Source organism: Conger conger, chromosome 10 (assembly GCF_963514075.1).
Source record: "Conger conger chromosome 10, fConCon1.1, whole genome shotgun sequence".
NCBI classification, from domain to species: Eukaryota; Metazoa; Chordata; class Actinopteri; order Anguilliformes; family Congridae; genus Conger; species Conger conger.
The window spans coordinates 46,143,188-46,287,154 of record NC_083769.1 but is presented as its reverse complement, the minus strand read 5'-3'; the positions used below and the strand labels follow the sequence as shown (position 1 = coordinate 46,287,154).

General features: G+C 45.4%; 5 protein-coding genes across 5 annotated transcripts; 3 read left to right on the top strand and 2 right to left on the bottom strand.

Moving 5' to 3' along the window:
• The first annotated feature begins 23,139 nt into the window (after positions 1-23,139).
• On the top strand, positions 23,140-44,789 carry LOC133139241 (tumor necrosis factor receptor superfamily member 8-like). Its single transcript, XM_061258662.1, has 9 exons — positions 23,140-23,210; positions 30,389-30,440; positions 31,086-31,190; positions 31,409-31,589; positions 35,161-35,393; positions 39,398-39,493; positions 39,972-39,991; positions 40,606-40,810; positions 43,432-44,789. Exons 1-9 carry the CDS (start codon positions 23,154-23,156, stop codon positions 43,686-43,688), a joined length of 1,206 nt encoding a protein of 401 aa, XP_061114646.1. The 5' UTR covers positions 23,140-23,153; the 3' UTR covers positions 43,689-44,789.
• Positions 44,790-49,001: 4,212 nt separating this feature from the next.
• LOC133139372 (tumor necrosis factor receptor superfamily member 1B-like) lies at positions 49,002-67,277 on the top strand. The gene is made up of 10 exons (XM_061258862.1): positions 49,002-49,247; positions 56,626-56,728; positions 58,748-58,873; positions 59,987-60,142; positions 60,742-60,841; positions 61,828-62,096; positions 62,504-62,578; positions 63,068-63,105; positions 63,632-63,833; positions 65,006-67,277. The coding sequence occupies exons 1-10, from the start codon at positions 49,191-49,193 to the stop codon at positions 65,305-65,307; spliced, it is 1,428 nt and encodes a 475-aa protein (XP_061114846.1). The 5' UTR covers positions 49,002-49,190; the 3' UTR covers positions 65,308-67,277.
• Positions 67,278-68,745: 1,468 nt separating this feature from the next.
• Positions 68,746-78,251, bottom strand: si:ch211-112c15.8 (uncharacterized). Its single transcript, XM_061259250.1, has 5 exons — positions 78,175-78,251; positions 74,444-74,641; positions 73,789-73,832; positions 73,472-73,595; positions 68,746-69,076 (listed from the first exon to the last, which is right to left on the bottom strand). The coding sequence occupies exons 2-5, from the start codon at positions 74,610-74,612 to the stop codon at positions 68,760-68,762; spliced, it is 654 nt and encodes a 217-aa protein (XP_061115234.1). The 5' UTR covers positions 74,613-74,641; positions 78,175-78,251; the 3' UTR covers positions 68,746-68,759.
• Positions 78,252-78,672: 421 nt separating this feature from the next.
• On the bottom strand, positions 78,673-86,717 carry LOC133139575 (tumor necrosis factor receptor superfamily member 1A-like). The gene is made up of 5 exons (XM_061259148.1): positions 86,499-86,717; positions 82,211-82,403; positions 80,833-80,961; positions 80,080-80,223; positions 78,673-78,761 (listed from the first exon to the last, which is right to left on the bottom strand). Exons 1-5 carry the CDS (start codon positions 86,526-86,528, stop codon positions 78,673-78,675), a joined length of 585 nt encoding a protein of 194 aa, XP_061115132.1. The 5' UTR covers positions 86,529-86,717.
• A 7,305-nt stretch (positions 86,718-94,022) lies between these two features.
• Positions 94,023-138,594, top strand: LOC133139050 (E3 ubiquitin-protein ligase TRIM62-like). The gene is made up of 6 exons (XM_061258318.1): positions 94,023-94,382; positions 94,848-95,498; positions 118,331-118,426; positions 127,248-127,504; positions 130,254-130,369; positions 138,013-138,594. The coding sequence occupies exons 2-6, from the start codon at positions 95,091-95,093 to the stop codon at positions 138,561-138,563; spliced, it is 1,428 nt and encodes a 475-aa protein (XP_061114302.1). The 5' UTR covers positions 94,023-94,382; positions 94,848-95,090; the 3' UTR covers positions 138,564-138,594.
• The last annotated feature ends 5,373 nt before the right edge of the window (positions 138,595-143,967 follow it).

Sequence of the window (143,967 nt, the reverse complement as noted above, 5' to 3'; positions counted from 1 at the left end):
TGTACACACAGACACACACGCATTCAAACAAACACACACACACGCACGCACGCACACACACACACACACACACACATACTGTACACAGACACACACGCATTCAAACAGACACACACACACGCACACACACACAGACACTTACTGTACACACAGACACACACGCATTCAAACAGACACACATGCACACGCACGCACACACACACACACACACACTTATTGTACACACAGACACACAGGCATTCAAACAGACACATACACACACGCGCACACACACACTTGCTGTACACCCAGACACACACGCATTCAAACAAACACACACACACACACACTTTCTGTACACACAGACACACAAACATTCAAACAAACACACACACGCACATGCACACACACACACTCACGCACATGCATACATACATACTGTTCATACAGACACACACATTCAAACAAACACACACACACACACTACTTCTGTTACTGTCTCTCCCTCCCTTTCTGTCATTCGCTCTCTCCCTCTCTGCCTCTCACTATCTCTCCCTCTCTCTATCTCTCACTATCTCTCCCTCTCTCTGTCTCCCATACTCTCTCACTATCTCTCCCTCTCTCCCTCCCTCTCCCTGTCTCCCATACTCTCTCACTCTCTCCCTCTCTCTCTCTCTCTCTCTCCCCCGCTCTCTCCCTCTCTGCATTCTGAAGACTGCCACTCTGTCTCAGCCCTTCCTAATCCCCCTTATCTTAATGGCATCCGTGCACTATCAGCACCACAGCAGGCCCAATCAACAGCCGGCGCTCTTTATCAGCGCAGCCATCCCTGTTCAATAGCACACTGCCTGCGTGCCACGTCCCCTGGCACACCGCTGTCTGAAAACACCCCACCCCCAGTACCCGCCTGTCCGTCAACACAAATGGCAGAAGGTTGCGGCAAGCACAGAACACCTGATCACAGCAGAGATTTCAAAGAACGAGAACTACGTTATCATTTTCGACACCAGAGATCTGATAGAAGCTGCATCTATAGACGCCTGCCTTGTGTTTTGCGTGTCGACATTCTGCACAGTGCAACGAAAACTGAACGCGAAAAAACCTCCCAGCGTACCTTCTGTTGGTTTAGCATGAGGTAGGTGAAGCCCCTCCCACACAGAGCCTGCACATGCTCAGTGTGCTCTTTGAGGATGGCACTGAAGTCAAAGATGGCCGTCTTGCGCTGTCCCAGACGCACGTAGCATCGGGCTCGCGCCAGCAAGGAATCCGTCGCCAACCCACCTACAACGTCACAGAGAGCACAGTAATTACATTCCTTGGATTCATCTCAGAAATATTAACGGCACATTTCGCAGATAAAATAACACCCTCCTCACAGTATGACGGTCACGAGTGTTTCGAAGTTCACACATTGCAACCCTTTCTAGAGCGCCGCCATTTTGTCTTGTGTTGACTCCTACTGTCCTACTTCTGTGGCGATTCAGCATGAAGACAAAATGGTGCTCAAAATCTATTTAAAAAATGATTTAAAATCTGTGATATCAAAGATGCGGTATGACATGCACACTCTCAGAAATAAAGGTACGAAAAGTTCCTAAAAAAGTACAAATGCTTGTCGCTGGGGCAGTACCCTATCGGTGCATAAAATTCTACCCCTAGCCAGCAATATATAATTTGTTTTTAGCCTCTTGCTCGGAAGATTTACTCATTTCTACCCAAAGAGAACATTAGTGTATGTTCAGGGGAAAATGTGATCCTTGAAGAACAAAAATGAACCTCTACTTTCACTTTGTTTCTAAGAGTGCAATGACGTTGCCTCAATGGCGTGACAATGCGCATCAATGCAGCTCTCGGCCTGAAAATCCCCCAGCAGGACAGATATAGAATGACGGCACAGCGCCGTTACGTCACTTCTCACCGGGGTGGGGAACCATTATTCATTCCAGTACAGGTGTTAACATGAGTAACACTCTGCAAATGAATACTCAGTGACTGTTACTACCTGGTACTGTGAAGTTTCTGTTACACACACGTACTGTACAAAGAAACACCACTCTCACGCACACACAAACACTCATATGCACACACATAAATACTGTGCACACACATACTGTACACACAAACACCACTCTCTCACGCACACACAAACACTCATATGCACACACACAAATACTGTACACACAAACACCACTCTCTCACGCACACACAAACACTCATATGCACACACACAAATACTGTACGCACACATACTGTACACACAAACACCACGCTCTCATGCACACACAAACACTCATATGCACACACAAATACTGTACACACAAACACCACTCTCTCACGCACACACAAACACTCATATGCACACACACAAATACTGTACACACACATACTGTACACTTTTCTGATGTGACCCCAAATGAATGTTCACGAACTTCCATGTCCGCACCCAACCCACCCACAAACATCCTTTAGCCACAGCTTCACTGGAAATATACCACCACCTCTCCTGCCTCATTGCTTTATTGGAGTTGGTTTGTTGTTTGTTGTTTGTGGCCTACATTCACATATTTTAAAGAGGCAAAAATGTAATTTGGTCTTTGAACAAAATTTTCAAACGACCCCATCCTGAAATCGAGCGACCCACAGTTTGGGGACCCGTGCTGTAGGCGTTACTTTGGTGGCCTGCCCAAGTGAACTAATAGCTGCCCAAGCACTCTTGGAGACCATTTTCACAATTATCTCATTTTTTTATCCATCTGGAGAAAACAAGGCCATCCTCGACGGGTTAACTAGCAGAAACAATCCCCTCGCTCCACCTCCCCGTGTCCCTGGTCTGTGGCACGAGACCGGGGGGTGTCGGAGTCACACCTGTTCTTTCAGCTGCTTACTTCCCAAGTCGCTTGAAACACCTAAAGCCCCAGGTTGCTGTTTTTTTTTTTTTTTTATTTATTTATTTATTTTTAGCTTGTTTCAAAAGAGCTGGACCCTTACTTGGAAATGTAACAAGCGACCATGTTTCATCACATTTCTGGTCTATTAATATGCAAGCCTTTCCCGGCACGCACTCACTGGTTTCAGCCGTTGCGCCGCGTCGGTAGCATCGCCGCACACTCATAACGTTACCAGTGTTGACACGCAGCAGCGCAGTCCTGGCCACTCATTAGAGAGGTTCCAACCGTCACAGTTAAGACGACACACTAATTTAAGCCGAGGCTAGACTACTATCTTTCTGTGAATTTACTCAGCAGATATGATGGAGATGAGAAGGGATTAAACCAATACATAACTGTTCAAGGTGACACGCAGACCATTTGTTATTTGCTTGTCACATCAATGTAATATATGTAAAATATTGAAGACATTTATTTTAATTAGTTTAATATATGCAATGGACCATTATTGTGTGACTCCCTCCACATATACATCTTAGATATGCGGGACACACACAAACAGACAAACACACATACAAACACAAACAGACACACACACACTCACACTCACACACACATACACACAAACACACACACACACACAAACACAAACATAAACAGACAAACAAAAACAGACACACACACAAACAAAAACAGACACACACACAAACACAAACAGACACACAAACACACACACGCAAACACAAACAGACACACACAAACCACCACACACACACAAACAAAAAGAGACACACACACTCACATACACACAAACAGACACACTCACACACGCACAAACACAAATAGACACACACACAAACCACCACACACACACAAACAAAAACAGACACACACACAGACATAAACAGACACACACAGACACAAACAGACACACAAACAGAAACACAAACAGACACAAACAGAAACACAAACAGACACACACATACACACACACATAAACAGACACACACACAAACAGAAACACAAACAGACACACATATACACACACCCATAAACAGACACACACACACACACACACACACACACAAACGGACACACACACACACACACACACACAAACACACACCCACTCAGATGCACCCAGTGTTCCTTCCCTAATGGTTCTCAGAACTGCTCCTTGCATGAGGTTCCTGACAGACTAGACACGCTTCCCTGGCATTTCAGAGAAATGGAGCATTCAGTGTCACCACACCGGACACATTAAGGAGTGATGTAGCACCAGCCGTTCAGACGGACAGCAGCCCGTGAATACCTTTCTGCATTCTAAGGAACGGTAACTCTTGCCTGATGTTTCCACGAACTGTGGGGCAATCGCCGGGGTGACTTTACTAAATAGTTTTTAAAAGCTGTCAGAGACACAGACGAGTGTTTGCCATCAGTGTTTGAGTAAGCATCTGCAAAACCTGTGAGAAAAGACTTGAGGAACTTCCTCTGAGTGTTTCTGAAAGCCAGTTGACAGAAAACAAGAGGCGAAACACAGAGGCCTTGGGGCTTAAAGACAGACATTCAACAAACACATCCGATATGGGGCGTCACTGTTTTTTTATTTCTTCCCAAATATATTGGGGGATCCCTCCCGATATATTTTGTCCCAGGCCTGAGCGTTCATAGCTGTGGCCCCAGACAGGTCTGTTACGGTAGAGGCAGCATTTACCATCGCCCACAATAAACAATGTTCAAAGTTTATCAACTTTCCAGGGCAAACAGGCCCACTTAACGCACATTCAAAAGCAGGATTCATTCATGGAAATATGCTCTGGTTACGGGAGGAACACTCTCCGTTGTGCAGCCATGTCACTCTCATATGTGTTCTTACCTGTTCTGCACAACTATCCCATGACACACACAAAAGCCCGCATCAAATTCAAGCCCGCATCAAATCAAATTCAAAACATTGGTGCTAGCCTTCCAAGCAGTTAGGGGGTCTTCCCCAGCTTATCTACAAAAAATCATCAGACCCTACACCCCCGCCAGACCTGTTCGTTCAGCCTCCACAGGCCGCTTGGCACCTCCCCCGCTCCGAACCTCCACCTCACGCTCACGACTACTGTCTGTTCTGGCTCCACGGTGGTGGAACGAACTCCCCGTTGAGGTCAGAACTGTAGAATCTCTCCCCACCTTCAAGCGCAAACTGAAGACGCACCTCTTCAAGCAGCACCTCTCCCCATCCCTCCCTACCTCCCTGTGAACCTTAATTTACTTTGTGTATCGGTATTGTTAGTTGGCTAGGTAAGCAGTGTTTGGATAGTTAAGTTTGGTCACTTTTGCTTTGTTGTTTGTTTATTTGTTTAAAAAAGAAGAAAAAGAAAAAGAAAATTCAAATAGGCCTTGGTCCTTATCTTTGTTGTCCAGGTAGCAGTTGAAATTGTACTTCCCTCTAGGGTCTTTCAGCGCACTTATCCCTGGTTATGGGTATGCACTTTGTAGTACGTCGCTCTGGATAAGAGCGTCTGCCAAATGCCATTAATGTAATGTAATGTAAGCCCCTTCTGTGATACAGCCAAACTAAGCCGAAGGATAAATAATAATAATTAGTTATCTAGCTGATGCTTTTCACCAAAGCGACTTGCAGTTGATTAGACTAAGCAGGAGACAATCCTCCCCTGGAACAATACGTGGTTCAGGGCCTTGCTCTACGGCCCAACCGATGCACTGATCTTATCGTGGCTACACCGGGGCTTGAACCACCAACCTTCCGGGTCCCAGTCATGCACCTTAAGTCACTAGGGCTACAGGCAACGGGATGAGATGACAGAGGGCCGTGTGAACAGGGAACGGGGCGTGGCTCACCAGAGGCCATGATGGCGACGGACAGGTAGGCCACCGCCTCCCTGACGCCCGGCTCCTCCCGCTGGCTCTCCAGGACACGCGCGGCCGCGGAGTGGCAGTGCTTCTGCAGCAGCGTCCGGTCCTCCGGCGACGCCACGGCCAGCAGGGGGCGCAAGCAGCTGGTGTCACCACACTGGGTCAGCTTCTTCAGCAGCTGCAGCGGGATAGGATGCTCTATGAAACCGAACAGGATTCCCCTCCCCCCCCCCCCCCAGACATAAGTGCAAGCAGTAGGGATGTGTACCGAGAGCCGGTATTTTTTGGTACCGGTTCCTAATTGGTCGGTACCAGAGTACCGCTAAAGATTCTGGACAAACGATACTGTTTTCGGTATTTTTTTAAGAGTCTACCTAACCGTCGCGTAATTATGACACTGCCGCCGTCGACAGGTTATGACACAGCGCCCCGTTGTTTTCTCTAGTAGTCAATATGTCGGCCGTAAGAGCTAAGCGCTCCGAGGTATGGGCTCACTTCATCAAACTCAATGAATCCTCCGCTCAATGCAATATATGCAAGAAAGTAGTTGCGTCAAAGGGGGGTAACACCAGCAACATCAGGAAACACTTGCAGTCTACCCATAGCAACCCGGCAGACACTGACAACACCGTGCCCTCCTCCGTGCGGGCAGACTCCGACAGTGCTTCTTCATCAAGCCACAGTGAGTGTATGAATCATTAAAGGGGAAGTGAAATACTAGATTAAGTTAATAATTTACAAGATTGATTTCTAATATGTACATCCTTAAAGGTTTAAGACTGCCAGTAAAGCTGGATTAAAAATAATAAGTAATTAAATTACCCTTTTTTAAAACATGCGCAGCGCCATTTTATCCGAGTGTATAGCGTGACGTCACTCTGTCCGTAGCGATCTCGGCTGCTGCCAGAGAAAGTAAATATGTTGCTTTTCCTTAACAAAAACTGTTAGGGCTAAATGCGTCAGGAGAAGCGCCTCGCCTACACTGTTCTGTTTACATGTATGTGTCTGTTGGGTTAAACATGCAGGCAAGGGCTTTGGTCATCTCCCTAGGTTTTTTATTTATTTTATCTATTCTGAGAAGCATTTGTAATTTTAAGTGAAGCTTCTGTTCTGTTGAAGCATTATCACATTGACAGTTACCTTTAAGGCTGTATGGAGCTGCCTGCTCGTTTTTTTGACATACCTCGCACTGCACATGTTGACTTGCTAAGGGCTTAAAAGGCAGGTGCTGTAAGTTGTTTAATGATGTTGCTGGTGTTACCCCCCTTGTGGTAATAAAAAACGATTTAATCTTTTACCATCTTGTAACGTCTTTATTTTATACACTAAATTACACGCCGTGGTATCGATAAGAGTATCGATGAATACCGGCACCGATAAGGAGTATCGATATTGGTATCGGTATCGACAAAATCCTAACGATACACATCCCTAGCAAGCAGTCAACTGCACGCGCTAAAAAAAAAAAAAAAACTAGACTTCATGACATTTTAATGTCTTGCTTTCTTTCCTTTCCACACAAGTTTCTGGCTCTTTATCTCTCTTTCTTTCTCTGTGTATGCTCTCGCTTGCTCATGCTGTGCCCATTACTTTTTACATTTTTACCCATTTTAGCAGACACCTATGCTTGATTCATACTTGCCGATAATTATCCGCTTGTGAGAAAGACTCTTAATTCTGCCAACCCCCCCCCCCCCCCCCCCCCATCGATACCCAACCAGTCAGGACAGGCCAGGTTTTTTTAAATGTCCCCTTTTTTCAGCCAAAAAGACAAAAAACTGAAAACTGAGACTGACAGCCAATGGGATTAAAGCCCAAGAGGAAGAATAGGCAGGAAGTGACAAGCCCAGTTCCCCATCCCTTACGCTGTATATGCGCCAAAAACAGCCCTATTCTCACTATAAAGCCGGTCCTCCTGTAATCCCAGTATAACAGCCACTGGACTATCGCAAGGCTGTTAAAGATTATTAGAAATTTACCAAGCAGTGCCCTCTGCAGGAAGATAGCTCAAGAAAACAGATTGGTGAAATCCACAAAAAGATGTTTCAGCCATTTTCTCGCAAATGTACCGCACACTCTCAGAAATAAAGGTACGAAAAGTTTGATTTGATCCTTGAGGAACGAAAATTCACAGTGGAGAACAAAAATGTACCTCAACTGTCAATTACTGATGTGCTCATGTACTACATGCTTCTAGTACCTTGTGTTTAGTTATTCATTTTGTTTCCAGATTGTGTAGGCTGGATGCTTTTTTAAACATGTCAGTTGCATGCATAGTTTGTCCCAGACTCATTTCCTTTGGGATCAAGTATTTTGCTTTCACCCAGTTTTTTTGTTGTTGTGACATGTAGGCGTAGGCTGCTTTTCTCTGTGCCTTATCTCTTTTTACTCCTTGCAGGATATGCCAAAATAACAATAAACTTCCTTCATGGGAAAGGTGGAGGTGGGTTTAATTATTTTTCATTGGAAAGGTGAGGTGGGTTTAACTCTTTTTCATGGGAAAGGTGGAGGTGGGTTTAATTATTTTTCATTGGAAAGGTGAGGTGGTTTTAACTCTTCTTCATGGGAAAGAGAGAGTGAGGTGGGTTAAACTCTTCTTCATGGGAAAGTGAGAGTGAGGTGGGTTAAACTCTTCTTCATGGGAAAGTGAGAGTGAGGTGGGTTAAACTCTTCTTCATGGGAAAGTGAGAGTGAGGTGGGTTTAACTCTTCTTCATGGGAAAGTGAGAGTGAGGTGGGTTTAACTCTTCTTCATGGGAAAGTGAGAGTGAGATGGGTTTAACCCTTCTTCATGGGAAAGTGAGAGTGAGGTGGGTTTAACTCTTCTTCATGGGAAAGTGAGGTGGGCGTACGCGCTGCTCTTGCCTGGTTGGCGTCGTAGAGGAAGCCTCGGTGCAGCTGCAGCATGGCGAGACGGGCGAGGACGGGCGGGCGTGCGGACGTGTTCCCGATGGACAGCAGGAGGCGGTGCGCCTCCTCCACCCTGCCCCGGCAGTACAGAGAGTCCGCCGCCAGGATCTGGGGCCCCTCCGCCCCCGGCTCCAGCTCTGTGAGGAGGAGAGCCAGGGCGTGCACTCCGACCGCCGTCCTACAACAACGCAGTCACACAGGGCACGTTCATTACTACAGCACAACGCACAGTCAGACAGGGCATGTTCATTACTATAGCACAACACACAGTCAGACAGGGCATGTTCATTACTACAGCACAACACACAGTCAGACAGGGCATGTTCATTACTACAGCACAACACACAGTCAGACAGGGCATGTTCATTACTACAGCACAACACACAGTCAGACAGGGCATGTTCATTACTATAGCACAACACACAGTCAGACAGGGCATGTTCATTACTACAGCACAACACACAGTCACACAGGGCATGTTCATTACTACAGCACAACACACAGTCACACAGGGCATGTTCATTACTACAGCACAACACTCAGTCAGACAGGGCATGTTCATTACTACAGCACAACACTCAGTCAGACAGGGCATGTTCATTACTACAACACAACGCACAGTCAGACAGGGCATGTTCATTACTACAGCACAACACTCAGTCAGGCACATTTCTTACATGACCCCTTTGGGACAAAGACATTTTCCTTGATTTGGCTGTGTACTCCACAACCTTTGCTTCGTAATCAAACAATTCTCATCTGGTTAAAGTGCAGATCTTCATCTTTTATGAGAGACTCTTTTATACATTTTCATTTCACCATGTAGAAATGGGAGTCGGGAGTGTAAAATCACTTTCATAGTGCTGTTTAACAAAGCTTTCCGTATTTAGCCTTTATTCTAGGCTTTTGATTGCCTTTGGAGGCTGTTATTGGAGTTAAAGAGTTTCTTCATAATGATGTCCCAAACTGTTCGTTAAATTGTTCTCAGCCTCATAGATGCTTCCTCAGCTTTAATTGGCACAACTTCATGTTGACAAACTCCAATAGCAAACTCCAGAGGCAAACAAAAGCCTAGCATCAAGAAGAGATACTGAAAGCTTTGTTGTATCTGCACTAAGCAAACGACTGAACATACTGGAGATGTTCCGATTCCATTTTTTTCCCTCCCGATACCGATTCCGATACCTGTGCGTTTAAAAAATTATTATTATTATTATTTTTTGCCTAATTGAAGCGTAAACTCACAGTTGCAGAAATCTGTAGTTAAATCCCTGTGGTTTACGTCCAGGCATGCTGGTCGATTGAAGGTCTATTTTACCATAGGCGACTGGTCTAATGATTTTACTTTTATGCCAATACAGGTCTCTGTACAATTATTATGTAACGGTAAACTTTGCCAAGGCATTTTGTATGGCGCGGGACAAACGTGGTGGTGAGATTAACGTGGTCCATTTTTCACTGAAAGCAGGAAACGTTCGCTTTCAATATCCGATGAATAAATAGCCTAATGATAATGCATTGCTTTATTCATTTTTCTGTAGATACCGCATAGTGGAATGCGATGTTCAAGCCGGTAGTTTGAATCCGCGTGTCAACGAATAAACACCGATGAAGAAACGCCATACAATTCCCTGCGGTGTTTGCATTCGTAACACTGAAATGTCCGCAGATTTCTTGCTAGTAGGCTACTACTGTAGTTTATAGATTTCTAGTTTAGAATTGAAGGGTATTATAGCGTATTGTAATATTGCGTGCAGCATTTGTCCAATGATGTATTGCTTTGTTCATTTTCATGTAGATACAGCATAGTGGAAAGCCGCGTTTAGTTTACCAGTAGTTTGAATTTGCCTGTCAATGAATAAACATGGAACTTCTGCTTATAAACCAATAGCTCCATAAATTCTTTGATACTTATAATACTGTAGCATTACATTCCCTGTGGTGTTTGCATTTTAAACCCCCTGAAGTGGCCAGATTTCTTCCTAGAACTACTGTAGCTTGTCGATTGTTTAGAATATAAATACTACGGTGGTGAAAGCGCATTTATTTTAAACCGAGGTAACCGCTTCAGAAAAAAATGATGGTTATTTTTTTGTAAACGTTTACAACTCAGTTTCCCTTTGCCGTACTGAACTCATCGTGCTATTTCGCGTAGTGCGTCTTCACATGCTTTAGAAGATTTCCGATGTTGATACTGAACCTAGACATGCATACTTGCACATCGCCGTTTTACTTGGGGGGGGGTTTTCCAGTTTGAAATATTGCCTAATTGCTGACATTTAATAGCACTCTCCTAGCACCGCGCGTGTTGTTGTCTGCCCGAGTAGAGTAAAGGTCATCGCTATCATCACAAGATAAATGATGTGGTATCGGATCGGTGCGTAGACTCGCTTACTCGCCAGTACACGATCCAGCATACTGGGCTGTACCGGAGGCATTTCCGGCATTTCCGATACTAGTAACGATATCGCAGCAACTCTAGAACGTACCTGACTGACCATAAACACCTGGAAAACATAAACACCCCAAATATTACCGTGCCCTGAAATGGGGGGACTATGTATATAAACAGCTGTAAAGCATGTAAAGGTATAGCCTCTACTGAAAGTCTGTCTGCGGAGCCAGATCAAGAACAAAATATGTCTTTGTCCCAAGGCAAAGCTCAGTGTATATTAACATTTGCCTTGAGCGAGCATGTACAGTGCTGTGCAAAAGTCTTAGGCACCTGTATAACATTCTGTACAAATAAGGTTCTTTCAAAAATAATTCAATGAAAGGTCCTAAATAAACGTACTATACATTTTACATTACATTCAAGGAGTATTCAAGGCAGAATAGTTAAAAACTGAATCAAATCAATATTTTTTGTGACTACCCTTTGGCGTTAAAACTGCATCACTTCTCTGAGATATAGAACTGCAGGACAGCGTTGGCTAAGAAAATCAGCAGGGAGGTTGTTCCAAGCATGTTAGAGAACTTGCCAGTTTTTTTTTTTTCCAGTGACTTCGGTTGGCTCCTTGCTTCTGATCTCAGACAGCCTTTATCAAGTTTTCATGTAAAAAGTAGTAAATTGCTTACAGTAATATGTTACTTTTTAAAATTAAATACAAAAATGTCTCTGTAAAATTAGATCTTTTGGAAAATTAGTTATTTTATACTAACACACATAAAAAAAAACATATATAAACATAATAAAGTCTTGGGTGCCTAAGACTTCTGCACAGTACTGTACATTAAAAAAGAGAGAAAATCATTATTAGACTACAATCAGAAGGTAAGCTGGTGCCATGTTTGGCCCTTGGCGTAGGCTACAGGTGTGTGTAAACGTATATGCACTGACGTAGGCTACAGGTGTGTATAAATGCATATGCACTGACGTAGGCTACAGGTGTGTGTAAACATGTATGCACTGACATAGGCTACAGGTGTGTGTAAACGCTTATGCAGTGACGTAGGCTACAGGTGTGTGTAAACGCTTATGCAGTGACGTAGGCTACAGGTGTGTGTAAACGCTTATGCAGTGACGTAGGCTACAGGTGTGTGTAAACGCTTATGCAGTGACGTAGGCTACAGGTGTGTGTAAACGCTTATGCAGTGACGTAGGCTACAGGTGTGTGTAAACGCTTATGCAGTGACGTAGGCTACAGGTGTGTGTAAACGCTTATGCAGTGACGTAGGCTACAGGTGTGTGTAAACGCTCACTACATTATTGCCATTTTGGCAGACGCTCTTATCCAGAGCGACGTACAGTTGAGTAGACTAAGCAGGAGACAATCCTCCCCTGGAGCAATGCAGGGTTAAGGGCCTTGCTCAAGGGCCCAACGGCTGTGCGGATCTTATTGTGGCTACACCGGGATTAGAACCACCAACCTTGTGTGTCCCAGTCATTTATCACTACGCTACAGGCCGCTTATGCACTGACGTAGGCTACAGGTATGTGTAAACGCGTATGCACTGACGTATGTTACAGGTGTGTGTGTAAATGCATATGCACTGGTGTAAGCTACAGGCATGAGTAAACGTCTATGCATTGACGTAGGCTACAGGTGTGTGTAAACATGTGTGCACTGACGTAGGCTATAGGCGTGTGTAAACGCGTATGCACTGACATAGGCTACAGGCATGAGTAAACGCGTATGCACTGACATAGGCTACAGGTGTATGTAAACGTGTGCACTGGCGTAAGCTACAGGCGTGTGTAAACGCATATGCACTGACGTAGGCTACAGGCGTGTGTAAACGCGTATGCACTGACGTAGGCTACAGGCGTGTGTAAACGTATATGCACTGACGTAGGCTACAGGTGTGTGTAAACGCGTATGCACTGACGTAGGCTACAGGCGTGTGTAAACGCGTATGCACTGACGTAGGCTACAGGCGTGTGTAAACGTATATGCACTGACGTAGGCTACAGGTGTGTGTAAACGCGTATGCACTGACGTAGGCTACAGGCGTGTGTAAACGTGTATGCACTGACGTAGGCTACAGGTGTGTGTAAACGCGTATGCACTGACGTAGGCTACAGGCGTGTGTAAACGCGTATGCACTGTCGTAGGCTACAGGTGTGTGTAAACGCGTATGCACTGTCGTAGGCTACAGGTGTGTGTAAACGCGTATGCACTGACGTAGGCTACAGGCGTGTGTAAACGTATATGCACTGACGTAGGCTACAGGTGTGTGTAAACGCGTATGCACTGGGAGAGGCAGCCATTACTCTTCTCTGTTGGTGGAGCAGCTCTCTCTCCCCTGTGTGGGCTGGGGCTGACCACGGGGTGGATGTCCCTGGGGTGGAGGGGGGCTCGGGGAGGGCTCCTGCCCCTGCGGCCCCTCCAGCATCGCCCTGCCTTGCTCCAGCAGCACGGTGCAGAGGAGGCCGCGCTGGTTCCAGGGCACCAGGCCGCGCACGGTCAGGGCGGTGTCCTGCGACTGCAGGCGGCTGGCGGTGACGTAGTCCAGCGCCGTCAGGTAGGGCGACCCCGCCAGCATCCGCAGGAGGCCCCGGCCGCAGAGCGCACGCACGCAGCTGGAGGGGTGGGGGGCGCTGTGCTCGATCACGGCCTGGAAGTCCTCCGCCGCCCCCTGCTGGTCGTCGGAGAGAAGGCGGGCGTAGCCGCGGAGGACTTGCACGGTGTTCTGGTAGCTCTGGCCGGGCGGGGAGGCGGCGGCGGCCAGCTGGCTGCAGATGGATAGCGCCTCCTTGACCTCCCCCCGGAGGAGCAGGCAGTCGGCCAGCCGCACCCTCAGCTCTCTGCTGCCCCCGCCTGGCTCCAGGTGGCACAGCGCGCGCAGCTGGGCGATCACGGGGTCCAGCTGCTCCGCCCCCTCGGAGGAGCGCAGGTCGGGGCGCGCCAGGACGGCCTCCCGGTGCTCGGACAGCGCCCTCTCCGCCTGCTGCCGCAGCTGGGCCCGGGCCGCCTGCCCCGTGCCGCTGTCCGAGAACAGCCTCTGGAAGTGGAGCCGGGCAGAGGCGGGGTGGACCCCGAAGGCCGCCCCCAGGTCCCTGCAGGCCTCGCCTGCCCGCCCCCCGGCCATGAAGCTGGCGGCGGCCCGGCCAACCAGGAGGCAGGCCTTCCTCTCTGGCGGGGGTGAGTCGTGGGCGGTCTTTTCCGCCCCGGGGGGCGTAGGCTCCAAGGCCAGGGAGTAGGCCTCGGCGCTCTCCTCAAACTCGCCCGTGCGGAGGAGCGTCGCCGCCCGCAGCTCCTGCACACGCGTGTTCTCCGGGCACACGGACGCCAGGAACCGCACGCACTCGGAGGAGGACGTGGAGTCCGACGGCACGCCTTCCCGAGCCCCGTTCTCGCCGCGGGCCCCGGCGCCCTGCCGCAGGGCCAGGTACTGCAGGAAGGCTTTCACTATCCTGGGCAGGTGCTGCGCCTGCCTGCCCCGGACCAGTCTCACGGTCTCCGCGTCATCCCTCCGGAAGGCCTGGAGGTAGAGGAGGGGCCCGGCGGGACTGTGGGGCTGGGAGAGCAGGCAGGCCAGGGCGCGGGCGAGCTCCAGCGCCGGGCGCGTGGAACCCTCCGCCCGCGGGACCCCGTTTCCCTCCAGCAGGGATGAGCAGCGCGCCGCCACCTCCTCGCAGCCCGGCCCGCCGCCCGCCAGGACGGACTCCATCTTGTACAGGGAGGCGGAGAGGTTGTTGGGGCTGAGCGTGGACAGGAACACGGCCGCCAGGCCCTTGTTGAGGCCCGCGGCCGGGTCGCCGCGGCCGTCCAGCCAGGCCTCCAGCGTGGCCACCACCCCGCCCAGCCCGGCCGCGCCCAGCCCGCGCACGTGGGTCAGGGCCGAGCCGGCGTGCCTCCCGAAGGCGGCCACGTAGGCGGCGGTGGCCCTCTCTGCGTCGCCGCGCCCCAGCAGGGCGTCTCCTTCCCCGCACAGCTCCGAAACCCCTTCCGCCCCCTTCCGCAGTGCCATGGTGAGCCGGACCGCTCCTTTCCGCTCCCGCTCATCACATTACACCCCAGGGAGCCGGGTCCTGCACACAGAACAAAGACAAGGGTGGGGGAGCACAGGCACGGCAGGGCAGGGGAGGGGAGGGGGGGCAGTTTTTGAAATGCTCGTCTGCCGTCCAGTGTCTCGTAAACGGATAGGGAAGATGAACGTAGAGCGGCCTGTAGCGTAGTGGTTAAGGTACATTACTGGGACGCGCAAAGGTCGGCGGTTCGGGAATCGCCGCGATCTTGAGCAAGGCCCTGAACCCTGCGTTGCTCCAGTGGAGGATTGTCTCTCTTCTGGATAAGAGCGTCTGCCAAATGCCAATAATGTGATGTAATGTATTGTAATGTAATGAATGTGAACGATAAATTAGCTCATTGCTAGAAAGGTGCTCTATAAATGAAAGGCGCTCACCGGTTTCACAGAAATCTTTTCCAAGTCTGGGAAATGAAATGACTGGATGCGGCTCTATACCCGGCAAGCTTTCTCATGTCAATGTCTGGACTCTGTGTCTTTCTCAATGAATCCCATCAGCGCTGAATGCAAATAATATTGTGCCATAAAAATTATTAGTGTACGGCTTATCTGAAGCCACGTCAATACACATAATTGTTTCCGTTGCTTGTTTCGGTAATGAGAAGCAAGGCCGCCATTGTGAGACGGCTAGTATTCCTACTGGGAGCATAATAAAAAAAACAAATGTAGCTAAATGCACACACAAATAAAGATGATTCTTGCAACCAGTTCCATGAACCAGATCCATGAGGGGGCAGTCTGTCAGGTAATGGCTAACATACACAACTGGGACCTGGAAGGTTGGTGGTTCAAGCCCCATTGAAGCCACAATAAGATCTGCCCTTGAGCGAACTTATTGTGTATGCAATGCAGGAATCCTACTCAAGAACTGACCAGGCTAATCTCACTGGACAGACACTGACCGGAATACGGTGAGGCTAATGACAGCACACACCCATGCGTCAAGGCTGCTCTGTTGGAGATAAGAGCTGTAAATTTTACCACAGCGAATGCAAATGGACGCCTCGCTAACACACTTCCCCCTGATGAGGCTGGATTGTGCTGTTTTTTGGTAGGCAAACTCCAGCCAAATCTAGCATGCCTTTTCAGACAAATTACTGTGTCCATAAAACGGACATATTTCTTGTTATAGTACCTCTATGCAGGTACGCAGGCAAAATTATACTGGTACTGTTAGATATGTGGTATTCATCATGATTCAGACAGCCCTGAGCAGGATATGACCAGACAAAACTTTTGTATTCTGGCTAAGGCCTGTTGTTGTTGTACCGTTTTTCATTTACTTTTCTGAGAAAATTAAATATCGAATGTTTACTGGTCTGTACCTACCTTGTTCACTTATTTGGGTTTTGTCACTTTATGTTGTAACTTTTCACAGGAACATCTTCTTGAAATGTAGCCCTGTCAGTGTTTACAGATAGTAAATGGTTTTATAAGGCTGGTCCATAGATTTACCAAGGGGGGATTCATTCCGCACACGTTCTCCGGGGTAAAAGGGGTAAACAGTCACATCGCATACCTTGCTTTAGGACAGTGTGTATTCGAAGTCCTAGTATTACGCTTAACGCACGTTTCATTTCATGACGCTCTATCTGCGACAACGCAGAGATGGCAACTTCCAGTCAGTCCCAGTTCAGTGAATCCGGGCAAAATGTGCACAATCATTTGCCTAGGCTTATACACTTCCCGAAAATGCCGACTTCAGCAAGAGCAGAAGTTGGATACGCAAGAACCAGATACACTTTGGATAATTGCCACATACAAGTAGCCTACAAGTAAAACTGAACGTGTGTGAAGCCTTCGCTGTCCTCTCTGTACACTAGAACGCTCTGCCAGTAACCACCGAGATCGCTGGAACGCAGGGGATTACATCTGATTTATTCTCATACCAACAGCACAGTGAAGCATTTAGTAATCCTAACATAATCCTGACCATCGCGTTTGCGAACCTGCACATTACAGTTCGTTAGCCAGTCTTAAATTTCATGTTACTGATATATTCATTTTCAGCGAATGCCGTTTCCTTTTGGGAACACTATCCGCAGATCCCATACTTGCTAGTTTGTAATTTAAGACAGCAGCAACGTTAGCAGGCGAGCTAGCTGGCTAGCAAACTTAACTTACCTTTCTACGTGTTCTTAATGCGGCCGGGGTAAATTGGGACTTAAAAGTGCTAGCCACATAACATCGCAACATTGAAATGTTCTCTTATCACATGTTATGACTTCCAGAATTTCTGAGAATAAAAATAAGCAAATATCACACGGAAGATGGATACGGTGTTTGAACTTTCCTCATTTCAAGGGAAGAAAGGGGCGGACCTTTTTTTGGTGTACAGTACATGTGTTCGGTTACTAGGGCAACGACATACACTTACCAGAATGAACCCAGTAAGGCTCGAGACGCGCGCAGATTAATTGGGGGACCTTTTGCAGGAAATAACCACAGTAAAATTCTGTCATATGTTTGCTATGAATGGATATTGACTTTGCAATTTATACCTATTTTGTACTAGTCCTATAAAAGTGTCAATACCTCAAAAACGATTTACAGCACACGCATGGTTGAAGACTTAAATTAAAGGAGAGCTTTGTGCCATTCGGAAATTTGAGACAACAAATGTATGTCATACAGTGTACACAAAAGTGAAACAAAAATACGTCTGCCAAATGCCAATAATGCAATGTAATGTAACTAGAGCTCCGTTAGCCCCACTAGCCAGTACAAATACAGGTTTACATCGATAGCAAGTCTAAATCCTATAATTACGCACTTCTGTATATTCTGTATTATTCTGTTATGCTAACACAGCGATATTATTTAGGTATAGTCCCAGTATATTCCTTATGTTTAGCCCTTAGGTATAGTTTATTTCTCGAAAATGGCTCGAAATAAACTTCAACGTTAGTCAGAACATAGGTGGGACATTTGGTTCCATAAATATGTCTGTATCAAAATTAGCAAAACACTTGGATTTCTACCAAACCGGAAATAGGCCTATGTCGGCCGGATGTGGAATAAAAGTGAGCTAAGAATTGCTGTTTTGCGGTTTTATTATGTCACAGTTTTTAAAATGATATAAATATGAACGCAACAATAATTTGAGATGTCGATGACTCAGCTACAAGGGATGGGGTGAGTGAAATTGAGATTTTTTTTGCTTTATACATATTTCAGGTCCACGTGTTCGTGTGGGTTTCCTCCGGGTACTCCGGTTTCCTCCCACAGTCCAAAGACATGCAGGTTAGGCTGATTGGAGAGTCTAAATTGCTCGTAGGTATGAGTGTGTGAGTGAATGGTGTGTGTGCCCTGTGATGGACTGGTGACCTGTCCAGGGTGTATTCCTGCTTTTCGCCCAATGTATGCTGGGATAGGCTCCAGCCCCCCTGCGACCCTGTTCAGGATAAGCGGGTTAGGATAATGAATGAATGAATGAATGAATGTTGTGTTCAAATCCACTTATGTTAAACTGATTAAAGAGAAGCTGTACATAAATAAAAAGCCATATGACAGACCCGGGAATTTTGTGGTCTGATGAGACTATATTTGAGTTATTGAGATATTGAGGGGGGGGAAAAAACAACATAACTGGTACTGTCAAGCATAGTAACACCGTGCTGTGAGACTAGGAAGCTTGTTCTTTATGAGGGTGAACATTCATGTTCCAACACTAAGCCCATCAGCAACTACAAAGGAACAGCTTCGAAACAAGAAGGTCAGTACTGTGGAATAGCCCAAGCAGACCTGCTTGTGCATGCCTGTTTTACTCTCTGCATTGGCATCATTCTATTAATTATTTCTGCACTGATGGAAACCTCATGATTTGTTCATAATTGTGTAACTCGGCACATGTCTGTGTTGATGTCCCAAATGCCTACAAGGACACTTTGAGGATTAACACAATTCAGCTTGACAGCCCAGATGGGCAGATGATCAAGGTTAACTCTGGGTCTGATATTTCTGTCTGATATATAAGTGAGGCAAATTACCTCTTTCTAGGTTACAAACAAGAGCTACTTTGTTTTGAGCAATATTGAGCAATTTGTGTTTTAATCAGCCTACTTTCAAAAAGTACCAGTTAGTTTGTCAATATTTTTATGCCACAAGCTTTTTGTCATTTATTCTGACACATTAAGCAGGTGTTGGACTTTATTAAAGGTACAATAGGTAAGATTGCTGTGTTAGAACATTGGGGGCGGAGCATTGATACAAGACCATTGTAAATCCCTTCCTATCATTGAAAAAGGCTCACTGACATGTTGATTCACCCCCTGCCTGTGCATAAATTCGGGTTTCAAAAAATGCAGTTGTCGGGCCAGCACTCTGTCCCAAAACATTGTATAGCTGTGGTTGAAAATTGGTACTAATTTCAACAGCCAATGACGTTTCAATGTCAGTTCGTTCATAGAGTAGGGGTGGGATAAACAGTGTTTGTTGCTACAATTCTTCTCTTGACCATTAGAAGTCCAAAATTACCTATCGTACCTTTAAGGTTTTAAGTTTTTGTGCAGTTATTTCCTGTCCCTGCAGGAATTGCCAGTAACAGGAAGCAGAACAGCTTCGGTTAGACCTTTCACCTCCTTCAATGCATGCCAAACTGGGTATAAAGGATGTACACAGTCCAAAGACATGCAGGTTAGGTTGATTGGAGAGTCTAAATTGCCCATAGGTGTGAGTGTGTGAGTGAATGGTGTGTGTGCCCTGCGATGGACTGGCGACCTGTCCAGGGTGTATTCCTGCCTTTTGCCCAATGTATGCTGGGATAGGCTCCAGCCCCCTTGCGACCCTGTTCAGGATAAGCGGGTTAGGATAATGAATGAATGAATGAATGAGTTTGTTTAGGGATTTGATGGTATTTTTCATCCATATCTGTGAATGAATTATATCCCATTTTAGTGGACCAAAAGTATTTGGACAGTATCCGATTAATCCGGTGTATTCAATTGCTTCCTTAGTGCCGGTGCAAGAAATCTAGTATTGATTCTTGGCTTTTGATTGCCATTGGATTCTGTTATTGGTGTTTGTGAACATGAGGTGAATGACAGTTGAGGAAGCCATTATGAGAAATAACAAAACTTTAGAAATGTGGTGCAGGAAGGATAAGATTATATCAAAGAAAATACCCAAGTATTTATAATCTCAAAATCAGTTCCATGTAGACAAGGATGATATCTGCTAATTCTGTAAAACTCCAGACCACTGCAAATGTACACTCACTCAGCACTTTATTAGGAACTCCTGGACACCTACTTATTCATGCAATTATCTAATTGTCCAATTGTGTGGCAGCAGGGCAATGCATAAAATTATGCAGATACGGGTCAGCAGCTTCAATTAGTGTTCATATCAACCAGAATGGGGAAAAAATGTGGTTTAAGTGCCTCTACCCATGGACTGATTGTTGGTGCCAGACAGGGTGGTTTGAGTATCTTAGGAACTGCTGATCCCCTGGGATTTTCACGCACAACAGACTAGAATTTGCAGAGAATGGTGCAAAAAACCAAAAATATCCAGAGAGCAGCAGTTCTGAGGGCAGAAGCCCCTTGTTAATGAGAGAGGTCTGGCCAGACTGGTCATGGAAAGTGACAGTAACGCAAATAACCAGACATTACAACAAGGGTATGCAGAAGAGCATCACTGAACATACAATGCGTCAAACCTCTAAGCGGATAGGCCACAGCAGCAGAAGATTTAATGAGTCTAAAAAAAGAAGTTTAATAAATACCTAATAAAGTGCTCACTGAGTGTATGCAGTTAAAAGACAGAGACCCCCTGCCTGTACTTGCAAAATAGATAGATAATTACATTTATACAGTGCTTTACTAGATACTCAAAGTGCTTACAGTGATATGGGGGAAACTCATCTCAACCACCAAGATGCCAAAGATGGTGTAGAAAAACAACGTAAGTAAGAAGCATGGCAGTTTGGGTTTCGGGTCAGTCATTGTTAATTCCAGGTGAGAGCAGTGTTAGCACCCCAAACGCAGCTTCAACGCTGGGGAACTGACTGGCAAGCTAGGCAAGGGAAATGAGGGACTAGCTGGGTGGAGGCATCAGGGCGAAGGGGGAGAGGCGTGAGGTGTAGCATCCGACTCAGAGGAAGAGCAGTAGCCTGCAGGAGATGGATGGGTGGTTGGGCAGCCTGTAGCCTAGTGGCTAAGGTACATGACTGGGGCAGCCTGTAGCCTAGTGGCTAAGGTACATAACTGGGGCAGTCTGTAGCCTAGTGGCTAAGGTACATGACTGGGACAGCCTGTAGCCTAGTGGCTAAGGTACATGACTGGGACCCGGTGGTATGGTGTGGCCATGATAAGATCAGCACAGCTGTTGGGCCCTTGAGCAAGGCCCTTAACCCCACATTGCTCCAGGGACGATTGCCCCTTGCTTAGTTCAATCAACTGTAAGTAGCTTTGGATAAAAGCGTCAGCTAAGTAACAAGTGATTATTATGGATCCAAAAGTGGCAGCAGTGTCAAAAAGGCCAGGTGCAGGAGGATTTCGCAGCAAGCAGGAGTACAAAATCAAGGGCAAGACAGGTAAGGGCCGATTAGCAGTCATGTCTAGGAGTAGACAAGGTACCAGGGATCACTTTATTAGGTAGACCCATACCAGCTTGTTAATTCAAATGTCTATTCTGCTAATGTCGTGGCAGCAAGTTGCCACTGAGTGTAGGCAATTACAAGTGAATTTGAAGGATTCTGAATACAATAACAAGCAATCACAAAACAATACCGTTTAAAAAAAATTTTTTTAAAAACATTTTTATATAGGCTCACAGCGAGGCTTTGAACTTGTTTTCAGATTATTGAGTAATGCCTGATCTACACGTTTAAAAAAACGCCGATGAACAATTTACAATAGAAAATGTTTTTTAGAATGAAAGGGTTCTGTATCTAATAATTTTCATTTTATGTATAATCATTTACAGTACCATCGAAGAATGTTCTTTGAATTAAAATGGTTCTCAGTACCTTTAAACAAAATGAACTACGTCAGAACTTAACCACAGCCAGTTCAATTAGCTCCCAAAAAAGGGGATGAGCTTGGAAACTGCTATGTAATAAAATCACACGACTGAACTTTTTTTATGGTTTGTGTTTCTGGAAGACAGTCCTGTTCTTTAGGCTTAGGCGACTGAAAGCAAGCGTTTTCATTTGGACATGAATTTGCACTGTAATTTCGTAAGTAAATTGAGCCGATATAATCTCAAATCCACCAGTTCTTTCATTTTCCCCTGTTTATTTTATGCGAGCGAGTTTGCTCGTCCCACAATCTGTTGTCTAAATACATTACCGCAACTGGAAGACATTTGCCTCTCAGCGTGGTCAAGGCGAAATGAGTTACTTGACGATGCAACTAATCGGGTCTATAATTTTAGACATTTGAGTGCTTTGCTTCATACACCCCAAGAGGGGCAAGAGGTCCTCAACACCTGCTGAACCCCGAGCAAGATGGACCCCTTTTTAAATATCCTTGCCCGCTTTGGGTTTTCTTAAAAACTCGACTTTGTTGCTTTCCTTTTGTTTTGATATGATTTTTCTAAAGACTTGTTTTTGTCATTTGTTTAATCATCTGTTTGCCCACCTTTGTTTAAAGTTATGTTTCATTGAAATAAGATTTGTTGTCGAGTTTTGAAATTAGTGCCTGTTTTTGTTAAAATCATTATTTTGTGTTATTGAGTCTGTTTTAAAAAGGGAAAAGATTTTAAATTGTAAGGAATTATAATAACCAACAAAACAACCTTTGCTTCATACACGTCAATTCATTTTGTATAGTAATATGTTAAGAGAAAACGATTCAATGATTCATCGATAACCATAACGTGTGCTACGAGGATCGAACAAACGCCGCCCCCATTCAAGTCTGTATAAGAGCGTTCATTGATGCTTTGCGGTCTTGCCAGCATTTTTGCTCTCATATGGAGCGACTGACTTGTGCAGATAGGGCGGTCTCGTTTTCATATTAAAATATATAGATATAGGTTAGTATATATTTTTTTAATACATTCGCTTGAAGGCTAGAGTTTAATTCACCTGACAACAATGGAATTTTGTCGGCGGATATGGTACACGCTCACAGTGCTCTACCTTTTTAATCTGGTAAGTCCTAAAGGTTTTATCACACGTGCCGGAAGATTTAAATTTTGTGGATGGGAAGTGCTTGTTGCGTTTATTTTCATGTGGTATATTCTATCATTGTATTAAATGTTGTGAGTTCTAGACTTCCGACGACGATGATTATGATGCTGGTGTTAGCAGCTAGTTATAATAGGCTATTATTTCACTGAAAAACATTTCATCTCTCTTACTGAAAATAGTTTCACAGTTGATTGATGTACTAACAGTATTTTAATTCAAATTTAGTTTAATATTCGTAGGCCTATCAGTTTAAAATGAATGGAATTTTATGCGGCTAATAGCCTATACTTCCTAACTGTTGATGTGAGGGAATTACTACTTAGGGGAAATTTGTTGTGAAAGCTTCATATAACTCAGAGACTGTTGAATTACAGAAATAAGTCAGTTAGGCTACAACAAAAAAAAAAGAAAAGAAAAAAACTATTGAACACTCAATTGTCATGCTTGGCAGTAGGCGACTCACTTTCCAGTTGCAAGAAGTGTATACAATGTACAACTCTTCCATGGGGTTTAAAAAGTTTTTAAATATTTTCCCTCACAACATAAATGCAGTAGACATAATTGGTGCTGAAGAGTGATAGCCCGTAGCCTAGGCGATACTAAAATGATTACCCGCAGTTTGCCGGTATCTGAGAGCTTTCACATCCTGTCAGTGTTCACATAGCAGCGGTCCACCACTCGTAAGAGTGCCTGCTCCGTCCTCATATCTGAAACGCGTTTTCTCATCATCACCTGGGCCATTCCTGGAACCTACCGTCTTTACCGTTTGCCCTGATTTTTGATCAGTCTCTGAGTGATTTGTACTTCAGCGATGAGTAAAAGGACCAACCAATGTTGAACATTCAAAGTTTTTTTTTTTTTTTTTTTTTCAGACACGTTATTGCCAGATCTCTTTGGAACTTTTTACCATAGTTCAGAGATGAAATATTCCAAGTAAAAACTGCAAACAGAAGATGTGGTTATGACGTAGCCAATACACCTCATAGCGACGTTTAATTAGAACACGGTTAGCTAAGGTTTACAAATGGAGTTTTGAATTAACCGTTGAAAAGTGAAACAGCAAACCTAAATGCACAGCGCGGTTACGGCTACTCATAACCGCTGAGTGCAGTGAGCTGGGTTCGGAGACTCGGATATGAATGTGCTCTCTGTCATGATGAGCCTGATATGAGTGTGCGTAACTTAGGCGACCTCGGTTTGGCGCACCGTCTTGGCTACGCAAATATGTTCATTGCACTAGTTAAAATGAGCTGATGTTAAAATCAGTGAGATTATTCAATTGAATTGAGATGAGCGAATTTTATTGAATTAATTTCATATTGCACATAGAAAATATTGATAAGCATAAGTGTGCTCCTTAGGGGGCATGGTCACCTTAATTATAAGTCCTTGGTACAGCTATTTGTGTAGATAGCTGTATGAAATTCTGCGGCTGAGAATCCCCCTTGGTGCGCGAGATTTATATTTCCAAACAAAATCGGTCTTTGTGGTTTTTTTCGTCATCTTCCCCCTCTAGCGATTCACAATCTTTATGACTGACAACCCCACATGAAAGCTGGGGTTGCCACATATGAACAGCATAACAGATAAAGGGTCAGAGTTCGTATGATAGGGAGGATATTGTGCGAGTGGTGGGAAGAAGTCGTATCAAACATAACATTTCATATTTGTAATATTTTTCTGTGCAAATGCACAGAAAGTGCACAAAGACTTCTTCTGGTATGAAGGCTTTGCATCTTACTAGACTCATGTAGCATTAATTCTTATGTAGCATTAAGTTCTATGTCATCACTTGAGATGTACTTCATGTAAAGCATTATTTATTACTTACAATTATCCAAAATGTATGTACACTCAGTGAGCACTTTATTAGGTATTTATTAGTCTTATTTTTTAGACCTATTAAGTCTTCTCCTGCCTATCAACTTCGAGTTATGATATGTTGTGTGTTCAGAGCTGCTCTTCTGCATGCCACTGTTGTAATGTGTGGTTATTTGCTTTACTGTCACCTTCTGAAGGTCTTGACCATGTCTGCATGCTGTTATGCTGTTATCGTTGCTGTCACATGATTGGCTGATATATTAATATTTATATATAAATATTTGCTTTAACAAGCTGATGTACAGGTTCATCTAATAAAGTAGTATTCTGAGTGTATAGAGTACTGTGCAAAGGTGTGAAAAAATGCTGTAAAATAACAATGCTTTCAAAAAAGAAATGTTAATGGTTTATTTTGATCAATTAACAAAATGCATGAACAGAAGAAGTGAATGAACAGAAGAAAAATCTAAATCTGCAGGTAGGTTGTTCCAAACATCTTAAGAGAACTAGCCACAGTTCTTCTGTGGATTTAGGCAGCCTCAAATGCTTGTCTCTTCATGTAATCCCAGACAGACTCAATGATGTTGAGATCAGGGCTCTGTGGGGGCCATACCATCACTTCCACAACTCCTTGTCCTCCTTTATGCTGAAGATAGTTCTTAATGACATTGGCTGTATGTTTGGGGTCATTATCCTGCTGCATAATACATTTGGGGCCAATCAGATGCCTCCCTGATGGTATTGCATGATGGATATGTATCTGCCTGTACTTCTCAGCATTGAGGAGACTCCATTTGCAGAAATGCAGCCCCAAACTTGCAAGGAACCCCCACCATGCTTCACTGCTTGATTGTGTTTCAACCTACATATTAAATTGATGATCATTAGCTCCTGTTTGGCATAATTGGTTAATCACACACCTGACCATATGCTTACAAAATCCCTGACTTTGTGCAAGCGTACCTAGAAGAATTGATGCTGGTTTGAAGGCAAAGGGTGGTTACACCAAATATTGATTTAATTTAGATTTTTCTTCTGTTCACTGACTTTGCATTTTGTCAATTGATAAAAAAGAAACTATTCACATTTCTATTTTTGAAAGCATTCTTACTTTATAGCATTTTTTTCACACCTGCCTAGAACTTTCGCACAGTACTGTACATACGAAACAAAAAAAGGAAGTCAGAATTGAACCTTCTATATCAGACAACATAATGTGTGATGATTTTCTGCAATGTCACTTCAATCTGCACTGTGTGCTTACCGCTGAGTCACACTCCACTCATAGTATATGGTTTCTATTTGAAACACAAGATGTATGAGGAGAAATAGACTGCCAAACAAACACTCCCCTAGCTGCCATCCTAAATCTGGTTGGTTATTTTTAAACATTTATGAAGCAATCATAAAGCATGAGTCATTATCACAAGTTTTGGAATGTTTTTTCACCAAAAATGTTATCACTTGTTTTTGAGTAAGATAAGCACAATTAATGAAGTATTTTGACTTTAGTAAAAGTGGAAAATACCCTGACAGATTATCACAGACTGGTATGTGTCAGCGTTTAACCAACGTAATTTGTTTTGAAGCCTTAAAATAGAATCAAGCATGATAAGTGCATCAAGTAAATCAACAGAATAAAGTACAAGTGTAAATATATCCTGAGTGCATGCTCTTTTGCCTGACCATTTACTGTGGTCTCTTTTTCGTATTTCATATTATGTGTTGTGATCTGTAACGAAATACCCCAAAAAACACACATCACAGAAAACATTTAATATTAATATAATTATGAGCAGACCCAAATTGAAAAACAAAACTGTGCCGAATGTTAAACCATATACATCTAACAAACAAACTATATACAACTATCTTAACGACACGAATATACACGCAATGTATTGTATACTCCTAAAGCATTCTAATCTCCTCCTAAAGTCCTTTCCTGACAGAGCCAAAAGTGGGAGAATATTTGTAGCTGGACTGCCCACATTGCTGATAGGGCTATCGCCACCTCTGATTGGAGTTTGTTTCATTAACGTTTGATGCGGAGGAATGCTTTATTGCTCTCGGATGGTTAATAATAGCAGCCGTAGTAGTGGCAGTGGTGGCAGCAGGAAGAGTCGAGGAAGTGCTAATAATAACAGCGGAAGCCGTTTCAGCGGTAGTAGTAGTGGTGGTGGTAGAAATGGTGTTCATAGTGATAAAATAACGGCATGCATAAGGTCAACTGCTTTAAATGATGCATTTAAATGTAAAAAACTCATTGTCAATCATTTTACTTTTTTTATTTAATGTTTACGCGAAAAATCTGCCCACACTTCTCGAGAATTGCCCCTCCCAGGGTTGCCCCATGCATGCCAGATAAAATCTGCTGTGATCCATTTTTGGCCAAGAGCTTTTGCACTGAAGAATTACTGCATTACAATCCTATAATGTTAACAGTTTATGAACGGTCAAATTGACCCCAAACATAATATGAAGGTTGAGTCATAAATTAAATAATCTTTCTTCTTTCATCAATCTTTCTCGGAATGCATTTGCAAATTGGTTTGGTCTGCCTCCCTCTCAGCCATTTTTGTGTGATTGTGTGCTGACTCATATTTTGAATTATATATACGGAATTATATGCATAATTATTCTCTAGAATTATTCCTGTTTCTGTGCTGAATTACATACAGTTGATTAACTTTGAGTGGATACCTACATGGACACCTGACACCTTCAGTAACTGCTGAATTATAGATAAGCAAGGTTTAGGGAGGTAAGTTAAGTGTTAAGTGTCATGAAGGTTTTTCTGGAAATTATCTGAAAGCCAGAAACTCTGTTTGCACAATGAGTCAATTATGAGTCAATGGGGAGCCTCAAAAGCAGTCTGGAATTTCTGCGCTGGAATATGGTCAGAACTGGTATAAACTCTGTAAAGTCTTTATGGTGATGTCAGTAACACTGTCGAAAAGTTACCTTTCAAAAAGAAGGTGGTTTACAGTACACTGTTTAAAGTGCTCAAGTTGATTAACATTCAGCATAGTAGCTCATCCATCCGTCCATTATCTTAACCCGCTTATCCTGAACAGGGTCACAGGGGGCGAAAGGCAGGAATACACCCTGGACAGGTCGCCAGTCCATCGCAGGGCACACACACCATTCACTCACACACTCATACCTACGGGCAATTTAGCCTAACCTGCATGTCTTTGGACTGTGGGAGGAAACCGGAGTACCCAGAGGAAACCCACACGAACACGGGGAGAACATGCAAACTCCGCACAGAGAGGACCCGGCCGACCGGGATTCAAACCCAGGACCTCCTTGCTGTGAGGCGGCAGTGCTAAGCTCCTTCATTCCACTGCCTCATCCGCACCGCCTGGCATAGTAGACATGAAATGGAAATTGTGGTTTCGAGAACATCAGCCAATTGCACGCTTGTCTCGAAAACATGCGCTGCTGATATTATTACAGAGAAAGGAAGAAGGAAGACAGTTCTTGATTTATGTTTTGAAATAAATAAAGCATTCAAATACAGTATTCTCAGACATGTCATTTTCAGATAGTTGACCACAACATATTGCCACACCTGAGAAGCTGGTAGGGATATATAAATATATTTTTTTATTATATATTTTTTTGATCCCGTCCTGGTTGTGTCGAAGTGTCCCTAAGCATGACACCTAACCCCTAAATGCTCCTGACGAGCACGGCAGCCAATCGGCGTTGGTGTGTGAGTGTGCGTATGAATGGGCGAATGAGAAGCAGAAGCATCAATTGTACAGCACTTTGGATAAAGGCGCTATATAAATGCCAGCCATTTGCCATTTGCCATTTGGTTGCCAATGTGGAGGCGCCGCATACATACGGCCACGTCCCCACGGCAACGTCCCCACGGCAACTTGATGGATCGTGAGATCCGGAGGGCGACACGCCCTCCGTAGTTGAACGCGGCGAGCCGACGCGGAGTCCTCCCTTACGCCGCTCCGCGCAAGCCGGCCGAAACTCAGACATTGGCGCACTGCTGCTCATTAGCTCTGAACCGCATATTTTTCCTCTTACGGGCGTTCTTGCCACCACCTCGATGGCGTGTGCGAGGGGTTAACCATGCATTCCTGCCTAACCCGTCCCTGTCAATCTCTCATCAGGCGGGCCTAGGGCCGGGTCCTCGCCACTGCCGCGGGCAGCTCTTGGAAATATTACATTATTACATTACGTGGCATTTAGCAGACGCTCTTATCCAGAGCGACGTACAACAAAGTGCAAATTAAACACAAGAACAAGTGCAAAGAGGACCTGAGAGGACAGTACAGTTCCGAGTCCTAGTGTAAACATGCAGAAAATCAGAACCCTTTAAGAGTACAATCAACTTTCAAACTAGCATACCACAATTGCAGCTAGGATACAAAAAATAACAATACCTATACAAGTAACAATATCGATACAATCTATACATAAGTGCCATTACAGTCTAAGGCTAATCATGGTGGTGAGTTGGGGAGGGAAAGGTGTAGCCTGAAGAGATGCGCTTGAAGGAGGTCAGAGACTCTGCCGTTCTGACATCCGTCGGGAGGTCATTCCACCACCGTGGGACCAGGACAGACAGCAGTCGTGAGCGTGAACGGAGGGGTCTTGTTGGTGTATAAGTCTTGATAAGGGATTGAATATATTGGTTACGATGTTAATACGATGTAATTTCGTTGCCAAAGAGCAATGTTACACGGTATATTCTAGCAATATCACATTCTTCCCATGTTAACTTTTTTGCTTTTTTTTGTTGAAAGCTCATTTTGTTGAAAGACTACATTTTCTTGTTTACAAAATATTTTTAGGGGCATGTAGAATAATGCCACTTTCAGACCACACTACTGCTGCCTGTTAATATGCCTGTTGTCAGCTTCCACTATTTCATGTGTTATATAATTTAGCTGTTTTATAGCATTTTTCTGTGTGTAATATTGTTTTGCTGTATGTTATATTTTGCTGTGTGTTGTAGCAGTTTGGTACACCACAGTATATTATTTATATGATACTACAGCTGTGTTATATTGTCTTGTAACAGCAGGTGTTGTATTGCTTTACTTTGTGATATTGTTTTGCTGTGTGTTATACTGTTTTGCAATGTGTTGTGTTATTTTGCCATGTGATACTTTCTTGCTGTTTTACATTGTTTTGCTATGTGCTATATTGATTTGCAGTGTGATATTGTCTTGCTGTGTTACATTGTTTTGCGGTTGTGCAATGTAATCTACATTTCTCTGTGTGTGTGTGCAAGCAGACTGTGCACTATTGTTTCAGGTGCTTTCCTCTTCTGTCTCCCGCTCTCTCAGGTTGATTTTGTATGGTCCAGGAGATGCTCAGACCAGCCAGAATGCAAGGAAGGTAACGCCATACTCAGACCTGCTTTGTTATTCATCGATCCATGTGTTTTACAGAAATAGTTACAAAATTAAGGATGCACAATAATACCAGGGGTTTATCGGTATTGACCGATAAAACACACCTATTGACAAGTAAGGAATTGTATGAAAAGCAGAATATATCTTCTTTTATTATCTCACCGTGACTTAAATGAAAAGTAAACAACATTTTATGTTGCATTGGAGCTAAATTAGGGTGCCCACATGTCTGCCTGTTGAACTTCTAAGATTGTGTGGAAGCATTTGCTCCCAACACCCCAGCAAGACCACTCCGGTCTGCCAGCTCTGGTGGCCTTGTGGTCGAGCTGCACAGCGGTGGAATGACTTGCCTACCACTATCAGGACAGCAGAATAGGGGCAGCCCATAGCAGCTTATACCATTAGGGGCAGCCCTAGCGGCTAAGGTGCAAGCCCCGGTGTAGCCACGATAAGATCATACTTGCTTAGAGTCGGGAAATGTGATCCTTAAACAACAAGACAATACCGCACAACGAGACAATATCACACAACAATGAGATACCACATGTTTCTGAGAGTGAGTGCGGCTTTTGTCCTGAGTGATCCTGAGGCTTTTTTTCCTCCATGTTCTGCGATTCTTTCACACCAGGCGTCTTTACAGAGCAGTGCCAGTGCGTCCCCTGCTCACCAGACAAATACAGGACTGTGAGGAGCAATCATGCCCGATGCGAGTTCTGCACACAGGCATGCGACGGTACGAGGAGCGTTTTATCCCCGACTCTGTCGTCTGACTAAAGACACATCTTGGCTTTATTCCTCTGATCGCAGTGTCAGCTTTTGTATTTGCCTTTGGCAGTTTTGTTGACATTTAGATCTCAATCAAACATCCACGTCTTTCGTAAAAGGATGTCCGTACAAAAGAAAAAAAGCCCTTGTTTTGTGCTCATCGCAGCCCCTTCTGTTTGTGTGCAGCTGAGCGCCACCTGGTGCAGATACGGGACTGTACCGCCCACATTAATCGAGAATGCCACTGTGACAGGGGCTATTTCTGCCAGAGCACTGCGCAGTACACCTGCCGAAGGTGTCTTCCTTGCCCGGACGGGACCTTCCTGAGCACCACCTCACGCCGGGAATCCTGTCACCGGCACACCGAGTGAGTACAGCCCGGCTCAGCAATGATATGCCACACAGCAAGACAATACCACAAAGCAAGACAATATCACACAGCAAGACAATACCACACAGCAAGACAATACCACACAACAAGACAATACCACAAAGCAAGACAATACCACACAGCAAGACAATACCACAAAGCAAGACAATACCACACAACAAGACAATACCACACAGCAAGACAATACCACACAGCAAGACAATACCACACAGCAAGACAATACCACACAGCAAGACAATACCACAAAGCAAGACAATACCACACAGCAAGACAATACCACACAGCAAGACAATACCACAAAGCAAGACAATACCACACAGCAAGACAATACCACACAGCAAGACAATACCACACAACAAGACAATACCACACAGCAAGACAATACCACACAGCAAGACAATACCACAAAGCAAGACAATACCACACAGCAAGACACTACCACACAACAAGACAACACCACAAAGCAAGACAATACCACACAGCAAGACAATACCACACAGCAAGACAATACCACACAACAAGACAATACCACAAAGTAAGACAATACCACACAGCAAGACAATACCACACAGCAAGACAATACCACAAAGCAAGACAATACCACACAACAAGACAATACCACACAGCAAGACAATACCACAAAGCAAGACAATACCACACAACAAGACAATACCACACAACAAGACAATACCACAAAGCAAGACAATACCACACAGCAAGACAATACCACACAGCAAGACAATACCACACAGCAAGACAATACCACACAGCAAGACAATACCACACAACAAGACAATACCACACAGCAAGACAATACCACACAACAAGACAATACCACACAACAAGACAATACCACAAAGCAAGACAATACCACACAGCAAGACAATACCACACAGCAAGACAATACCACACAACAAGACAATACCACACAGCAAGACAATACCACACAGCAAGACAATACCACACAGCAAGACAATACCACACAACAAGACAATACCACACACAGCAAGACAATACCACAAAGCAAGACAATACCACAGAACAAGACAATACCACAAAGCAAGACAATACCACACACAGCAAGACAATACCACACACAGCAAGACAATACCACAAAGCAAGACAATACCACACAACAAGACAATACCACAAAGCAAGACGATACCACACAACAAGACAATACCACACAGCAAGACAATACCACACAGCAAGACAATACCACACAACAAGACAATACCACACAACAAGACAATATCACACAGCAAGACAATACCACACAACAAGACAATACCACACAAGACAATACCACAAAGCAAGACAATACCACACAACAAGACAATACCACACAAGACAATACCACACAGCAAGACAATACCACACAACAAGACAATACCACAAAGCAAGACAATACCACACAACAAGACAATACCACACAGCAAGACAATACCACACACCAAGACAATACCACAAAGCAAGACAATACCACAAAGCAAGACAATACCACACAACAAGACAATACCACAAAGCAAGACAATACCACACACAGCAAGACAATACCACACACAGCAAGACAATACCACACAACAAGACAATACCACAAAGCAAGACAATACCACACAACAAGACAATACCACAAAGCAAGACAATACCACACAACAAGACAATACCACACAACAAGACAATACCACACAGCAAGACAATACCACACAGCAAGACAATACCACACAGCAAGACAATACCACAAAGCAAGACAATACCACACACCAAGACAATACCACACAGCAAGACAATACCACACAGCAAGACAATACCACACAACAAGACAATACCACAAAGCAAGACAATACCACACAGCAAGACAATACCACACAGCACGACAATACCACACAGCACGACAATACCACACAGCAAGACAATACCACACAACAAGACAATACCACAAAGCAAGACAATACCACACAGCAAGACAATACCACAAAGCAAGACAATACCACACAGCAAGACAATACCACACAGCAAGACACTACCACACAGCAAGACACTACCACACAACAAGACAACACCACAAAGCAAGACAATACCACACAGCAAGACAATACCACACAACAAGACAATACCACAAAGCAAGACAATACCACACAGCAAGACAATACCGCACACAGCAAGACAATACCACACAACAAGACAATACCACAAAGTAAGACAATACCACACAACAAGACAATACCACAAAGCAAGACAATACCACACAACAACACAATACCACACAACAAGACAATACCACACAGCAAGACAATACCACATAACAAGACAATACCACACAAGACAATACCACACAACAAGACAATACCACAATTCAAGACAATACCACACAACAAGACAATACCACAAAGCAAGACAATACCACACAGCAAGACAATACCACAAAGCAAGACAATACCACACAGCAAGACAATACCACACAGCAAGACACTACCACACAGCAAGACAATACCACACAGCAAGACAATACCACACAGCAAGACAATACCACAAAGCAAGACAATACCACACAACAAGACAATACCACACAACAAGACAATGTAACACAGCCATAGTATCATATAAATAATACTGTGGTATACCAAAATGCTACAACACATAGCAAAATATAGCATACAGCAAAACAATATTACACACAGAAAAATGCTATAAAACAGCAAAATTATATAACACATGAAATAGTGGGAGCTGGCAACAGGCATATTAATTTGAGGCAGCAGTAGTGTGGTCTGAAAGTGGCATTATTCTACATGCCCATAAAGATATTTTGTAAACAAGAAAATGTAGACTTTCAACAAAATGAGCTTTCAACAAAAAAAAGCAAAAAGTTAACACAGGAACAATGTGATATTTCTTGAATATACTGTGTAACAATGGTCTTTGGTATAACATTTGTATGAAAATATTAGCAGTTCTGCTCACATTAACCCTCCTAATATGTCTGGGGGGTTTGACCCTCTTAAAAACCAGTTAACCTTTTTATATTGATACTGAATGATGTTTTTCTAATTTTCTAAATTACATGTGTTGTGCAGTGTTATTCTGACCCTTTGTAACTGTATAAAATGTAAGAAAATATACAACCATTTAAAAACAATTCTCAGATTTCTTTGTGAGTGATTCTATACAGGTGCAAAACTTTCACTTACTGTTCCTTAGGCTCTAAAATGAGAAATTATTTCTCACAGAATTGTAATATTTTTTTCATAAAAGAAAAATTTGGGAGACAATAAGAACAAAATTACGTGTCAAAAAAAAGTATTGCAATATTTTTGTGTTTATTTCAACTGTTGGGCTCAATTTGACCCTAAATATAAAACTGGTCATAAAATCCTAACATAATAGGAGGGCTAAAATACCATGAATAATAAGGTATGTAAAATGGCCTGACAAGCAGCAATACTCTACCAGCAGAGGTCTCTGTTGAGCCACAGTGATTGGCAGTCGGAGGAATTCTTCAGGGTATGAAAACCTCCAGTTAAGTTTCTCTGATTCTTAATTGCAGCTGTGGACGTCAGGGAATGGCTTTGATCTCGACGGGCAACAGCACTCATGACCACGTTTGCGCCCGTTTGACCACAAACCCCACCCCCAAGGAAACAACCGTCCCACCTTCCACCGTGTCTACGAAGACTACGAAGATCGCCCAGACTGTTACACACGACCACTCTCTTCTAGGAGAGGAAGACCTCTCCACTGGCCCCAAGGCCTCTCCACTGGGACAGCCTGTAAGCCACAGTAAGTTCACCAACGACAAAATATTAATATATATATATATATATATATAATATAGTTTTTTTTACAGTATCTTACAGTCAATATAGTTATAGGTTTACAGTAAGTTAAAAATACACTCAGTGATTATTTTATAAGGTAGACCTGTATACCAGCTTGTTAATGCAAATATTGAATCAGCCAATCATGTGGCAGTAACTAAATGCATACGAGCATGCAGACATGGGAGGGAAGAAAAGTGACTCTGACCGTGGAATGATTGTTGGTGCCAGACAGGGTGGTTTGAGTATCTCCGAAACTGTGGATCTCCTGGGATTTCCATGCAAAACAGTCTCTAGAATTTGCAGTGAATGGTGAGGAAAACAAAAAACATCCAGTGAGCGGAGTCCTGTGGGTGAAAATGCCATGTTAATGAGAGAGGTCAGAGGAGAAGGGCCAGATTTGTCAAAGCTGACGGGAAGGTGACAGTAACGCAAATAACCACACATTGTAACAGTGGTATGCAGAAGGGCATCCGTGAAACACACAACACATCAAAACTCTTAAGTGGATAGGCTACAGCAGCAAAAGACTGAATAAGTCTAAAAAAGAAGTTTAATAACTACTAAAAAAAAGTGCTCACTGAGTATATAAGCAATTTGGTAGTCTGGTAGCATATGATGAATGAAGTCTGGTAGTGCCCTCAAAAAGTATGGGAATGGTTTATTTTCACAGTGCAGTCCATAAGTATTTGGACAGGGACAGCACAATGGATTTGAAATTCGACAATGAATATGAGGATGAAGTACAGAATGCATTAATTTGTGGGGAACCACGTTCCCCCTGTTTAGGGAAGCTAATGATGGCTGCTCGGCTGCTTCTTTGCCAGCTGTGTGTTTTGTGCCATTAATTTATGCACAAGAAACCTTAGAAGAAGAAAGCCTAACCCGCATGTCTTTGGACTGTGGGAGGACACTGGAGTACCTGGAGGAAACCCACACAAACACAGGGAGAACATGCAAACTCCACACAGAGAGGCCGACGGGGATTCAAACCCAGGACCTCCTTGCTGTGAGGCGGCAGCGCTACCCACTGCGCCATCCGTGCCGCCCAAGCTATATACGACGTGCAAGGCACACAAAAAAAACACTTTCTCAGGAACTCTGAGCTCGTGTGTGACCTCTGTGTGACCTCTGTTCTCCTGGAATTACAGGGAGGGACAGTGGTTGGTTTTCCTCAGAGCTTTCAGAGCTGATTCATGAGTGCAAGGTTTATATTTCAGCATCTTCCCCAGAACTCAACCTGGGAAGGAAGTAGAAATCACAAGTGCTGATGTCAGTCAAGCAGTACATTGCTGGGAGGAAGAATGAATCATAGTACAGGCGCCAAAATATTGGGTGTGTCAAAATAAGCTTTAAGTCTCTGAGTCAGCCCCCCTATAACACCTCATTAATTTGAAAAAGATCAGGGGGGAGTATTTACATCACGTTACATTAAGAGCATTTGACAGACGCTCTTATCCAGAGCAACGTACAGTTGGTTAGACTAAGCAGGAGACAATCCTCCCCTGGAGCAATGCAGGGTTAAGGGCCTTGCTCGAGGGCCCAACGGATTTTATGGCGGCTACACCTGGAATCAAACCACCGACCGTGCAGGTCCCAGTCATTTACCTTAACCACTATGCTACAGACCAGCCCATTTGGAGCTCACCTGGTACATTGCATACACTAAGATGGACACCTGTCCAAAATTAACCTCACATTTATTGTTTCACTTCAAATCTAATGGGCCAGAGTACAGGGCCAAAACAACAAAAATTGTGTCACATTCCAAATACTCACAGGCTGCACTGTATGTTACGCTATAATCCTTTAAAAAAATAACATATTTTATATATTTTCCCAATTACATTTTTGTAGGAATATCCATTCATGCTGTTTGCATTTTGCAATTGCTTCTCTATTTTCCTCCAATATTCCCCAAGTATTAAAATGTGATGATGCAAGACCTTGTAGAATGCAGAAGACCTAGCACCTATTTTTCTTAGTTGTATAGTCGTGGATAAAAAATTGTATCTACTTACATCGTACCTATGTAGTCTTATCTCTCTCTTGTTTATTGCGGTTGATGTCTCTAACAAGAAAATGTATCAAACGCAACCACATCTGTTGACACTTTATCTTTAACATTAGGTTTGATATGCTGCTCAATATTACCGTGTCGGTTGACATTATTGATCGTCTCTAGGTAGTCTTCGTTTCTCCATAATACGTGATGATTGGATTCTCTTGTGATTTGTTCGGGGGTGTAGCTTCATTTCAAACAGAGCCCTGCTACTGTATTTGGAGTAAACAAACTGTAATGTGACCACCAGCCAACCCATCCATCCATCCATCCATTATCTGAACCCGCTTATCCTGATCAGGGTCGCAGGGGGGCTGGAGCCTATCCCGGCATACATTGGGCGAAAGGCAGGAATACACCCTGGACAGGTCGCCAGTCCATCGCAGGGCACACGCACCATTCACTCACACACTCATGCCTACGGGCAATTTAGACTCTCCAATCGGCCTAACATGCATGTCTTTGGACTGTGGGAGGAAACCGGAGTACCCGGAGGAAACCCACGCAGACACGGGGAGAACATGCAAACTCCGCACAGAGAGGCCCTGGCCGACGGGGATTCGAACCCAGGACCTCCTTGCTGTGAGGCGGCAGTGCTACCCACTGCACCATCCGTGCCGCCCCAGCCAACTCAGATGTCGCCAAATCCAATGAGCCAATGAGCATTTATATCATGGTATTTACATATATTTTACCATTTTACAGACACCCCCAGGGACCTGGCTACCATGGCAGATAGGAATGACACTGAACAGAGTCAAGTTGTTGAAATAACTGTCCCTCCTTCCACTGCGTCTGAAAAGATAGTTGGCATTCCCACTGAACAACACCACTCTAAAGGTAACGGACAGTTACATTACATTACATTATTGGCATTTGGCAGACGCTCTTATCCAGAGCGACATACAGTTGATTAGACTAAGCAGGAGACAATCCTCCCCTGGAGCAATGCAGGGTTAAGGGCCTTGCTCAAGGGCCCAACGGCTGTGCGGATCTTATTGTGGCTACACCGGGATTAGAACCACTGACCTTGCGTGTCCCAGTCATTTACCTTAACCACTACGCTACAGGCCGCCCCGTGTTAGCACACAGTGTGTCATCCAGCTGCACTTCCTCACTTCAATTATACTGCATCATTTCCATAGAAAACAGGCAGTAATTCATCATTAATATCTTCATAAAATGAGTAGCACTTTGCTAATCTGGTTGCATATGATGAACATACACTCAGTAAGAACTTTATTAGGTATTTATTAGACTTATTTTTCATACTTATTCAGTCTTCTGCTGCTATGGCCTATCCACTTAGAGGTTTGAAGCTTTGGGTGTTCAGATGTGCTCTTCTGCATACCACTGTTGTAATGCGTGGTTATTTGCGTTACTGTCACCTTCCCCTCAGCTCTAACTGATTAACACCGCAGGACTGCTGCTCATTGGATGTTTTGATTGGCCACATGATTGGCTGATAAAATATTTGCATTAACCAGCTGGTGGTCTACCTAATAAATTGCTCACTGAGGGTCGTAGTGCCCTCCAAAAGTATGGGACTGATACTGTGAAAGTGCCTATTTTTGTGAAATACTGCTGTAATCCACCATGTTTTTTTTATTTAAAATGCCATGAATGCCATACCTTTTCAGAAATATCTTTTTTGTGCCAATATCAATTCAATGTATTTGAATTCTGTATTTGCTCCATTATATAGCCTACTATTAGTGCCATTGGGTGCCACATTCCTGCTAAATAAATGTACAGGAACTACGGTAGCAAGTTGAATACGGAAGAGCAATCTCCTACCGTAAAACCCAAATATTGTGCCCGTTCACAATATACTGTATGTACAGTATGTATCTTTCTCTCTCACACTCACACATTTTTCTGTCTGTCTGTCTCTACGTCTGTAGATTTCCTGACCGGGGCAATAATATTGATGTTTATTATCCTTGTCTTGCTGCTGGGCTTTTTCCAATGTTACAAAACGTCGGCATTTCGAAAGAAATGTAAGTGTTCTTTTATGGGAATTTCTTCTTCTTCCCTCTTCTCTCTTCTTCATCCTCATCGACAATGATATGCTTGGTGACTTGTTATTGTATGTGTTGTAATGGATGACTTGTTATTGTTATGTCTTGCAATGGATGACTTTTTATTGTATGTCTTGTAATGGATAGAAAAATGCATGCAGTACACACGTACACATTGGCAGTCAACCGAGTCAATGCGTCCATACAGTGTCCTAACTTTATCTCGGAAGACAGCTCCCGTAGTCTATTGCAAAGTCATCTTTAAAAAGTCTCTAAAAAGGTGTATAGCTTGCAATAAAATGTGAATATGTGTTATACAACAATTATACATACAGTATATGAGATTACTACCGCATAAGCATTAGTAACTGTATTCAGATAATTAAATATTCATATATATTTATAAATATAATGGATATTTATAGTATGTAATTAATACTTTTTGGCTTGCTCCTAGGTCTGCCTGTTGTGAAAAATGTGAGTACCTCACCACCCTGTGCCTGTTAAGTAAGGGAGAGATCTTATCTCTGCCTACCAGACTCACAACCTAGCTTGAGCCGTAAGCTCATAGATTTTACATTACGTTACATTAATGGCATTAGGCAGACGCTCTTATCCAGACTACATTACATTACATTACATTACATTACATTAATGGCATTTGGCAGACGCTCTTATGCAGAGCGACGTACAACAAAGTGCAAAGTTCATACCCCATAACCAGGGATAAGTGCGCTGAAAGTCCCGAGAGGGAAGTGCAATTCCAACTGCTACCTGCAGGAGACTAAGCAGGAGACAATCCTCCCCTGGAGCAGTGTGGGGTTAAGGGCCTTGCCCAAGGGCCCAACGGCTGGGCGGATCATATTGTGGCTACATCAGGATTCGAACCAGGGTGTTTGTTGCTGCTATTCCTCTCTTGACCATTAGAAGAAGAAGAATTACCTATTGCACCTTTAAGTTAAATAAATTATGGGATATGAAGCCCGAGGTCAGTTTCCTCATCCTGGTGGACGGTGAGGTTGTATTCTGGTTGTATTCCGTCATCCTGGTGGGCAGTGAGGTTGTATTCTGTATATCTGTTCCCCCCTCAGGCCAAGCAGGAGCAGTGGGGTCCGTGGAAGGACCCGGCTTCTCTGAAGCACCTTGGGTCTGAAGGGAATCCTAGTCCGAGTGTCCTCCACCCCCTCATCAGCAAGAAAGGAGAGGGTCTCGATGGGCTGAAGACAGGCCCCGGGGGGCTCCAGCAGGTCACCGTCGACCAGTCCCGGGGAAGAGAGAATGTCAACAACACTGTGGGTGAGTGCAGCTTGTTTAGGGAAGCACATTGATGATTGATGATTGGATGCGTTAGATTGATGCTGCCCTCGGTCCTGAACACTGCGTGCAATCAGGGCTGTGATTGGACCTGCGCTTGATCCAGAACACTGCATGCAATCAGGGCTGTGATTGGTTCCGCACTCAGTCCTGAACACTGCATGTAATCAGGGCTGTGATTGGTTCTGCACTCAGTCCTGAACACTGCATGTAATCAGGGTTGTGATTGGTTCAGCACTCGATCCAGAACACTGCGTGTAATCAGGGCTGTGATTGGTTCTGCACTCAGTCCTGAACACTGCATGTAATCAGGGCTGTTATTGGTTCTGCACTCAGTCCTGAACACTGCAGTCCTGGTCAAAATGGCTTAAAATATAACAAATAACACAGATTATCCATTACACACAGCAAGACACAGAAGAACATAGACGATATACAAACAATTTAGGCTGAAACAATGAAACAGCAAAAGAACAATCTGGCAACCCAAAGCTTGCTGAGGAAGAAGGAGGATGTGATTGCATCAGTCCCCCGGAACCAAGTCTCCCTAGGCCTGTGAACCAGGCCTCCTACGTGTATATAGTCCAATAATTTGATAATTGGCCTTGAATCGCAGCTGTGGCCATACCCGTAGTTAGGGCCAATGCTACCCCCTGCTGGACAGCACCATACATTACCTTTGTGGCACCACACAAGTTTAGATAGATAGATAGATAGATAGATAGGTAGATAGATAGATAGATAGATACTTTATTCATCCCGGGGGAAATTTTAGAAAAAAAAATTCTGTAACTCCATTTCTGTAACAGGTAAGGATGTACCTCACTGACGAAGTTTAAAGCTGTTGCATAAATGATCTTAGTACCTATTTAATTAACTTTTGTTCCCTAAATCCTGCACCTACAGATATTTAACCCACCAGTTTTTGTCTAAAATCGGATATTAACGAGATACCCGTTTTTATCTGAAAGCGCTAAATATATTGTTGAAATGGTAAATGTCTGCATTTATATAGCACCTTCATCCAAAGTGCTGTACAATTCACTGATTCATACACACACACACACACACACACACACACACTCAATGTGCAGTCATGCAAGGCTCCATCCATACATATTGTCCATGAAACAATAAATAAAATGATCTTAAAAAGGAACTTAATATTCACATTATTTTCGCCTTTTAAGAAACATTTGGCACAGGGATTCCCAGACCCCAGTTTGGGAAGCCCTTCTCCAACCACTGAGATAATCCAAGACATGGGCACACATTATTTCTGTCTAGACACCAGAAGTCGGCCCTTAACCCTGCATTGTGGGACTGGGACCCGCAAGGTCGGTGGTTCAATCCCCGGTGTAACCACAATAAGATCCACACAGCCATTGGGCCCTTGAGCAAGGCCCTTAACCCCACATTGCCCCAGGGGAGGATTGTCTCCTGCTTAGTCTAATCAACTGAGCGTCTACCAAATGGCATTAATGTAATGTAATGTAGTGTAATGTAGTGTAGTGTAGTGTAGTGTAATGTAATGTAATGTAGTGTACTGTACTGTACTGTACTGTAATGTAATGTAATGTAAATAATGTAATGTAGTGTAGTGTAGTGTAATGTAATGTAGTGTACTGTAATGTAATGGTTCCTGAGCGTGGGAAAGTGCTGTATGCGCAGTTCCTCTCAGTCTGCAGCGGTAGTGTTCTGTGTGCTTTCTCTCAGCTTCCGTGCCTGGGCAGGATGCGGTTTTCAGCGGTATATCAGAAGCTCTGTTATTTCACAGCATTTCCTAATTTCCTGAGTCATGCGTCGGGGTTTCCTTTAATTCAACGCACTTGGTCCCTCTGGACTGCTCACACAGTCTGCCCGCTCTGCTGTCAATAAACAGTGTCGGAAGCCGAGTCCCCGTTCATTGTCATTTTATTAACTTTTACTTTTCAACTGACAAATACACTGCAGAGCAGTCTCACAATTAGCTATCAAGTGTAACTTTGTCTGTTGCCCCTGGACAGCATAACCTTCACTGTGATATTATTCAATCTTCCATTGCGATGATTTTGACTTGGAGTGAGATTTAGTTGCATGTCAATAGCTGAGTGCAGTGGTCTTCAACCCTGGTCCTGGAGAGCTACAGGGTCTGCTGGTTTTTGTTGCTATTCTGCACATAATCAGTTTGATAACACAGGTAATTCCCCTCACCTGGTTACCTGGGTCTCGACAAGGTGGTGAAAACAAAAACCAGTAGACCCAGTAGCTCTCCAGGACCACAGTTGGAGGCCAATGGCCTAGTGGCTAAGGTGCATGAATGGCACCTGGACAGTTGATGGTTCAAGGCCACGTGTAGCCACAGTAAGATCAGTGCAGCTGTTGGGGCCCTTAACCGCACATTGTCAAAGTGTCCCAAAGTGGGGGTTAGGTGTCAGCAAGACACTTAACCCCCAAATGCTCCTGAAGAGCTGGTTGGTGCCACGCATGGCAGCCAATCGCGTGCGTATGAATGGGTGAATGGAGAAGCATCGATTGTACAGCGTTTTGGATAAAGGCGCCGTATTAATTGCCAAACGTTTAAATGCCAACCGTAATGTGTCACACGGTGTGTTTCCCATCAGGATCGATATTCATCTACTCCCCGAGGACAGTGATCCTGGGAAACGGCGCATCGGAGCAACAGGGCGAGGCAGGGGAGCAGCCGCCGCCACAGGAGGAGGCCGAAACCCCAGAAGAAGAGGGACCGGCCTTCACCAACGCCCCCCAGCAGGAGTCCCTGGGGGAGAACAGACGCCCCGTCTTCCAGGACCGGGGCCTCCAGGGGTGTGTGCAAGAGGCCGAGAAGCTGCGCTACCCCATCCCAGCCACCGGGAAATAGGAGACAAGGTGGGAGGATACAGGAGAGCGCGGGCGCCAAACAGAGCTAAAATGGAGAACAGAGGAGAAATGGGAAGAGGACAGAAAAAAAAAAAAAAAATTCACTGTGAAGGAGGACCAGTGTATGCACCCCGTGAGCAGAAAAATACTGGGAGTACACGGTAAAATGCCCAGCCTTAAATCATTCTCTTAATGACATGAGTGAAATAGGGACCGTATATATTCTGTAGGGGTTGATTTCACAATCTTACCGTGCTCGGGAGCGAAGAATTGGGAAGCTTCGCTGGCGAGAACAAGCTTCATGGACACAGGGGAGGAAGTTATCTTTATATAGACTGCTGTAGAGCCTGGAGGATAGAAACTGCTTCACTTCCTCCTGACAAAATAGTTCACCTCCTTTTCACAACATTGCTGCACATTTAACATTGTGTTTTAGGCATGTGATAATGGTACTGTATCAAATGTTTGCACTGTACTGTACTCTTTCACACAGGGCTGCACCCCCTGCAGCAAAGGTTCAGGGTTTAAGATTAAGTATCTAATCCTGCATTTTGGTTTGCATGACATAGCAGAGTTGTAATGCAATGTTCTGAATGAATTTTCATACATATCGTATACATTTCGTACATATCATAGCCAATTTCAAAAGCATTTTTTTGTTTGTTTGTTTGTTTGTTTGTTTAAATGGCATTTTTTGGTTAATTGAATTGCACTAGTCGTATTCAGGAATCTATTTAATGTGTGACAGACCTGAAAGAGGAAGAAGCCACAAGGTTATTTTTTAAAGATATTATAGTTGCTAACGTGCGTGATGGACTGTATATACACTGTATTTTACCTCGTCGTCTGTAAATAATAATGTTAGCCATACTGTACATTTTCCACGAATACATACAGTATGGCTGATTTAATAAATGCGGTGGCGGCACGAATGGTGCAGTGGGTAGGCCTCACAGCAAGGAGGTCCTGGGTTCGAATCCCCGTCGGCCAGGGCCTCTCTATGCGGAGTTTGCATGTTCGTGTGGGTTTCCCCCGGGTACTCAGGTTTCCTCCCACACTCCAAAGACATGCAGGTTAGGCTGATTGGAGAGTCTAAATTGCGTGTGTGCGTGTGTGCGCGTGCGTGCGTGTGTGTGTGTGTGCCCTGCGATGGACTGGTGACCTGTCCAGGGTGTATTCCTACCTTTCGCCCAATGTATGCTGGGATAGGCTCCAGTCCCCCTGTGACCCTGTTCAGGATAAGCAGGTTAGGATAATGAATGAATGAATGAATACATACAGTATGGCTGATTTAATAAATGTGTACATGTAGATAGTTGTTTTTCACTGGGATTCTGAATAAATGCTTCTTTTACTGTGCCCAGCTTCCTGAGTTCACGACAATCAACATTGCACAACTTGTACAATTATTTTCCTGTCCTCCGCCAAACACACTGCAGAAATGAACTCGACACTGTTATCACTGATTGACGTCATGACGATCGCTTGAAAAGGAAGTCGATTGCCTTCCTGTAGGTACGACATTCCTATAAACAGTTACTTAAAGGTGTGTTCTTTTTCTAAATGTCGTAAATGTCATCTTTGCACTTGCGAAGAAAAGACTAAGTCCTTTACGTGGCACTGTTCCCATGATAATGATGTAGTTCCAGAGAACATGCTTCCAGCAGAAACCAACTTATATTCACAGCTACTGTGCACCTGTACAACCCTTTAAAATTAAACATGCTGACAATTAAAGTTGAAAGTTTAGACTAAAGTAGTTTATTCAGTTGGAAAAAAACGCTGAAGACTGGTATTTTCTTTCTTTTAACGCGTTTTCACCAGTCAAGAAGCCCAATTGTGGTACAATGCTGTTGATTTTGGAGAGCACACAGGAACCTGTACTTTGGCACCCGCTGGGTCTAATCAACTATACTGTGCATCACTTCGGAATTTATAGATTTAAAAAAAAAATGTATCACTTTCCTGACTTCTGCATTGACAATAATGGCTAATAATGGCTAACACTAATCAACAACACCATGGCAGTTCAACGTAAGTTCCTTTATTCTACAAAGTATGCGCACACTTGCGAAATGTTTCCATATATTCATAACAGCACTTTGGGCCACATTGCTTAACAAAAAAAAAGGAATATGCGTATGAAGTGAGCACAGTCACAAGCAGAAGTTACCCAATGTTAATAATAATAATAATGCTGATTGGCATAATCATTAGCGGAGAACAGCAACATGAACAAAAAGTACTGAATTTGGTGCATTTTGTTTTAGTGAGTTTGAAACCTAGGGGTATGAGCAAGATGCACTCGCCCATGTGCGTAGGTTGTTTTTACACCACTGGGCCACTGCCAAGACAAAATTACTTTCATGTTTGAGGCACATCAGACCTTTTGTTACTTAAGTCGTTACAGAAGATTTCTCAGAAGCGTGACATGATGAATAAAAACGGCTGAATTAAACGATGCAAAGTTGACAATTTTCCTCGTTTATTTCCTTGTTTCATTTCGTACAGTTTCTATTCTGTTTAGTATGGGATTTGATTGAGGGTGTCGGCAATCAAGCGGCCCCGGGAAGGAAAAACACAAGCACTATTTATACAGGCGATTACTGTATGCGTGGGCTGATGGTAACTTTAAAGGTCAAAAGATAAAAACAGGAGAAGGCCATTCGGCCGGTTCATGCTCGTAATTTACCAAATCATGAGATGAGAAGTAGAAGGTTCTACCTGCGTTCTGAGTAGTTTTGAGATATTAAGCTGCAAATATTCCAAGCTTTTAAATATAGCATTGTTTCATACTTCTAAACAGTATTTTCGTATAAAACTTTACTGTACACGTGTAGCCTATTCAGGGCGCTATACAAACGTCTATATGGCACGAACTCATTTTTGTCAAAAATATCTATCGACCTTATTTCTGTGCATGTTGAAATTCAAAAGGCTATTGCATTGAAAGGGGCAAAAATGTCCGTGGTTGTTCTGCGGTTGTTAAAAGGTGTTGAGGGTCCTAGATTGTTCTCACCTAGCACATTGTGCGCGTGTGTGTGCGCGCGCGTGTGTGTGTGTCCACACTCGCACATAGATTCTGGTGTGAATGCACGCATGCTGCATACAGGCTATGTGCCTGTATGTAGACAACTGTGAATGTGAAATTGTTTGTGACAGTATTTGCGGCTGTAATTTCAGGAAATGCGCTGGTTTAACAGGTTCTCAGAAGCTGCAGGGTCGCATTGTAGAGTGACAGGAAGGGAGGGCAGGCTCTGAACGGCTCATGCCGTAATCAGTCACATTTTCACATTTCCCCTGTCGACGAACAGCAACGGAGCCGAACCGTCACGTGACCGTGACTCAGAACCTGACAGCGATAAAGTTTCACTTGAAGAATTTGATGCTGCTCTAATAAATGAATCATACTAAGAGCAAAATGGGTTTCAAAATTGTCGAGTCGTATTTCCTTCTTCTAAAGACTCAGTTGTGATTAGGTTCATCGGAACTGCTAGTTCAAGATGAATGTTTTCATGTTCCATCTTTTTTAAATGAATTATTTCTCAATTGTTCCATGGTGATATGTACATGATTCATAACTTCATTAATTTTTAGCGCAGGAAGCACAAAACAAAAATAATGACTCTTCTGGTCAGCCTTAAAGAGCTGTTCAAGCTCTGAAATTCATTTAGAAGTTTTTTTTCTCTGTTCCCCATGCCCGGCGGCACGGATGGTGCAGTGGGTAGCACTGCTGCCTCACAGCAAGGAGGTCCTGGGTTTGAATCCCCGTCGGCCGGGGCCTCTCTGTGTGGAGTTTGCATGTTCTCCCCGTGTTTGCATGGGTTTCCTCCCACAGTCCAAAGACATGCAGGTTAGGCTGTTTGGAGAGTCTAAATTGCCCTAGGTATGAGTGTCTGAGTGTCTGAGTGTGTGAGTGAATGGTGTGTGTGCCCTGCGATGGACTGGCGACCTGTCCAGGGTGTATTCCTGCCTTTCGCCCAATGTATGCTGGGATAGGCTCCAGCCCCCCTGCGACCCTGTTCAGGATAAGTGGGTTAAGATAATGGATGGATGGATGGATGGATGTTCCCCATGCCCAGTGCCTCAATCTATTTTCACATGTACAGTCTAACGTTTCTGATGGGAAATCAGAAAGCCATTTGACCGTAAGACAATATTTATGTAGGCGTTGTAGATAAGAACCACGATGTCCCCCCTTTTCAGATGGATAGAATAGCACTTACAATTCCATGAAGGAGAAGGGGTGTGTACTCTCAGAAAAACGTGTCACATTGACAGAATTTGGCTTCATTCATTCAGACCTATTCAGAAAATAATCTTGCCACAATCGCATTTATTTAAATAGGTTACTTGCGCAACCGTAACCAGCTTTCCCCGATCCAAACCGATGGCACGGATGGTGCTGTGGGAACTGGCACCACACAGTAAGGAGGTACTGGGTTCGAATCCAAGTCGGCCCGGTCCTCTCCATGTGGAGTTTGCATGTTCCCCCCATGTTCGTGTGGGTTTCCTCCTGGGAAGTCCGATGTCCTCCCATAGTCCAAAGACATGTAGGTTAGGCTGATTGGAGAGTCTAAATTGCCCATAGGTATGAGTGTATGAATTGAGTGTGTGCCCTGCGGTGGACTGGCGACCTGTCCAGGGTGTATTCCTGCCTTTCGCCCAATGTATGCTGGAGGGCCAAGAGGGGCAAGAGGTCCTCAACACCTGCTGAACCCGAGCAAGATGGACCCCTTTTTTAAATATCCTTACCCGCTTTGGGTTTTCTTAAAAACTCACTTTGTTGCTTTCCTTTTGTTTTGATATGATTTGATAAGACTTGTTTTTCATTTGTTTAATCATCTGTTTGCACACCTTTGTTTAAAGTTATGTTTCATTCAATTTAGAATTGTTGTCTAGTTTTGAAAGTAGTGCTTGTTTTTGTTAAAATGATTATTTTGGGTTATTGAGTGTGTTTTAAAAAAGAAAAAAGATTTTAAATTGTAAGAAATTATAACAACCAATAAAATAACCAATGTATGCTGGGATAGGCTCCAGCCCTCCTGCGACCCTGTTCAGGATAAGCGGGTTAAGATAATGGGTGGATGGATGGAATTACAGGATAGCCGACCTACACGATGGAGTAGCCATTGTTTTTGTCAAGCAATGTAATCCAAAGTGTTCAAATCACAATGGCCAACCTTCTGCAACTAGCCACCTATGTAGGCTGTCAATTTTATTCAAGAAATGAAATTCTGTTGAGCTTAAATGTTTTGCTGACTTGCCCTTTTGCCAATATTGCCTATACGGAAGCAAGAAAAGTGGGCGGGTTGTGTGCGTCGTCTTCGTAGCAAGTCAACGAACGAAGTTCATCGAGCCAACTGACTGAGGCTCCGTCGTCTGAAGTTCGTTGTTTTCAAAATTGTCCCATTCAACAAAAAAACATTCTGTAATCGAATTACCGACGCCCTTTGTTGAGGTGGAGCGTTATCTTGAAGAAAACATTTCATTAGCTCAAACCATGTTTTGGATCAAGTACTTACTTATTGCTGTCGTGATGCATCTTGCAGAGAACAAGGTGAGGGCTTTTCTCTTGTTCCTAATTGATTCGCGTGAGAAGTTCTATAAGGCTGCTGTTGTTTTCGTAAGAGTGTATTAATTGTCTGTGATGCTCTTCTTGAGTCTCACGCTGTTTGTTTGGTGCTTGCAGTTCGCAGTTTCCGTTCTTTGGTGCTGTGTAAGCATGAATAAAAACTGGTTTTCATTTCGAAAAAGCTTTTCTTTGCTGGAATGTTCGCTTAAAAGCAGTGACAAAACTGTATTAAATGGGTGTCAACTTGAATACTAACAGGACCATAGGGCTATTCAGTGTTTCGACGCTATTAATTGTAGTTTAAGTATGTATTTATTTTTCTTTAATTATATAATTACTGAGACCCTATATATTGCAGTATGTCCGGTTACTAAGGTCAGACTTCTCATAGTTGCTGCGTTATGATGGTTTTGAAGTGCGTTTTACATGTTTTAACCTGCATTCTCAGAACCATGCTTATCTCAAACGATCACCTTAATGGGTGGGAATCGACGAACGATCAGCGGGATAGAAAATAACATTGAAAGAATTGAAAAAGAAATAAGTAAAAATAGCATTTAACTTAATTTAACTTAACTTAACTTAACAGAGAGCTTGCACTGTTGGACTCCCGGAATGTTGGCTATAAGGAATTTGGGTTAGGCATCCGGCAAGGAAAAGGAAACACTTTGCACACTGCAAAGATAACGTTCAAGAACTGGTATTGCAATAGATTAAACGTTGCATATAATAGAAAATGATAGAGTAGTTAAGACAGCATTTCTGAAGTCAGAATTAGGGACACGGTCATGAATTGTTCTCGTTAGGCAACCTTTTCTGGGTTTTCTTGTGCATACTGTAAGAAGTAGTGCAACTGCTGTTAGACTGGCATGATTTTGAGTAACTGCATGGCGCAATTCAGTTTCGGGAACATTGATGTGTCGTGTTATTCCAACTGGCGCGCTGCCGAGTTGGCAGTATTTTTATACAGCCTTACGTTTGGTGCCTTGTTTCGTGACGTCAGCAGTAATATAGTGCGTGAGCTGGATGTATGCAGACCCTATCACTGACATGTAAATGTACTACTTGTTCTTTTGAACTACCCACATCAAGCAGTCTTAATGAGCAGTGAGGCTGGGGGTTGACGTGCCGGTTGATTTTGAACTGGGGAGAAATTGTATTGGAACGCATCCATTTTTTCTCTTCATAATATCATCTGAGCGTATAGTCGTTTGTAGGCTACACAGACTGTTTACGGATCATTGTTCTTGTTTGGGACTTGCATACGTTATTGTCTGGGTGCAATCCTATGTAAGTTACCTGCGTACAATCCTGTTTTAATTCACTGTAAATCTAAACTCCATGTTTGCGGTGAGCCATTCAATCTCAGTTACGGTTCTTTTGTTAATGCTGACACCAGAAATGATGGAGAAACCACATCTATTTGCAGCCAGTAGCCTAAGGTGCATGACTGGGACCCGGAAGGTTGGTCGTTCAAGCCCGGTGTAGCCACCATAAGATCCATGGAGCCGTTGGGTGCTTGAGCACAGCCCTTAACCCCACATTGCTCCAGAGCGTATTGTACCCTGCTTAGTCTAATCATCTAAGTTTCTTGACTCACTTTGGATAAAAGTCCTGGAGGACTGGAGTTTGACAACCCCTGCTTTTAGAATCCCTGTGCTGACTCAGTTCTCGCAATCAGTGCTCAGATGAATGGGTCATGGACATTTTTACAAGGAATTGAAAGTTGGAAAAGGTTACTGGCACTGTAGTTGTGGCTTGGTCCTGGATCCACTGAAAAAGGGAAGCGTGAAGGTCGCTGGGTGGGAACGCTTCTTAGGAATCCCGTTGCTGCTGGCTCAGGGAGTCCCCATGGCTGTCCCCTGGATCGACTGGCATTTCTGTCAGTAAATGCCGTGACTCAGGATTCATATGCAAAAATCATCACGGCTGCCATTTTGTGACCTAGGAAATTATGGGCTTCTGTCTGTGCCGAGAGGTTTTGAGATGCGTAGCTTAGACGATACCAGTGTGAATAGGCCTCAATATAACCTCTTTTTTTCATACTTTTAAACCGTACTTTTGTGTAAAACTTCACACATAGACACTCACTGAGCACTTTATTAGGTAGACCTGTGCACTAGCTTGTTAATATTTTAATATGTAAATATTTAATCTGCCAATCATGTGGCAGCATTTTTTTAATGCATGCAGACATGGTTGAGAGGTTCAGCTGTTTTTCAGACCAAATGTCAGAATCGTGAAGAAATGTGAAATTGCTGATCTGGGATTTTCACACACAACAGTCCCTAGAGTTTGCAGAGAATCCAGAAACAATCCAGTAAGCTGCAGTTCCGCGGGCAAAAATACCTTGTTAATGAGAGACGTCTGTGGAGCCAGACTGGTCAAAGCTGACAGGAAGGTGACAGTAACGCTAATAACCACACATTACAATGATGGTATGCAGAACAGCATCTCACTCCTCCCAACGCATCACAACTCTTAAGCGGATAGGCCACGGCGGTGGAAGACCAATAAGTAAAAAAAAAAAAGTCTAATAAATACCGAATAAAGTGCTCGCTGTGTGTATAGTGTCGGTCAGAACCTTATGATTGGAAGGTCTCCATTGAGCCTGGTTATGGGCTGTGGCGGGAGGTGGTGGTGTGTGGTGGTGGTGGTGGTGGTTGGGTGTGTGTGACGGATGCCAGGAAGGCTCTAATGCCCATGGTGGTAATATAAATAGAATTACAGCCGTGGTGGTACAGCGGAGCTGATGGTTAGTGTGTGTGGAGGGAGTTCCAGAGCTTCCTAGAAATGGGTATCATCTCGCAGGACATCTGCATAAACACCCTTCAATAAGGGGGAGTGGGAGGCTGCAGACTGGAGTCCTGAAACCTTTTTATTTTAGATTTTTGTCATGATTTTTCTTTGTAATTTCTTGCGCAACTGATCTTTCATGCTAATTCTCAGTTCGACCTTGTCGAAATGAAAAGGCCAGTGTGAATAAATGACTAATGGTGGGAATGATTCACCAAGTTACCCGTGAGACCTCCGTACAAGGCCCAGTCTCACACGCACAGTTTTCGGTGCAATGAGGATAAATGGTTTTTTTTTTTTTCAACGTTTTCTTTGCAGCTTCTGTTTTTTAAGCTTAAATTTATCATGGTGACAAATCTTCCCTTATTAAAAAATTTTTCAAGACGACTTCCTGTAAAAGCACATTGGTGTGTTTTTAAGGCCAGGAGTCTCTTAGGCAGCAGGAAGTAAATACAAAAACATTGCCCCTTTCTGAGCTTCACAAAATAAATGAAAAATAGAAACTCCTAGTTCTTCTTTGGTCCCTTTCTATTTTGCGAAACAAGGATTACTCTGGTCATGTGACAACCCTGTTCCTACGCGCTCGTGACCATGTTGTAACACGTGGACCAACAGATGTTGTCTCAGTCAGGTTTACAGTGTACAGTATTACAGCAGTAAACAGAAGTACATGAATTGAGTTAGCTTTAGGCTAGTAGAGACTGTGCTAAAAGCATCCTCAGTATTGTAAACGTTTTTGTTCTGTGGAGTCTGTGTGCGTGCGCCTGTGTATGGGTCCTGTAGGTGAAGCTGGGCGATGATCTGATTGGCGGTTATTCAATGATATTCAATTCAACTGATATTCAGTTCAATGATCGATGATATTCTATGAATACTGATAATCAATAATGATATTGACTTGCACTTTGTTGTCCGTCGCTCTGGATGAGAGCGTCTGCTAAATGACTGTAATGTAATGTAAATGAATGCAAGCCAGAAGCCTGTGCAGAACCTGCTTTCGCTCACCTGCTGGTGTTTTTACCGCATTTCTATAAGGTTGCAGGTGGATACGGCAGTTTCTTGTTTATGTTTTTAACAGCTTGTCTCCTGGCCTTTGGAATTTGGATGAGGCTCTGATTTGTGTTATGAGCCCGTGTCAGGGCATGTCTTGTGTATTATCGCCCCATATCAGTTATGCGTATTGTATCATGCGTCACCTTCATAAAACCTCATAAAACGCAGAGCTATCTTTGGCTGTCCTGCCCAAGGACTCCTACTCTGCACGGGAGTTGGTGGATTATTAACGAAATGGAAGTTGCTGTTAAGTTTGTTGACGTGCCTTAAAAGCTGGGAATCTGTGAATCTCCATGTAGATCAGCCGGAAGAAGGGCTGATCTGTATCAGGATTTCGGGGGGCGGGGGGGCGACATGGCTCAGGCAGTAAGAGCAGTCGTCTGGCAGTCGGAGGGTTGCCGGTTTCGATTCCCCGCCCGGGCTGTGTCGAAGTGTTCCTGAGCAAGACACCCAACCCCCAAATGTTCCTGACGAGCTGGTTGGCGCCTTGCATGGCGGCCAATCGCGGTCGGTGTGTGAGTGTGTGTATGAATGGGTGAATGAGCAGCATCAATTGTACAGCGCTTTGGATAAAGGCGCTATATAAATGCCAACCATTTACCATTCACCATTTCGTTGTAATTATTTGAATAGTCATTTGTTCATTGTTAAAACAGAGTAATTTGTTGAAAAAACTTGGGACATGCCTGATGTAGGTCATGTACAAGAGACCAGACTCCTGTGTTTCACACTATTGGTGATGTTACCATCACTGTAGAAATGTTTTACACATCACACAGGTTTCAAAGTATTCAGCCGAAATGTACTGTTAAATCGTACAGATTATCATATGCTGCATGAACAGATGTACATGGCGGCCTGTAGCGTAGTGGTCAAGGCAAATGACTGGGACACGCAAGGTCAGCGGTTCTAATCCTGGTGTAGCCACAATAAGACCCGCACAGCCATTGGGCCCTTGAGCGAGGCCCTTAACCCTGCATTGCTTCAGGGGTGGATTGTCTCCTGCTTAGTCTAATCAACTGTACGTCGCTCTGGATAAGAGCGTTTGCCAAATGCCAATAATGTAATCTAATGTAATGTACAAATAATAAGTCTTTCTAAGCTGGGAAGGTCAGCATACCCAAGACTGTTGTACAGTCGTTGCATGTACAAGGACTCAATAAGCCAGCGTGTTTTTGCCCCTGTAATCCTTATACCAGTGGTCCTCAGTGAGACTCTGAAATTAGGATTCAGGACTCACAAAAGGATTTATTTAAGCTGTACGCATTATTGACATTCTGAACGACCAGGGGTTGGTGAGTAAGATTGTAAAATGGAGGGGAGCAGCATTCATTCACGTGCTGAGTGCTACTGTTCTGTGCTCTGTTGTTGCCATGGAAACTGCCCCACTGACAGACACTGAATTCAGGTCAGAGGGTATACGCCATGTATGTTTAAACGGGTGGAAATGCATCAAGTTTCCAGACGTCTTATCAGGTCGCATCGACCCACAGGGTCACTGACACAGGCCTAGTTTAATGAGCACACGCTCAGCTAATATTGGCAATCACTTGCGGTGCGGATGTGTTTGTTTGGTTGTCCCATTACAGGACATTAACACGAAGCCCTCTTGACATTGACTTCTCGTAAGGCTGTCAAGACTGTCCGCAATTTCCGGCTTTTCATAAACACGGGAGGGAGGTGCCGCTTGTAGTAACCGGTGTCCGTAGCGACTTTCTTATCTTCCGAAACAGTTTTGACTGCCTTATGTTTTTCACTGCCTTTTAAAAATATTTCAAACGGTAGGTCGGGTTTCAATTTTGAGAAAGGGAAACCGCGTTTTTATCCAGAGCAAACGCTTTGATAAGAGGAAATGAAAGTCGGGGGGGGGGTGAGTGGGCAGTATGTCGGTCGAGCTTCTGCGCTGCACACAGTCGCGCTGTCTTTAACAGGCGTCCACACGGTGCTGCGTGTCTGAAATGTAGGTGTATCTAAACAGAACGTAGCCTACAACCAGCATGTGTTTTCAAAAGCAGAAGCATTTTTTTTTTCTTTTTTCTTTTTTTTCTTGGGTTGCTGACTCATGGGAATCCCTTTAAATACCCATTATTACATTTTTAGTGTACGATGTGCTCTTGCCCAGGCCTAAGAATTGCAAAAACGGAAAATTGCAAAAACATTAGCGAGTCACAGTCACAATGGAAATTTTGTATCAATGTTTTTGTTCATGCTTGGGCCTAGTAAAGCGTTCCTCTTTGCTTTCACTCATGACTGAACGCAGACTGTAGTGAAAAAAACATCATGGCTTTAGTGATGAAAGTGACTCACTCGCATGAGGTGTGACTTTTATGGGCAGTTGTTCTTAAATAAGGGTGAGAATGGGGAAGCCTCTGATTGGGTGAGCAATTGTTATTTAGCTGAAACTTTTATCCAAAGTGACTTTCAGTTGATTCGACTAAGCAGGGGATTAACGGCCTTGCTCAAGGACCCAACTGCAGCAGCTGTGCCGATCTTATTGTGACTACACTGGGGCTTGGACCACCCCAGTCATGTACCTTAGCCACTAGGCTACAACTGACATAACATGATGACAAGAACGGGCCATTCGGCCCAGCAATGCTTCCCTTCTCCAACCATGCCGATGCTGTGCTGTGGTGTGACAATGGCTAAACATGAATTGGGCAAATAGCCTGTTTGGTGAGACTTCAAAGACCCGGAACTTGAGAAGATGTGTTGGGCATCGGGGGTGGTGGGTTCGTTGTTCACAGTACTTATTACATGACATGTTATTTATCTCAATGACCGTCTTGTAAACGTTGCCCTATTGGACGGATGGGTGATAAACCAGAGCCATTAAGTCAGGTTTTTTTCATTTTTGTCTCAAGATTTTAATTCCATGATTACGTTCCCCGATGTTTAATGTTCAATGATGAAAGTAGACCTGTACTAACATGGCCCTCATGAGCATCGTCAGAATGTGATCCAGACCAGGGAACTCTTTTTACCATTTTAATGTTCTGTTTAAAAGCAGGGCTGTCTTCACTTCACAGTCTAGTGTTGTGGGATATAGGTGGTATTTGCGTGTAAAAACATTTAGTGACCTAAGCTAAGATGAGGTTGAACAATGCGTTCCAATTACACACAGAGAAACACTCCTTTGACCTTTTTAGTTTTAGTTCTTCCTTTTCTGGCATTTCCTGCTTTGGCGTCAGGCAGCTGGGCACTCCTCTTTTCCGTGGAACAATGAAAGAAAATAAACCCATTACGTTACGTTGATACCATTTTGCAGACGCGAATGGGAAAGGGCGTGTTTCTGTGTGTGTAAGTCATCATTGTGGCACGTGCCAACAGCCCTCTGTGCTGCTCAGTCCTGCAAAGGCCTGCACTCATGCAAGAAATGTTCATTGTTATAGCCTGAGGTGTAAAAAAAATAAAATAATTAATAATAATCATCTGTTTTAATTGAATGGTTATAACCTGGTCTGTGCTCCTGGTGCCGTGTGCCACTGTGACCTCACTCCTGTGTCCTTTGCAGGTGCTTTCGCTGCCCTACCCTCCGGACTCTTCCGGCCGGTGCGGGGACCCTGACGCATATTTCGAAGAAACGTTGAAAGCCTGCTGCACCAGGTGTGCGCCAGGTAAGGGCCCAGTGCCAGTGAAGTGTGCCTTCCTTACCCCCCCCCTCTGCTGATTAAACACGGGCTCCCCATCTTCTGGACAGTGGAAATCCTGGCTCCACAGTCAAAACGGTGAAAGTCCGGGCTCCATGTTGTGAGCTATTAAAGTCCCTATCTCCGAGATCTAAACTGTAAAATGGCGTGGCTCCATGTTCTGAACCGTGAAAACCCTGGCTCCTGGCTCTGTACCATTGAAGCTGAAATGCTTCATTCCAACCTGCCAAATTTTATGGATATTCATGTACAGTATTTGCACCACTGTATTTATTATTATTATTATTATTATTATTATTTTAAATATTAATGAAATGGGGCGGCACGGATGGTGCTGTGAGTCGCACTGCCGCCTCACAGAAAGGAGGTCCTGGGTTCGAATCCCCGTCGGCCGGGGCCTCTCTGTGTGGAGTTTGCATGTTCTCCCCGTGTTTGCGTGGGTGTCCTCTGGTTACTCCGGTTTCCTCCCACAGTCCAAAGACATGCAGGTTAGGCTGATTGGAGAGTCTAAATTGCCCGTAGGTATGAGTGTGTGAGTGAATGGCGTGTGTGCCCTGCGATGGACTGGCGACCTGTCCAGGGTGTATTCCTGCCTTTCGCCCAAAGTATGCTGGTATAGGCTCCAGCCCCCCTGCGACCCTGATCAGGATAAGCGGGTTAGGATAATGAATGAGTGAATGAATATTAATGAAATAGCAAGTTATTTTAATCTGTAAATGGAAGCATGGCTCAACTCAGGCCTAGGACCCACCTAGCAAAATTATGTTACTGAGTCTATGCCACACACAGAAAAACCTTCTCCTCTGCGGGAGGGACCTAGGAGGGCTACAATGCAGTGATTCACTGTGAGTATAAACGTAAAGCTTCATGAAACAAAATAGAAACAAAAGCCAAGGTATTTGGTAATGCATCACAATTTTTTTCGAGTTTTCTTTTTTGTGTTTACTTTGCCGCCACCGTCGTCACCGGGCCGTCCCGTAACCGATGGCGACGGACACGTGACAACGGCCACCCGAACCGGGAGCGGCGCGAGCGCATTTTTCCGTAAAGTTGTTTTGTTTTTTGTTCGTTCCGTGAGAAGTGGAGAGCGCCGCGCAGACTGCGTCCCGGAGCGAAGCGCAGCGTGAGACGGGGGGGGGGGGGGGGAGGGGAGGAGGGGAGGTGCCCGCCGGCTTCCTGGGCCCGGCGCGAGGCGTGAGGTCGGGGCATTCCACACAGGATGTGCCGAGCACGTTCGCGCTCTCGGGGCGAGGCGGATGACGCCGCGCAAAACGCGTCCTCCTCCACGCCCCGCCAACCCCGAACCGCGCTCGGCGGAGTGCTCCCGCGTGCGTTCCCCTGCGAATGTTCTCGTCTCTCGCTGTAAACCCCCCCCGACGTGAAGGTACAGTCGCTGTGCGGAAGTGGCAGCGTGGCAGAAGGCTTAGAGGAGCTGGGGCTTTCTTTCACTTCTGTTATTCCCTTGAGCTGAAGTTATGTAACATGAGTTTCACCGGGAGCTGAGGAATTCCTGCAGCTCAATAGATGGATTGTAGGCCCCGTGGAGAGGAGGAAAGAGTTGTTTATCCTAAACCCGGGTGGGACCCAGTTACATGGCTGGTAATTCTACCTCACGTCTGTTCATTGTTCATACATTTCCCAGTTCTGAATGTAACATTTCAAAAATGAAAAAAAGGTCCGGGTGAGTCTGTCGATAGTACGGTGGCTGACTGTCGTCCCATATAATACCATATAAGACCCCCCCCCCCCCCCCCCCCCCGTGGTTGTGGGTTCAATTCCCGACAGTGGCACTTTCCGTATACAGTGCACCTATAACTGTCTGTGGTTTTCTCACTGCATGTAACTGCCTGTGGTTTCTCACTGTATGAGTAAACAAAGAGGAAAGGGTGTCTGCTTTAGGGAAGTTCACTTGCTCTGTTAGTATAAAACCGTATAAATCGTCCTTGCAGAAAGGGAAGGCATAATCCTTGGATCATGTTTACGCAGGGTCTTATGTGAAGAGTGTCTGCAGTGCAACCGCGAACACCGTCTGCGAGGAGTGCAAAAAGGGAACCTACTTGGAGGAGGTTAATTATGCCAAGAGTTGCATACGGTGTAGGACGTGCCGAAGAGGTAGGTGGCATTTCGACCAGTTGCATTTATTACCAGGCTGCCATTTCTGTGTTTTAATCCTGTCAAGTTATTTTTGTTTATATGGTGTTGAACACCAGTCAGACCCTTAAATGAACAATAGTTGTTTTCTGTGTGTGTGTGTGTGTGTGTGTGTGTGTGTGTGTGTACACCTGCACTAGTGTGCTTCTATTGGTGTTTGTGTGCATGTGTGCGTGTGTGTGTACACATTAACTAGTGTACTTCTAATGGTGTGTGTATGTGTGTGTGTGTGTGTATGCATGTATTAGTGTACTTCTAATGGTGTGTGTGTGTGTGTGTATGCATGCATTAGTGTACTTCTAATGGTGTGTGTGTGTGTGTGTGTGTATGCATGTATTAGTGTGCTTCTAATGGTGTGTGTGTGTGTGTGTGTATGCATGTATTAGTGTGCTTCTAATGGTGTGTGTGTGTGTGTATGCATGTATTAGTGTACTTCTAATGGTGTGTGTGTGTGTGTGTGTGTGTATGCAAGTATTAGTGTACTTCTAATGGTGTGTGTGTGTGTATGCAAGTATTAGTGTACTTCTAATGGTGTGTGTGAGTGTGTGTGTGTATGTGTGTGTGTGTGTGTGTGTGTGTGTGTGTGAGTGTGTGAGTGTGTGTGTGTGTGTATGCATGTATTAGTGTACTTCTAATGGTGTGTGTGTGTGTGTGTGTGTGTGTGTGTGAGAGAGTGTGTGTGTATATGTGTGTGTGTGTGTCAGTGTGTGTGTGTGTGTGTGTGTGTGAGTGTGTGAGTGTGTGAGTGTGTGAGTGTGTGAGTGTGTGAGTGTGAGTGTGTGTGTGTGTGTGTGTGTGTGTGTGTGTATGCATGTATTAGTGTACTTCTAATGGTGTGTGTGTGTGTGTGTGTGTGTGTGTGTGTGTATGTATGCATGCATTAGTGTACTTCTAATGGTGTGTGTGTGTGTGTGTGTGTGTGTGTATGTATGCATGCATTAGTGTACTTCTAATGGTGTGTGTGTGTGTGTGTGTGTGTGTGTGTGTGTGTGTGTCCACGTATACTTGCATGCTTCATGCATTCCTGGTGCTTGTTGCGCACAGGTCTGATTTGTGGCATGTGTTTCTTGGCAGACTGGGGCCTGGTATACGAGGAAGACTGCACCGCCTCGTCTAACGCCAAGTGTGTGTGCAGACCGGGCACGTACTGCTACATCCGAGAACGCGGCTCCTGTGTGGAGTGCACAGAGCTCACCACCTGCCCCCCAGGACAGGGGGTCTCCCCTGAGGGTACGTCCCAGTGCTAACGTCTCCTCGGTATCCTCTTATCTTTTTTGATAATACTTTGGCGTTATGTCATATAATGGGGCGACATTGGCTCAGGCGGTAAGAGCAGTCGTCTCATTGGCTCAGGCGGTAAGAGCAGTTGTCTCATTGGCTCAGGCGGTAAGAGCAGTCGTCTCATTGGCTCAGGCAGTAAGACCAGTCGTCTGGCAGTTGGAGGGTTGCCGGTTCGATCCCGTCCTGGGTGTGTCGAAGTGTCCCTGAGCAAGACACCTTACCCCCGAATGCTCCTGACGAGCTTGTTGGTGGCTTGCATTGCAGCCAGTCGCCGTTGGTGTGTGAGTGTGTGTATGAATGGGTGAATGAGAAGCATCAATTGTACAGCGTTTGGATAAAGGCGCTATATATTTACCATACACAAGGCATAAGAAGATGTAACAAGATGGCGTAACAGATGATGCCAAGTTGTTATGTGAAATGACACAAAACTGTCATACTTTTATTGGTAAATCTTATGACCGAAATGTCTGTGTGTGAGATTGTAGGAATGTCGTGATGGACGGGTTGGTTTTCATGTTTTCGTTTCGTTTTCGTTTATGATGCAGAGGCCGATTCCGAGGACGCTGATGTCAGTTGTTCACCCTGCGCTGCCGGAACGTTCTCCAACGAATGGTCCTACAGTCAGACTTGCCAACCACACACTGAGTGAGTGCGTGCACGCAAACACACATTGCATACCTTACATTACAGGCATTTAGCAGATGCTCTTATCCAGAGCGACGTACAACAAAGGGCAGATCGAACACAGGAACACAAGTGTGCTGAGGACAGTACAGTTCGGAGTCCTAGAGTGACCATACAGATGCAATTGGAACCCTTGAAGAATACATCACCTTACGAACTAGCATACCACGGTTGGCAGCAAGAATACCTCGAGTGCAACAGTACAATTCTATATCTAATACAATACAACAGTATCTATGAATAACTATATATAAATGACATTATAATCTATGGCATGCACAAGGCTAATCATGGCTCCCACAAAAGCAAACTTTCTGTATGCAGTGCTATATGTAGAACGTCTATAATTCTTGCATGATGGATGTAAAAACCCTCAAATAAAAGCATAAAGTCTTCATCTAACCGCATAGTTAAATGTTTGATTTATGTTGGAGTACAGGGCGAAACAACAGAAAATGCCCAAATACTTACAGACTGCAGTGCATGTGATCACTCTGCAGTATATTGTTTGGGGGAACTGCACTTGTAACTCAGAGGTTGCCGGTTTGACTCCCAGCTGAGGCAGTGCCGATGTACCCTTGGGCAAAGGTACTCAGCACAGGTACTGGCTATTTTACTGCTTCTGTAAAATATCCAGCCGTACTGTATAAATGTATTGTACAAATGTAATATGTCTTAGACACTAGACAAAAGCAACTCCAGTCCTGTATGCAGGATTTTGCTGCCACCAGGTACCCTGGCTCAATCAGCTAATTAGCCATGTGCACCATGACCGATTCACTCGTAAATTATTTTTTTAAATTTTAATTTATCAGCTGCTGTTTATGTCACGGAACGTGGCTAATATCTGTTTCTGGATTTCTGCTGTTCTAAATGCTAAAAGTGTGGTGTTGTGATATGTAAACCCACACGTGCGTGTAAACCTACACTTACAATGTTTCCCGCAGTTGTGAAGCCCAAGGAGGGAGAACTCTTCACCGGGGCAATGCCACTTCCAATAGCGTCTGTGGCCCGTTCCCGGGGCCCCGTGCCCCTGAGGGCCCAAAGGCAACCACCCCAACGACAACCACCACCACCACCACCACCGCTACCACCGCAGCCGCAGCCAGAAGCTACCGGACTACAGTCAAGATGTTTACTACCGCCGAGACACGCACACCTGACCCGAGCAGGACCCGAGGCCTGGAGCAGATCAACACTGTCAGCATCATCGTTGGTAAGTAGGAAATGGCCAAGATGGCCGAATACCGTAGGATGCCAAGAGCCGACGTCTTTCGTTTCCGAGTGCAGTAAGCATTCCGCATTTCTAAAACTCGGAATACAATTTACCGTATGGTCTTTTTGTTGGACGATCTTTCATGAGTATTAAGGTATTATGCATTTTATTAGTGCATGCGGTTTATGTCTTTAATGTTTTTCTATGTTGGTAATGCGTGTTGTAGGCCATGTGTAGCCAAAGACAAATCTCCATATGTGTGGATTATGTTTTTCTAATCTAGTCTGATCTAAATGGCCTAAGTACCTGTGTTCTGGCTGAAATGAGTCTTTGCTAAAAGATCTGTTTTCAGTTTGCCATTTTGAGAGGCTCCCTCTCTTATGGTTGGCTCTTCTCCCCTTCTGCAGGGGTGCTGGTGGCTGCTGCTGTGCTGGGGTGTGTGATTGTGTTCCTGTTTGTCTATTTGATCCGAAAGAGGACAGGTAAGGCGTGGGAACAAGCACCCTCATCTTGTCTGTCAGACCGTGACACACTTACGCACGCACACATGGATGATGCGTTTAGCTGCTTCAATGTCACCCCAGAACCCTGGCTGTACAACAATTTTGGCTAACAAACAAACAAAAAAACATGAATCATTTAGCTTTGTAAAGGCACATTCACACAGCAGTTTTCACATATTTCCTAATGCCATTTCAAACATAGTTGTCACATGGGTAAATTGTCATGCTGCTCACTTCTCCAAAACAAGAGGCACTACCTCAAAAATGTAGTAGCCACTTTGTGTGACTGTCTGTTCTGAGGTAAACTTCCTGTTTACATGTACTATTTGCACTAATCGAGGTGTGATTCTTTATTTTATTTTATTTCTTGTGTGACAATATGAAAATTGGCAGTTGCTAGGATTTAATTCTTGTAATTATACTTCATACTTTGTTAAAATTAAATTATTTAATTTTTCTATTTCACAGGTGACGCAAATAACAATATGAAGAAGGAGGGCAACAAGGTGGGTTATCAGTGTCATGGATTGCAGACATTGTGCAGCACACACACTACACAGGTGTACAGCACACACACTACACAGGTGTACCGCACACACACTACACAGGTGTACAGAACACACACTACACAGGTGTACCGCACACACACTACACAGGTGTACAGAACACACACTACACAGGTGTACAGCACACACACTACACAGGTGTACAGCACACACACTACACAGGTGTGCAAGACACATTGTGGGCTGAACCAGAAGGTTCCAGTCTGAAGTCGCTGACCATGTTTAAATCTAGACTGAAAACTCACGTGCTTACATATTACATATTATTTTACTTATCTTTAATTACTTATTATTTTATCTTTATTTTATTTTTACTTCTGATGTTGTGTCACTTTTACTTCAATTTATCTAACTGCCTTCTGCTGTAAAGTGTCTTTGGGTGTTTTGAAAAGTGCTATAAATTAAATGTAGTATTATTATTATTATTATTATTATTAACGCAGCCCTGCTTCCCGTCTGCCCCTAGCCCCAGCACAGTGCCTCCATACTGGGCCTGCAGGGGTCATTCCGCTCCCAGCCTCCCGAGCAGCAGTGCCTGCTGGGAGAAAAGGACTCCAGCAACCCTTCCCTCTCCCTCTCCTCCTCCTCCTCCTCCTCTTCCTCCGCCAGCTCTGATCCCAGGTCCCTGGTCGACCCCGAGGTCGCTGCCCACAGCGGGGCGTGTGCTGGTAAGGGAACTTACGTATTTTAAAGGTACAACAGGTCATTTCGGACTTCTAGCGGTCAAGAGAGGAATTGCGGCGACAAACACGCTCGAACCGCAACACTGTTTTTCCCTCCCCCTTCTCTGCGAACGCGCAGACGATGAAACGCCATTGGCTGTGGCAATTAGGACTAATTTTCACCCAATGAGCTTGAATGATTGTACAGCTAGACGATGTTTGGGTACGGAGTGCCACCCCGTCAACGGCATATTTTGAAACCCCAATTTAAGACCATAAACTATAAACACAGGCGGAGGGCGAGTCAGCATGTCAGTGAGCCTTTTACAATTATACGAAGGAATTTACAATGGTCTTTTTTACAATACAATTGTAATTTACAATAATGTCTTAACACAAAAATCGTACCTATTGCACCTTTAAAGGCCCACGCGCATCACCGTTCTCTTCCTGGTTTTTGTATCTAAAACCCCCACAAAACATTCGCTAAGAGCAGTGATGTCGTCCCTAACTCCACCCCCGGAGTCAAATTCCCCCAAATTTCCTTATCTCTACTGTAGTATGGCGTCCACAAGAACACCTGCATGTGTGTAGAATAGTATGTGTGCCAAGTGAGCTGGATAATAATGATGTATAATATATATATAATATATAATAATTATGTATAATATATATAATATATAATAATGATGTATAATATATATATAATATATAATAATGATGTATAATATATATATAATATATAATAATGATGTATAATATATATATAATAATGATGTATAATATATATATAATATATAATAATTATGTATAATATATATAATATATAATAATGATGTATAATATATATATAATATATAATAATGATGTATAATATATATATAATATATAATAATGATGTATAATATATATATAATATATAATAATGATGTATAATATATATATAATAATGATGTATAATATATATATAATAATGATGTATAATATATATATAATATATAATAATAATGTATAATATATATAATATATAATAATGATGTATAATATATATATAATATATAATAATGATGTATAATATATATATAATAATGATGTATAATATATATATAATATATAATAATGATGTATAATATATATATAATATATAATAATGATGTATATCTCCTCTTCCTTCGCAGAAGGCCTGCAGGCCAGCAGCCCGGTGGTGATGCTCAATATCAGCGCCACCATCAGCTGCCAGCTGCCGCCCGGCACCCAGCTGCGGCCCGTCCCCACCGGCCCCGCCACAACAGACTCCAGCGCCTCCACCCAGGACCTGCCCCTCTCCACCCTCCCCTTCTCCACCCGGGACATGCCCCTCTCCGCCCCCGACCTGCCCCTCTCCACCCCCGACCTGCCCCTCTCCAAAGAGGAGGAGAGGAGGGACCCCTCTAAGGAGGCGCGCGCGGCGGTGCAGGAGAGCGGGAAGGAGGTGTGTTGAGAAGAGGAGGGGCGCAGTGGGGGCCCGGTTTGGGGGGCGGTCAAGGGGAAGGCGAAGGTGCTCTTTAAAGTGGGGCTGTCTTCAACCGGCAGCTGTGATGCCGGGCGAACGTGCTCTTTAACGTGGGACTGTCTTCAACCGGCAGCTATAATGACAGGATAACGTTTTCATTCGGGTTTATGACATACCTGACACCTGCAATGCAACCCCCCCCCCCCCCTCCCTCCCTTTTGCCTCAACATTTTTTTATTTGCTGTTTATGGTTGCCATGCCACCCAGATTTTTTGTGGTTTGGGTTGGGGGGGGGGCGGGGGGGAGCCCCAAATGAACCTACCCCATTCGCAGCCCAGAAAACCGGAAGTGTGGCGCAGACCCTATCAGCAGTTACCTGGGCGACAGGGGCTCTGCTGTACCTCAGCTGTGACCCCTGACCCCTGACCCCAGACCCCTGACGGGCGGCTGAACTCGTGTGACACTGTGCAGCTGTGGAGGTCAGCCAGCAGGGGGCAGCTCCGCCCCCGGCGTGGAGCCCTGGCGTGTGGGAGCCAGAGGAGGCGATCCCTCCGTCCGTTCATCCGTCCGCGTCTGTTCAGCGACCCCCCCCCCCCCCCCCCTCCGTCTGTGGCTCAGGGCATTTCCAGGAAGTGGCCCCTCAGTGGTGCAGCCTGGGAGACGCAGTGCTGGCCCCAGAACACGTGCCCTCCTGCCTGGCAGAGCTGACTCAGTCCTGGAGCAACGGTGGAGCCAAACCTCAAAGGCCTTTGCTTTCGGTATGAGTGGGGCCACCCCTTTTGCCGGCAGAAGGGTCAGAACTTTTAACTGCTGTAGCTGACTTCGCTCAGCCAGACTGTGTAACGGAAGAACACAGAGTATGTTCAGGCCCGCACACTGACGACACTCTGTATGTGCTGTTGATTTTCTCTGACAGATGTGGTGTCGATACTAATGGCATTTGCCTGTTTTTGCATTTGAATGTCATATTTATGAGTTTCTGAATTGCTGTTACCATACTGATTGGTCCTGACATGAGAGAGAATGCTTTTTGCAAAGTCTGTGTGTCTAATGACCGAATGAACAAGATTGTGTGCAGTCGCACACCAAAATCCCACTGTGGATTCAGTGTCAGTATCTATCATACCTAATCCAGTCGACATGGTCTGTTGAAAGATGGGTTATACGTTGTTTTAAAACATTTTTATATTGTATATCACTGGACTACTGAAACATTATGAAGCTACAGTACTGTGAACCAGTTAAATATTTAATTTCATGACTTAAAATTACAGCTTGTAAAATATGCTACAAATGTATTTAATAAGAACAAACCTACTCTGCGAAGAGAGATGGGTTTGTGTTAGCTTGAGCGTAGTTTTGCAGTTTCGGACAAAGCAGAAAACAAGCTGCAGAAACTGCATCACATTTGCACCTTTCTGTGTATTTACATATACTTCTGATTACTTCTGACAGTACATGTACTAACTAGGAGATCTTAACATGTAACCTTAACCTCTGTATATAATAGAGCAAAATCAATTATTTGAATGTAGTCAGTTGGGTTCTCTCCTGAAAGAAACATGATCAGGAAGCGATATTTGGACCTTTGGCGCCATCTGGTGGGGAGATGATGTTGCACATCCTTCCAGCCGTTATCAAGAAGTTGATTTTTTTTGTTCATTAGATACTATCTTTTAATTAATATTTCAATCTCAATGAATACATTTTTTCCTCTGAAAACAGATTCAATGTATCAAAACAATCAAGTCCTAATAAAGTATTGACGGCTTTTTGTAACTTTTGTGTAACAGCGTCTTAACATTAGGGGGCCATACAACAGTAAATTAAGCTTTTCAGTATTAAAAAGGGCTTCAGTCATTGATCATTTAAAAAACATGTTTATTGGTTACAGATATGCAAACTAGCATTGTGCGTTGTTCTATGATGACAAATAAAGTACAAAACAACGTATTAAACCATGTTTTTCTTTTCTTTTTTTCTTCAGTTTTTCGCAAAAAGGACAAGCACCAGTTGTTGACATTTTAAATGATAAACTGTAATGTAAGCCACGTGTATATTATCCGACATATTCTAAAACCCCCAGATCTGAGAATCTGAGAACTCCTATCCGAAGAGAGCAAGCATTCTGTAGGTGCACTCGAAATGTACTGGTTATCGGCAGGAAACAGGAAAGAATACGTGTATACTGAAAACAAATGTTTTAAAAAAACAGACGACTTGAAAATATTGTCTACATATTTGCTGTGCTTCACAGGACCCGTTTAAATTTGGATGCAGTAATTGTGTTATATTTACTACATACAAAGTGTGTGTGTGTTCATACCGTTGTAAACGTTTACATTCAGAAATCATACGAAAATGGAAATGTATTTTTTGTCATCGGCATTAATGTAAAATACGAAACTCTCTGCTTCGGGAAGAACAGAGAGAGAGAGCGTTTTCAGGAAGTGACTGGAGCTGGCAGTCTTTCAAACTTCCTGTCAGGCTCGCCCGTCATCATTTCCTACGGTCTTTCTTATCTCTGCGCGCTGATCGGAAATGTGCTGCCTTTCTCGACGAGAGGCCGATAAGCAGGCGTGTGTCTTCCCTCTGCAGACGGCTACGGGCGGGGCTACGCCCCGAGTGCGGCTTCCTGTCCAACCGTTCTGCGGTAGCTATAGTGACGGCCGTAGAGAAGCTCAGCTCGCGTGCCAGCAACGTTTCCCGCTGTTTCTTCCCCGTTTTCGGCACGACCCGAAAGGCACTTCTTCTCCAATACATTTCCCCCCGAAACCGTCACAAATACCTGTGGGCGTCTCAGGGGAGGGCAGCACCACACGTTGTAATCCACGAGTAGTTTTACTCGCCCAGGTTGGCTTTTTAAGTCCCGTTGCTGCAGCCATCTTGGATCGAGTCGGGACCGGAACGTAGGCACCCTATGGACTGGGTCTCACGGAGACGAAGAGTACACAGCCACACAGAGACACTGACTGTCCCTGCTGCCATAGCTTTGAGGTCAGTAAGAGGCCCGCCCTCGGGACCTGAGGATGGGGCTTGTGATGGGAGCAGACCAGGAGCAGAGAAAAGGGTCCACAGTGACCAGAGACCAGAGTTTGATGAAGTTATCGTCCGAGTCAAGAGGCACGAATTAGACTTCCGCAGCTGTGCCTGACCTGCAGAGGAGTGTCTGAGAATCTGTAAAAGGAGCTGTTCAGTAACTTTATTTGATCATTTCAAGATCAGGAATGCTGTCTAATATTGGTCATTGGAACAAACCCCCCCCAACCGCCCCCCCCCCCCCCCACTCCTCCTCCCCCCCCCCAATCTGCCCCACCTGCAACCCACCCACCTGCCCCTCCTGCTCCCCCACCAAACCCGCACCCCCCCCCCCCCCCAGCCCTCCCCCCCTCCCGTGCGTGCAGCTGACAGCTGCCAGGTGCCAGGTGCTGGGTCGGTCTTCAGGCCACCTGCTGCTGCAGCTGTTGCAGTTTGTCCTGCAGCTCCTGCGCGCAGCCGGCCAGGTTCATGCCGTGCAGGGCGTCGTAGACGGCCCCCAGCGTGACGCCGCCCTGCCGGCTCCAGAGCCTCAGCATCTGGTACTGCTGCTCCAGGTAGCAGGGCCCGGCCTCCATCTCCACCCGCTCCATCTGCCCGTCCGGCACCGAGAGCTGCCGCAGGAACTCCTTCCAGCGCCGGGCCGGCACCTCGCGGATGATGGCGTACAGCACCGGCGCCGACCAGCGGTCCGTCGGCCCGGGCGGGTCCACTCTGAGCACTGCGCGGGAGACACAGAGAAAAACCGCTGACTTTTTCGCCCCGGCCACCGTTTTTGAAAAAAATAATAATAATAAAAAAAAAAAAAAAGGTCAGCTAAATCGGGGAGACGCACGTTTACATGACATCGCATTACATTAATGGCGTTTGGCAGACGCTCTTATCCAGAGCGACGTACAGTTCAATTACATTACATTACATTACGTTATCGGCGTTTGGCAGACGCTCTTATCCAGAGCGACGTACAGTTGATTATAGACTAAGCAGGAGGCAAGGGTTAAGGGGCTAGCTCAAGGGCTACACCGGGGATCGAACCACAGACCTTGCGGGTCCCAGGCATGGACCTTAAACACTACGCTACAGGCCGCCCCACGCGTTCAGAAAGATTGGCTAAATCAAGGAGACGCATTCAGAAAGATCCCTGAATCAAAGAGACACATTCAGAAAGATCCCTAAATCAACTCGACGATTATAACCCCGACAGGCCTGGACCTGAAAGCCCCGGGGACTATATCAGGAAGCAGTGTCACTGAGTTAGAGGAATAAGTTCACAGAGTAAGACCCTAACCCTTCCAAAACAACTGTTCTGGTTTTTACTCTGAATTTATACAGCTAACTCAGTAACTCTGCCTTGATATACCCTCCTGCTCTCCTTCTCTTGCTCACCGTTATGTAGGCCAAATAAACACAGGTGACATTGATGGGAATTCACACATGAGGTCACTTGGGCTTTGTATGAAGACACCTGGTTTTATTATTTTTGTTTACTAGTGGTGTCTGCTGAACTGAAAATTGGTGGGGCACGACACTTCATAATTGATCTCCAGCGCCACCAATTTTCAGCTCACCAAACACCACTGTTGTTTACCATACAAAAGTGAGTAGAAGACATGTCTGGTATATGGATTAATCTCATTCAGTCATTTTATTTTGGGAATTCGTGGAGGCGCAGCTAAAAACGGCACACACACCGCTGCTAAATAATTAAATTTCTGCTCACAGCCAATTTTCACAATGTAGCCAAGTTACATTCAACAACGCTGCTCTGTCCGTCCGTGACTGCATTCTCGCAAGTGACCAGCAGGAGGCGACATGGGGGAGAGGAGCACACCACAATGTGAATGTCACGATTAGGCGGAATTTGCCTGTGGCCAAGAGGACAGTGTGTGAGGCGGTGCCGCCATTTTGGTGAGGGCAAAACCACATTTTTAAACATGCACAAAAGTCACAGGCCTTTCTGGCCCTTCCCCTCAGCCCAAGTGGGTGATATGATAATATGAATTATCATATTTTTATTTATTTTTTTATCACGGAAGAACAGTAATTTTTCTGAGGGTTTTTGTTTGTGATTTTGTGTCCAAATGTCACATTGATAACGCTGGAATTGCCCTACTTCTGACAGAGAGGGCAGGTTGCCCTTTTGTCAGCTTTTGAAAAGTTTTTTTGCCTGTAGTTTTTATTTTTCGTTCATGTGTATGTTTAGTGTGTCATTCTGTGTTAGTTTTGCCAAAATGGCAATTTTCAAATGGCATTATTGAGCATGAGCTACAGTATTGTATTATTATAAAAAGCTACCACCCATAACATAAGTCCCTCTGCTAAGTCCCTCTGGAATTATTATTATGCTGATAATTGTGTCGTGGAACTTTCGTTTAAACTTATAATTGATCTTCACCTGTTTTCATTAATTTCTCTTGATTAACAAGTGTGCCAATGATACGACTAATCAATTGGCAAATAACACACAGCTTCTCCATATCATGATTAAATAATAAATTCAGTGAATCAGTTTTATCTGCTAAGTAACCTACATAATAAAAGCTGGCGCACGTTCAATCGGAAAAACGGTTTATGTTGTACAATTCGCTTCCTCCCAAAAATGTGCGACGTTTTGCAGCATGATTTGAGGTATGTTTACTCCCGTTTTGGTGGGTGTGTTGGGGGTGTGGCCCAAATCAATAACGTAGACGTAGGCCTTTGCTTTAAAATCTGGAGAAGGTCTTCTATGACGTCATGGGAGCAAACCTTACTACCTCAGTCAGTCCGCCCACCGCCTGCATCAGGATGTTCGACGCGCTACTGTTTCTGTTGAATTAAACGTTTTGTCGTGGCTGAACGTGGCCGTGCGCTTCGTAAGATCGTTAACAATCTACACATTTCAGATCTTTTCCAATCAATTCTCATCGTGTGAAGTGTGAAAATTCTACATGTGTACGCAAATAATGTTGATAAAATGTGCCCAATTTTGTAATACAAAACAAAATAAAGGCCAGTACTGCCTAACTGGAGAGCTGGCTATGTCTGTCTATGAGTATTTTGGGAATTAATTATTGTATTGATACTCAAAGAAAATTTAAATTGTATTTATCATTTGAAGAAACTGCATTCAAATACTGATTGATTAGACAGATCGTTGTCATGCTTGCTATTGTAAAGTAAAGAAAACCGGTTGAGATGAATGATTAGTTCACAGTAACATTTTGTACCCCACCAATTTTCAGTTCAACAGTCACTGCTAATGTCTTGGGATGGATTTGGAAGAAGTGGTTAAACTTCAATGTCCCTTGCCATCTGTTTAATTCCAAAATCACAGTCCAGGTTTAATTCATTGGCATGAACTAATGTAGTAATCTGTAAAATAGGTAGATAACATTAAGGTTTTATTGTCACTTCTGTTACTGACAGCTTTTGTCCTGCCATCTCAAACCCACAGCAAGATTTTTTTATGTCAAGCAAACAGACACGGCATCTTTCCTATTTGTTATATTTCCTGTCTGTGTCTAACATCTATACTCGTGATTTCTTTCATCTCTCTGTGTAATCTGAGGCCATATCTCTGGCACATTCTCATTTCCGTGAACTGAGGGTCCACTTCTGTCTTATCTGTCTACACTTATGAGAGGTCTTCATGTGAACTCCTGTATTCCTACCAAAAACACCTTTTAAAAGGGAGGAAATTAAAGTCTGGTGAGAGATTAAAAGAATCAGTAACACTTTACAATAAGGTTCCATGATTTGGCAATGACTAATGTAGTTGTTAACTAACTACTACTGAAAAGTCTGTACAGCACTGTTAATGTCATTAATTCATGTTAACAACTACATTATTCATTGCCAAATCATATTGGAATCGAAAACGTCAGTTAACGTATTTCTTAATGTTAACTAATTGTAAGTTCACCCTATGGTTTGCTAATCTATAAATATCATGTAACAAATACGTCAGTTAGTTAGTTAGTTAGTTAGTTGTTAAAAAATGCATTAAGTAATTTAAAGTTAATTTGATGCTTAATTAATATATTCGTCCATCATTAATTAATGTTAACAACTACATTAGTTATTGCCAATTTATATTGGAATGGATAAAGTCAGTTACCATATTTGGTTAATGCCATTCATTAAACTTATTGTAAAGTGTGACCCCCTTCATTTACTCATTTTCTTTTTTCTACAACCGTCACTGCTTTGCAAGGCTTCTGGCCCTTGGGATGACAGCCATGGGATGGAAAGGGGGAAGTAAATCAATAGAATTATGCTCAGGGCACTCAAAAGGTCAGAGGTAGGGCTGTTCTGCTCCTGCCTACAATTTCACATTTAACACGGGCGCTGGAAGCCGGAAACTGTGGGAGAGGAGTGGCTGCCTGTTGTTTAATATCAGATTTTACAGTTCCTCTGTAGCGTTTCGTATCCCGCCCCCTCACACACCCATTCGTGTGACTGACAGGCGAAGCGATAAGAGGAAAAGCAGAAACCAGATCTGAAATTCTGCTAACGCCTGGGAGTTTTTTTGTGACTTCGCGACAACTCACCCAAAACACCAACACACAAACCTCACGGCTTCTTAGTCACATGTACTCCCCAGGGAGATCGGTTTGATAGCAGCACACCGTCAGAGACCACAGTGAGAAAGCTTTATGCATTTGTTCTTCAAATGCACTTACAGTGCAGTCTGTATGTATTTATGTCTGTATGTATTTGGACAGACAATTTCTGTTCTTTTGGCTCTGTAGTCCAGCCGATTGGATTTGAAATTATGGAGTAGCAATTAAACATTGACATGACCGTTGATAATCCTGCTTATTAGTAATTCATCATCAACAATATCTCAACGAGACTCTCACAGAGTTTTGGCACTGTCTTCATTAATATAACATGCATATTTTCTGGGTCAGAATCTAGCATATGTATATTATTAATCAGGATATCTGGGCGAATCTGTGGATCTCTGGTCATTATGTATATCAGTGTACATTTAAATTCTTTGTAAAAAAAAAAAAAAAACAATGTTAAATTGCCCAATGTAAAATAATCACATATTGAAATCTGAAAGTCAGTTCCCAAAATCAGTGTCCAGCAAGCACAAAGAGGAGGAAAGTGTAAAAGGGAGAAATGTTACTTTTGGGGTCTGTGTCCTTTAGCAGGGAGGTGGCTGAGCTGCACACGCCTGTGTTCACCAACATTTCGGTGGTGGTATCTTGGGTTTGGTACATCTTTGGCGTCCGCAGTGAAGGTCTCACCACCTGTGAAGCAAAATGTCTTATGAGTCAAAGCACAAACCACAGAAAGCCCTTCATAAAATACAGGCCGTTCGAACAAATGCAGAAATACGGCATAGAGAAAATGCTTAAGCAGACTTTCAATGTATGAAGATATATGTAGCATTTATCATGAAAATGTGAAATTATTGACAAAATGATAATAGAGCATACACACCAGTGTAAGGGGCTCCTTGTGGGTCTCGCAGTAGAGATCTGTTGCTATAAAACACAGACGTAGATATCTGTAACTCTTTACAGATTAGGACTTCAGTTAGGACATTACAGTGGTATTTAGTAATGATGATGGCTTTTCAGCTACATGATACGCCACTAAGATTTAGCATCGGTAGGGCTTGTAAACCATGCAAAATTCTTAAGTTACAATGGTGCAATGATCTCATGTCTCTCCCATTCCACATATAACCATGCAGAGACAACTACAACTACAACACTACCGTGCAAACTTGTGACCCTTTCTGAAGGTACCCTCCACACAGTTCACTCATTGGAGTGGTTCACCTCTCACAGTAAACCTGTCGCCCCAGGTAACCTGTGCAGTGCTGCAGGTGCGTGATATGCAGCCAGGGAGTTTATGGTGCAGTTTCCTTGGGAACCAGGGAGAAATGAGTAGCAGTGCCTAGTCAATAGCATAAAGGCTAAGGTGTTTGACAGGGACCTGGAAGCTTGATGGCTCAAGCCCCAGTGTAGCCACAGTAAGATCAGTTCTGCTGTTGGGCCCTTGAGCAAGGCCCTGAACCCCACATTGCTCCAGGGGGAATTGGTCCCTTGCTGGTCAAAACAGCAGCTCATAATGTAACTGAAATATTTACCGGATAAGGTAGGATTTCCCTTGCCTTGTGGAACATCTCTGACCAAATTAAAATGGTGGGACCTCTTGGGGGCTTCCGCCTGGTTCCATCGTCGGATTGCCCACTCGAAGCACGTGCAGACGTTGAGAAAGCAGCAGAGTAGGATGATCAACATCAGTAACACCACCATGCAGACGGTGAACACCAGTAGATGGGAGTCTACAGAGGAAGGACCACAAAACACCCACTCGCATCAGGTAATTTTCTTAATTGACAATGTGTGTTAACATAAGGACAATCACGTGATTACAAATAACCTTTTAGTGACAATCCTTATTACTATTAGACCACTTTCTGAATTAAGTGCTAACTATGAGTCGTTCTCTGTCTCTCTCCAGCAGACAGACAGCCTTTGACCTTAATGACCTTGCTTCTCAGCTAGCACATTCTGGTCTTACAGCAAGGTCAACAGGGGGTATTCAGAAGACAAAATACTGATAAATGTTCGTGGTCAGCTTCATTACATTACATTACATTAATGGCATTTGGCAGATGCTCTTATCCAGAGCGACGTACAGTTGATTAGACTAAGCAGGAGACAATCCTCCCCTGGAGCAATGCAGGGTTAAGGGCCTTGCCCAAGGGCCCAACGGCTGTGCGGATCTTATTGTGGCTGGAACCACTGACCTTGCGTGTCCCAGTCATTTACCTTAACCACTACGCTACAGGCCGCCCTGTCGCTTCATGTCTTTTTGTTTTGGTAAAGCACCCCCTTCTGGAAAAGTGTGTATAAGAGTCTTACTGTGTCTGATGCAAGTCAGAAAGCCGGTAAGCTTTCTCACTTTCTGTAATTTCTTTGCAAATAAATACGAAAGTTAAACTGAAGAATAGCTATTGTTGTTTTTTACTGGATCTGTTTCATCAGACGATGCTCACCTGTGAAATGTTACAAAGGGCATTTTCCCCTAACACCAACCTACTCCCATAGTCCAGATCAGTGGTGTCCAACCCCTGGTTCCGGAGTGTGACAGGGTCTGCTGGTTTTCGTTGTTACTCTGTGCTTAATGAATCAATTAGAGCCGTTGATTACACAGTCAACTCACCTCCCCTGCGTACCTGGGTCTCAACGGGGTGCTCCTTTTAAGGTGAAAACTAAACCCAGCAGAACCAGTAACTCTCCAGGACCCGGGTTGGAGACCACTGGTCCAGATGCTAGTGCTTAACATTTCTGTAAGATGTTGCAGTTGGGTCTTACACTGATATTAGTTGTTAGTATCATCTAAAATAAGTAAGTAAAATAGTTCATTAATATCGTAAAGCAAAGTCAATAATCTAACTTTTCGATCACCTCTGAAGAATGGCAACGGTTGACATTTGGGTAATGAATTTGCACACATAAAAGAAAGTTTTTTTTCTGATACCTCTAGATTGGTAACATCAAAGCTAGATTGTAAATGTCAAGATTAGCAATTTCTTATCTTATGAAACCTTCTCTGGGGGTTTGATACATCTGAAACCAGGCCCTGTCAGAACAGGATATTTGTTCAAATTGAGTCAGCACTTACCAATGAAATTTATACACTTTTACACACAAGCATATTATCCTCCAATATCTGTGTTATTCTGGAAAACTGAATGTTTTTTGCACGTGCCAACATAGTTACTAAGAGGCGGCACTTCAATAATCCCTTGTTGCGTATGTTATGTCTTGAGATCTGCTGTGGAAGAATTATGAAACAAGTATTTTATGGAATGTCAAAAAAAATTTTGAATAGTCGGATGGAAAGACAGGAGCAGGGATACTTACACACAGAAGAACACTTTGTGCGTGTGTCATACATGTACGAGTTGGCCTTATATTACATTATTATTATTGGCATTTGGCAGACATTCTTATCCAGAGCGACGTTGATTAGACCAAGCAGTAGACAATCCTCCCCTGGAGCAATGCAGGGTTAAGGGCCTTGCTCAAGGGCCCAACGGCTGTGCAGATCTTATTGTGGCTACACCGGGATTAGGACCACCGACCTTGCGTGTCCCAGTCATTTACCTTAACCACTACGCTACAGGCCGCCCCTACATTTATACTCCACTACATTGAAAAAAAACCACTAAACATGAGGTTAAAATGCACACTGTCAGCTTTAATTTGACAGTATTTACATCCCTATGAGGTTATCCCTGTAGGAGGTAGGCCCAGAGCTAAGTAGTAGGACAATTGGCTGGCCAACTGTGCATCTTTATATCATTACCTCATGCATAAGAAAGCTAACAAATGGCCTAGAGTTGATGTTGTCAAATTTGCCTTTGGAGTCAGTTGCTGTTGTGTCTCAACATGAGGACCAAACAAGTGCTAATGCCAGTGAAGCAGGCCACCATGAGGCTGAGAAATCAGAATAAATTGATCAGGGACATAATGAAGACATTGGGTGTGTCAAAATTCAGCCAGAATGCACTGGTGAGCTCAGCAATGGCAAAGAACCCCGTAGCTCGCAGAAGACCACCATAGTGGAAGAATACTGTCAATTGTGAAGAAAAAGCACTTTTCAACTGACACACATGTCAAGAATACTCTCCAGGATGTGGGCATAGACGTGTCAGCAGACCATAAAGAGAAGACCAGCATGAACTCAGTGGTTTCACCACAGGGCGCAAGTCACTGCAGAACTGTTAATCTGTACCGAAGTGATGGAAAGAAAAGAAAGGCAAAGAAAGAAAGGAACTGTGCAAAGTGCAAAGAAAGAAAGGAACTGCTCATGGTCCAATGCACCGTCATCTGTGAAACATGGCGGATTTAGTGCTATGGCTTGAGCATGTATGGCTGCCACTGGACCTGTCCTTATTGATGGTGTGACAGCTGATGAGAGCAGCAGGATGAATTCTTTAGTTGACCAATCGGATATGCCTTGCGGAAGGACAATGACCCCAAATATACTGCAACCAAGTCTCATTGGCTTCTTCTTTCATTTAAAATAGTACGTTAAAAGTACATAATAGACCAAGACAAAAATAAAGAGTTGTGTATTTGTGTACATAAATGGCCTGCATTTAAATAGCGCCTTTATCCAAAGTACTGTACAATTGATGCTTCTCATGTACACACACACACACACACACACACACACACACTCTGACTGTGGCTGCCATGCTAGGCAGCTCATCAGGAGCATTTGGGGGTTAGGTGTCTTGCTCAGGGACATTTCGACACACCCAGGGCGGGATCGAACCGGCAACCCTCCGACTGCCATACGACTGCTCTTAGCTCCTGAGCTTAATGTACAGTAACATTCTCAATTGTAGTCCAGTACCTTTGATAGGATGTTTATTGCTTGAAGTGGGCTGAGGGGCTGTAGGGTGATGAACTGGCTCACTTTTGATTGATGATCTGACTGCTGTCAACAGTGTCAGGGTGAATTGTGAAGTGTACAAAATTATATCATCTCCTCAGATCCAATCAAATGCCTCAAAACTCAGTGGATTGTGCTTAACCTTGTAGCAGACACACTACCAAGGCGACCAAGGAGATTTTCGGGGGCCAGAAAGTGGAATGTTCTTGACGGGCCAAGTCAATAGCCTGTCCCGAATCCAATTTAACATTCATTTTTACTTGCTGAAGACGAGACTGGAGGCGAAATGCCCCTGAGTCAAACAGAAACTGAACATGTCTGCAGTACAAAGCCTGAGGGAGCATCACCAAGGAAGTGCATTACAGTAGATGCCTTAATGCAATGTTCTTATTTGTAATACAGTACCTAGGATAGGAGGTTTAGTGGTTGAAGGGAACTGAGAGGTCGTTGTTGAGTGATGTTGACAGCCTGGTTTCTTAAAGTCATTCCTAGAAAGGTAAAAAAAAATAAAAAATTTAAATGGCAAAAGACTCACATTCAATAATTATTGTAATGAAGTGGCATTACACATATATAGGATACAGCATATACATGAAGCAGGCTTGAGTAATGAAAATAAATAACTCAATTAAAGGACTGATGTATTTCAAATTGAGGTTATTGATCTATTTTGACTTTGTTGCCAAGTTTAGAGCATTTCACTGTTACAAACATTCTGGCGTTCTGAACGATCGCCAAACGGTCAAAGTTGAGCATCTTCTGAGCACCCCGAATGCCTTAATAACAAGCTCACTATTGTCATTCAAGCTTTCTCTTTTATTCAAACAAGTTTAAACATTTTAAAATGGTACATTGAATGGTGTGGCTCTTGGAATGCCAGGAAATGTTGCAAGTCGTGCTCTCTTACTGTGTGCAGGGCTGGCATGTCTGCTCGTCATCTTCGTAAAAGTTGGAATGACAGGGCCCACACTGTGTGTCGTTTATCGCCGAGCCTGAATGTAGATGTAGACAGATGTAGGGAAAGAGATTGAAGGGAGGAGAACGTTGTGACATAGCAGGGATGTGGCACTTGAGTGGCTGGGGTGTCTGCAGGTTTAACTCCAGTCCTGGAGGGCCGCAGTGTCTGCAAGTTTAACTCCAGTCCTGGAGGGCCACAGTATCTGCAGGTTTAACTCCAGTCCTGGAGGGCCGCAGTGTCTGCAGGTTTATCTCCAGTCCTGGAGGGGCACAGTGTCTGCAGGTTTAACTCCAGTCCTGGAGGGCCGCAGTGTCTGCAGGTTTAACTCCAGTCCTGGAGGGCCGCAGTGTCTGCAGGTTTAACTCCAGTCCTGGAGGGCCGCAGTGTCAGCAGGTTTAACTCCAGTCCTGGAGGGCCGCAGTGTCTGCAGGTTTAATTCCAGTCCTGGAGGGCCGCAGTGTCTGCAGGTTTAATTCCAGTCCTGGAGGGCTGCAGTGTCTGCAGGTTTAACTCCAGTCCTGGAGGGCCGCAGTGTCTGCAGGTTTAACTCCAGTCCTGGAGGGCCGCAGTGTCTGCAGGTTTAACTCCAGTCCTGGAGGGCCGCAGTGTCTGCAGGTTTAACTCCAGTCCTGGAGGGCCGCAGTGTCTGCAGGTTTAACTCCAGTCCTGGAGGGCCTCAGTGTCTCAGTTTTTGTGGTTTCCATTCAATCAGCAGCCAGTTAAGAGCATTGAGAGCATTGTACGTGCATTATTTTGCCAATTGCCAACTTACATGTATACCTGGTGCAGAAACACTTTTAAAACCAGCAGATACTATGGCTCCCAGAACTGGAGTCTACCACCCATGTCACAAAGTATAGCATTTCTGCAGAGAGATGCCAATGTGAACTGAAGCTACTTTAAACCTTTGACATCCCGATTTGCCCTCTTTACAAACCTAATGTAGAAATGAGAATGGTCTTATTTTATCCGTCAATGTACACAATCTCATACCGTATTCAATGAACAAACATACTGTATTCACTTTTTCCCTGACAAATTTAGAAAACAACAGTTTTAGCGATCACTTAACTCGCTTAAAATGCTTTTAAACGATGGTGAAAGTTAAGGGCCTGTAGCGTAGTGGTTAAGGTAAATGACAGGGACATGCAAGGTCGGTGGTTCTAATCCCGGTGTAGCCACAATAAGATCCGCACAGCCGTTGGGCCCTTGAGCGAGGCCCTTAACCCTGCATTGCTCCAGGGGAGGATTGTCTCCTGCTTAGTCTAATCAACTGTATGTCGCTCTGGATAAGAGCGTTGATTCGGTCTCGGTCTCGGTCTCAGTCTCACAGTCACAGGTGTAGCACTCACAGGCTGCGTGCACGCTGCGGTCCCTGCACTTGCACTTGCGGCACGCAAAGTTCTGCAGGCTGGAGTCGGACACGTAGTACCCCTTCCTGCAGCCGCACTGAGTCTGACGGTCGTGTCTGCACGGAGCCACCTGTATCACAGAGCCTACGGAACAGCAGAAGTACACATCTCAGAACTGTACGTCCGCCTCAGGGTATGTTATCTGCCCACCGCACATCCGCACAGACAAACCTTTACATGAAATCTCCTCAGCCCTCACATCTTACACCCTCTTTCATTCCGTTCAATCCCATCATTTTTTCTGGGTCTCTTCTTTCTATGAACCAATCTTTGGGGGAAAAAAAATATGTATACTCCTTGTGGAAGAACCAATGCACTTGTAAATCGCTTTGGATTAAAAGCGTCTGCCAAATGACAAAAATGTAAAATGTAATGTAAAAAATCTGACGAGGGGCGACTTTATGTCAATTGTGAAACTAGTAGCTGGAAAGTTGGCCCCTTGGTGGGCAGGCCTGTAGCGTAGGGTGGCCTGTAGCGTAGTGGTTAAGGTAAATGACTGGGACATGCAAGGTTGGTGGTTCTAATCCTGGTGTAGCCACAATAAGATCCCCACAGCCGTTGGGCCCTTGAGCAAGGCCCTTAACCCTGCATTGCTCCAGGGGAAGATTGTCTCCTTCTAATCAACAGTACGTCGCTCTGGATAAGAGCGTCTGCCAAATGCCAATAATGTAATGCAGGCACCAGCAAACTTACTTTCTTCATCACAAGAGTAACATGCTCGACATTCCCTCAGCGAGTTGTTCTTGTCAGTGTAGGATCCATCGGGACAGCGTAAACACTGACATCCTTTCTCGCACTCAGTCGCCTTATTTGAATGGTACCCTGTGGGAGAAGGCAGAGGATACGATGCACAAGCAAATACATGACAGGCAATTTCTGTTGTTTTTTTTCTGTTCCTCCATTTTGGATTGCTGGGATTGCATTGCTGCCAGTCAACATAACATAATATGACACAATGACGAGAACAGGCCGTTCAGCCCAGCGATGCTTGCCTTTTCCTACCACTAAAGGGTACCTACTACTTCATCTTTTCCTAAAAACCGAGTATCTAGTACCATATCAAGCCTGTTCTTGAAAGTCCCAGTGTCTCTGCCTCCACTACATATCCTGGCAAGCTATTCCACACAGTGACCACTCTGTGTGAAAAAAACATTTCCTAATGTCTGTAATGCTTCCTAGTAGTACATGTCCTCATGGGTCCCCCAAATCACTGTCTGTCCTGACCCGTTCAAAATTCAACTCTGGACCATGGGGTAATAGCAATAACACTCTAGAAGATCCCAGGACTATGCTGAGCTGTGAATCGACAACCTTTAGCGTGACCTATCGCACAAGCCCTGGAGATTATATTCATAAGCTCTCTGTTCCCGAGTTGAGAGTGTAAAGGACAGCCGGAACGTCGCAAGATAAATCAGGAGAATGTAGCGACGGTGGTAGGTCAGGATTTCAGTTTATTACTCACCAAAAAGAATTGCCTAAAGTTAACGAAGATATCTGCTAAGAATTCAAATTAAGTTAAAAGAAGGTTCCAGAACCATAAATTTAAAAAGCTGGGCTCTGGAGCCATTCATTAAAAGAGGTTCCATCCATCCATCCATTATCTTAACCCGCTTATCCTGAACAGGGTCGCAGGGGGGCTGGAGCCTATCCCAGCATACATTGGGCGAAAGGAGGAATACACCCTGGACAGGTCGCCAGTCCATCGCAGGGCACACACACCATTCACTCACACACTCATACCCACAGGAAATTTAGACTCTCCAATCAGCCTAACCTGCATTTCTTTGGACTGTGGGAGGAAACCGGAGTACCCGGAGGAAACCCACACAAATACAGGGAGAACATGCAAACTTCACACAGAGAGGCCCCGGCCGACCGGGATTCGAACCCAGGACCTCCTTGCTGTGAGGCGGCAGGGCTACCCACTGCACCATCCGTAACATAATAACACTGGGGGTGCAAAAGTCCAGAAAGCTCACTTGAAAGTTTAAAGTGTGCTTGACAACACCCACTTGAACTCCCACAAGCCCTGTTGTTCTGTGGCTCATGTCAACTGAATGCACCTTCTCACCTGGAGGACACTTCAGGCAGAACTTATTTGGGTCGGCTTCCAGGTCCTCCGCCTTGCAGACAGGTGCCTCCGGGGCTGATCTTCTGCCCCTGTTCTCCCCAACCCATCTGGGGTATCTTCTCACGATCTCTAACGAAGGGGGTGTGGTGTCAAGGGGGACACTGCCGAGAGAAACCGCTACCATCGGCATAATCTGTAAGAAAGGTAGATAACATTAAGGTTTTATCGTCACTTCTGTTCCTGGCAGGTTTTGTCCTGCAGTCTCAGTGAAATTCACCTGAAAGCAAACAGACACCTTAGCCAGTGCATCTTTCCTATTTGTTATCTTTCCTGTCTGTGTCTAACGTCTGATTTCTGTTCACCTCTTTGTGTGACCACATCTCTGGCACATTTCCGTGAACTGCCAAATGCCAGTAATGTAATGTAATGAGTTTATTACTCAAATAAGATTTCTTAAAAGTTAATGAAACTAACCGCTAAGAATGAAAATTGAGCTAAAATAAGGTTCCAGAACCAATACAGTTTTCCCCTAGAAAATAAAACGTGTCTAAAATGACAATTATCATTAACAATTAACATTGAGGAAATTTTGACTTTTAATAAAATAATATATTTTAGCAATGTACTGTACATACTGTATGTATTTCCATAAGGATATTATGGGCACTTGATACACCCTGATACACAATATTCCCCTTGATAAACTAAACAGCCCACATTGTTCAACTGAACAGAGTGACCTCTCCACAAAGATACAGAAGGTGAATCTAGCCTGCATGCATGGCAGCCAATGAGTAATACGCATGTGGATTGCCAATGTTACTTCTGTGGTACTGGTAGTGGTCTCTAGCAAGATCACATCAAATCACAATTGAATCACACCAAAAGGAGTTCTCATTTCAATTTTCGCAGTTTGTTTATTTCCCAGTCACCAAGCAGAAAAACTTTGCTTTTTTTCCACGTAGCCAAGGTAACACCTCAAATTGGAGCAGACACTCATACGTTTGCAGGTCGTGCTGACATTTGCGCTGACTCCTCTGTTGTCCTCCTCGTTTTGAGAGTTTTGATGGTGATGCTGATAATGACTGCAACTTCATAGCACTTTTCAACTTTTGAAGTGCTTTATGTCAAAGGGAGAAACTATGACGTGCAAGTCACCCACGCCAACACATGAGCACATGATGTCCCACTGCATGCTTAAGCTACTGACTTTTTTTGAGGTTACAAGCTACAAAGTGCATTCATACAAAGTAAGAGACCAGAAGGCCAGTCAAGAATCTGGTCCAGTGGTCCTCACTCTTGGTCCTGGAGAGCCACATGGTGTGTTGGCTTTTATTGTTAATTTATCAATTAAAGGGACAATTGGTAAGATTTTTGTGTTAAAACGCATTGTTACCAGACCATTGTAAATCCCTTCCTGTGATTGAAAAAGGAGTTTAAACATATACAGTTGATGGCCCTACACTCTGTACTATAACATTGTATTACTGTATAACAATTCAAGCTCATCAGTTGAAAATTGGTTTTAATTGCCACAGCCAATGGCATTTCAACATCAGCGCGTTTACAGAGAAGGGGGAGGGATAAACAGTGTTGTGGTTTGAAGGTATTTGTTGCTGCTATTCCTCTCATGAACAAAATTACCTATTGTACCTTTAAAGCACTTAATTACACTCACATTAAGGCAAAAACACAGAACCCAGCACACCCTGCAGCTCTCCAGGACCAGGAGTGAGGACCACTGATCTGGTCATCGGTACCAAAGGGAGACTTAGGCAGTGATGAGGCCTGGCAGAACCACACTATGGAAGGCCAGCTGCATGCCACTGTTGCGGACTTCGAGCCATTTCTCAGGCAGGCTCTGCCATCTCTGCGACAAGACAGTGACAAGAGCGTCACTTTCACACTCTGCTTAGTGCTACAGCGCAGTCCGATTGTGACGTGCTCACGGCCCGGCGAGGGAGGCCTCTAGCGTAGTGGTTAAGGTACGCAACTGGGGACCCACAAGGTCGGTGGTTCGATCCCCGGTTAGGCTGCTAAGGGGACTGCCCCACCTTACATACAATCCTTGATCACTCCCTACTCCCCAGCTAGACCACTCCGGTCTGCCAGCTCTGGTCGCCTTACGGTTCCCTCTCTACGTGCACCTGGCGGTCGAGCTGCACGTTCACGCCTTTTTTCCGTTCTGGTTCCTCAGTGGTGGAATGACTTGCCTACCACTGTCAGAACAGCAGAATCCCTCCCCCTATTTTGACGCAGACTCAAAACCCACCTTTTCAAACTCTACCTTAGTCCTCCCTCCTGATTTCCCCTGCCCCTCCTTTCTGATATCCCTATCCTTGTCTAATCCCCCCCCCCCAAAAAAAAAAAAGAAAAAAGAAAAATGCACTTATGATGACAACTATGTTTAGAACAGCATTTCATGTGTATTTTGCTAGTTCTGGATGTGATGCTTTGACTTATGGTAGAACCTATGCACTTGTAAATCGCTTTGGATTAAAAGCGTCTGCCAAATGACTAAAATGTAAATGTAAAAAATGGTGTAGCCACAATAAGATCCGCACCGCCGTTGGGCCCTTGAGCAAGGCCCTTAACCCTGCATTGCTCCAGGACGTTTGTCTCCTGCTTTGTCGAATCAACTGTACATCGCTCTGGATAAGAGCATCAACCAAATGCCATTAATGTAATGGAGCAAATGAGGGATGAGCTTAAATATTTGTCAGCGTGTAATCGGTTTGATGATTTATAGCCTACCGTTGCAAATTCCGCTAATCTGTTAAAGACTATTACAAGTCCTATGTGTCTCATTTAAGGGAGAAAATAGTTTTCATGGACTAAGACTTAAAGCATAGCATAGCTTAACTGAAAAGTACAAAATTAAAATTAAAATTAAAATAGTAAATTAAAAAAATAAACCAATTCCGTCTGCCCATTTGAAGCTCTACAGTGGAAAAGGGAAATGACAGAAATGACAAGTAGGCAGGACAGCTCAGCAGTCACAGGTAGTTTCCAAAGAAGTGACCCACTAAAGTAACTAACAGGATTTATCAGCAGTGACTCACCACACGGGAGGCCCCATCAGGGGTGCTACTAAACAGTGAAATAAATTAGAAGTGCATTTCCGGGTTAAATGCAGTAGCAAATAGCCTTAATAACCTATTGATGTTCCGCGAAAGCTGTCCGCCTCCTCTCTCAGACGATACAAATGGGTCTGTATTTTTTCAATAATGTTAAGTCTTAAAACACAATGAAAATGTTGCATGTATTAAAATGAAAACATAAAAAATAAACAATAGGCTGCCATCTTTATGTATTATTCAATCATTATAATACGATATAAAATAAAATAAACACAAAATTATCGTTCAAAGTTTTTACCTTGCGACAACCTCACACCTTTCTTAATAAAACACTGGCTATATCCGCAACAGAAGCACCCAGCTCAAACACTTTTCAAGTTTCAGATACTGAAATATTGTCTTAGCTATAATATTCAAATATTATACATTTTGACTGTTCGGTTTCAAACGCTAAACCACTTGTAGCTTGTAGCACGTTAAATCAGCTGTCACTGAAGGTAGGCTATAGTCGACCGGCGCAACAGCCCGCCCATATGCCAAATCGGATATCACAGCAAAATATCCCGTTTCAATTCAACGCTAACAGTTCAAATCAAATCAGTATCAGAATCAAATAGGGCCGTATGTAGCCTACACTGTAAGTACTGTAGTCGATTTAACAATAAACATTTTACTGTGCTCTAAACACGACGTAACACGGGCCAATAACTTTTTTTTAAATCTGGGATTTACTGCCTATGTGCTTTTGTTTTGCTTAACCGCTTGTCAGCAACCACGTCGGTATACAAGCACCTGTGCAAAACTAGGTCACATGTGTTACCATTCCGTGCTTTTTATCGCGCTGTCCGCGGCCAAATTTCCCGCAAATGTAGCTTCCGTTTATCCCAAACTTTAAACTGAAAAGTGATTCATTTTAAACGCATCAACTCACAGTAGCTATCTGTACATGTATTTTCATATGAACGGATTACAGTACAATTAAGATCAAATAGGCAAACAAAGGAATGCAGTTTAATGATTGTAACAGATGCAAATAATTCTCCAGTGATTAAAGTGTAGTTTAAAGTGAAACAAAGGACTTTTCCCTAAATAATACTAATAATACCAATAATTATTATTATTATTATAATTATAATAATAATAATAATAGTAGTAGTAGTAGTAGTAGTAGTAGTAGTAGTATAAAATATTAACAATAGGCTACGTACCCACAAGAATATCCATCTTGAGAACTTCATTTTGAATTATATTACTACATGCAATATTTTGAACAACCGATAACCAAATGGCTAATAAATAAATAATACTACAAACGTACACTGTTATAAATAAATGTTAAAAGTGATGCCGTGCTACTCTGTAATCCCCTTGTTCAGTCCATGACATGTCAGTCAACGTCAACATTATGTGGTCGTATGAGGCGCGTCTGTGACAGCCACGCGATAAATAACAGAGTAGAGATTAGGGGAAGTAGACCTACGTTTAGAGAAAAGAAAAAAAAAGAGAGAGAAGATTTTTTTTTTATAGAAAGTGCTTTTATCTTTGAGGAACTGGGTTGAACTTACTCCGGTCGAGGTATCGCATCATAACCACTGTACTGGTTTCCATGACTGGTTTACTTTCTGCCCAAACGTACGGGGATGAGCTGAACAAAGGCGAATGGTTTGGTAAAAGGGCACGATAAAGTGTGTAGGTTTACTCACGTCAGATTTTTTGGGATGTTGTCTGAATGATGTCACCTTTTAAGACCATTGATGTCTGCTAGGGAATGTGGTGTAATGGTATTGGTGTAAAGGTTTTGCAGGTTTGATTTTCACATAGGACGCTGCTCTTGTACCCCTTGAATTGCATTTAGTATGTATCCAGCTGTATTTTGTATACTATGTAAAAATGCAAATGTCGTGTATGAGAGTGTGGTGAAGCAGAGTTTTAGTGGTTCGTTAATTATTATTGCTAGTATTGCAAAGGTTGGCCTTTGAAGGACTGAGGTTAAATTACTTATTTTTCAGTGCTTTGAGTCCGCCCTAAGGAGCTCTAAAGGAGCTATTTTAAAAAGCTTTAAAGTTATTTCATAATGGATCCCTTAAATCTGCTAACACAATACATGTTTGGCTTGCAATTTGTTTAGTCTTTGGTCTGTGTTCGATCTGCACTTCATTGTTCGTCGCTCTGGATAAGAACGTTTGCTAAATGCCTTGTAATGTAATGTAATGTAATGTAATTCATTCTTAATTGTCTTCCAAATTACTACCTAGGTGGCCATATGTTGACACCTCCACCAATTATTGGGCTGATTGGTTTACATCAGTCTAATTTCATCAGTTCATTTTTTGACCTCTCTGTAACCGTTTGCAATATTGCACAATGTGAACATGGAAGTGTTATACTCCATACGGCGGAAAAACGTTCATGGACCTCTGACGACATCTCAGTAAAACTCCCGTCAGTTCGTGGAAATCGTCCGCCTGAAGCCCAAGCTCTCGTGCTCCAGGGTACTTTGTAAAGGCAAATTGCTAACAAAAATATTCAAGTAGGGTGCCCTCTAGTGGATAAAAAGCGTGTTTCCTTGGATGAGCAAACTGAATAATTAACACGATGAGAAATAAAACGGATGTGAGTTGATGTGTTTTCATGAATATTGGACTTGAATTAGCACTGGTCCAAAAAATACTTTTTATGGCATTTTTCTTTGTCTTCCCGTTTTTAATTTGTAACTGTAGTCCCTTGAACGGTGGTCAAAGTTTTGATAAAGGTATGAGTAACATGTTTGCTTTCTGCACACCACCACCTCGGACATAGGCTAGTATTCTCTCTCTAACAACTCTTGCCTAATTGTCGATGGTTTGATGGTTTGTCAGCATCATTTAGAAATTGCACTCCCTCCCATTAATGCAATGTCCTCATTTTGGAGTGCAGATAATAATAACAATTAATAATAGTAACAATCCAGGGGACAATGCCCCCTGAAGCAATATCTGGCTAACTGCCTTGCCCAAGGGCTCAACAGCTACGCTGGGGCTTGAACCACAAACCTTCCGGGTCCCAGTCTTGTACCTTAGTCACATGGCTATAGGCTGCCCCTGTAGTGGGACACTAGTGCATCCACTGAAATGCATGAAGCCAGCTGTAGGTTCTTGTTCCCTTGGCTGTTCATTAGCTTGGCTGTGCAAGTGTTACAACAGAGGAGGAGCTTATGCATTCAATCAACCAGAGGTGCTGCTATCGGGAATCTGTTTATTTAGCAAAATCAAGCCCATGATAATAATTTGTGCCTTCTGCTGGAGGAGGTTATGGACCTTGCTCAGGGGCCCAACTGTAATGTTTGTTATTTTGTATTTTGGTAAATGTATTACTTTTCTGTTTTTCTGTTTGCATTCATAGTTCATTGCACTCGTTTTCCCGTGATGTCGGTGTCTCTATGTAGTTCTGAGCCCGAGTCACTTCCCTGTCCGCGTGAATCACTATTCAGATGTTTTCTGAATTTTCCTGTTTCCTACTATCCCTTCTCAGTCTCGCTTTTCTTACTTCCTGCTTTTTCTCCATTCATGTTTGTAGATAGCACTAATATACTAATCCTGACTAATATAGATTTTGTACAGTAATAATTATATTAACACACTAATTTGTCTGTCCAACTAACAGTCACTAGTTTTGGGTAATTATAGTTTAATCACGTGATTAAACTAACAGATTAACCTTATCCCTATTTATACACTGCTCTGAAGCTCCTCCTCCCTGTTCTGTCTCTAAATTGCCCGCCTTAATTCAGCGAAGCGTTCGCACCTGCTCTCCACTATCACTACGTTCCTTAACTCTGTGCAATTGTCTACTCCCTAATCTGGAAGCCGTTTGTATTTCATGTGTATCTTTGTGAATGCAGTCCGCGTCTTTGTGCATCCCTTGTTATTGTATGATTGCCCTTCCATGTGTCTCACCTGATGTCTATTTGTTATATCACCCTCACTCCCATGCCCCGCCTAGTTTGTCTTATCCATCCATCCATCCATTATCTTAACCCGCTTATCCTGAATAAGGTCGCAGAGGGGCTGGAGCCTATCCCAGCATACATTGGGCGAAAGGCAGGAATACATCCTGGACAGGTCACCAGTCCATCTCAGTAGTTTGTCTTATCCCTCTGTGTACTTAAACACAGTTTGAGCGTTCACCAGTGTCAGAACGTTGATCGTTATTTCAGTGCTGAGTCTTTGTAAGCCTGTCATTTAGGGGCGACATGGCTCTGGCAGTAAGAGCAATCGTCTGGCAGTCGGAGGGTTGCCGGTTTGATCCCCTGCCTGGGCTGTGTTGAAGTGTCCCTGAGTAAGACACCTAACCCCCAAATGCTCCTGACAAGCTGGTCGGTGCCTTGCATGGCAGCTAATCGCTGTCGGTGTGTGAGTGTGTGTATGAATGGATGAATAAGAAGCATCAATTGTACAGCGCTTTGGATAAAGGCGCTATATAAATGCCAACCATTTACCATTTATGAGATTCCTGAGACACCCCTTTACCTGATTTCCAGTTTGCCTTGCACCCTCTTTTGTTTGTCGTGATTTTTGGTTTTTGATCTCTGCTTTGTTTTTCGACAATTCTCTCGTCTAACCCCTTGTACCTTTGATTGCCCGCTCTTTTGGATTTTTGACCTTGGCACTGTGTTTCTGAATACCTGGCTTTTTGACATCGGACTGAAATAAACATTTTTGGAATTACCTGGTCTGCGTTTGGGTTTCTGGCACCGTACGGAACACCAACAGCTTGTGGCTACAATGGGGATTGAACCACCAACCTTGCGGGACCCAGTCATGTAGCCTAGCTTAACCATTACACGACCGGCTGTCCCACTTTGAGACAAATAGTGCTGTACTGGGATCCAGTGCATCAGTTGTATGCATCTGTGATGCCCAAACTCCCCATGTATTATGAGAATACAACAGACCGTTTTAGATGTCAGCAATGATGTCCATGGTATCATGTCTGAAGCGTGAAGTTGGACGTTGATCATGATGATGTCATTTGTTCAAATACATGCTCTTCTGTTTGTGTTCAGAAAGTTCAGTGACATACATCTCCTTGCATACATTATTTAGCATTAGAGTATTTAATTGACTATACAACCAGTGGCTAACCAGCAGGTGTCAGCCCTATCATGATGACCGGGGGAAGCCTGTGGATGATCTGTCATCCCTTGAAAGCGAAAGAGATTGTGTTGTCATGGAAACCAGAGGCCATGCAATTGATACTTAGTCAACGAATTTCAGTGTGGAGGATGTCATTAAAACCAACCCTTTCTTTTTTCTTTTTTTTTTGAAAAACAGCGTTTCTAATGAATGTTTCAGTTTAAGATTGAGTTTGATTGTGTTTAAGATTGTTTGAAATTGCTGTTTCATTGTGATTATTAATTACAAAATGAATTATTAATCACACGATGCATGCTACACGCCCATAGACATCCTTAGAGTACAGATACAGTTACGGATAATAGATGGAGAATAATATCACGATAAACGACCAATATGCAGACTAATTTAAACTTTTGGTTGTTTTCAAATAGCAACATAACCATCGACAAAAACTAGCTATCAAATACATTTCTTTGAAACCCAGTAAATTCTAATGAAAAACATGCCGGTGTTTACCGTACACATAGCCAACGGTAAGGTTAGCGCAGTAGCTCATTGTTATCGCCTATTTTTGGTTAGCTTGTAAGCTAACCTATAAATTCGATTGATGAAGAGATATTGGTCGCGCACGTGCAGTTATGACACTTCATATTTTTCAATAGGTTGAATAAAAAAATAAAAACAGCCTCGCATAATATCAACGCAAGCAATAACAAATTACGCAGTGTGTTTGTGCAGACGTCACGTTCAATTTTCAATTTCAGCAGAAGGCACAAATTATTATCATGGGCTTGATTTTGCTAAATAAACAGATTCCCGATAGCAGCACCCCAACTGTAATGTTTGTTATTTTGTATTTTGGTAAATGTATTACTTTTCTGTTTTTCTGTTTGCATTCATAGTTCATTGCACTCGTTTTCCCGTGATGTCGGTGTCTCTATGTAGTTCTGAGCCCGAGTCACTTCCCTGTCCGCGTGAATCACTATTCAGATGTTTTCTGAATTTTCCTGTTTCCTACTATCCCTTCTCAGTCTCGCTTTTCTTACTTCCTGCTTTTTCTCCATTCTTGTTTGTAGATAGCACTAATATACTAATCCTGACTAATATAGATTTTGTACAGTAATAATTATATTAACACACTAATTTGTCTGTCCAACTAACAGTCACTAGTTTTGGGTAATTATAGTTTAATCACGTGATTAAACTAACAGATTAACCTTATCCCTATTTATACACTGCTCTGAAGCTCCTCCTCCCTGTTCTGTCTCTAAATTGCCCGCCTTAATTCAGCGAAGCGTTCGCACCTGCTCTCCACTATCACTACGTTCCTTAACTCTGTGCAATTGTCTACTCCCTAATCTGGAAGCCGTTTGTATTTCATGTGTATCTTTGTGAATGCAGTCCGCGTCTTTGTGCATCCCTTGTTATTGTATGATTGCCCTTCCATGTGTCTCACCTGATGTCTATTTGTTATATCACCCTCACTCCCATGCCCCGCCTAGTTTGTCTTATCCATCCATCCATCCATTATCTTAACCCGCTTATCCTGAATAAGGTCGCAGAGGGGCTGGAGCCTATCCCAGCATACATTGGGCGAAAGGCAGGAATACATCCTGGACAGGTCACCAGTCCATCTCAGTAGTTTGTCTTATCCCTCTGTGTACTTAAACACAGTTTGAGCGTTCACCAGTGTCAGAACGTTGATCGTTATTTCAGTGCTGAGTCTTTGTAAGCCTGTCATTTAGGGGCGACATGGCTCTGGCAGTAAGAGCAGTCGTCTGGCAGTCGGAGGGTTGCCGGTTTGATCCCCTGCCTGGGCTGTGTTGAAGTGTCCCTGAGTAAGACACCTAACCCCTAAATGCTCCTGACAAGCTGGTCGGTGCCTTGCATGGCAGCTAATCGCTGTCGGTGTGTGAGTGTGTGTATGAATGGATGAATAAGAAGCATCAATTGTACAGCGCTTTGGATAAAGGCGCTATATAAATGCCAACCATTTACCATTTATGAGATTCCTGAGACACCCCTTTACCTGATTTCCAGTTTGCCTTGCACCCTCTTTTGTTTGTCGTGATTTTTGGTTTTTGATCTCTGCTTTGTTTTTCGACAATTCTCTCGTCTAACCCCTTGTACCTTTGATTGCCCGCTCTTTTGGATTTTTGACCTTGGCACTGTGTTTCTGAATACCTGGCTTTTTGACATCGGACTGAAATAAACATTTTTGGAATTACCTGGTCTGCGTTTGGGTTTCTGGCACCGTACGGAACACCAACAGCTTGTGGCTACAATGGGGATTGAACCACCAACCTTGCGGGACCCAGTCATGTAGCCTAGCTTAACCATTACACGACCGGCTGTCCCACTTTGAGACAAATAGTGCTGTACTGGGATCCAGTGCATCAGTTGTATGCATCTGTGATGCCCAAACTCCCCATGTATTATGAGAATACAACAGACCGTTTTAGATGTCAGCAATGATGTCCATGGTATCATGTCTGAAGCGTGAAGTTGGACGTTGATCATGATGATGTCATTTGTTCAAATACATGCTCTTCTGTTTGTGTTCAGAAAGTTCAGTGACATACATCTCCTTGCATACATTATTTAGCATTAGAGTATTTAATTGACTATACAACCAGTGGCTAACCAGCAGGTGTCAGCCCTATCATGATGACCGGGGGAAGCCTGTGGATGATCTGTCATCCCTTGAAAGCGAAAGAGATTGTGTTGTCATGGAAACCAGAGGCCATGCAATTGATACTTAGTCAACGAATTTCAGTGTGGAGGATGTCATTAAAACCAACCCTTTCTTTTTTCTTTTTTTTTTTGAAAAACAGCGTTTCTAATGAATGTTTCAGTTTAAGATTGAGTTTGATTGTGTTTAAGATTGTTTGAAATTGCTGTTTCATTGTGATTATTAATTACAAAATGAATTATTAATCACACGATGCATGCTACACGCCCATAGACATCCTTAGAGTACAGATACAGTTACGGATAATAGATGGAGAATAATATCACGATAAACGACCAATATGCAGACTAATTTAAACTTTTGGTTGTTTTCAAATAGCAACATAACCATCGACAAAAACTAGCTATCAAATACATTTCTTTGAAACCCAGTAAATTCTAATGAAAAACATGCCGGTGTTTACCGTACACATAGCCAACGGTAAGGTTAGCGCAGTAGCTCATTGTTATCGCCTATTTTTGGTTAGCTTGTAAGCTAACCTATAAATTCGATTGATGAAGAGATATTGGTCGCGCACGTGCAGTTATGACACTTCATATTTTTCAATAGGTTGAATAAAAAAATAAAAACAGCCTCGCATAATATCAACGCAAGCAATAACAAATTACGCAGTGTGTTTGTGCAGACGTCACGTTCAATTTCCCTGCATCGCATCAGCTGTTTATTTCGGATCTGCAAAGCATCAAATCCCAATAACTGAACAATGAGGAAGTCCGTGGTGTCCCATTACATTTACAGGGGGACAGCCTCCTTTCGAGAATTAAATGATTGAAGTCACTTCATGATCAGGGCATTAATAAACCACTCACGTAATATGAATACAACGTAGGCTAATACTCCGTAAAAAGCTACAATGGTCTGCAATAACAGCAACACTTATTTGTTGGTTCCAAATGTCAATATGTAGGCTACGCGAACCCCACGATAGACGCTTGTGAATGATTGGTTTGTTCCACCGCTGTTGTGTTCCTTCCTGGTTAGACGGGCACTACTTGCGTCGGGGATGTAGCCAGCTTCAAGCTTGGAACTGTTGGTCCTGAGAGGAGGAGGCAGCACCGGAGTTGACTGCAACGAATTGTCGGACGAGATGTGGGCTAGTCTACTCCTCTCAGGAAACCGGTGTCGATAAGAAAACCAAACAGAACTGCTGCAAACAGCCGGAAAAAAGGGAGATTCGAGGGAGCGAACAGGACAAAAGTGAAACCCTATAGTTACATTGCAAGGTAAGCGCTGTTGAATTGGTCATTAAGTCGATAATCGTTAGCTGGCTAGCTTGGTAGCGAGCAAACAAGGTGATCTACTAACAACGGCAGGACGCAAACTAAGCAATCATTGTGTTACTCCTTTATATGAGTGACTGACGTGTGACTATGGGGCATTTGGAGAACCTTGTTGCTGTCACTTTTTTGTATGTATCGATATGGAGAGAAATTGTAATTTTGCCATAAAGATCAAAGAAAACGGTTAATTGGCTTAACCAACTGCCCCATCGGATGCAAGCGAATGAGGTACATAAGCAAAGGAAAGCAATGCACCATACGACCTGAAGGGTGTAACGTTAAGGGTGGGGGGGCGTTCCATCTCGCTTCTAATTGTTATAATAGTTGGTAGAATGGGACTTCACTGTAGTTTTATGCTTAATAGACTAACAGCTGCAAACTAACTGCATTCTTGCTCTTTATTTCCAGAAAGGCAAATAAGTAATCAACAGAGGACCAATGAAGATTGTGGATTTTAAATATAAAAATTGAAAGAATTGCTTGGAAAGTCCTTTAAAGCTTTTACATTTTCAAGAAAACCAAAAGGTCAATTTATTTGGCTTTTCATATACGGCTATTAAATAGGCTAGCCCATCCTGTTTTCCACTTATTATATATTATTGTATATTCAATTGCATTAGCCTACACGTGAGTAGCTATTTTACTTATGAAATGGCTTGTAGTCTGAAAGACGAACTGCTGTGTTCCATTTGCCTGAGTATTTATCAAGATCCGGTTAGTTTCGGCTGCGAACATTATTTTTGCCGAAAGTGCATTACGGAACACTGGAGCCGACAAGAGCACCATGGGGCTCGGGACTGTCCGGAATGCCGAAGAACATTCGCCGACCCGCTGCTGTCTCCGAGCCTCAAGCTGTCCAACATCGTGGAGAGGTATTCCGCCTTCCCCCTGGACGCCATTCTCAACGCCCAGCGGAACTCTTATCCGTGTAAGGACCACGAAAAAGTCAAGCTTTTCTGCCTCAGCGACAAGAGCCTGGTCTGCTTCTTCTGCGACGAACCGGCGCTGCACGAGCAACATCAAGTGACCACCATCGATGAAGCGTTCGAAGAAATCCAGGTAGCCTTGCCGGTTATGGTCCCAAGTTCGGAGCTGTCAAACTCGTACCGGAGGCCCCCCTCCACCCTCGCCCCATGTTGCGTACTAGATTTTGCGACAGTGCTCTCTTGATAAGTTCAAGGTAGCTGAACTTAAGAATGCGGTCTTTAATAATTTACACCGTATACTCTCAGGAATAAAGTGACAGTGGCGGTACAAGGATGACATTTCCCAAATGTACCCTGAAAGTTCAGTAATGTTCTCTTTGGGTACAAATGAGTACATCTTCCAAGCAAAAGGTACAAATTAGTTATATATTGCTGGTACCACTCTAGCCACAAGCATTTGTACCCTTTTATTTCTGAGAGTGTAGCTACGTGGTTGGCTCGTTCATATTCCTAGCAGCTTCAAATGAATCATTTGGCGCTTTGCGTATTACAGGAAATTGATCGAATTAAACTGTCCATTCAAATCAAGGGCTGCAGTTCAGGTTGGAGCAAAAACCGAACACACCCAAGCGGGCCCCAGGGCTGTGTTTATGCCGGTCACCTGCATGTTATATTGTTAAGTGAAAAGGGATATGCTACTAATGTTGCCATGTTAACTGACTTGGATTTCAGTTAAAAAGAATTACAGTCACTGATCGATTCATTCACTGAATTGCCCCCTTTGTTCTTATGTTATTGTACAGCTGAAATTAATGTTTGCATTTTTTTTTTGTAGTTGCTGTCACGCTGGGGTTACTGATTATTACGCAGCTGAATTTGTCACACCCCCTCTTAAAACGAACCCTTCAAAGGATTTCATTAAAGCCATGCTTTGGCTCTGGTCCAATTTTAATTCCAAACGTGGTGTGAAGCAAGCACTGTTTTTGCAATGGCCTAATCTTTCTTAAAAATGCACTCTGCGTCCGAGTTGGCAAACTTGGCACAATATTCCGCAATGTCTTTCAAGCTAATTAATGGTAATTACCTTCAGACACAGAATATGTAATCTGTGGCTCAGCCCTTCCCTTCACTGGGCGGAGTATGTGTACCTAGGATAATACATCCCGCTACCTGTGCTGCTACTGCATCGACAGGCATTGAGCAGAGAAGTATGTTTCAGATACATTAGCCTGTAGCCTAGTGGCTGAGTTACATGACTGGGACCCGGAAGGTTGGTGGTTCAAGCCACGGTAAGATCCGCACAGCTGTTGGGGCCCCCGAGCAAGGCACTTAACCCTGCGTTGCTCCAGGCGGGGATTGTCCCCTGCTTGGTCTAATCAACTGCAAGTCACGTTGGATGAAAGCGTCAGCTAAATAACAAATTATTATTATGATTATTATTGTTAGAAGCGGGCCACTGTGGTAGGTAAACCTGTACTGTTATGTAATTGTTGATGCTGTTATGGCTGAGGATGTATTGTTTGTTGTCATTGTGACTGTCAAGGCATTCATGACGCATCGCAGAGTCCAAGACAAATTTCCCTGAGCGGGACAATAAAGTTCATCGTGTCGTATCGTATCGTAAACCTAGCGGCCTACTGCTGTGTGCTCCTCATGACACCCTGCAGATGAGCAACAGGCGAGCGGCAGACGACCGACGCGATGTCCAAGAGTCTTCTCTGGCAGCTGCCTGCGCTGGTCTGGCTGGAGCGGCGGTCGATACCGGTTCAGCCGCGAGACGTGCTCAGATTGCATGGCTCTCACCAGGCGCACTCCCGATGTAATCTGCACTTTCGCAAACCCGGGCTGGATTTGTGCTTAAAACATGTTCGAGTGGAATAAAACTGTGTTGTATTTGTGTGTGTGTGTGTGTGTGTGTGTGTGTGTGTGTGTGTGTGTGTGTGTGTGTGTGTGTGTGTGTGTGTGTGTGTGTGTGTGTGTGTGTGTGTGTGTGTGTGTGTGTGTGTGTGTGTGTGTGTGTGTGTGAGAGAGTGATATAATGCAACATTACACAGTACTGTGGATATGCGCAAATGCGCTTATTATTGTATGCATGCCATAAATATGAAATGGCCTGCACGTAAGAATTTTCAAAGGAGGCAGTCTCACTTTAATGCTATCCTCTCCGGTGCATGATAAAAAGAGGCTGCGTGCGTCTTCACGGCAATGTTTTGTCACAGAATCATTTCTGAGACCTATCGGGCTGCAGTGCAGCCTCTTTGTGCCCGTTATCGATCCGCTCTTTTAGCGGCTTCAACTCATTTAACACTCGGGATGAAGCTTGACGGCCCGGTAAGTTTACTTAAGCTTCCCTGCCATAAAGGCTGAAAGCCTGTCGTCTTGGCCTTATTTCTTATTTTTGTCCTCTCTCCTTTTCTCCACCCCCCCGTTTGTGTTCCACACGTAAGTTAAGCCACCTAACCTGTCAGCATTGCCACACTCAGAGCTAGTCTGAAGTATTTACTGGGCACAGTCCATAGATCTGGAGAACTAATTTTCCCTGCTCTAGTTTCAAGGCCATTGTGTGAGTGTGAGTGTGAGTGTGAGTGTGAGTGTGAGTGTGAGTGTGAGTGTGTGAGAGTGTGTGAGAGTGTGTGAGAGTGTGTGAGAGTGTGAGAGTCACACACCTGAATAACTGTACTTGCTGATCCAGCATGGCTCTTGACCCTGGACACACCCAGGTTTTTTTTTTTTTTTTTTTGTTAAACCACAGTTTTTCATTCATCTTGTGTTTTTGTGCATGGATCAGCCATGGACTGTAGATGTTTGTAGACTGCTGGCCAAGGCTGGACTCGTGGTTCGAGCCCACACTCTGTACGAGATGCAATGAGATGAGGTCTACTTCATTGAACCCCTGTGGTGTAATGTGTCCTCAGCGTTTGACCCATCCTAGTTACTTAGGCGCAGTGGTCAGCCATGGTACAGCACCCAGGGACCAACTCCAGTTCTGGGGCCAAGTGCCTTGGTCAAGGGCAACAGCAGGAGTATGCCTGACATAACCTGACATGCATGTCTTTGAGTGTCGGAGGAAACCGGAGTACCCAGAGTAAACCCACCAGGCTGTCCCGGTGTATGGTAAACATCACTGCATCATTTGCAGTGTTTATGGCTCATTAATAAATGGCAGTCAACAAATGTTTGCTTTTGTACAAATGTGCTCTCAAAATCAGCACTAAAGTCTCGAGGTAGCATCGAAACTCAAATTTATATTTTTGGCTGGTGGAAATCTTAACAATAAGACAGTGTCATTCCCAAAGCATAAACTGCTAATACTAATGCTGCCATTCGCCTCATCTATGACCAGTGCTTGAGCAGCTTTGTGGAAAGCTGGTTTATTCTCTTTTGGAGGGAAGCTGTTTGTTATGGCACAACCTCAATTAGGTTAACGGATAAAGTAGGCAACACTGAATAATTGAAAGACAGTCACTTGATGTTTTATTTATTTATTTCTATTTATTCCTGATGTCACATTTTTTGGGTGCAACTCTTTTCTTTTGACTTGCTAGAGCAGGTACTAGAATTTCAATGTGCATGCTGTCCCTGACTGTGGGTTGGTTTTGTTGTCCCAACTGGAGGAAGGATATTTCTGACAGGAATCCTCAGGATATACTTCCAAAATCATGGCGGTTAAGGAAAGTGCGCGTCCTCAGGAAATCCCCTGCCCCGTGGACATGGGGAAAAAAATAAAAGGCTGCGGTTTTATTTAGCTCAAATGTAGCACAGGGGCACTTTCGCTGCCGAATGAAAGCAGACATGATTAATGCCCTAATTTTCTGTTGGTTAGCTTGTGAATTTGTTTCAAGTGGCGGTTGCACGAGTTATTGGTTGCTTGCTGCAGTTCCCCCGTTTTCATCGATTTAATAATATTAACATCAAGGAATCACCCGCCTGTGCTTTGACAAGTCCTGCTAGCCATTTGTCAGCAAAAGCTTTCCTGAGCCTTTTTGTAGTGGTAGGGAAGAATTTATCAAAATCACATTTTTAGTACTTTTAATACTTACTTTCTTTTTTATCATTACCGCTGATCCATTAAATTATTTGCTGCATCCTTTATGTCTTTGGGAGGGTACGTATGGCCCTTGTAGGATATTCTGTTCACGGTCCAATGGGCTGGCAACATGTGACGGGTAGACCAGTGCAATTAGGTGGGCAATAAGCCTGCTGTGGCGGGTTATTCCCCATCCTGCGGGAATCTTGGCTGCAGTTTTTTGAAGCAGACCGAATAAAGAGGAACGAGAGAAAAGGGAGGTAGAGAGGGAGAGAGGGAGGTCGAGAGGAAGAGTAAGTGAGAGAGCGGGAGATCCAGTAACCTGTTAACCAATGTTAACACGTTCTCGATAAAGGTAATTGCTCCTCGTGGGTCCCAGGCTCTCCTGTTGGAAGAAAGCTGCAGTTGATAGGTTGTCAGAGAAAATGAAGAAATAACACCAGGACCTTGTATCGTACTGCCAACGGTAGGCCTCCTTGAAGGTATTTCTGGCAGCATATTATTGGGCCCCTCCACACTTTGGTCTCCCATTCCAGCACCTTCACTTCAGTCAGTGCTGGGTTTGCCTTCTCCCCTGTAATTTTATGTATTAACCTTTATTTATACAGGGTATGTTGTCTGAGCATGCATGTAGCCTAACATGCATGTCTTTGTATGGTGGGAGGAAACCAGAGTACCAGGAGGAAACGTACATGGACACGGGGAGAACATGCAAACTCCATACAGAAAGGCCCAGGCCGGGATTCGAACCCATCTAGCTGTGAGGCAACAGTGCTATCCAGTGCTGTCCGCTGTGCCCGCCAATTTTGAAGAGGACCCCCTGGTCTGCCTGGGTGGTGACCTGTGAACAGCCTCCATTCCCCCGAAACAGTGGCAGTGACTGTCATTTTGATTTTCGTAATTGGCATTCTCCACACCCGGTGATTTTGGCCAGCTCCAAGTCTTACACAAAGCACTTGGACAGGCCGCTTGCCCTCAAAACCCTGACCTGCTTGTGGTAAAACTAGGAAACTTGAAGCTGCTCTGCCCTGACAATGCTCTGTCAGGCTTGGCTCTCCTCACAGCAACCGCCCCACCGTGGTGGCTTTCGATGTGTCTGGACTGGGAAACAACTCACCTTTCCACCAGAGTGTCACATTTCATCTCCGACCTTCTTTTTTTTCTCCGTAGCTCCAGCAGAAATGCTGGAAATATGACGCTGATGTGGTTGGTTGTTACATTGCAGTTATTTAGCTGACGCGTTTATCCAAAACAACTTGGACAACTAGGCTGCGCAGGGGACAATCCCCCTGGGGTTAAGGGCCTTGCTCAAGGGCCCAGCTGTGCAGATGTTATTGTAGCTACACCGGGACTTGAACCACCAACCTTCTGGGTCCCAGTCATGTACCTTAGCCGCTAGGCTGCACGTTTGGGCCCCGTGGCAGATACGGTGTGGAGGTTGTGTAGTTGGATGGTCAGGCCTCCCAGGGGAACCCAGGCTGGTGCTAGGTGGTGCAGGTGAGTCCTCCCTGTGGTAAGCCTGTGCCCCCCAGCTCACTGATGGGGACACTGTGCTGTCAGAGGTGCCTCATACTGCGTGTGAGACATTACACTACACTACACTACACTACATGACACTACATTACACTACACTACATTACACTACATTACACTACACTACACTAATGGCTTCTGGCAGACGCTCTTGTCCAAAGCGATGTACAGTTGATTAGACTAAGAAGGAGACAATCCTCGCCATGGAACAATGCAGGGGTTCAGGGCCTTGCTCAAGGGCTCAACGGCTGTGTGGATCTTATTGTGCCTACACTGGGGATCGAACCACCGATGTGTACCTTAACCACTACGCTACAGGCCGAGACCAATGTGTTGATATCCTGCTATGAGTCAGGATAAGGCACCAATTCTGGGGTGTCTTATCGTGAACACTCAGGCTCTTGTCCTGGTGAAATTCTTGCCATTTTATCTTCTGTGGTTTTAATTAGCGAATTAAATCTTTGACGACTGTCCTGAATAATTGTGTTGAAATTATTATTTTTTTAAATTGGTTAAAATGTAAATTTGTGTGAACCTAGAGGCATAGAAGAATAGATTATTTGGATGGCAGTGGGGGGGGGGCGGGGCGCGGGCGCAGATGGAAGGTCATAATTTATATTTGGACTGTTTATGCTTCTGGGACTCCTGTGGTTTCAGTGAAACCCATACATGGGGCTGCTCTGTGTCCTCCCCAGAACCAGCCCACAATGCACCGCTGCAGCCCGTCTGTGCTTCAGACCCCTCTATGGTTGTTTTGGAAACACTGTGAGCTGGTGTTGGCGTTCACGCTGTATGAAATGTCAGGAAATGGGGATGTGCTGACGTAGGTTTTTTATTTTTTTATTTTTCTTCTCTCTACCAAGAAATTTAGTAGTGAATTCTGCAATAGAAATATTGTGAAATAAATGATTCTAAGCCTGCTCTTGAAAGGCTGTGAGGATACTTGGCACTGGCTGCCTGACTCGAGTCACTGGAGTTTTTAAACTGCCGGACCGGTTTGCATTGGAGGGCTGCGGCGGAGCCCAGCTGTTGATTGTGATGTCCTCTGTCAGGAGGCTGTGTGCGACGGGAGAACCTGGGATCGGGGAGGGCGGGAGGGCGGGAGGGGAGCTTCCTGCCCCTAGGCTAGCCTCTGGCCCTGTTCTCCATGCCATTTGATGTTGGAGGATGTTGAAGAGTGGAGCAGGCCTGTAGCTGGCAGTGCCCCCCCCCCCCCCCCCCCCCCGCAGCAGGCTTTGTTTAGGAACTGAACTCAAAAGAAGGCTTTAAAGGAGGGGGGCGGGGGGCGAAGGCGTGGGCGGGCCAGGGTTTGAGGGCTCGTCGGCTGGACTTCAAACGACCCCGGATCCTCAGAACAACGATCCTGTGTGTTAAAAAGAGCTGCAGTTTGTCGGGTGAATGGCGCCGGCGGATGCTGGGGTGGTCGTGCCGTGCGGAAATGGTGTGATGGTTTGACCGTTAATCAGACATTAAAGAAAAAAAAAAAAAACGTACTTCTCAACCCTCATAGTGACACAAGTCTGGTCCTCATGTTGACAAACTGCAATAACAGACATTAAAGGCAATCAAAAGCAGCCGAGATTAAAGACTAGATACTGAAAGCTCAGTTTTACCAGCGCTAAGGAAGCAATTGAACATACTAATCCAAAACACCTCTGAAGAAATTTGTAGCAGACATGGTGCTGTGAAATGGGGGGGCGGGGCTATGTATAAACTGCTGTAATTTCTACATTAGCCAGATTATATAATATTATATTATATTATATTATATTATATTATATTTTATTATAAGGGGGGCGACATGGCTCAGGCAGTAAGAGCAGTTGTCTGGCAGTCGGAGGGTTGCCAGTTCGATCCCCCGCCCGGGCTGTGTCGAAGTGTCCCAGGGCAAGACACCTAACCCCAAAAAATTTTTTAAAAAAATGCTCCTGACGAGCTGGTCAGTGCCTTGCATAGGATAAAGGCGCTATATAAATGCCAACCATTTATATAACAAATACCCTTGAATAAAAGCTGAGAGTGTGCATTTCAACCATACATGTATTGTTCAAACACTGTGGAGTACAGAGTGCAAACATGCATACTGTCCCAAACAGTATGGAGCTCGCTGTATATGTAGCTCATTATACTGTTTGCTGTTTCAGAGTGGCAAACAGGTTGGTGAGAGGCCAGCGCAGCCATTTTGTGCCGCCAAAGCGGTAAAACTGCTCCCGCCCTGTTACTAGCCCTCGCCACTCCTCACTTCTCTCTGGTGTTAACTGTCAGCGCTCAGGGTTATTTTACTCTTATATGGCCGTGGCGTTTGGAGTTTCTCCCACCCTGCCCAGCCGCCTGTGGGCTGGAAGAGATCCAGGAGGGCAGCCATTACGTTCAGACAGACTCAGAGCTCAGGTCTGCTGACTCCCTCATAGGCTGGGGCTCTGTCCTTTACCGAAAAGAGTGAGTGAGTGTGAGTGTGAGTGTGAGTGTGAGTGTGAGTGTGAGTGAGTGAGTGAGTGTGAGTGAGTGAGTGTGAGTGAGTGTGAGTGTGAGTGTGAGTGTGAGTGTGAGTGTGAGTGTGAGTGTGAGTGTGAGTGTGAGTGTGAGTGTGAGTGTGAGTGTTGCTTAGGGGTGGTGGGTGTCCACGCTATGATCATACTCTCTTGTTGGTTGATGGTACGCAGACGTGGATCAAATGCGTAATTGTTTTGGTTTCCAATACCTTTACTTTACTGAGCTTGTCTGGTGTATTGGAACCTCTCAAAACATGCAAACCTCACCCTGTGGTCCTCTTGGTTGGCTGAATTGCCAGAAGTACGATGATCGGGCTCAGAAAAGTATTGTAATCCAAAACCCTTTCTTCTTCGACCCAGGTCCTGATTGATTCCAGACTGTGACACCCTGGAACAGGGCTTCAAAAGGTTGATTGTGGAGTGTCTTACACTCCAAAATAAAGGTACAAAAAGTGTCTAAAAAGGTACAAATGCTTGTCAATTTGGAAAATATACTCATTTGCACCCAAAGAGAAAATGACTGTACTTTCAGGGTACGTTTTGATCCTTGAAGAACGAAAATGTAGCTCAACTGTCGCTGTATTTCTGAGCGTGTGAGACCTGTAAACCAGGCCCCGATCAGCCTGGGCTGTGCTTTCTCTGGCACGCCGCGCTGATGCTTGTGTCATACCATCACGCACTGCAAGCTGAGGCCTGTGTGCCCCGTGCTGGTGTTCCTGCCCAGCTGTCATTCAAAAAGGTTTTTTGCGATGAGTCAGACCTCGATGCAGAAGAGTTTTCCCGCTTGCCAATACTGCTCCTCTGCAGAGTACCTGCACACCCCCCCCCGGACCCACAACCCCCAAAATGTTCAACTTTTGCACGAGTTATTTTTAGCTGATGCTTTTATCCAAAGCGACCTGCATTTAATTTGACTAAGCAGGGACCAATCTTACCTGGGGCAGTGTGGGGTTAAGGGCCTTGCTCAAGAGCCCAGTGCCGGATGGATCAAGCCCTGATTACACTGGGGTTTCAACAACCAATCTTCTGGGTCAAGCAAATTAACCACTCGGCGACTGCCTGTTGGAGGTTCTGGTAAAGGCTTTATCATCAAATGTGCTTTTCCTGATGGACCCCCCCCCCCCCCCGCCTTGACTTACACTTGAAATTCACTCTTTTCTATGCATATCTTGACTTAAACTTAAGCTGATAATGACCTTTCTTCTTTCTTTGTGTTTGTGTCATGTGTTGCATTTTCTTCCATAAACACCCAATGGGCACATTTTCAACGTATTCATTTGAAGGGATTCAGTTTTTTAAAAATCTTAAATCCATTATATTGCCGCTCTTGTAGGGTTTATTTAATGTGTGTGGTATACGGACTAAAGCTTAAAAGTAATGGACTGTCACTGATGCAGTTTAATCAAAGAACAAGCTGAGCCAGACAGAAGCACTGCGTTTACACTCCTCTCTGGATGTAATGACTGGTTTATTGCTGAGATTTCTGTTACCGGCTTGCCTTGACCCCCCCACCCCCTTCCTCCTCCTCCTCCTCCTCCTCATTCTGACGTGCACAGCAGAAATTCTCTCCCCAAGGCCGTTCGAAGTCAAGTAGATTTTTCTCCACCATCCTTCAGGGCCTCTGAAATGGAATGAGCACTCAAAACTAAAATTTCTGCCAACACTGTCTCGTCCTGAGGCCGTTTTTATACTTTTTTCAAAAGGCAATGATAAAATCTTTTAAGAAAATAATTTGACTAGCTCTATTTCACTGATTTATGGCAGCCGTACGTGGTGACATGCGTCTCTGTGCTGATGTCTGTGGGTTTCTCTTTTTTAACCTAGTTTAATTCAACTGAACTGCGCCCAGCTGCAATTTCCTGTGTGAATGAACACGATGTCAACTCAAAGACCTGTGGCTGTATTAGAACCACATGCCGCACCCCAGTTGCACCCATACTGATAGGCCGTGTTAATGTCGCTAATTCGACTCAAGAAAATTAGCTGCACCTGGCCCTATTTACATCATTCATACAGAGGGGTGAATACTCATCAAATAGGTCATTATCAGGTTTTTATTTGTAGTGTTATTTGAGACCTCTAAATTCTCAATTCTCACATGGAGAGTTGCTTAAAGACTGAAACAGAAGTTGGCTTCTGTGATATGGCGTATATGTGAATGAATCAAATCTTTTTGCTTTTTTAAGGACGGGGAGTCTAGTTCTTTCCTCTAGGGTCCTCATCACACTTGTGTGTAGCTTATAATAGCACTTGTGTTTACTTATTGCAGTATTTGTGGTATTCTAGCTGCCAACCATGGTATGCTAGTTAGAAAGTTGATGTGCTCTTCAAGGGTTCAAGTTGTATCGTTGTGATCACTCTAGCTCTCAGAACTGTACTTTCCTCTAGGGTCCTCAACTTTATTGTACGTCGCTCTGGATAAGAGCGCCAGCTAAATGACTGTAATGTAGTGTAGTGTAATGTAATATAATGTAATTTGAAACCCTGCATTGGAAATACCCAATAGAAGTGAGGCAGGTCAGGATGGCCCTATGGGATGCAGAACACCCACAAACATGATTTCTGTGCGTGTGGGTAGTGCTGTTGTGGAGTTGAATTGGTCCGATTTCGCTGACATTGCATCATGTTACTCAGCACACTGTACCCGTATCATGGTGGAAATTTTAAGCAAAGTCAAGACCCGACATAACCTTTGGGTCCTTGAGTTTGTTGGACGTGTTGTTGGAGTTTTGACGTGGGGCCCTCAGAGCCTCTGTTGACCTGGCGTTGGAGCGTGTCAGTCAGGTTTGCTCTCAACACACACACACACACACACACACACACACAAGGGCTATGGAGCCGACTTGTCAGACCGGACTTGTATTTGGTTTGTCACCTGACTGGGTAGAATCGTGCCCCGCTGGTCTCAACTCAAACGGATTTGCAGACAGAGGCGAATGACTCGTGTCGCACTGGCCTGAATGCACCGTCCTGTCCAAGATGATTATTGTGCTTTTTTTAATGAGGTTTTTCTGGATTTTGTATGATTACCATTTAATAATTTTAAAGACTGAAGCTGGGTTGGTCAGCAGAAGATTGCTTCCACCTGAGTAGCTGGATCACTCCCTGAATTTCTATGACCTAAATTACAACTTTTTTGGAAGTTTCTGGAAGAATTTCTTCATTGGGAATGTATTTTTGCTGTTTTTTTTGCTCAGGCTCAGTCTTTCGATTTTCCTCCTGTTAATGTGAAAAGCACAATACAAAATTTTTTTTACTGGACTGATTTGTTGTACTAATGAAGCCTATAACCGGATTGAAATGTTGCGATTTGAAAGACTGTGTAAGCTGGCAGTTTACACAGGCCATGTAATTGGAGGAAAGAGAAATGTTGATTGCCTTAAAATGGCAATACGCCTTCTCTGTAGGGCCTGTCACTGTCTTGCAGTCTCGGGTGCAGAGCTGAACACACCCGACTTCATGCCATGGTTTGGGTGTGGCTCGGGCAAGGCTGCCTAAAGCCACCAGGATGTTTTCAGGTATTAATGCTGCGGTTATTCCAGCTAAAAACGTGAAGGTATTTGAATGTGGTTGATGTTTGTAACCTGTTTTCCTTCTCGTATATGCATTTTTGGAACAGTGAGGTCACTGGGCATGGGTACAGGGCTGTGATGCTTTCAAAGCAGCACCAAAGGATTTGTAACATTCCTGTTTTTGTTTGGATTTCTTTTTTTGGTCTGTTCTCAAATTACTTTTTCGCTGGTATGTCTGAGACTAACCAAACTTGAATTATACTGGCATTGCTTTCATAGTTGTTCTATCAAAAGATGGCAGAATAGCAAGATGATCAACTTGCGCTGGGTGTAGCTTTTCGCAAAATATGAAATACTACAAAATACTACCTCCAAAACTTGAAATTAAATGAGGGAACTTGGCATTTCCATTGACAACCATTGATAAGTATTAATTTAACATCAAATGATTTTGTGGTAAAGATGGTGGTGTAAGTGGTGTAACCGTGCTGTCTCCCAGCTGTTAACCCCAGTCTTAGCCCTTAGGACCTCTTCACTTGCCTGGCTACACTGTCCACAGGCTCAAAGGTAAAGCTCTCCCTGCCCAAACCCCCCCTGTACCCTGCTATACAGCACCTGCCTCCCAGGGCCAAAGGTGTCGGGTCCACACTATTAAAAAAAAAAAGCTATGGAGATGCTGGAAAAGGTTCAGAGAAGGGCAACCCGATTGATTCCATGTCTGATAAGATTCTTCAGCTTGAGTTTGGTTAACAGAACTTGGGGGCATAAATACAAATTGGCAAAGGATAAGTTCCACACAGTTATTAAGAAGTCTTTTTGTTTTTCACACAGAGAATGGTCACTGTGTGGTATAGCTTGCCAGTACATATCGTTGAGGCAGAAACACCAGGCCGTTTTAAAGTCCAGACTTGATACGGTGCTAGATACTATTTAACTGTTAGGCTACCTAAGCAGTAGGTACACTTTAGTGGTAGGAAAAGGCAAGCATTGCTAGGCTGAAAGACCTTTTCTCTCCATGATGTTGATGGTGCAGGTGCATAAGGAACAGTGCAGAGTGCTACTCCAACCCAGCAGAGTTCGCCTGTTTTCACACCTCGTTTTATAAACGCGAGACTGATGAGCTCTGTACTCTGTTGCCTCTCGGCCTGGGCGAGACTCCGCAGGTTTTAATTAAATTAAAAGGTTGGCTGCGGAGGCGGTACCCCGGCGGTGCGGCACTATCGACGGAGTGCGAGTCTGGGGCGGCGGGCGGGCGGTCTCCGCGGTGCTGCGGCTTTAATGCGCCTGACATTGCCATCGAGTGTCTGTGGCCTTCATCTGCCCGGTGTGTGCGTGTGCGTGTGTGCGTGCGCGCGTGTGTGTGTGTGTGTGTGTGTGTGTGTGTGTGTGTGTGTGCGGAGGCCGTTGAACCGGACGCGTGCTCTGCATTTTAAAGAACGGCGGCGCAGGAAGTCTGCTCTGAACATTCATCACGGCTGCGACTCGTCCTACATTTTAACCGCAGGAGGGAGTAATCTGCATCGCCGTCATCATTTTTTTCTTTTCATCCTTTTTTCGGAGGATTTCTTTTTTCTTTTTTTTTTTTTTTTCCCGAAGACCCATTTATTCTGACCTATATTGGATTTCTCGAGTCAGAGGAGACTGAAAAGAATCCACTGATGTGCTGGAACTCTCTGTGTTCAACCAAATGCCTTTGAAAAATGACTGCAATTTCATTTATTTATTTAGCTTTTTGTTTAGTTTTTTGGGGGTTTTTTTTGCTTTGGTTCTTTTGGGTCAGTGTGGACAGTGGACTTTAATTTCTTTTTAAATGCAGCTGGTGGTGATTCAACTTGATTGGTTAGCACCCCTTTAGCTTGGACCGCACAGGAGCACAGCTGTTCATTGGCGTTATTGAAAGTAAACTTTAACGGACATGTTTGTGTTTTGCAGTTATCCATCCGTAAAGGGCTTAAGGGATGAAGGATTTTATTGTGAAGATATTATCGGACATCTGCTGTAATATCTTTAATAAGCAGTGGAATATGCCCCTGGGAACAGGGAAATAAACCCCAGTGTGTGTTTGTGTACTACTACACTACATTAATGCCATTTATCCAGAGCGATGTACAGTTGATTAGACTAAGCAAGAGACAGTTCTCCCCTGGAGCAGTGCAGGATTAAGGCCCTAGCTCAAGGGCCCAACGGCTGTGCGGATTTTATTGTACACCGGGATTCGAACTACCGACCTTGTCAGTCCCAGCCATGTACCTTAACCACTCCTGTGGTGGAAGTGACCAGCAGATGTGTGAAAGGTCCGGTACACGCCCACCCCCCACTGCCCTTAACTTTGGAGCGAAGCACTTGCCTGTGTTCATGCCAGCTCCTTCATGAGAGAGGACAGGTAGAGGAGTCTGTGGAGAGAGAGAGAGAGAGATGGAGAGAGGGAGAGGAGAGGAGAGGAGAGCCGGGATCTTCAGTAAATTACCGCTGCCACGGAGTCTCAACCTGCTCTCGGCGCACGATCCGTCATGGCTGAACTTGGAGGAGTCGCGGGAAAATAAAATCACTCTGAGCCCGGAAGGCTGAAGGCTCTGTCCTCCTGCTTTCAGAGTGCTCTGGTCCCGCTTCCCCGAGGACACCTCAAGTCCATGAAACGCGGTTTTATTTTTTACATTTAACAAAACTACTCCTGGGTGGGGGGCGGCGGATAAGGCATTCTCTATTGTCCAGTAGTGATAGTTGCGGGGGGGGGTTGTGGTCAGTGGTAATAATGCTGTTTATAATAATAATAATAATAATGATGAAGGTGAGAATAATACTGTCATAGTTAATTTCCCATGGAGACGCACTGAAATTTTGCCCTTGAATGAGATGTGAGCATCAATAACCTGACCGCGCTAAACGGGCAGCATGTGACTCTGTCTGCACACAGAAATCCATAATGAGCAGAAATAAGCGGATGAGCAGAAGGATGTCTGCAGTGTGTACACATGCCGTTTATTTATTTTTGGAGCGAGCGCTTTCCCCTGTTTTCGTCCTGTCACTTCCTGTATGCTCAGCCATCGAATAGCTGCAGTGACCTACAAGACTTTCTGAAGTGTGAGTTCTGTTGTGCTTTTTCAGGGTTTTTTTTTTCCCCTCAACCAGCTGCTGTAGCTACATTTTTCTGATTGGATGAGAAGCGAGGGCAGGCAGGAGATGATGTATGGGTATGGGGGGTGTTGGGTGGGGGTGTGTGTGTGTGTGTGTGTGTGTGTGTGTTACCAGCTGCTTTTGCATGCTGAGAATGTCGTCGGGTTGGATAATCCTGGCTGCTGCATCGTGGGTAGTCGCTGTTCTTACAGTCACGTCCCGTTTTAATCCCTCCAATCTCTGTTCTGACATCCGTTAATTAGGGGACTTCTGGCTATCGGACTTAACCCCGCTCCTAAAGCCTTTTCTCATCTCAAGAGTCGGGGGCACACAGACGTGTCCTTACATGACAAGGCGGACCTGTGTCAGTGTCTAGACAGTGTATGCCTGGTTTGTGTGTAGCTAGTCTCTATTGCAGGTACTGTGTGGCTGGTCTCTCTTGCAGCGACTGTGTCTCATAGTGAATGGGTCTGTGGCTGGTCTCTCCCTGGCTGTGGCTATGTCTGTGGCTGGTCTCTCCCTGTCAGTACCTGTGTCTGTGGCTGGTCTCTCCCTGGCGGTGCCTGTGTCTGTGGCTGGTCTCTTTTGCAGTGCCTGGGTATTCCACTGTGACTGTGTCTTTGGCTGGTCTCTCCCTGTTTCTGGTAGCTCCTGCTTCTCTAGTTCGTCTATCTGGCAGCTCCTGTGTCTGTAGCTAGTCTACCTAGCAGGTCCTGTGTCTGTAGCTGGTCTCTTTCTAGCTGTAGTCGTCCGTACCTGGTGTCTGTACCCTGTCTCTTTCTGGCAGTAGCTGTATCTAGCTGGTCTCTCTTGCAGGTCCTGTGTCTATAGCTGGTATCTTTTTGGCAGTGGTTGTGTCTATGGCTCGTCTCTCTTGCAGGCCCTGTGTCTGTACCTGGTCTCTCTCGCAGCAGTTGTCTGGCTGATTTATCTCTGGCAGCAGTGTCTGTAGCTGGTCTCTCACTGGCACTGGCACTGGCACTGGCAGTAGCTGTGTTTGTGGCTGGTCTCTCTCTGGAAGCGGCTGCTCTCTCTGTCCGTATCTGAATGCATCACAGGTGGGACAGTGGGCTCAACCTAGGTTACAGGCTGCAGGCACTTTTATCCAGCCACCCGCTAGGCATGTAGAGCAGGAGCTGTTTAAGCTCCTCATTACCTGTCACTGCACAACATGGGGCTTGGTTGTTTAGTACAGTATCAATATTTAAATATTTACAATTATCACAATGTTTCCAAAGATGTAAACAAGTTTTCTTGCATCCAAAAGGGGTGTCGGGCAGGGGGGCTGATGTGCTCACAGCAGAGTGAATAAGACAGAGGAGTTTCTCCAGGGGTGTTGGATTTAAAAGGGCAGTGTGGAGCGGAGCATTGTGTCGGGGTAAAGCTGTGTATTTTTAACCTATCCTCTCTGTGCGGTCTGTGTCTGCCTGTGGTTATCCTCCTGTCACTGCAGCCTGTGTGCTGGCAGTGCTAATGCTCTTACCTAACGCACGCACACTCACACACACTCACACACACACACACACACACACACACACACACTCTCTCTCTCTCTCTCTCTCTCTTTCTCTCTTTCTCTCTCACACACACACACACACACGCTCACACTCACATGCGCTCTCTCACACACATGCACACATACTCTGTCACGCTCACAGACACACTCACTCTCACTCACTCACTCACTCACTCACTCACACACATGCACTCTCACTCACACTCACACACATACACAGGCTACACTCATACACACTCTCACTCACACAAACACACACACACACACACACACGCATGCACGCTCACTCACTCACTCACGCACTGACAGACACACACACGTTCACACATGTACAGACAGACACACACTCACACACACACACACACACACACACATACACACTCACTCACGCGCTACGGCCATCTCCTGCGCACACTAAGCACACGTGTAGAAGGTGCTGACTGTCCGGCAGTTAGACCGATGTGTGTGCACGTGATTTTGTGTGTGTGTGAGCACATGAATGCACGTGTTTGCGTATGTGTCTGTGTGTGTGTGTGTGTGCATGTGCACATGTTTGCGTGTGCATTCGTATGTGAAAATAAGTAGAAATGTATTTTCTGCAAATCGTGTTTTGTTACCCCCACTCCCCAAGTCGAACCCTTCCTTACGATCCGGGCCTGTTGTCTTCTTCGCCCCGGGAGGAGTCAGTTGAGCTCTGTTTTCTTTAACGCTTTCTCTCTCATCAGCCTGTCATTGGTGGATTACTGCCTGAAGGTTGGTATGTGGCGGGGTTCACCTGTTCCTCCTGTACAGGTGTGTCCTTTCTGTGGTCTTAGCCGTACCTTTTCTGTATTTTCGGAGATTCATCTCTGTTGTGTTGTAAGATTCCTTGCTTCATACGCTGACCACACAGTTGTTTTAACTACCTATATTAAAGGAAAGGCTAAAATGGCTTCAAAAAAGAGCACATTGCATAAGCACATGGTGTTGAAGATTGTTGTACAGAAGTCAGTGTCTAGGTTAATGTCAGTTTATTCTGGCATTTTCTTTTCTCAGTTCGTATGAATGTGTGTATCTTTTTGTGTCTATCAGCTTTGGTTCAGTTAATGCAATATGTTATTCCCTTGGACGCAACTTTTTTTTTTTATATTATTTTTTATCTACTTGAAATTGAAAGGGAACTCTGGTCAATGTGTCATTTATTAGCAGAGAACGTTTCTGTTTTAATGTCATTATACCGCTAAAAGTGTGACTCAACCATGTGACTCATTTCATTTATTTGCCTCAGTGATGATAACAGGGGGCGTTTAAGACGATTCAATTTCATGGTTTGACTGGAACAACGCGCATGAATAACATTTACTGTCGATGTGCCAGAGTTAGCCCGGGAGGCTAGTTTTCTGTAGTCTCTGGGCTACATGTGTTTGGATTGTGGGAGGAAACCAGCGTGTGCACGGGGGGAACATGCAGACTCCATGCTGAGACCATCCAGGCCCATCTTCCTGCAGGGCAACGCTGCTAACGGCCGTGGCACTGTGCTGGCCAATAACTGTGGCTCTGTGCTGGCCAATAACTGTAGCTCTGTGCTGGCCAATAACTGTGGCTCTGTGCTGGCCAATAACTGTGGCTCTGTGTTGGCCAATAACTGTGGCACTGTGCTGGCCATTAACTGTGGCTCTGTGCTGGCCAATAACTGTGGCTCTGTGCTGGCCAATAACTGTGGCTCTGTGCTGGCCAATAACTGTGACTCTGTGCTGGCCAATAACTGTGGCTCTGTGCTGGCCAATAACTGTGGCTCTGTGCTGGCCAATAACTGTGGTTCTGTGCTGGCCAATAACTGTGGCTCTGTGCTGGCCAATAATTGTGGCACTGTGCTGGCCAATAACTGTGGCTCTGTGCTGGCCAATAACTGTGGCACAGTGCTGGCCAATAATTGTGGCACTATGCTGACCAGTGTTTTATTTAGTTTGATATTTCCATTTTTCCCCAACCCCAAATTCAACCAAACTCTGTTGATGCTGGTGATTTACCTGATTTACCTTGCTGTTTTCCACCCTGCAGACCGGCAGCACTTCACAGACTCCAGTGGCTACCTGCGGTATTGCAGTTAATTTAGCCTCTGGTGCCGAAAAGAGCACATTTCCCCACTGAAGTCCATTCAAAACTATGAATTTACCCTGGCCTATACTATATTAGAGAATACTTTTCAATTGATACTTGAAAAGTAATTGGTCCAGTGAATACTTTTCACTGGACCAATTACTCTCCACGGCCGACTGTTTGTTTATTTCTTCTTGCTAATGAGAGAGGTCTGTGGAGAAGGGCCAGACTGCTCAAAGCTGACAGGAAGGTGACAGTAACGCAAATAACCGCACATTACAATGATGGTATGCAGAAGAGCATCTCTGAACACACATCTCGGGTTGCCGAGGGACGGGGTCGTCGCTAGCACTAATTGGAATATAATTGCCTACCAAATTCGGAGAAAAAAGGAAAGAAAAAAAGAAGTCTAATAAATACCTAATAAAGTGCACAGTGAGTGGCTCAGGCAGTAAGGGCAGTCGGATGGTTGCCGGCTCGATCCCCCGCCGGGCTGTGTCAGTGTCCTGAGCAAGGCACCTAACCCCCGACCGTCAGTGTGTGTGTGTGTGTGTGTGTGTATGAATGGGTGAATGAGAAGCATCAGTTGTACAGCGCTGTGGATAAAGGCGCTATATAAATGCCAACCATTTACCATTTACATATATTTAATTCCTTTTCATTCCTCCACGTTTAGGTACGCAGTGCATAAAGAGCCCCATACTCAAACATGGCCGTTCCATGGCCTGAGCTGAATGCTCCATTGAGCTGTGCCGTGGAGCCACTCCTATAGGACTCCATGCAGCCAGTCCCATAGGAATCCATGCAGCCGGTCCCATAGGACTCCATGCAGCTGGTCCCATAGGAATCCATGCAGCTGGTCCCATAGGAATCCATGCAGCCAGTCCCATAGGAATCCATGCAGCCGGTCCCATAGGACTCCATGCAGCCGGTCCCATAGGACTCCCCAAGAAGACAGCGGAAGCCGTCTCCAGTTCCAGTTCCTGATGCTGCTGACGCACCACCATTCATACCCTGCCCATGTCATAGGAGGAGAGCCAGGTCAGAGTATTGTGCAGTGGGTGCTGGAGAGCGATGGGACCAACAGAATCACGGCTCCCCCCCTCCCAGTCCCTGGCCAAGTTGAGCCAATCGTTGCCTGGCCGATGCTGCCGCGGCCGGGACTCAGACACCCAGTCGTAGAGCTCACACTCTTTGTGCGCGACCCAGGGGCACCAGTCAGATACGTGTTGTGTAATAACTGGGCATGAAATGACACAATCGCTGCCACTTCTTGGTTCACCCCCTGTTCAGAACATCAATCTTTTACAGGATTGTATTTCTGATATTCCTGTGTGTGTGTGTGTGTGTGTGTGTGTGTGTGTGTGTGATGGAATATTAGTCTATGAATATGTATTGTATTTGAACTGACAGTCGAGCTACGGATGAGATTGCGTTGATACCGGCACTCAAGGAATGACATTCTCATCCATCAGTTTCCTGAATCAAATGACTTCACATATTTTATCTGTGAGTAGTGTGCAGCTCCTGCCAGACTCCTGCCACCTTGCTTCTGATTCACGAGCTGCAGCGTCAGGAGACCCGGTGTGTGCAGCCCGTCTGCTATGGCACAGTAGAATGTCATCTGCCAGGATGGAGGTGTACGTGTGTGTACGTGTGTGTACGTGTGTGTACGTGTGTGCACGTGTGTGTACGTGTGTGTACGTGTGTGCACGTGTGTGTACGTGTGTGCACGTGTGTGTACGTGTGTGCACGTGTGTGCATGTGTGTGCATGTGTGTGCACGTGTGTGCACGTGCGTGTGGATATGCATTTACATTTACATTTTACATTTTAGTCATTTGTTAATCCAAAGCGATTTACAAGTGCATAGGTTCTTCCACAAGTCAAAGCATCACATCCATAACTAGGAAAATACTCATTAAATGCTGTTCTAAACATATAGTCATCATAAGTGCCTTTTTTTGTTTTGTTTTTTGGGGGGGTTAGACAAGGAGGATAGGGATATCAGAAAGGGGGGGCGGGGGAAATCAGGAGGCAGGACTAAGGTAGAGTTTGAAAAGGTGTGTTTTGAGTCTGTGTCAAAATAGGGGGAGGGATTCTGCTGTCCTGACAGTGGTAGGCAAGTCATTCCACCACTGAGGAACCAGAACGGAAAACAGGCGTGAACGTGCAGCTCGACCGCCAGGTGCAGGTAGAGAGGGAACCATAAGGCGACCAGAGCTGGCAGACCGGAGTGGTCTATCTGGGGAGTAGGGAGTGATCAAGGATTGTATGTAGGGTGGGGCAGTCCCCTTAGCAGCCTGAAATACCAACACTAGGGCCTTGAATCGGATGCGTGCAGCAATAGGAAGCCAGTGGAGGCCAATGAGAAGCGGGGTGACATGAGCCGACCTGGGCTGACTGGTGATCAGGCGGGCTGCAGCATTCTGGACCAGCTGGAGGGGCTTGATGGCACACGCTGGGAGACCGGCTAGGAGGGAGTTGCAGTAATCCAGGCGGGAAATGACGAGCGCCTGGACTAGGACTATAATATGCATTTATAATTGTTTCATTATGGCAGTACATTTTCTTTGCCCATTTGTGCTTTTCTTGAAGCTATTCTTTGAGAGCGCCTCAACCAGCGTATTCTGCTTCTATTCCCACAGACCAGGTTCTGCTGGGATTTCTGCTCAAGTAGGTAATTGACTCAATTGAGGACTGGCAGCTAAAAAAAAAAAGAGACATTTTTGCATGCGTCAAATCGTGAATCGCTATGGGGGCAGAGTGTTCCTGCTGCTTGATTATGAAATGCGTTAAGTGCTGCTCGATTTTTGCATTTCATGTTGTTTTTAACAGCATGAGGCTTGTGAAAATGGTTAGGCTGGCATACATTTTGGAAATGTCACTGAGTAGTACTGTTATTAGGTGCCCGAGTGCATTGTGGGTAATTGACATGTCAGACTGAGGCTGGATTGACGGGGCCGCAGGCGTTTCCATGGCAAAGATGACGGAGAGATTCCAGGCTTCTCATTGGCCCAGATGAAGGATGTTTGTGACATGACACTGTCATGTTCTCTGGAAGAAGGAAAAAGGTACACTTGAGATGTTTGGCATTCCTCTTTTAAACCACAGAGCTGTCAGTGCAATACTAATACCGGCATTTTAGTGTCTTTGTTCTCTAGAATGGAGGCATAAAAAATTAAAAGGGGTCAAGTTGATAAAAGGGGTATTAAAAATTAATGCCGTATAATGATCCAATTACCGTTGCTTTGCGCTGCACTGTCTTGAACAAGCACTCTGCGGAGTTTGTATGAACTGTATTTTTCTTTTGACCGCCTGTCAGTGGCGTGCGCAACTTAGAGTGAGGTGAGGGTCGGAGCGAACTGCGGTGTTCCCCTGGGCTTGTGTGCCCCTATCCCCGCACCCCGCACCCCGCGCCCCACACCCCCCGTCCCAGAGGATTTTAAATTACTGCCAGGACCTGCTTTCACAGCATTCCACCTCAGCCCTCCTGGCTGTGAGGCGAGAGCGCACGGCTCCAACCGAACTCCGTAACGGGGGCGGTTATTATCCCCCTCCAAAAGAGCCGTGAGGAAAGCCATACAAAGAGCACCCCGCATCCATCTGCATTCAACACGGATACCCACAACCGCTGGGGCGCTGAGGACCAGAACCCTCACGTCTGCGCGGGTGTGCCGCATTTTTAATTCATTAATAATAACCGCTGAGCGCAATGTTTACGGAAGTGGTGCAGCCGGTTCCGCCGGCCCCGGTCTCCGCGCTGACGTGCTCCAGTTGTCTGAGGTGTGGGCAGGTGCTGGAGAGGTTTGACCGGACCTGACCTCCTGGGTGTGCTCTGCTCCCACACAGGCTCCGGCGGTTTGCTGGGCAGACTTTTTTTTTCTTTTCTTTCTTTTTAATTAAAGGCTGTCTCTCCCGCCGGGCACAGGAGACCCAGCTTGGCCTTGCACTGGCCCGGTTTACAGAGAAGAGGCCGGGCTGTTTTTTTGACGGTGCGGGTTTCACTGGGGCCCTCAGCGATATTGCATTATTCAGCCTCCTCCGCCATTATTTATAGGTCCTGTCTGGGGTCCTGTTAGCCGGAGTGAATGGCAGGAGAATACCTCACAGTGGCTCCAGGAGATGGAGTGTATAAATACCAATTATATGAACGGGTTATGAAAAGCTCTTAAGCCGGTGTGCGCGTCTGAAACACTGCTCTCACGCTGGGCTGTGATGTGCCGTCCTACGGTTGGCTGTTCGCCATCGACAGGTGAAGCAGGTCAGACGGCTTTATGTCGCGCGCAGGGTCGTTATTGTGGCTCCGTTACATCTCATCTCTTTTAAGAAAGTGAATGTTGAACAAAAGATGTGACCGTGGTATTCAGCTGGCATTAGCCATTAGGTGTTGTGTCATTTTCCTTTCCCATTGTTCTTATTTATATCATCCACTGTCCGCCGATTAATCTTGCATGCAGTTTTAACGTTTTTGTAAATATGATGTAAATCTATGTGTTTTTATTTGGATTTGGTATGTCCTTTGTTCCTTGTGTGTGTGGTTGTGTGTGTATATATGAAAAGTATAATGACAATTGTCAATACAAACGGCTCCAGTGTTCTTTCTTTCTGTGGTGTGGGCCGTGGCCCTCCTGGCCACCGGGGGGCGCTGTTGAGTGTGGCTGACCCTCTCCCTGTGTGTGCTCTGTTGTAGAGGGAGATGAGGGAGCAGCTGGCCACCCTGCAGGACAGTGAAGTCGGGCACACTGAGGCCCTGAAGCTGCTCCAGAGGCAGCTCACCGAAACCAAGGTACGCTCGAGCCTCACTTGACCTATAGCGTAGCATAGTGTCTTGTGCGAAAAGGTGTTATGAGCCATTACATTACATTACATCACATTATTGGCATACGCTCTTATCCAGAGCGACGTACAGTTGATTAGACTAAGCAGGAGACAATCCTCCCCTGGAGCAATGTAGGGTTAAGGGCCTTGCTCAAGGGCCCAACGGCTGTGCAGATCTTATTGTGGCTAGATTAGACCTTGTGTATGCCAGTCATTTATGGTAGGCATTTATATAGCGCTTTTATCCAAAACGCTGAACAATTGATGATTCTCATTCACCCATTCATATACTCATACACCTACAGCGATTGGCTTCCATTTACCTTGACCACTACGCTGAGCCCTTCTCAGAGGAACTCTGTGTCCTGGAGGTTATGTCATTTAGCATAATGAATTATTAAATGGGTGGCACGGATGGTGCAGTGGGTAGCACTGCCGCCTCACAGCAAGGAGGTCCTGGGTTCGAATCCCCGTCGGCCGGGGCCTCTCTGTGCGGAGTTTGCATGTTCTCCCCGTGTCTGCGTGGGTTTCCTCCGGGTACTCTGGTTTCCTCCCACAGTCCAAAGACATGCAGGTTAGGCTGATTGGAGAGTCTAAATTGCCCGTAGGTATGAGTGTGTGAGTGTGTGAGTGAATGGTGTGTGTGCCCTGAGATAGACTGGCGACCTGTCCAGGGTGTATTCCTGCCTTTCGCCCAATGTATGCTGGGATAGGCTCCAGCCCCCCTGCGACCCTGATCAGGATAAGCGGGTTCAGATAATGGATGGATGGATGGATGGAATTATTAAATGTACTGCATAAATGAACACATTTTCTTTTTTATAAAGGTTAAATATCCGCATTGCTTCAACGGCTAAATGCAGATTTCAGTGGCAATGCCCCAACTGGGAATAAAACCTGAAAACATTGAGTTACCAGCCCAGTTTCCCCCCACCACCCCCCCCCCCCCCCATTTCCTGGTCGGCTGATTTCAGTCCATGTGCGTTTCATCCCCCGGCAATTAAGAGTAGACCGGACACATATCAAAATCAACTGCTTTTCATTTGAAATGTGCTCCAGGCTATGGGCCAATAGGCAATTTAATACGGCTGATATTTTTCAATATTTAAAGTCTAGTTCATCCCCTGCATTGTGATTTTATTTTTTTTTTTTTGCTTTTACAGTGTGTGGGCAGACTGCAATGGGCTACTTGATTTATTTATTTATTTATATTTTTTTAATATGCGGAAACAATTCATTTAATTTAAAAACAGCCAGACATGGCATGCATAATTACATGTTTCCTGACACTGATATCACATGCCAGTTCTTCATCCCATTTAAGAAAGTAAATAAATAAAAATGACGGCTGGCATCGGGCTCAAGAACCCTTGAAAGTCTGAACAGCGCTAACGCGGTCTGCACGTCCCCCGAGGCCGGCTTTCATCCAGTCACAACTCGCCTCTCACTCCCATGATTGACACCTCTGTGTTAGGCCCTGAGAGAGGAGTTAGTGAGTCGATTCAACAGAGTGTCTGCGTGTCTGTCTGTCTGTGTGTCTGTGTGCGTGTGTGGGTTTGTTTTTAATCCTCACACGTTCAGTACTGACTGAGTGGAGAACGCAGACAGTGTGCTCCATTCATCCTGTGGGAGTGAATTTCCCCCCCGATGCTGTCACGCCTCGCTCGCCTCCTCATTGGCCAGCCTCGTCCTTCACTTCCTTACCCATACGTCAGCTGCTGTCGGTCACATGACTGCTACAGTCCCCGGCTTTCACCGGAGTGGTCGTGCAACATATTGCGTTCAACATGTAGCAGCCTGTAGCCTAGTTTAGTGACTAAGGTGCCTGTAGCCTAGTGGCTAAGGTGCCTGTTGCCTAGTGGCTAAGGTGCTTGTTGCCTAGTGGCTAAGGTGCTTGTTTCCTAGTGGCTAAGGTGCTTGTTTCCTAGTGGCTAAGGTGCTTGTTTCCTAGTGGCTAAGGTGCTTGTTGCCTAGTGGCTAAGGTGCTTGTTGCCTAGTGGCTAAGGTGCTTGTTGCCTAGTGGCTAAGGCGCTTGTAGTCTAGTGGCTAAGGCGCCTGTAGCCTAGTGGCTAAGGTGCATGGCTGGGACCCGGAAGGTTGGTGGTTCAAGTCCCGGTCTAGCCACGTTAAGATCCGCAGAGCTGTTGGGCCCTTGAGAGGGCAGGATTTTCCCCTGCTCATCAACTCATCAAGTGGCTTTGGATAAAATGAGCTCAATAACTAATTATTTGAATTATTTCACATCACACCATGAAGTAGACGGTTTAATAGGTCTTTGCTGAAAACTTAGTTAACTAGTTGAAATAAAATCATTCCTGGTGTCATATCGCAGGTAAATATATCACACTTAATTACAATTATTTTGTAATATATTATGTTTGTCATGTTTCATTTGAAGGATGAGAATAAAACTCAGTTGGTACAAATTATAAAGTCATTATTCACATGCTGTTCCGCTCATGGTTCCATTTCCCTTTTAATTTGGATATGACATGGAATATCAGCTTTCAGAAAGGCTGTTTAATGTTCCGTCGCGGATTTCCTGAGAATTGGACTTTAACATAGAAGGATTTTGACAAGTCAAACCATCTTCATAAGCTTGTGCCCAATTTGTGCAATTACCCAAGAGTGCAATTCCGTGAATTTGAAACTGTATGGCAAGGCTGAGTCGTGTGACACCAGAAGAAGATTGTGTGTAATTATCTGTGAACTCCACACACACATATATGCTTGCGTGAGCAGTGTTGGAATTTGAGATTTGAAATCTATGGAAGAGCCGTCTTAACAGGCTCTAACGGAAAAGTTCTGCTCAGTTAATAATTAGCATTTGAAATTAGTTTTCAAAATTAAAGGCTTATTTTTGGGATCATACTTTTTTTTTTTCGTAATTATCTCGCACTATCAGAAGCACAGCACGTGTGCTGCTGAGGGCGGAGCAGGTCCCCCCTCGTGGGGGGTCATTGGCCTCCTCTTGTTACCTTTGAATTTTGGAGGCTCAGTGTGAGTCATGGTCCCGACTGTGAGTGTCTATTTTTTTTCTGCCTCTCACTTGCAGTAGCATTGACGCCGTGCCAGGAAATCGAGCTTGACTAAAACTCCCAGCAGATATGAGCGCTCTGCTACCCCAATGTTTTCTGGGTAATTGTATAGCTTCCGGTTCAGAATACCAAGTGCTGATGAGATCAACTCTTTTTTTCTTTTTTCTTTTTTTCTTTTTTTCTTTATTTTTTAAACCCCACTCCTACCTGCTTTCATGGGCTCTGACCCCACAGACTCCTAGAGCCCCTGCCATCTCTCCCCCTCTCCTGGGTGCAATGGGGCAGGTCTAATGAAGGAAGACAACGGGGGGGGGGGGGGCAGGGAAACCATGGCTGCAGTCAGAATGGCCCGATACGGTTTTAATGCACATTTTTTTGTGTGATTTATAGTGTAATAGTCTCCTCTTTTCACCACTAAATGCCACCTAGAGGGGCAGTGTTACGATAAGATCAGTGCACCTGTGGGCCTTAAATGGTCTCTCGCAGACCGAACCCAGCGTGAGTGACGGCGCCCTGCTCTGTCTGTCACTCTCCACGCATCTTAAACTGCGAGACGGGCGGAAACGCTGAAATCACACACCGCCGGGTCATTGTGAAGCACCTAGGACACGGAGGAGTAGGAGGAGGTTTAAACCTGACTCTGACATATTTTAGACACATTACATCTTTTCTTTTCTTTTCTCTTTTCTTCCTCCTCTCGTCCCCTATTTGGTATACCACCACCTGACCAATGAGCATTGCATTGGTCACACCAGTACAATGATGCTTTTTGAATTGGAGGATGGGTGTCATGCTAACAGGTGCTAGACAGGTGCTGGTCTCTGGTGCAATCAAATGAGGTCTCACTCTACATTTTCTCATAACAAAAATGAATTATTCATGCTTATGAATGAAGTAATCAATATTTGATATAATGCGTTTCCCCCCCCCCCCCCCCCGATTACTTCCTTTGGCAGCTCAGAGATGATTGGCTTCTCCCTCCGTTCCTCCTCATCTCCGTCCCCATCAATCCCACCCGCCATTTTATCAGCACATCAATCCCACCACCGCCATCTTATCAGCACATCAATCCCACCACCGCCATTTTATCAGCACATCAATCCCACCACCGCCATCTTATCAGCACATCAATCCCACCACCGCCATCTTATCAGCACATCAATCCCACCACCGCCATCTTATCAGCGCATCAGTCCCCCCACCGCCATCTTATCAGTGCATCAATCCCCCCACCGCCATTTTATCACATCAATCCCACCACCGCCATCTTATCAGCACATCAATCCCACCCGCCATCTTATCAGCGCATCAATCCCCCCACCGCCATCTTATCAGCACATCAATCCCACCCACCATCTTATCAGCACATCAATCCCACCCGCCATCTTATCAGCACATCAATCCCACCCGCCATCTTATCAGCGCATCAATCCCCCCACCGCCATTTTATCAGCGCATCAATCCCACCACCGCCATCTTATCAGCACATCAATCCCCCCACCGCCATCTTATCAGCACATCAATCCCACCCGCCATCTTATCAGTGCATCAGTCCCACCCACCATCTTATCAGCACATCAATCCCACCTGCCATCTTATCAGCACATCAATCCCACCGCCATCTTATCAGCACATCAATCCCCCCACCATCTTATCAGCACATCAATCCCACCGCCATCTTATCAGCACATCAATCCCACCGCCATCTTATCAGCACATCAATCCCCCCACCATCTTATCAGCACATCAATCCCACCGCCCGCCATCTTATCAGCACATCAATCCCACCGCCATTTTATCAGCACATCAATCCCACCCGCCATCTTATCAGCACATCAATCCCACCACCCGCCATCTTATCAGCACATCAATCCCACCGCCATCTTATCAGCATATCAATCCCACCATTTTATCAGCACATCAATCCCACCGCCCGCCATCTTATCAGCACATCAATCCCACCATCTTATCAGCACATCAATCCCACCGCCCGCCATCTTATCAGCACATCAATCCCACCATCTTATCAGCACATCAATCCCACCGCCCGCCATCTTATCAGCACATCAATCCCACCATCTTATCAGCACATCAATCCCACCGCCCGCCATCTTATCAGCACATCAATCCCACCATCTTATCAGCACATCAATCCCACCGCCCGCCATCTTATCAGCACATCAATCCCACCATCTTATCAGCACATCAATCCCACCGCCCGCCATCTTATCAGCACATCAATCCCACCATCTTATCAGCACATCAATCCCACCGCCCGCCATCTTATCAGCACATCAATCCCACCATCTTATCAGCACATCAATCCCACCGCCCGCCATCTTATCAGCACATCAATCCCACCATCTTATCAGCACATCAATCCCACCGCCATCTTATCAGCACATCAATCCCACCCACCATCTTATCAGCACATCAATCCCCCACTGCCATCTTATCAGCACATCAATCCCCTCGCCATCTTATCAGCACATCAATCCCACCCACCATCTTATCAGCACATCAATCCCCCACTGCCATCTTATCAGCACATCAATCCCCCCGCCATCTTATCAGCACATCAATCCCCCCACCGCCATCTTATCAGCACATCAATCCCCCCACCATCTTATCAGCACATCAATCCCACCGCCCGCCATCTTATCAGCACATCAATCCCACCGCCATTTTATCAGCACATCAATCCCACCCGCCATCTTATCAGCACATCAATCCCACCACCCGCCATCTTATCAGCACATCAATCCCACCGCCATCTTATCAGCATATCAATCCCACCATTTTATCAGCACATCAATCCCACCGCCCGCCATCTTATCAGCACATCAATCCCACCATCTTATCAGCACATCAATCCCACCGCCCGCCATCTTATCAGCACATCAATCCCACCATCTTATCAGCACATCAATCCCACCTGCCATCTTATCAGCACATCAATCCCACCGCCATCTTATCAGCACATCAATCCCCCCACCATCTTATCAGCACATCAATCCCACCGCCCGCCATCTTATCAGCACATCAATCCCACCGCCATTTTATCAGCACATCAATCCCACCCGCCATTTTATCAGCACATCAATCCCACCACCCGCCATCTTATCAGCACATCAATCCCACCGCCATCTTATCAGCATATCAATCCCACCATTTTATCAGCACATCAATCCCACCGCCCGCCATCTTATCAGCACATCAATCCCACCATCTTATCAGCACATCAATCCCACCGCCCGCCATCTTATCAGCACATCAATCCCACCATCTTATCAGCACATCAATCCCACCGCCCGCCATCTTATCAGCACATCAATCCCACCATCTTATCAGCACATCAATCCCACCGCCCGCCATCTTATTAGCACATCAATCCCACCATTTTATCAGCACATCAATCCCACCGCCCGCCATCTTATCAGCACATCAATCCCACCATCTTATCAGCACAGCAATCCCACCGCCCGCCATCTTATCAGCACATCAATCCCACCATCTTATCAGCACATCAATCCCACCGCCATCTTATCAGCACATCAATCCCACCCACCATCTTATCAGCACATCAATCCCCCACTGCCATCTTATCAGCACATCAATCCCCCCGCCATCTTATCAGCACATCAATCCCACCCACCATCTTATCAGCACATCAATCCCCCACTGCCATCTTATCAGCACATCAATCCCCCCGCCATCTTATCAGCACATCAATCCCCCCACCGCCATCTTATCAGCACATCAATCCCACCCACCATCTTATCAGCACATCAATCCCCCACTGCCATCTTATCAGCACATCAATCCCACCACCTGCCATCTTATCAGCACATCAATCCCACCCGCCATCTTATCAGCGCTCCGCTGCTCCGTGCGTAATGGCCGTCTCTTCAGAGAAACGATTCTTCCCCTCGCCTGTCTGCTCTGCTCGTCTCCTAATCCCCGGAGCGCTCCGGGTGTCCTCGACAGACCCGGCCGGTGGCGGATCTGTGTCCGCTCATTACCTTCATCGTCCTCTTCATCACTCAGCCGAGGAGTGGGGCTTTAGGATGAGTTCTGCGGCTCTCCAGTCCCCCCTCCCCCCTCCCCCTCCAGGCCTGGTTTCTCCTCTGCCATTAGTCTCCTTCGCTCTTTATCATTGTCTGATCTTCCGCACTTTCTTTAGGCTCATTCAACTTTCTTATCCTTTTCCTTTCCTGTTTTTGAGGGTCTGTGTCTCTCTGTAGGCCCAAGAAACTGAACAAAAAGCAAGCAGCTCAGATACCTTTTTTTAAATTTTTTAAATCGTGTTTCGCAAAGGCGTTTGCCGATCAGTAACTCTGACCGTGATCACGAAACGTGACAAACATTTACACTTGGGCATTTAGCAGATGCTCCTATCCTGAGCAAGGACTTGTCGGAGAGGTGAAGTTTATGGTGAAATATGTTTCATTTCCCAATCCACTAACGCCCTTGTTTAGCGTCTCAAACCTATAATCAAAACTTGTTGTGATAAGCTTGTATAAGTGCATACTGTGCATGTTTTTGATTGAAGGCTGATGCTAGTCGATACATACACTTACAGTATTAAGTTAAAAGACATAGTAGATGTAAGAGGTAAATTGAGAATGTAGTAGTGTCAGGAAGCAACACGTGGTGCTTCTGGCACAAAATGGCTGCCGTGCATCACCCAGGTGGGTGCTACACATTGGTAGTGGTTGAGGTGAGTTTCCTCCTCATCACTGTAATAAACACTTTGAGTGTTGAGAAAAGCACTATATAAATGCAATGAATTATAGTCATTATTAATACTTACTCTGCTTGATGGTGAGATGTTGAGCCAGAGTGAATGATGTGGGCACTAAAGGTCAAATTACAAATTAATTAAATCAGTTAAATTACACTACAGTTACTTGTCTGATGCTTTTATCGAAAGCGACTTGCAGTTGATTTGACTAAGCAGGAGCCATGTGCAGTTTAAGGGGGGCTGAACTGCTGCATGGTTCTTATCGTGCCTACACCGTGGCTAGAACCACCAACCTTCCGGGTGCTTGCCATGTCCCTTAACCACCAGGCTACCGGCTGCCCATTAACACAGTTGAACAGCCAACCTGACCAAAGGGTTTCCACACCGGTTCACTGATTGAGGCCCCAGGACTTGCTCTCTGGATGTCGGTGTGTAGTGTTCCTGACCTTTAACCCAGCAACATTGGCTCAGGCAGTAAGATCAGTCGTCTGGCCAAGTCAGAGGGTTGCTGGTTCGATCCCGCCCGGGCTGTGTCGAAGTGTCCCTGAGCAAGACACCTAACCCCTAAATGCTCCTGACGAGCTGGTCAGTGCCTTGCATGGCAGCCAATCGCCATGAGTGTGAGAGAGTGTGAGAGAGTGTGAGAGAGTGTGAGAGAGTGTGAGAGAGTGTGAGAGAGTGTGAGAGAGTGTGAGAGAGTGTGAGAGAGTGTGAGAGCGTGTGAGAGCGTGTGAGAGAGCGTGAGAGAGAGCGTGAGAGAGAGCGTGAGAGAGAGCGTGAGAGAGAGCGTGAGAGAGCGCGTGAGAGAGCGCGTGAGAGAGCGCGTGAGAGAGCGCGTGAGAGAGCGCGTGAGAGAGCGCGTGAGAGAGAGCGTGAGAGAGAGCGTGAGAGAGAGCGTGAGAGAGAGCGTGAGAGAGAGCGTGAGAGAGCGCGTGAGAGAGCGCGTGAGAGAGAGCGTGAGATAAAGGCGCTATATAAAAGCCGAATGTTTGCCGTTTTCCCACTAGTCGTCGGCGAAGAGCCTGCGGGCGACGATCGGCGAGGCGTTCGAGCGGCTGCACCGCTTCCTGCGGGAGCGGCAGAAGAGCATGCTGGAGGAGCTGGAGGCCGACACGGCGCGCACGCTCTCCGACATCGAGCACAAGATCCAGCGCTACAGCCAGCAGCTGCGCGACGTCACCGAGGGCATCCACATCCTGCAGGAGCGCCTCGGAGAGACCCACCGACACGGCTTCCTGGAGGGGGTCGCCCTCACCTCCGAGAGGTGGGTGTGTGTGTGTGTGAGTGTGTGAGTGTGTGAGTGTGTGAGTGTGTGAGTGTGTGAGAGTGTGAGAGTGAGAGTGTGAGAGTGTGTGAGAGTGAGAGAGTGAGAGTGTGTGTGTGAGTGTGTGTGAGAGAGTGAGAGAGTGAGAGAGTGAGAGAGTGAGAGAGTGAGAGTGCGAGTGCGAGTGCGAGTGCGAGTGCGAGTGCGAGTGCGAGTGAGAGTGAGAGTGAGAGTGAGAGTGAGAGTGAGTGTGAGTGTGAGTGTGAGTGAGTGAGAGTGTACCGAGGGCATCCACATCCTGCAGGAGCAGTGTCACAGAGTGTGTCATAGAGTGTGTCACAGAGAGAGAGCTGAAGTAGCCTCTGTGTAAATGCTAAAGTACTGTGTGAGGGGTTTGTGTGTGTGCTTGTGTGCTGAAGTATTGTGTGTTCGGAGCACAAATTGAACGAGAGTGGAGAGCGTGCTACTCGTATTAACATTTAGTCTAATGTATTCATGGAAAGCGTGAAGGACACTTCACTCCGGTACGTCTCAATCCGAAAGCGCTGCTTTTCACAAATTCATAAATTCATACATCAGATTCAGTGCAAAGACGGGCAGCCTGCTGGCCTTCCTCTCTGTCTTCATCAATTCTCCTAAATGTGTGAATAATGGTGTCAGGTGTCAGAGAAGCCAGGAGATTGAGGTTTCCTTGGCCTGCGGACTGTAAAGTGCTCTAGTTTCCCGTCTGACGGCGGGTGCTGACATGCGTGTGGCCGGCTGAGTTAAAGCACTGCTTTGGCGTGCAGTTATGTGGCCTGACGCGCACACGCTGCGTTGCTTATACTTGTGTGCATTTCAGACGTTATACTTAACATCATTTATGGCCCTGGGTGCACAGTAGAGGTCAAAGGTCAAAGGGAGGAGATGGATAATGCAGGGGGGCGGTAAGGGGGTTCGGGGTAGGGCTGCACTGGGCGACTGAAGGGGGTTAAGGGTTCAGCCGTCGGGATTTCAGGGGTCAGTAAACCTGAGAGGGAGAAAAATAGCCGAAAGGGTACTACTGCTAAGAGTACTGTAGTGGAAGCTAACAGGGTTGTCTTGGTTACTCAGACAAACCTTTTGAAAGTTCCCCTCAAGTTTTTTTAATTGCTGAAATTTCTGGCATATTCATTTTTAGAAACTCTTTCCTCCCTGTAGCTGAGAGTATCCTGGGCAACGAGAATCCGTTCCTTTGTGGTTCCCGTGACATTCCCATGACATTCCGATCCTGGTAGACCGGGGAATGGAGCAGGGGCGCCCAGCGAGGGCCGACCTGTTTTGGGGTTTTGTGCCAACTTCTGCTCCTAATTATTTCATTAGCTCCATCACGTCTTGATCTGAAATTTGTAGAGGCACCAGCTACGGCTGCGGAAGTGTACCCCAAAGGTACCTTGCTCACGTACAGCAGTGAACAAGTGTAGTTTATAGAGCCGTCATAAAACTCCAACTCGGGTCATTTGTTGGAACAAAACCCAGCTCACAGACCGGCCCTCCGGGACTGGAGTCCTGCACCTCTGGCAGGGAGTGATGGTGGGATTTTTTCAATCAAAAATGCTTCTAGAAAACTCTCTCTAGAAAGTTTGCTTGAATGTAATTCTCTTTTGAAGCAATTGTCCTTGAAAACTTAAAAAAAATCATCCTTTGAGGAAACAGAAAAAATATGAGACAGTGAGCAGGGGGCCTGGGATTTTGATCGATACGACACGCGTCGGAGAGAAGGGAGGGGGGGGAACGAAACGCAGGGAGGTAGAGGTGAAGATTGAGGAGAGCGAGGGGGAGGGCAGGGGGATCTCTGGGGGACCAGTCCCCCCAAACGAGTGCTTTGGGGTGGAACAAACACAAAGCAATCGCCTGCCGGCTACACTGGAAGATTTCCACGGGGAAATTCGGGGGGAAATTTATAGGTATTCCAGTAGTTATTTTCCCTCCCTGCGGTGTGGTAGCGATTTATAAAGGCGCACAGCGTGGCCAGAAGGGTTATGATCTGAAAACTTCCAGCAGGTTCTCTCAGATGTTCAAATTCTTTTGCTTGCTGTGAGATTGACTTTATAAACAACCAAAGCATCTCTTATAAAGGTCAACGCGGTGATGGAATGAGGAACGTAATTAGTGTCTGCCAGCGTGAGGATTGCCCAACACGCCACAAAATAAACCAGGACATTAACTTAATTTGTGCTTTACTGACCACAAAATTACCATTTTCGCAGTGGCCAAATAAGTTTCCAGACTTGAGCGATATCGAAAGTTTGCATCTTGAATCGAAGAGAGCTGCTGGCAAGCGCAGACCGCAGGATCTGAAGGATCTTCAAAGTTTCTGTTTGGCGACATGGTCAAAGATCCCCCAATATGTTAACCCATCTCTGGGTTAACGTAGGTCAGGAAACCGCTGAAGAAGACTGCTCCATTTTGTTTTCTGTGCTTCCCCACCCTGGTGCAGGTTTTTAAAGGGTCCCTGTATGTGTTGGTTGGTGCAGTCACATATGCTGCAGGCTAACAGACGTGAAATGGCATCCCTGGCTGCAGCAGTGGTCTGTGTCTAAGTGCTATTTGTTGAATAATAATGTACTCAGACACTTTGCGGAGCACAACAGCACTTATTAAAATAATTACACTCAGACCGCGGAGAAGAAGAGTGCAGCAATCAGGGCTTTGGAGAGTTTTATGGCTATTATTGAGCTGCAGTGGCATTCACCCGTCTTTTTTTCCCCACCCCCATTGTCTTCTACAGAATTAAAGGGAAGATCCACGAAACCAACCTCACATACGAAGATTTCCCAACATCCAAGTACATGGGCCCCCTTCAGTACTCCATATGGAAGTCTCTCTTCCAGGATATCTCACCAGGTATTACCAGATACTATATTTGTTTTTGTTTTTGTTTAGTTTTTTTTTTGGTTTTTTTTTGGTTTGTTTTTTTGTAATTGTTCAGTTCATTTTTACCCAGCTGCTGTAGGGTTAAAGGGGTTGTAATCTGGGCTGTTTATTTTTGGCTTGTTTGCTTTTAATTTTCCAGTGATGTTTTTGCTCTTTTTTCCCCCCCACACTTTCTCCTTCAACAGGCTCGTTCATTAACAGGAAATATAGCTCCACACAGACAAGAAAACCTCTCTCCCTCTCCATTCCTCCCTCTGTCCCTCCCTCTCTCTCTCTCCCTCTGTTCCTCTCTCGCTCGCTCCCTCTCTCTCTTTCCCTCTTTCTCTCCCTCTGTTCCTCGCTCGCTCCCTCCCTCTCTCTCTCCCTCTCTCTCTCTCTCTCACCCTCCCTCTCCCTCTCTCTCTCTCTCACCCTCCCTCTCTCCCTCTCTCCCTCTCTCCCTCTGTTCCTCTGTTCCTCTGTTCCTCTCTCTCCCTCTCCCTCTCCCTCTCTCCCTCTCTCCCTCTCCCTCTCCCTCTCCCTCTCTCTCTCTCTAAAATGGAGGATGGGGGATTTGGTTAGAGTGGAGAAATGATATTACGTTCTGCAAGGCAGACCCGTCATAAATCTATTCGGGGAATTATTAAATATATTTATGTTTGTCAAATAACGTTTATTAGCCCTCAGCGTTATTGAACTTTATGAAGTCTGAATATCACCGGATGCAGATTTTGCTCACATTGTTATTATTCTCATAAAAAAGGCACCGGGAGTCATTGACAATGAGGAAAGTAGGGGAAGAAAAGTGTGGATCTCTGTCCTAAGTCCAGGATACGCACACACACACACACACACACACACACACACACACACACACACACACACACACACACAACATGAGCACTCAGGTTCACTCTACCTGCCGCAGGGAAAGAAAGATTACCACATCAAATCTAATCCTAAGCGATTTTGAAGGGTCATGTCATGATGCCTTGATTACTACATCTTTGTGTCTCTCACTCGCTCTTGCTTGCCCTTGCTCTCTCTCCCCCTCTTTGTGTGTGTCTGAGAGAGAGAGAGAGAGAGAGAGAGAGAGAGAGCGAGAGAATTTAAAACCACCTTTACCCTCCCTGTTCCACAACATATAAAAGTGACGATGAAAATACAATCACGGGAACGTCAGACGCCCCAGCGAGGAGGAAACTAATAAAGCCCTACAGACAGGCACTAAAAGTGAAGGTCCTGTCTCCCCCTCCCTCCCTGTCATCAGGACACAGGTCTCCATCATTCCCCACAGTGATATGAGAAGTCCCCGCTCAGCCTCTCTGCCCCCAGCCCCCGACAGACCCTGCGCCCAGCGCCCTGCCAACTCAACCTGCCTAAAAATAATGAGCCCAGTCTCCCTCCCTCTGAGAGCTTGGGTCCCCCTTTATACACCTGCCATTAGTGCCGAGTTCCCCCGCAACTCCACCATTACATTACCATATATGTTATTTAGCTGAGGCTTTTATCCAAAGTGACTTACAGTTGATTAGACTAAGCAGGGAACAATTCCCCCCCCCCCCCCGGATCAATGTGGCGTTAAGGCCCTTGCCCAAGGATCTCATCACGGCTGCACCGGGGATCAAGCCACTGACCTTGTGGGTCTCACTCCGAACGCCAGGCAGCCTGGCAGTGGAATTGCCGCGAGAAATAAAAGATTAGATGTACTTTATTGAACCCCATGGGGTTAGTTTGTCCTCTACATTTGACTCATCCTAGTTGCTTAGGAGCAGTTAGAGCACGCATGTCTTGCGTGGGAGGAAACTGGAGTAAACCCGCACACAGAGAGGGTCAGGCCGGCAGGAACGCAGACGCACACGCACAACGCTTAGTTGGCCCAGCCACAGAGAGACCCAAACTGAGAGAGAGCTGAATGATTCATTTGCATTTGCACTTTAAACTTAGTTTTCCATGTCCTCGTGTCTTCATCCAGAGCCCAAACCTGAAACCCCTTCCTTGGCTCCGGTGACAGCTTTAAATATTGAAGGGCTGGCGGGAACACGCACCGGCGACTAGCACTGGAGTGGAAACATTAACGCGTCCTTCCTGCTGGAAAGTGCCCTGGTTCCCAAGCCTTTCTTACGGTTATAAATAGTTCTGTTTGAAATGTTTGGAATTTATTTCTTGGGTTCCGAGAGGAAGATGTCTATCTATGTATTGTGAGGAGGGAAAAAGACTCTGGGTTTGCTAAAGACAAAGCATGTATATAGTAGTGCTGTAGGATAAAGGGGTCTGATTTTCTGTGCTGCAAGGAATACACATCAAGGGTTTGGTGTGCAAGTGGCATACGTGACATTTTGGGCCAAAATGAGTATTTTAATCATAAGAAAGCTCTTGATGAAGTTTAACTAGTGGCAAAAGACAGGATGTGCCTCAACTTCATTGAAATAAAGGGTAAAGACCTAGAGACTCATCCCAAAAACCTTGCTTCACACAAACATGATTCGTCTCTGGTAAAATTAGGAAAATGGTCCTTGCGTTCCTTGCGCACCGAACCCTCGATATTCTCACACCTGGCTTATGGAGGCATGTGTACCTGTGTGTGCCAGGGCTCTTAAATTCAGGTCCTGGAGAGCCGTCGTGTTTGTGGTTTCATTTCTGGCAAATAAGGCCACATAGTTTTTGGGGTTTGTGTAGACAATCGGCAAGACTTAATAAATCAATCCCTGTTACTGAGACATGCCAAGACACTGCCAAGACACTGCGGCCCTCCAGGCCTGGATTCTAACACTTGTGGTGTGCAGACACACACGTGCAGACACACAGACACACGCGGACACACACACAAAATAGCTGGGATGAATTCAGCATGATGCTTACCAAACTGCCTGTGCTATTTGCATACTTCCAGCGTGGTGTTGCACTCCCCATTTCCTTTTATGGTGTACAGTACATTAAGCATTCGCTGATGACTCATCCCTGGAACTTACTGCTGTGGCGTTTTTAAAAAGCAGAAGTTTTTCATGCTTTCTACCCGAATCTCGACGCCGTTGGAGGGAAATGCATTTCCCCTGTTTATGCTTTTGTGCCGGTGGCTCTGCTGTGGCCCTCTGGCTCTGCAGTAAGCAGCTTTCTGATTGGTTGGGGCCAGAGCAGGTCACGTCGAGCCTCGACTGTTTAATAAAGAATCTGCTGTTCTGGCTTTGTCCGAAGTCGCGAGGTCGACTCCGTGTCCGTCTCGGCCTTTTTCATCAGATCAGCAGTTTCTCACTACCAAGGCGAAAAATTAATGTTTGGGAGCTCATGTTCTGCACGTCTCTCTCACCCCTCTCTACTCTGCTGTGGGCATTCATCTTCTCCTGCTCACTCTCACACACTCACTCACTTTAACATCAATCTTACACTGACTTTTACAAACACACACACACACATACACACACACACAATCTTACACTGCCACTCTGTCTGACTCATACTCACTCTCTGTCTCATACTCTCACACACTTTGTCAAACACACTGCCAGGCTGTCTCACACAGACACTCACTCACTCTGTCTCACACAGACACTCACTCACTCTCTCACACAGACACTCACTCACTCTCTCACACAGACACTCACTCACTCTCTCACACAGACACTCACTCACTCTCTCACACAGACACTCACTCACTCTCTCACACAGACACTCACTCACACAGACACTCACTCACTCTGTCTCACACAGACACTCACTCTGTCTCACACAGACAGTCACTCACTCTCTCACACAGACACTCACACACTCTGTCTCACACAGAGACTCACACACTCTCACACAGACACTCACTCACTCTGTCTCACACAGACACTCACTCACTCTCTCACACAGACACTCACTCACTCTCTCACACAGACACTCACTCACTCTCTCACACAGACACTCACTCACACAGACACTCACTCTGTCTCACACAGACAGTCACTCACTCTCTCACACAGACACTCACACACTCTGTCTCACACAGAGACTCACACACTCTCACACAGACACTCACACCCTCTGTCTCACACAGACACTCACTCACTCTGTCTCACACAGACACTCACGCACTGTCTCACACAGACACTCACTCACTCTGTCTCACACAGACACTCACACCCTCTGTCTCACACAGACACTCACACCCTCTGTCTCACACAGACACTCACACCCTCTGTCTCACACAGACACTCACTCACTCTGTCTCACACAGACACTCACGCACTGTCTCACACAGACACTCACGCACTCTGTCTCACACAGACACTCACGCACTGTCTCACACAGACACTCACGCACTGTCTCACAGACACTCACTCTGTCTCACACAGACACTCACTCACTCTGTCTCACACAGACACTCACGCACTCTGTCTCACACAGACACTCACGCACTCTGTCTCACACAGACACTCACACACTCTGTCTCACACAGACACTCACACACTCTGTCTCACACAGACACTCACTCACTCTGTCTCACACAGACACTCACGCACTCTGTCTCACACAGACACTCACACACTCTGTCTCACACAGACACTCACGCACTGTCTCACACAGACACTCACGCACTCTGTCTCACACAGACACTCACGCACTCTGTCTCACACAGACACTCACGCACTCTGTCTCACACAGACACTCACTCACTCTGTCTCACACAGACACTCACACACTGTCTCACACAGACACTCACTCACTCTGTCTCACACAGACACTCACTCACTCTGTCTGACACAGACACTCACGCACTGTCTCACACAGACACTCACTCACTCTGTCTGACACAGACACTCACTCACTCTGTCTCACACAGACACTCACTCACTCTGTCTCACACAGACACTCACTCACTCTGTCTCACACAGGCACTCACGCACTGTCTCACACAGACACTCACGCACTCTGTCTCACACAGACACTCACTCACTCTGTCTGACACAGACACTCACGCACTGTCTCACACAGACACTCACTCACTCTGTCTGACACAGACACTCACTCTGTCTCACACAGACACTCACGCACTCTATCTCACGCAGACACTCACGCACTCTGTCTCACACAGACACTCACGCACTCTGTCTCACACAGACACTCACACACTGTCTCACACAGACACTCACTCTGTCTCACACAGACACTCACTCTGTCTCACACAGACACTCACTCTGTCTCACACAGACACTCACTCACTCTGTCTCACACAGACACTCACGCACTGTCTCACACAGACACTCACTCACTCTGTCTCACACAGACAGTCACTCACTCTCTCACACAGACACTCACTCACTCTGTCTCACACAGACACTCACCCACTCTGTCTCACACAGACACTCACTCACTCTGTCTCACACAGACACTCACGCACTCTGTCTCACACAGACACTCACGCACTCTGTCTCACACAGACACTCACGCACACTGTCTCTCTCTCTGACTCCCTCCTCCCGCTCACGCTTCGCTCTCAGACAGTCCTCTCAGGCAGGAGTCAGACCCTGTGGTGTTGTTTCTTTTTAATACGTCCAGCTTCACAGCTGCTTCTGTGTGTTTTACAGCTCACTGCCCTGTCAGCATTCCTTCCCAGTAATTAATAAATGTGTCTGTGTGAGTGTGTGCTTGTGTGTGTGTTTACTGTATGCGTGTGTGTACATGTGCGTGTGCGTTGCGTCTGTGTGTGCACTTGTTTGTGTGGATGTGTGTATGGATATATGTGTGTGTACGCTGTGTGTGTGTGTGTGTGTGTGTGTGTGTGTGTGTGTGTTTGTGTGTGCGTGCATGCATGCGTGTGCACACGTGTGTGTGTGTGTGTGTGTGCATTCATGCGTGTGCACACTTGTGCGTGTGGATGTGCGTATGGATATATGCGTGGCTACGTGTGTGTTGGTGTGTGTGTGTGTGTGTGTGTGTGTGTGTGTGTTTGGGGACGGTTACATAAGCTCAAAGCTGGAGCCACCTTGAGCGACAGCCAGCCTCTGTGTCCCGGTCCTCCAGTCCCCCGCCCCAGTCCCCCGCTCTGGTTAATTGACTTGTGGGAGCGCCTCGGAGCTGTGTGTGCAGCTGGCTGCCCCCCCCCCCCCCCCCCCCGCCCTGCTGCTGTCCCAGCGCACCGGCTTTCCAAACAATGCCAAATCCAGCGTTCCCGCTCGCTCACCTGCATCCGCCGGCCGTTGTTAATATTTGCATTTTCTTTTCAAATGGTCCCTTTAAGCTGCCCTCAGTGGAAACTCATTTGAAATGGCTGTGTGTGCTTTAACTGGAGCTGGTGTTTGCAGTCACCCGCTGAGCCTGGCTGAATTATTAAAGGTTACTACTGTTCTCTGTGTTGGGGAGTGAGGAATCAGGGATTCTCAGCTTTAAGTCATTTTGAGACCCCTGTGTTGTGCAGTGTGTTTTTTGGCGGGAGGGGCGGGTGTTGCAGTATGGCGGGGGTGACTGCAGAACCCAGGGCTGAAAGACGTCCTGTGAAGTCCATTAAAGTGTTCAGACCCAGTCCTGCCTTTTGAGTGCGTTGTGGGCTGGGAGCGTCTCCTAGAAACGGCAGAATGACCCGGCATGTTCGGCGTGTGACCAACTGTACTCTGGGGCAGCCTGTAGCCGAGTGACTAAGGTACATGACCGGGACCCGGAACATTGTTAGTTCAAGCCCCGGTGTAGCCACTATAAGATCCGCTCGGACGTTGGGCCCTTGAGCAAGGCCCTTAAGCCCATGTGATTGGATGAAAATTGTTGGGTTGATAATAATAATACTTGTTCTTTAGCTGACTCTTTTATCCAAAGGGACTAAGCAGGGGACAATCCCCCCCAGAACAATGCAGGGTTAAGGGCCTTGCTCAAGGATCCAACAACTGTGCGGTTCTTATTGTGGCTACACTGGGGCTTGAACCACCAACCTTCAGGGTGCCAGTCAAGCACCTTAGCTACTTCGGCTACAGGCTGCCCCGGAGTACAGTTGGTCACACACACAACAAGCTGGGTCATTCTGCTGTTCCTAGGAAACGCTCCCAGCCCACAACGCTAAACGCTGGCCCTGGTTAATTCGATTATGGACCACGTGTGATTGTGAATGATTCAAGATTCAAGAGTTTTATTGTCATATGCGCAGTAAAACACAACGGTTACACCATACAATTAAATTCTTACTTTGCTCAGCCTCCTTCCACGAATAAATGTAAAAGTTTTTTTTTTTTAATGTATATATATCTGTAGGCCTATGTAAGTTATAGGCACAGTATTGTGCAAAGAGCCGATATTGTAAAGTGACTAATGCTGAAGCTGACAGTCGGTCCGCTGTGGTGGAGTTCCCTGGCGGAATAGGGCGGCCTGTAGCGTAGTGGTTAAGTTACAAGGCCGGGACAGGCAAGGTCGGTGGTTCGAATCCCGGTGTAGCCACAATAAGATAATAAGATCCGCACAGCCGTTGGGCCCTTGAGCAAGGCCCCTTAACCCTGCTTTGCTCCAGGGGAGGATTGTCTCCTGCTTAGTCTAATCAACTGTATGTCGCTCTGGATAAGAGCGTCTGCCAAATGCCAATAATGTGATGTAATGTAATGTAATGTAATGTAATGTGATGTAATGTAATGTAATGTGATGTAATGTAATGGGACGTGTCCTCTGGCCCGCAGTGCCGGCCGCCCTCACGCTGGACCCCATCACGGCCCACCAGCGCCTCATCCTGTCAGACGACTGCACCATCGTGGCGTACGGCAACCTGCACCCGCAGCCCCTGCAGGACTCTCCGCGGCGCTTCGACGTGGAGGTGTCGGTGCTGGGGGCGGAGGGCTTCGCCGCGGGCACGCACTACTGGGAGGTGATGGTGTCGGAGAAGACCCAGTGGATGATCGGCGTGGCCGGGGAGACGGTGGCCCGCAAGGGCAGCATCCAGATCCAGCCCGGCCGCGGCTTCTACTGCATTGTCATGCACGACGGCAACCAGTACAGCGCCTGCACCGAGCCCTGGACCCGGCTCAACGTCCGCAGCAAGCTGGAGAAGGTGGGCGTGTACCTGGACTGCCCCAAGGGCCTGCTGGTCTTCTACAACGCCGACGACATGTCCTGGCTCTACACGTACCGCGAGAAGTTCCCCGCCAAGCTCTACCCCTACTTCAGCCCCGGCCAGAGCCACGCCAACGGCAAGAACGTGCAGCCCCTGAGGATCAACACCGTCCGGCTGTGAGCGCGGCCTGGGGGGCGGTCACGTGACCCGCGTGTGGGTGTGTGAGCGTTAAGCTGTGTGGTCATGTGACCTGTGTGGGGTGTGTGGTCATGTGACCCGCGTGGGGTGTGTGGTCACGTGACCCGCGTGTGAGCGTGTGGTGTGGTCATGTGACCCGTGTGTGGTGTGGGGGCATTAAGCTGTGTGGTCATGTGACCCGTGTGGGGTGTGGGGGCGTTAAGCTGCGTGGTCATGTGACCCGCGTGGGGTGTGGGGGCGTTAGTTGTACAGTCATAACCCACGGGACCTGTGCCTAAACGTAATAAGAGACATGACCTATTATTGATGTCACCGTCTAAATTGCGCAAAAACAACAAAAAAAAAAACTTTCATTTTTTTTAAATGAAAAGGAGAAAAGGGGTTGGAGGAAGAATGTGGTCTTTTTTCCTTTTTTTTGTTCAGTGCTACGATGAGATTGATTTACTCCGCTTGCAGTGTGAAGGCTGGTGAAGTGTGCTGGGCTCTGAATGTGTGAAATCCTGGCTGTTCCGGTTAGCAGTGAGGTTCCTAGGGCCCCCTGTGTGAGCTATACCTCAGTGCTGTGGCCCTCAGGCCCCTGTGTGAGGTATACCTCAGTGCTGTGGCCCTCAGGCCCCTGTGTGAGTTATACCTCAGTGCTGTGGCCCTCAGGCCCCTGTGTGAGGTATACCTCAGTGCTGTGGCCCTCAGGCCCCTGTGTGAGGTATACCTCAGTGCTGTGGCCCTCAGGCCCCTGTGTGAGGTATACCTCAGTGCTGTGGCCCTCAGGCCCCTGTGTGAGCTATACCTCAGTGCTGTGGCCCTCAGGCCCCTGTGTGAGCTATACCTCAGTGCTGTGGCCCTCAGGCCCCTGTGTGAGCTATACCTCAGTGCTGTGGCCCTCAGGCCCCTGTGTGAGCTATACCTCACTGCTGTGGCCCTCAGGCCCCTGTGTGAGCTATACCTCAGTGCTGTGGCCCTCAGGCCCCTGTGTGAGCTATACCTCAGTGCTGTGGCCCTCAGGCCCCTGTGTGAGGTATACCTCAGTGCTGTGGCCCTCAGGCCCCTGTGTGAGTTATACTTCAGTGCTGTGGCCCTCAGGGGAACCATTTCACTGATGGTACCCATACAGACCTTTATCTAAAGCTGGTTATTTCAGCCTGCCTCTTATTGGCAGATGGTGTTGTGCAAGGGCAGTGTTTATTTGATGGACCTTGAATGTATTGCTTTCTTTGTGTGACTGGATTCACGCGCAGTTCAGCGGGAAACGTTCGGCGTTTAACCGCGACCGCAAGCCGCGCCCCCGTCAAGGACAAGTGCTCCTTGTGTTCATGCAGTGACGGCGGACTTGAGAGAAAAGGTTTAGAAACGGCTGCTTTCAGAAGGAGAGGTGGCGTGTTATCGCTTCACACGCACGTATGAGACGCGGGCGGTTGAAGTACCCACTGGTCACGGCATCCAAGGGGCTGAATGTCCTGTTTTTTTTTGCACTTGTCCGCAGTGAGTCACAGTTCACGAACCCCAACAGTTTATTGTCGGTTGCTGACTCGCATTAGCCCAATAAGCTGCTCTCTTCACTCAACGATTGGTTCAGTGACGGAGTCACTGTTTCCCGTGGCGAGTCTTTGCCTTTACCTGTGGCTCATGGAGCGTCACTGCCACCACTGCTGGTCCTGTCTTCGTGCGAGTGGCTTTAAGGGACTGAGAGCCCTGAGTATCCGGGGTGTCCTGAATATCTGCTGCTACTGGGGCTGTGGTTTTGTGTACAATATTACCTACGTTCATTTGTGGGGAAAGATATGTCTGGTTTTTTTTTATTTCTATTATTTCTATGACTTTGTCAAGTCTGGCACAGAAACCACACGCACACGCAGATTTATTGTCCTGTGGCCGGGAGGCATTGCTGAGATTTTGATCTATTCCAGATCCTTCTCTTGCATGTAGCCCAATGCGCCCAGTGTGGATACACGGGCCCAGAACAGAACGTGCTCTGCATCCCAGAGGAGCAGGGAATACCAGCAGAGAGGGGCTGTCATTGCTGTAAGGACGTAGAGGTTACCTTTCGCTCTAATTAATGAGACGGCTCCGGGTACATCTCTCACTAATTAAAGACATTACTCTTTTCCCCGTTCCCATATACATTTTAAACGCATTGCAGGTCCTGCCCCCTCAAACAATGATGCCAAATAAAAGTGTGTAATCACTGTGTGTTCTTATCCAAAACTTGGCCACAAACTCCCCCATAGTCCGCACAATCAATCTCTTGCTGATAATCTTTTTATTAAAAAAAAAAAAAATACACATTTGAAAATTATACAATTCTTCATATCGGGTGGCTTTATTATTATTTTTTTTGTGCTTCATTTTAATTCTGTAAAAGAAAAATAAAATGTTTCTGTTAGTGCGTGTTTTGAAAAGGCTCCTTTTCCAACTTTATAGTTGGATAGGTTTTGTCTGCAATATGACTCACTCTTAAAGGGGGAAGTGTTTATCTACCAAAAATATATCCGTCATCTTTCTTGTGGTGAGCCAGTCAGATGCTCTACAGTTTAACCATGTGCGTGCGTGCGTGTGTGAGTGCGCGAGTGGGTGTGTGTGTGGGAGTGCGCGTGTGTGTGTGTGGGTGGGTGGGTGTGTGTGTGTGGGAGTGCGTGCGTGTGTCTGGTTTCGTGTCGTGAATTTTAAGGGCTGTTTTTCCCCATTACGCGTATTGGCATCGGCTGCCACACCCAGAAGAGATCCAGTGAAACTGCACGTCTCCTGTCCGTGCTCAGATCAGTGCGTAAAACCGTGCGTCAGCTTCCTGTTTTTGGATGAAGATCAAACCAGCTATGTCATCGGTGTTCGGTGTTGCCCGTCCTTACGAAGCCCCGGGTTTTGGCCACAGAGGGCCTGTTCTGACTCTGCCCTCTCTGGGGGGGGGGGGGGGGGGGGGCGTGGACATGTCACTACGTATGCGTGAACCTTGCTGTCTTGGGCTGCAGGAGGTTCATGAAAATGTTCAATTTTAATGTGCAAATAAATAAAATGATTGTAAAACTTGTCCGTCGTGCTATGTGTGTGTGTGTGTGTGTGTGTGTGTGTGTGTGTCTGTGTGTACTCTGAAATAATAATCTCTCCCGCTCTCTTTCTCTCTCCCTCCCTTTTCCCTCACCGTGATATTGAAGGGTCAAAATTTAATTTGGTGATTACGGGTCTGTCAGGTAGTGCATCAGTCAGAAGTGCCCGTTCTCATTCCAGTCTCCCCTCTCTCCCTGCCTCACTCGATATATAGGTTTGCCATGAGCAGTGATGAATTGGGGGTACCTTTTTTTCCTCTCAGCAAAAGGCTGTTTGTTCTTTTACTCGCTTTGAAAAGGAGAAGATTGCCTTGCTTGACAGAGACGTATCCAGCAGGAAAAATGTCCTTTCTCCTCTTCTCCTCGGTGCAGAGTCTGTTTTTCATTTTTTTCAGCCGGTGCGTGATGGTGCAGGGCCCTTCACTGGCCCTGCCCGAACACTGCAGTCTTTCCCATTGATAGGGCATTTCTCCTGCTTCATTGCTGTGAAGAGTGATGACTTTGAGCCGTGCAGGAGTCAGTTCTGTGAGCGGTATCTGAAGAGGACACGCGGTCCGGTGCCTGGAGGTACGGAGGCAGGGGCGGGGCGGGGGGGGTGTAAATTAGAGCACGCGGTTAGGTGATGATGAAGGCCGTTAGGCGATGATGAAGGGCCGCTTCCCGCCCGCTCTGTGGCTCCAGGTCCACGGCGTTCCTGTTTCCACGGCGTTCCCGTTTCCACGGCGTTCCCGTGCCCCGCCGGCGTTCCAGCGGAGGGGTCTCTGTGCAACGCGCCCTGCCGTGGGTCACGTCCGTTCTCTTCTCTTCTCTCCTCTCGCCCTTACAGGTGTTTACTGTCGTGTGTGCATTCCCTGAAATGCAGTCCTCTCAGAATCATAGCAGAATAACCTCAGGGAACACACTCCGGATGCCCATCCAGGCATCCGTCTTCCCTTTCCTTTTAACCACTATTTAAACCCGGCTTTTCTCACAATTAGGATTTTTATTTTTATTTTTTATAAATATACATTTTATTTTTTTATTTGAAGTAATGTGTGGGCTCCTGGCATTGTGTCTATTATTATGCCACTTGTTTTCACTGCTGTAAAGCGCTTTGTGCTGTATGCTCAAAAAGTGCTACACAAATAAAGTGGTTATTGTTATTATATCATTATTATTATCATCATCATAGACCCCCACCTGTCAATGTAGCAACATTGTCTGTCAGTAATGGAGAGAGCAGACCAGAATGCACCTCTCCTCTGAAAGGTGTAATTCCAGGGTCTGCAGTGTCATTTCATCAGTACATGGTTCAAACCATGTACAAGCCAGTGTCGGAGCAGACTTCTGGTTCCTGATTGGCTCGGAGCCCGTGATCCACCCAGCTTTTAAATGAAACCCCTGCAGTGATGCCTCAGCCTGTGACTTGTGAGGAGGTGAGCAGACTTGGTGTTCACACCACCGACCACCAGGGGTCACTGTGTCAGGGACTCGAAGGGTCAGCATTCACAAAGGTCAAAGGTCTGGACTCCTTGCCCCTTGATTCTGTCGGGCTGGAGTGTTTATTGCAGGGCTGCCCATACCCTGTTCCTGGAGGCTTTCACTCCAAACCCTAACCAAGAACACCTCATTCAACAGCTGGAGCAGGGCTGCCCAAGCCTGTTCCTGGAGGCTTTCACTCCAAACCCTAACCAAGAACACCTCATTCAACAGCTAGAGCAGGGCTGCCCAAGCCTGTTCCTGGAGATCAGGGGGAGTCTGAAATTGCATACTCTGCATACTGTTCATACCACATTTCAATGAAAAATCAGCCTGACAGTATGAGTAATATGATTATTTAATATGAGTGGTATGACGTTTCGAACACAGCCCTACTGTCCTGTAGGTTTTCATTCCAACCCTAACAGAGCACACCTCATTCAACAGCGAGAGACCTTGCTAAGCTGCTGATTGGTAGAATCAGGTGTACTAAGTAGAGATGAAAACCTACAGGACCACAGATCTCCAGGAACAGGGTTTGGTAGCCCTGATTTATTGGAAAAAAAAAATACTCCACTCACTCCGATTAACATTGGTGCATTTTTTTTTTAATCAGCACATTTACTGATTATAAAAGATTTCAATTTGAATGTTTTTTTTGAGCCATACAGCTGTTCGTCCTGTATTTTCTTCACCCTGTGAAACTAACAGCTTGCAAGAAAGTGACTGACAGCTGCTGTAAGTGCAGGATAACTGCTCGTCTTGTGGCAGCCTGATGAGTCCGCTGCTTTCAAGACGTCTTTCCGTGAGAAACGGGACCGTACTGAAATGACGGGGGAAACGCACCGCATGACATCAGGACCGTTCTTGAAAGGCAGAAATCCGCTCTC

Excerpts from the sequence above, each read along its gene's own strand:
- LOC133139241 (XM_061258662.1), top strand. The coding sequence starts at position 23,154 with ATGGAATTTTGTCGGCGGATATGGTACACGCTCACAGTGCTCTACCTT. Across the intron at positions 31,191-31,408 it reads CTGCACACAGGCATGCGACG|CTGAGCGCCACCTGGTGCAG; the intron begins GTACGAGGAGCG and ends GTTTGTGTGCAG. Across the intron at positions 40,811-43,431 it reads GAATGTCAACAACACTGTGG|GATCGATATTCATCTACTCC; the intron begins GTGAGTGCAGCT and ends GTTTCCCATCAG.
- LOC133139372 (XM_061258862.1), top strand. The coding sequence starts at position 49,191 with ATGTTTTGGATCAAGTACTTACTTATTGCTGTCGTGATGCATCTTGCA. Across the intron at positions 60,143-60,741 it reads ACAGGGGGTCTCCCCTGAGG|AGGCCGATTCCGAGGACGCT; the intron begins GTACGTCCCAGT and ends TTTATGATGCAG. Across the intron at positions 62,579-63,067 it reads TTTGATCCGAAAGAGGACAG|GTGACGCAAATAACAATATG; the intron begins GTAAGGCGTGGG and ends TCTATTTCACAG.
- si:ch211-112c15.8 (XM_061259250.1), bottom strand. The coding sequence starts at position 74,612 with ATGGTGGTGTTACTGATGTTGATCATCCTACTCTGCTGCTTTCTCAAC. Across the intron at positions 73,833-74,443 it reads GGGAAATCCTACCTTATCCG|CAACAGATCTCTACTGCGAG; the intron begins GTAAATATTTCA and ends TGTGTTTTATAG. Across the intron at positions 73,596-73,788 it reads ACAAGGAGCCCCTTACACTG|GTGGTGAGACCTTCACTGCG; the intron begins GTGTGTATGCTC and ends TTTGCTTCACAG.
- LOC133139575 (XM_061259148.1), bottom strand. The coding sequence starts at position 86,528 with ATGAAGTTCTCAAGATGGATATTCTTGTGG. Across the intron at positions 80,962-82,210 it reads CTGCCTGAAGTGTCCTCCAG|GGTACCATTCAAATAAGGCG; the intron begins GTGAGAAGGTGC and ends CTTCTCCCACAG. Across the intron at positions 78,762-80,079 it reads CCGCAGCGTGCACGCAGCCT|GCTCGGCGATAAACGACACA; the intron begins GTGAGTGCTACA and ends ATCTACATTCAG.
- LOC133139050 (XM_061258318.1), top strand. The coding sequence starts at position 95,091 with ATGGCTTGTAGTCTGAAAGACGAACTGCTGTGTTCCATTTGCCTGAGT. Across the intron at positions 95,499-118,330 it reads AAGCGTTCGAAGAAATCCAG|AGGGAGATGAGGGAGCAGCT; the intron begins GTAGCCTTGCCG and ends GCTCTGTTGTAG. Across the intron at positions 127,505-130,253 it reads GTCGCCCTCACCTCCGAGAG|AATTAAAGGGAAGATCCACG; the intron begins GTGGGTGTGTGT and ends TGTCTTCTACAG.